At 35.0% G+C, this 143,722-nt stretch overlaps 12 protein-coding genes across 20 annotated transcripts; 5 read left to right on the top strand and 7 right to left on the bottom strand.

Moving 5' to 3' along the window:
- The first annotated feature begins 10,483 nt into the window (after window positions 1-10,483).
- On the top strand, window positions 10,484-20,248 carry LOC110701214 (glucose-6-phosphate 1-dehydrogenase 4, chloroplastic-like). Of its 4 annotated transcripts, none has more exons than XM_021878817.1 (13): window positions 10,484-11,033; window positions 11,735-11,807; window positions 12,683-12,926; window positions 13,149-13,393; window positions 13,927-14,021; window positions 16,395-16,509; window positions 16,644-16,849; window positions 16,932-17,040; window positions 17,122-17,162; window positions 17,261-17,381; window positions 17,462-17,664; window positions 18,554-18,754; window positions 19,450-20,248. In XM_021878817.1, the coding sequence occupies exons 1-13, from the start codon at window positions 10,936-10,938 to the stop codon at window positions 19,685-19,687; spliced, it is 1,989 nt and encodes a 662-aa protein (XP_021734509.1). In that variant the 5' UTR covers window positions 10,484-10,935; the 3' UTR covers window positions 19,688-20,248. The 4 variants fall into 4 exon arrangements, with proteins under 4 accessions (XP_021734509.1, XP_021734508.1, XP_021734512.1 ...); XM_021878816.1 differs by having other exon boundaries at window positions 10,488-11,033; window positions 12,683-12,929; XM_021878820.1 differs by lacking the exon at window positions 11,735-11,807 and having other exon boundaries at window positions 10,501-11,016.
- Window positions 20,249-30,631: 10,383 nt separating this feature from the next.
- Window positions 30,632-33,531, top strand: LOC110701211 (increased DNA methylation 1-like). The gene is made up of 2 exons (XM_021878814.1): window positions 30,632-30,916; window positions 31,411-33,531. Exon 2 carries the CDS (start codon window positions 31,428-31,430, stop codon window positions 33,471-33,473), a length of 2,046 nt encoding a protein of 681 aa, XP_021734506.1. The 5' UTR covers window positions 30,632-30,916; window positions 31,411-31,427; the 3' UTR covers window positions 33,474-33,531.
- Window positions 33,532-33,622: 91 nt separating this feature from the next.
- LOC110701213 (GDSL esterase/lipase At1g09390-like) lies at window positions 33,623-36,994 on the bottom strand. The gene is made up of 5 exons (XM_021878815.1): window positions 36,672-36,994; window positions 34,727-34,912; window positions 34,426-34,586; window positions 34,062-34,332; window positions 33,623-33,966 (listed from the first exon to the last, which is right to left on the bottom strand). Exons 1-5 carry the CDS (start codon window positions 36,907-36,909, stop codon window positions 33,734-33,736), a joined length of 1,089 nt encoding a protein of 362 aa, XP_021734507.1. The 5' UTR covers window positions 36,910-36,994; the 3' UTR covers window positions 33,623-33,733.
- A 2,205-nt stretch (window positions 36,995-39,199) lies between these two features.
- On the bottom strand, window positions 39,200-59,690 carry LOC110701210 (putative ion channel POLLUX-like 2). 3 transcript variants are annotated; one of them, XM_021878812.1, is made up of 24 exons: window positions 59,355-59,685; window positions 57,410-57,483; window positions 54,081-54,196; window positions 52,761-53,050; window positions 52,132-52,203; window positions 51,908-51,983; window positions 51,665-51,763; window positions 51,384-51,538; window positions 51,189-51,293; window positions 45,357-45,443; window positions 43,917-44,001; window positions 43,645-43,792; window positions 42,908-42,984; window positions 42,713-42,793; window positions 42,225-42,419; window positions 42,010-42,123; window positions 41,303-41,389; window positions 41,081-41,207; window positions 40,935-41,011; window positions 40,675-40,722; window positions 40,528-40,597; window positions 40,347-40,420; window positions 39,847-39,957; window positions 39,200-39,770 (listed from the first exon to the last, which is right to left on the bottom strand). In XM_021878812.1, the coding sequence occupies exons 1-24, from the start codon at window positions 59,492-59,494 to the stop codon at window positions 39,651-39,653; spliced, it is 2,628 nt and encodes an 875-aa protein (XP_021734504.1). In that variant the 5' UTR covers window positions 59,495-59,685; the 3' UTR covers window positions 39,200-39,650. The 3 variants fall into 3 exon arrangements, 2 of the variants coding, with proteins under 2 accessions (XP_021734504.1, XP_021734505.1); XR_002507326.1 differs by lacking the exons at window positions 39,200-39,770; window positions 39,847-39,957 and having other exon boundaries at window positions 40,398-40,420; window positions 40,935-40,950; window positions 59,355-59,690; XM_021878813.1 differs by lacking the exons at window positions 39,200-39,770; window positions 39,847-39,957; window positions 40,347-40,420; window positions 40,528-40,597 and having other exon boundaries at window positions 40,671-40,722; window positions 40,935-40,950; window positions 59,355-59,690.
- An 8,158-nt stretch (window positions 59,691-67,848) lies between these two features.
- On the top strand, window positions 67,849-73,878 carry LOC110701209 (WAT1-related protein At1g09380-like). Its single transcript, XM_021878811.1, has 7 exons — window positions 67,849-68,509; window positions 71,679-71,741; window positions 71,874-71,990; window positions 72,172-72,433; window positions 72,559-72,717; window positions 72,824-72,975; window positions 73,337-73,878. The coding sequence occupies exons 1-7, from the start codon at window positions 68,325-68,327 to the stop codon at window positions 73,548-73,550; spliced, it is 1,152 nt and encodes a 383-aa protein (XP_021734503.1). The 5' UTR covers window positions 67,849-68,324; the 3' UTR covers window positions 73,551-73,878.
- A 9,119-nt stretch (window positions 73,879-82,997) lies between these two features.
- On the top strand, window positions 82,998-86,432 carry LOC110701208 (ADP-ribosylation factor-like). 4 transcript variants are annotated; one of them, XM_021878807.1, is made up of 7 exons: window positions 82,998-83,124; window positions 83,392-83,552; window positions 84,326-84,396; window positions 85,506-85,625; window positions 85,736-85,854; window positions 85,942-86,023; window positions 86,113-86,432. In XM_021878807.1, exons 2-7 carry the CDS (start codon window positions 83,405-83,407, stop codon window positions 86,116-86,118), a joined length of 546 nt encoding a protein of 181 aa, XP_021734499.1. In that variant the 5' UTR covers window positions 82,998-83,124; window positions 83,392-83,404; the 3' UTR covers window positions 86,119-86,432. The 4 variants fall into 4 exon arrangements, with proteins under 4 accessions (XP_021734499.1, XP_021734501.1, XP_021734500.1 ...); XM_021878809.1 differs by having other exon boundaries at window positions 83,013-83,226; XM_021878808.1 differs by having other exon boundaries at window positions 83,013-83,248.
- Window positions 86,433-87,190: 758 nt separating this feature from the next.
- Window positions 87,191-91,688, bottom strand: LOC110701207 (ABC transporter I family member 20-like). Its single transcript, XM_021878806.1, has 7 exons — window positions 91,345-91,688; window positions 91,129-91,262; window positions 90,422-90,541; window positions 88,320-88,415; window positions 88,058-88,210; window positions 87,894-87,971; window positions 87,191-87,786 (listed from the first exon to the last, which is right to left on the bottom strand). Exons 1-7 carry the CDS (start codon window positions 91,505-91,507, stop codon window positions 87,547-87,549), a joined length of 984 nt encoding a protein of 327 aa, XP_021734498.1. The 5' UTR covers window positions 91,508-91,688; the 3' UTR covers window positions 87,191-87,546.
- A 4,588-nt stretch (window positions 91,689-96,276) lies between these two features.
- LOC110701206 (trafficking protein particle complex subunit 4-like) lies at window positions 96,277-100,312 on the top strand. The gene is made up of 3 exons (XM_021878805.1): window positions 96,277-96,632; window positions 96,732-96,900; window positions 99,721-100,312. Exons 1-3 carry the CDS (start codon window positions 96,573-96,575, stop codon window positions 99,915-99,917), a joined length of 426 nt encoding a protein of 141 aa, XP_021734497.1. The 5' UTR covers window positions 96,277-96,572; the 3' UTR covers window positions 99,918-100,312.
- A 687-nt stretch (window positions 100,313-100,999) lies between these two features.
- LOC110701451 lies at window positions 101,000-101,542 on the bottom strand. The gene has a single exon (XM_021879104.1). It carries the CDS (start codon window positions 101,540-101,542, stop codon window positions 101,000-101,002), a length of 543 nt encoding a protein of 180 aa, XP_021734796.1.
- A 1,280-nt stretch (window positions 101,543-102,822) lies between these two features.
- Window positions 102,823-105,112, bottom strand: LOC110701450 (LOB domain-containing protein 27-like). The gene is made up of 2 exons (XM_021879103.1): window positions 104,116-105,112; window positions 102,823-102,928 (listed from the first exon to the last, which is right to left on the bottom strand). The coding sequence occupies exons 1-2, from the start codon at window positions 104,949-104,951 to the stop codon at window positions 102,823-102,825; spliced, it is 942 nt and encodes a 313-aa protein (XP_021734795.1). The 5' UTR covers window positions 104,952-105,112.
- A 2,210-nt stretch (window positions 105,113-107,322) lies between these two features.
- LOC110701205 (galactinol synthase 2-like) lies at window positions 107,323-109,733 on the bottom strand. The gene is made up of 4 exons (XM_021878804.1): window positions 109,407-109,733; window positions 108,316-108,639; window positions 107,917-108,051; window positions 107,323-107,764 (listed from the first exon to the last, which is right to left on the bottom strand). The coding sequence occupies exons 1-4, from the start codon at window positions 109,731-109,733 to the stop codon at window positions 107,564-107,566; spliced, it is 987 nt and encodes a 328-aa protein (XP_021734496.1). The 3' UTR covers window positions 107,323-107,563.
- Window positions 109,734-128,669: 18,936 nt separating this feature from the next.
- On the bottom strand, window positions 128,670-130,899 carry LOC110701204 (galactinol synthase 2-like). The gene is made up of 4 exons (XM_021878803.1): window positions 130,448-130,899; window positions 129,996-130,319; window positions 129,428-129,562; window positions 128,670-129,276 (listed from the first exon to the last, which is right to left on the bottom strand). The coding sequence occupies exons 1-4, from the start codon at window positions 130,775-130,777 to the stop codon at window positions 129,067-129,069; spliced, it is 999 nt and encodes a 332-aa protein (XP_021734495.1). The 5' UTR covers window positions 130,778-130,899; the 3' UTR covers window positions 128,670-129,066.
- Between the last annotated feature and the right edge of the window lie 12,823 nt (window positions 130,900-143,722).

The following is a 143,722-nucleotide window of genomic DNA, read 5'->3' as shown; positions in this document are numbered from 1 at the left end:
GCCAGGCGCTAGCCACTGGTGCCTGGCGCCAGCTAGCCAGGGTTGGCGCCAACCTTGTTTCCTGAGCGTCAGACTTTGTTTTGTTAAATTATCTTTTTTGGCTGATTTTCTCTATAAATATCGTATCAAAAACTCCGTTTTCATGGACCAATTCATCATCTACATTCATCAATTCTCCTCACTCACAAGTTTTAATTAGCATTCTTTCTTTCATTCAATTCTTTCTTACTTGTTTTCATACAAAATTCCGCATTCGCAAGATATAGAAACACCTAGCCATATTCGAAGTTGCCTTCGCTCTAGACGTGAAAGGTTTAATTTCTGAGGGTTTGGTCCCAAATCTCTCTTTCAATTATTTAATTTAATTGTATGTTTATTATTTTCCTTGAAGTTACTAACGTGTGTATTTTATTATTAGAAAGAGGTACGAAGCATCAAAGTAAGTACTTTAATTGATTAATTGATATTATGATGTAGAAATCATGTTTATATTGTTATTATGATATTCCTAGTATCATGTTTAGGGAAAAGGTTATAATATCAAATATGCTTATTATGATTCCTGCGATGCTTCCTATTTTCTTCCTAATATTTATTCATGTTAGTATCATGTTAGGGTTAAAGATTTGATTTTTATTGCTTAGTGACATGCTAGGGTTTGTTATTAATCTTGTTAGTATCATGCCTAGGATCTTACTTTTATTTTGCTTTAACATGAATATTATTATAATTATGATTATTATTAATTATGATTGCTATGATTATGATATTCGTTATTGTTCATGATTATTTTAATTATAATTTGTTATAATAATTGTTCATGATTATTATTTATGATTATTATTGTTGCTTGATATTATTTATTGCTTGATCACCTTTATTGCATGTTTAAAGAGAATTTGGTACTTGTAATCGCGCTTAATAAGATAATTTATTAATAATATTGTTAGGGTTAATGTGATTATAATTCAAGTGATCGTCAATAATAGTTTGTTTGTGCATTAATATTCAACCAACATAGATTAAACAGGTTTAGGGTTAATCCTAACGATTGCATGTTAATCAAAAAGCGCACATGAATACGGGCAGAATAAAGTAGAGGTCTATTATTAGGGCAGGTTCAATCTCTTTTAGGTTGGATTTGTACCTTCATCCCCGAACCCTTATTTGGTTCTAGACCTTATGGAGTTGACGATCTTTTGGATCGTTAAGGGGTGTAACCTTCACCTCGTGAACGGTTTACAAGTTCCTTAAAAACTTGTTGGCGACTCTTTTGCTCTATATTCTTCCCTTTTGGACACCACCGTACTTTAGTGTATGATCACAGTGGGATTCAAGCTAGTGGGATTTTAAAAGCTTGAAATTATTCCCTACACATACATAAATACATCTTTTTTTTTTGTATATTTGTATATGCATATGTGTTTGTTCTTTATAGCGTTGTGCATATGACAGATTCGCAAGGTAGCCATACGTTGTCGCCCATGTCGCGATGGGTCAGGACTCTTTGTTATGAACCCATCGGGGATGTCAAGTCATGTATGCCAGTCGTTATGAACTTGACATCTTAAGACTGACCGGATAACTTGAAGACTTGAAGTCGCCCTTGTCACGATGAGTCAGGACCCTTTGTTATGAACTCATCGGAGACGTCAAGTCATGTATGCCAGTCGTTATGAACTTGACGTCTTTAAGACAGGTCTGATAACTTGAAGACTTGAGTCGCCCATGTCGCGATGGGTCAGGACTCTTTGTTATGAACCCATCGGAGATGTCAAGTCATGTATGCCAGTCGTTATGAACTTGACATCTTAAGACTGGCCTACTCAAAATTCCAATACGAGATTGATGCATACTCATTATACATGTGTTGTGTCAAACACTACACCCTTTTTTTTTGTTGCTTGCTTTGCTTTGTTGTGCACAGTTTATACTCTTGTGAGCCAGGAGTAAATTTTTTTTTTGTTTTGTTTTGCCGTACACAATTTATACTCTTGCGGGCCAGGAGTAAATTTTTTTTTTGTTTAGCCGTACACAGTTTATACTCTTGCGGGCCAGGAGTAGGGATTTTTTTTTGTTTAGCTGAACACAGTTTATACTCTTACGAGCCAGGAGTATTACAATGGTGATGATTCTTTTTTGATGTGGCAGCACTTGATAATTTTATTTCAAGCTGCCTACGTACTTGCTAAATAAACAGGTTATCTTGCAAGATCAAGCCAACGTAGTTCAAACAATGCTTTATTTTTATTTTTTTTTTATTTTTGTAAGTAGTTTATCCTCTTACTTGGGAATTTACAAGGCTTTCACTTCATGAATAGTAGCGGCTTTAAAAACTTTCCATTAATTGGACCTACGCGCAATCCCTCAGCATCAACAATTTTGTATGCTCCATTAGTGTACACTTCTCGTACCACATAAGGACCATCCAATTTTGATGTGAACTTATTTCCAGTTTTGCGCGAAGTAATGATAGGCCTTCTCACTGCCAGGACCATGTCTCCCACTTAAAAAGAACGAGGTCGAACCTTTTTGTTGAATGCACGTGTCATGCGAGCTTGATAGCATTGCAATTTCTGTTGAGCTTGTAATCTTTTCTCATCAAGTGCTTCAAGCTCAGCCAATCGAAGCTTGTCATTTTCATCACTAGTTAAATCCTCTTGAATGGCAATTCTTAGTGATGGAATTTGAACTTCTAAGGGTAGGACAGCCTCAACACCATACACCAACGAATATGGGGTAGATTGTGTTGCATTCTTATATGTCGTCCTATATGCCCAAAGTGCTTCCCCTATCTTTTCATGCCAGTCATGCTTAGACTTTACAACGACCTTGCTTAGCAGATTACAAAGTGTTTTGTTAAATGCTTTAGCTAGACCATTTGCAGGAGCATTGTACATAGATGACTTATGTTGCGTGAACTTGAACTTTTGGCAAAGGTTATCCATCAAGTTGTTGACGAATGGCTTTCCATTGTTAGTGACAATTCTTTGAGGAATTCCATACCTATAAATGATATGGGTGCGAATGAAATCGACAACATTTTCTTTTTTCACCTCACGAAGGGGAATGGCTTCAGCCCACTTAGAAAAGTAATCAGTGGCAGCCAGTATATAAGCGTGACCACCAGATGACTTTGGTGTGATCGGACCAACCACGTCAAGACCCCATCCCTCGAATGGCCATGATGTCACAGTTGGATGTAGTGGTTCCGGAGGCTGGTGAATGAAGTTTGCATGAAATTGACATGCTTCACACTTTTTAACAAACTCTATGCAATCTTGAACCATTGAGGGCCAATAATACCCCACCCTTTTGATACGATCATGAAGCTTAGGACCAGATTGATGAGCTCCACAAATCCCTGAATGAAATTCCCCTATTGTTTTGGCTGCCTCTTCATCTTCTAGACATCTCGACCATAACTTGTCAAAAGATCGTCTATAAAGAGTCCCTTAGAAGAGAATAAAACGAGAGGCTCGACGGCGGATTTCTGTTCGATGTCGTGGATCATTAGGCAGCTTTTGGTGCTCCAAATAGTCAATGATTGGTTGACGCCAGTCTTCTTTGTCAATTTGGCAGACAGTGATCATGTCAACCTCCTCGACCTCGTCATCTTCAACTTCATATTCTTCAGGTGCAACTACCCAACGATTGCAAACAGGCACAAACATGATTTCCTCTGCCCCCAGTGTCAAAGTGGCTGCGAGACCAGCAAGCGCGTCAGCCATCTTGTTGGCACTCCTTGGAACATGGCTTAGCTTGACAATGTCAAACTTGTCGAGCAATCTTGATGCATGTTTGTGATAAGGAATTAAATCCTCTTTCTTGACTTCATATTCGCCTAAAAGTTGACTTATGACGAGTTGCGAATCTCCATAAACATCAAGATCTTGAATTTCCATTTCAACCGCCATTTGAAGACCCATAATAAGAGCTTGGTACTCAGCCATGTTGTTTGAGCACAACTGAGTAAGCACAAATGAGTAAGGTAAAACATGCTTTTCTGGCGACACAAAGACTACCCCTGCTCCTGCGCCGTCTTGACGAGCAACCCCGTCAAAATACATTTCCCATGGTGGTAGTATTTCGATGTTAAACACATCTTCTCCAGGCAAATCAACGGACATCTCCCATTCAGGTGGTACTGGATGGTCGGCAAAGAAATCAGCGATGGCTTGTCCTTTGACAGACTTTTGTGGTACGAACATTATATCGTACTGTTTAATGTGTACATCCCATTTAGCTAGTCTTCCTGACAACATTGGTCTTGAGAGGATGTACTTGATTGGGTCGGCTTTTGAGACGACATGGACTGTATGAGCTTGCATGTAATGCTTCAACTTTTGGATGGAAAAAATTAACGCAAGACAAATTTTTTCAATTGGTGAATAATTCAGCTCAGCCCCCACCAACGTTCGACTCAATTAATAAAGAGCTATCTCCTTACGATCTTCAATTTCTTGAGCACACATTGCCCCCAGTGATCTTTCTTGAGTAGCTATGTAAAGGATTAGAGGTTTTCCTTTAAGTGGTGCCCCCAAAACCGGCGGGGAGGACAAATACTTCTTTATATTATTGTCGAACGCTTTTTGACACGATTCATCCCATTTAAATGGAGCATCCTTTTTCATGAGATGACTAAATGGTTGACATCTGCCTGCAAGATTGGAGATGAACCTCCGAATATATGCAAGGCGCCCTTGGAGACCGCGAAGTTCTTTGAGATTTCGTGGTACGGGAATTTCTTGAATTGCCTTAATTTTGGTTTGGTCAATTTCAATTCCCCTATGTTTTACGATGAAACCTAAAAATTTTCCTGAGGTAACACCGAACGCACATTTGAGAGGGTTCATTTTCAATTGACATTTGCGTAGTCTTTCAAAGATTTTGCGAAGGTCACCTAGGTGATCCTCCCTCTTTTTAGACTTAACCACTAAATCGTCCACGTAGCACTCCACAATTTTGTGCATCATATCTTCGAATATCTTTTGCATTGCACGCTGATACGTGGCCCCGACATTTTTTAAACCGAACGACATGACTTTGTAGCAGAATATCCCTTTTGGGGTGCGAAATGCCGTGGCTTCTTGATCTTCAGGCGCCATGTGAATTTGATTGTATCCAGTTGTGCAATCCATGAATGACAATGCTTCATGTCCAGTGGTGGCATCAATCATGATTTCCGTGACTGGAAGTGGGAAGTCATCCTTGGGACATGCTTCATTCAAATCACGGAAGTCCACACAAACTCGTAGTTGCCCATTTTTCTTCCTCACAAGGACAATGTTTGCTATCCATGTAGGGTATTTGACTTCACGAATGAACCCTGCATCGATGAGTTTGTTTACCTCAGATTCAATTTCCGGGATCAACTCTGGCCTGAATCGCCTTTGTGATTGCTTCTTTGGACTCACACCTTTTTTAATTGCTAATCGATGGACGGCGACTTTCGGGTTAAGACCTGGCATTTCTTTGTAACTCCATGCATAGACATCTTTGTACTCAGAGAGTAATTTAAAGTACTCTTGTTCTTCCGCTTGGGTAAGAAGAGCACTAATGTATATAGAGCGTGGGTCTTCAAGAGTGCAAAGGTTTAACTCATTTAACTCATCTACTGTTTCTTGCCCCCCGTCTTCAAGTGTCTTGGGAGCTTCATCAGTTTCTATTTCCTCGTCGGGATTTGACACCTCTTCAGCCGTCACATGGTTCGTGGAAACAATCTCCTTATGTTCCTCTATAGCATGGTCTGACGACTCATTTTGGTTCGTGAAAACCACGGTGCGAACTCTTGCCTTTAAGGGTTGTTTCTCAGTGATATCTATGTCTTGCTTTCTTTTCATGCGAGAGGGAACAACACTTTTCGACTCATCATTTTTCATGACATTGTCTTCCCTTTTCTTTATGCGACTAAAAGCTGACTGTATTTGTTCTTTGCTAGAGGCATTTGTCATGCCTACGCGGTTAAAGACAAATACTTTTTGTCTTAAGGGTTGCGAACTTGAAGTTTCTTTCACCCTATGGTCACATTCTCCAAGCCTATCGAACACTGAGACATGATTCCTCCTAGTAGATGGTTGAAGTCGATCAAATACAGAAGTTCTGGGTGTGGGAACATCGTTCTCACCTTCACCTTCCTTGAGTTCCTTGGCAGTAATGTACTGTGAGGAAGAAGCGTCTACTTTACGCCATACACCAATTTTGATTGGTTTGGGGCGCTGAAATCCTAGGCCTGCCTTGGATTCTTGATAACTAGAGCCATAGTCAAGCAGTTTCTTCTGAGTATCATTGAGTCCGTTAGGTTTAATTTCTATGACCTTACCCATGGGTGTTGGGTTTTCAAAGTCATATCCTTCCTTTGCCAATAGCTTGTATGCATTTTGGCCGAACTTTGCTTTGTTAAGCTCTTTTGCCTTAGATGACTCTGTTGATAACTTAGAAATTGGGCTTTGCGCGCCTTTACCCAATGGTATAGTTGTTTTACTCTTCAAGTTTTGGAGAGTAGTGTCATCAATTGGCTTTGCTACCTTAGCATCAAGGTTAACCTCCCGACACACAAAAGGTGATTCTCCCTCCTTGCGACGTGATTTTGGGATGTATCGCAAAATAGGAGTTGACAACTTTGGCTTTTCTTTTATGACGAGCTGAGAGACACTCTTTTTGTCCATTTCTACCTTTTGTTGAGACTTCTCCTCAGCAGAAGATGTCTTTTTGTCATTTGAAACCAAAGCAATGCTCTCCTTAACTTCTCTTTTTCCTGTTGAAAGGACTTGGGAAGGTAGTATCTCACTTGACGCCTCTTCTTCTTCAAAAAACTTGGCGTCAGCAAAGTAAGAATCTGCTTTGCTAAAGGGTTTGACATCCCCATTTATCTTCTTTTCGCCACCACGATAGTACTTGAGACATTGATGGAGGGTCGATGCTACCACACCATTCTCATGCAACCAAGGGCGTCATAGTAACATTTTGTATGACGTCTTTGTGTCAATCACATGAAAGAGAGTTGATGACGTTAACTCTCCCATTGTGAGTTCTAGGCGTATTATGCCTATTGCACGTTGACTGTCAAGGTTAAATCCTTGGATCACTATGCGACTGCTAGAGAGTTCATCCATCTTGATTCCTAGCTCTATCATAGTGGATTTTTGCATGATGTTGACAGCAGATCCACCATCAACTAATATGCGACTCACTTTTTGTTCACGGATGTACCCTGACACAAACAAGGGTCTATTGTGGGGTTTCAACCCCATCAACAAATCATCATCTGTGAATGCCAAGGCTGCGTTGCACGACACACATTTCGTGGCATCTTCCGCAGGTTCTCCAGCATTTTTCACCTTATCGGCATACAACTCTGGGTGTTGAAGTGCAAGAGATAACTGTTGACACATTTCTTTAGGCAAATGAAAAATTTGCCTCCATCCCATGCGTGAAGGAAGAGCATCCAAGACAGTAGATATTTTTGGATTTACTATCATCTCGGATTGTTGTACAACTGATTTTGTTGGTGTATCATCATCAACTTGTTCCTCCTCTCTTTCCACAATGGAAACCATATTCGCCGTAACCATAGTAAAGTAGTTTTCCGGGAAATATTCCTCCAAAGTTACAGGAGACAACGACTCTTGCTCGAGCAAATCAATAGGGAGGACCTTTTGCTTGCTGGCCTTTTTTGCTTTCTTTTTACCCTTCAAATGCTTGGATTTCCTCTTCTTTTGTTGCTTTCTTTTGCTATGAAAAGGTTGCGGTTTAGGATTATGCACTTGTTTCCTTGGCCTTCTCCTTGTCACCAATGTCCACCCTTCGTCATCATCTTCATCTCGGGAGTTAACATGTGTTTGGTGTTCAACCTGAGATGAGACTTCGTGTTGAACAGGTTGACTCTCAACAAGTATGATCACAGGCTCCAAACTTCCAAATTGCAAAGTTTGAGCCTGAAATGATGGTTCGGTAGCTACCGAGGCATGATTTGATGTAACTGGCTCGTCGACATCTAGATCGATTGTCCCATCCTTTGCCAATTGCATAATTTTCTCCTTAAGTGTTATACACTTTTCAATAGGATGACTGATCAACCTATGATATGGAGAATAGTTGGGATCAAATGTCTTGTTCATATGCTCAGGACGCTTTGACTCAGGAAAATCGATGATTTTATTTTCCAGTAATTTGTTTAACATGTCAGACAAGTCAGAGTCTGGGAAAGGGTACTTCTTAGCTTAAAGCTCTTTCAAAGTGGGTTTATCTTTCTTGACAAATCTCGAAGATGAACCCTTACTTTCTTCTTTCTTCTTCCCTGAAATTTTGATGGGTGCAGAAGTAGTCACAGACAATGTCTCCTTAGTTGAACTTTTGGAGGACTTGTCATTTTTATAATACTCCTTTTTTTCTTTCCTGGCTTCTGAAGCAAGCCCTTTTTTCTTCCTGTTGTAGGTGATCGAGAGTTCCATGTCATGAGCTCTCGTCGCCAACTCTTGAAAAGATCTTGGTTTGATACCCTTTAGGATGTAATGTAGTTCTCAACTCATCCTATTGATGCACATTTCTATGGCGGAAGTTTCAGTGAGTCGATCCTTACACTCCAAACTTAGAGTGCGCCAGCGGTTGATGTAATCAGTGACTGGCTCTTCATTCCACTGCGTAGTTTGAGTTAGCTCAGTCATGCTAACAACACGCTCAGTGCTGAAGAATCTCCCCAAAAACTCCATTTCCATTTGATCCCAACTGTCAATGGACTCAGCCTCTAAGTTGGTGTACCAGTCAAAAGCAGTTCCCTTAAGAGAACGAACGAATTGTTTAACAAGTAAGTCACCCTTGGTACCACCATTGCTGCACGTCTCTATGAAGTGTGCAACATGTTGCTTTGGGTTACCCTTTCCATCAAAGAGTTGAAATTTTGGAGGTTGGTATCCAAATGACATTTTCAGCTCATCTATCCTCCTAGTGTAAGGCTTCACATAACGTCGACTAATATATGAACCTCCCCCTCCAAGTTGGCTCTTGACAGCATTGACTATCATAGCTTGAACTTGTTCAGCAGTGATTAAATTTTGTGCCCCATTTGGCTTTAATTCCGTCGATTTAGTGCTACCATCTGAACTGTCATCGCTTTCAGTCTCACTCGTTTTTTTCTCAAGTTTCTTTGTCAAAGCAGCAATTTGTTCATTTTGCTGTTTAATTTGAGCATCTTTTTCCTCCCCATCTTTCTTCAGCTGTTCAAGGGTACTGCTCATTTCAGCCAGTTGTTGTTCGACCGTCTTAGTGTGCGTCACCATAACAGCAACAAAAGTAGGTTCAGGTGAACTCACACTAAACTCATTCCCATGTCCTTCATAAGAGTGATCGAAGGATGAGTTTGTATGGATGACAGGCTATAATGAACCAAACACAAGACTCTCATGTGGTTCATGAGTGGAGGACGTGAGAGACCTCACAGAAGCAGTAAGACGAGCACGACTTTTTCGTGCTTTGGTTGGGATTGACGCGGCACTCAAGCTTCTTGCGGCGGAGTCAACAACAGCTTGCTTCATTCCTCTAGTAACGATGCCCTCATCAGTTTGGCTGTTAAGCATTTCAGCCAACTCAACAGCCCTTTGTTGAGCTGTAGCAGAGATCCTTTTGACGATAGGGGTCTTTGAGGCCATTTCAATTTTTTTTGTTTTTTTTTTAACGTGCGAAAACAGATATGAGAGGCAGAGATAGTCCCACCGAGCGTGCCAAAAATTTGTTTACACAAATTTCGAGTCTAAATAAATAAAGACGGGAAATAAAGTAACAAATAAATTTTATATTAATATGTGAATTTTGGGTACAATCTCTGTATAACAGTTTATAATAAAATAAACTAAATCCTCTGATTCTGTTCCGCAGGTTGACGATGACACGTGTGTGACACCTGTAGGGTGACGTTTGATGACGTCAACTTGAGTTTGAATGCAGGGTGACGTTTGATGATGTCAACCTATATTCGAGGGTTTTGTTTGAATACATCTGAACGAGGGCTTATGAAGCTTAATCCCGTTCAAATGTGTTTAAGTGTATCTGAACAAGTCGGCACGAATTTGATGTGCTTGTTGACTCACTTCAGAGAGAATTCCTTTTGAGTTTTATGAGCTCCTGGAATAATGATTTCTAGATCCCCTTAACTGATGGAGGAATGGTGTATTTATAGGAGATGAGAACCCCTTAAGTGGACTTAGTAGGTTTGGGCGTGGCCCATTTTATGACTTAAAAGTCTTTTAACCTGGTCCATTTGGCTTATTTTATAACCCGAATTTTATTTGATTAATTCAGATTATATATTTAGGTGGGCCAAAATTAATTAAAATGGATCATTCATATGATTTTAACCCAAATTAATTTATTTAATTTAATGTATGACACTCATAAAATTTCCGTGTCTACAAGGGGTATTACTAAAAATTTATATTTGTAATAATTCATTCAAAGAAAAAAAAAAGTGAACGCAATTAATACGAGTATCAAAGAAACAAAAACTCGGCTCGATTGTGCAAGTTCAAGTGTTCAACACTTAATAAGTTATTCAAAATAAAAAATCAAGTGAATTCAATCTATACGAGTATCAAAGAAACTAAAACTCGGCTCTATTGTGCAAGTTCAAGTGTTCAACACGCAACCTTTTACCAAAAGGCCAAAACCCAAGGATACGTGTTGATATGAAGACTCATCAAAGTAGGGTATTGCGGTTTTGCCATTTTGGGTTTAATTTACATTTGTACTCCGTTAAGTGTTGTAACACTACACTATTCAAGTATTGGATTAAGCTTTCATTGTTTCATAAACTGGGCAACAAAGTTCACTGTTCGCCGGAATTTTCCCATTTCTTGATACTGAATTCGATCATCAATTCATCTGAGTTTCTAAATTTCCAAAACTTAACATGCAATAAATCTTGAAATCAGACAAACCAAGATGTCGCTTTCAACGTTTTCTTCATCAATTCACACCCAAAATTTGTCAAGACAACCTGTAATACCACGTTCAAGCTCTCTGGTTAGTCTTTTACCAAGGTTGTGATTTTATTTGATTTTTGGTTAAATTTTTGCACTTATTACTTCAAATTTTCAATTTTTTGATGTGGGGTTTTGCTGAAATCTTTTCAAGCCTTAAACTTTTTGCTAAGTGATTGTCTAACTATGTTTTACCAATGATTTAATTAGTATCATGTTCATATGTTTCATTTATTTATGTGATTATCTAATTATGTTATAACAGTTTAATTATTGTCATGTTTATATATTTGGTATTTGATTGATTTATGTTTGTGAAGTTATATTGCAATGTTCTTTAAAAAAAGTTATATTGCAATGTTGGGAAATAAGAAAGGAGCATTTTGCTAGAAAGTCTAAATCATTTGGTTAAATTTGGTTAAATTTGATTATTATTTGGATGAAAAAGGAGAATTCTAAGTCTCAAGGTGAAGTAATTTAGTGGGGATGGGGTGGGGTGGGGTGGAAAGGAGGTGGTCCAAGTAGACTAGTATATATAGTTGACAAAGTTTGTTTCTCAACTGATGTCCCATAAATTTTGACTTGTTTAGCTTCTTGTGTTTGTTCTAAAAAGATATTTTTCTTTTAACAATTATTTCTGATTTGGTTGGCCTGAATGTAAGTCTAAATATGAAATGTCTTCAACATGTGGTGGGAAGTTCTTGAACTAAGCCTATCAGTCTATCACAGTTGACGCGTTGGGGATTGCGAAATTATTGCAGGTTGGAACTTGATATAGCCGGGTGTAATACATCTTATTTGGGAACTATCTGTAGAATAAGGCAGGGTATAAAGGTATGATAACAATATTCTAGGGTATGAATCATGGATCTGGATGACTTTATTGTTGTTTATGGTCTGGTTAATGAGGATAACATTAACTCTATAATCTGAGGACCTTTAACGTTATGTTGGACTCGCCACCTTACATTTTTCAAATTGTTCCTAGTAGTGACATAAAGACGTGTCCTTAGGCTGTTAGGCATACTTATCCTGAAAAAACGAAGCAAAAGATGTGTTGTTGAGCATATACTTCCTCATTGTTTCAAACTTGTACTTTTGGTAGTGGGAGAATGCTAGGAATTAGCTTTAGAACAGTAAGATAATAAGCTAGGAAGATGTAGAAAATGGCAGACAAAGGGATAGATTGTATAATCAAACAGAGTATTCAATAATACAGGGCCTTCTTTCGAGAGGAAGGTGCTCTCCAAAACAACTTTCCTTAACAAATTTCTGCATACCTTCCCCCTCACCCCCATCTCCTATTAATACCCAAAAATTAACCAGCAAACTCTAGAAGCTGCTAGCAAAAGGAATCAAAATAACAAACTCAATAACTAACTTATTCATGAATTACTACTTTACCCTCTCCCCCAAAACTGATTTCTTAACAACTTCCCTCTCATCAATTGTTAGTATTCTTGGGCCTTCTTGCCTAAGTGAAACTGATACCAGGCTTGGGCTCATCCCTTGCAGAGAAAGTGAAATGACCAATGTTGTTCAATTGATTTTGGTGAAACTTTTGCTCATTTTTAGAGTGCAAATGTTCCTGTCTAGATGTTATATTGTTTTTTGCCCAACACAAGAGGACCATCTATATAGCAAATAGAAGGCTTAATGTACTTACATTTAATTATATATGACTATGTTCTGTTTGGTATAATTTACAGGTGACAGGAGATTACCAGGCTTCCCCAACAGCTAATCTTGTTTTATGTGGGCATGCTAGCAATTATTGTCACAAGTTCCGTGGCTTGAAACTTTGGATTCTAAAAAATCTGAACATAAAATTGTGCAACAGAAAATATGGACAAGAAATCAAACATAAAACATCAAGAGTTCTTGACCGCAATTTTTTGGCTGATTCTTCAAGGATAGTTTCTTCATACGAGAATCAGGTTCGAGATGAAACAGGTGGTAAAGACCTGCTGAGAGTCTACTATCTTGCCTAGCATATTTTATCAGCTTTCATACAACAAGTTACTAGATTAAGAGAGGAGATAAAAACAATAAAGTTCTTATGAAATTTAAGAGGTTTCAAATTAGGGCTCTCCCTTCTCTCTTGTACTTTGGGAATTGTCTCTTCATTTTATTTTGACATTTAAGGAATTGACAATTTGTAAATGTAACTTGCAGACTCACTTGGTGAAACAAGAAATGTTTCAATTCCCGAGGGAAGCTCAAATCGCAACTCGTCTCCAAAAGTGTCTTTATTATGTGGATCTTCATATGTTATGCAAACAAGTTCCGTTGGTTTCTCTCTTAAGGAGGCTGAGGCGCTGTCTCTTAGTATTGCAGTTATAGGAGCAACAGGTGACCCTTCCAGGAAGAAAATATTTCCAGCATTATTTGCTCTATATTACAGCGACTTCCTTCCTGAGGTGGGACCCCTTCTATGTTCATTTTGGCTTACTTGGTTGCTGTTATCCATATCTTTATCATATTTTATTGCTGTGTCAAATCCGTCATCAGAACCTGAAATCTATTTATGACCTTGGTAGTGATTTACCTCATTGGTTGATCATTACCCTATTGCATCAGCAAATAGAAGCTGGATATGCAGATATTAGTGGATGAGTGCTTTGTTTCTTTTGTCAAAGTAAATTTTGATCACATTTAAGACGATAGAGTGCCCAGGATTTTCAGCAAGTAGCAATTATAACAACTAATGCAACTTAGCATGAGTACGAAGTTGAGAGGTGGAACAAGGATGAAAATAGGGGAATGGGGACAAGAGGGATAATAATTTGAGAAGCTGTTCATGACTTTTTTTTTTCTTTTTTTGGTAAAAATAGAACTCACTGGTTTGGCCTCGTGTATGTATTATTTTACCATGATAGCTTTGGAACTCCTGTGTACTCTGTCTGACCAAATATGATGTTGCCATCTCAAGTTATGATTTTATTGATTGCAGAATGTTCGAATATTCGGGTATTCCAGAGAAAAACTGACAGATGAAGACCTGAGATCCATAGTAGCATCAACTTTGACATGTCGTGTTGATCATCAGTATGGCCTTTTACCTTGATTAGTTTGGCTTATGGTCTAGTAAAATGTTTGTTTCCAATTAGCAAAACATTGCTTTTGCTTTATAAAGTGCTCCATAGTAACTGAAAGATATGGATTTGCACTGGAAGAAGAGCTACTGATGCCTCCAGCATTGATGAGGGGTAAGATCCTAGGCCTGGATAGAGCAAGTGAAAGTAGTTCTCCGCTCATCCTGATGCATGAGATGTTGAGGTTTCATTGAGCCTCATAAACAATTAAACATAATTAGCTTAAGAATGGAAGTAAACAAGATGAATGTTGTAGCTAATCTTGAGTTTGATAAGGATGATCAGATATAGGTGGGCTGGAAGCATACAAGGGTTTCCATTTTTGTTCATGTGATACAGTGGTTCATTCCCAACTCATGTACTGTGAGTCTGTGACTTTATGTTACTCAGACATGGGTATGAATGTCAGGTGCAGGAACATATCATGATTGTTAAGACTTGTTGAAAGCAAATCTCAAGTTTTTTGTGAGCAGATATCTGACATACTCCTCTTTTCCTTTCCCCTATATACACAATTTCTCTTACAATTATGTGGTTCAAGATAACTGAAGTGTCGGGTAAGGATTCCATACCCTTGTTGCACTGTCGAGTGTCCGCCACAGGTACGAAGAGTTGAAGTAGCTTAGATTGACATATAATGGGGGTTGCAGTGTCAAGTGTCCGCCACAGGTACGAATAGTTGAAGTAGCTTAGATTGACATATATTTTGGGTGGGGGGGGGGTGTATCCTGTACTATTTCAAAGCAGCTTATGGTTCTAGCCAGAAATTGACCTTCTTGTCAACACAACATGATACCCACATTGGTGTGAGACTTGAGGTGCTATTGATATTGTGTAACTGTATGATTTTTTTGAACCTCAAAGCTTAGGTTGAGCATATTCAGAGATAATAAAAGACAAGGAGATAACAGGAATTTGTGGTCAAATTGTGGGGTGGGGTTCTTTAAGCCTGAGTATTTTTTAATTTTAATTTTAATTTTTTATTGACCTTTCAAGGTAGTATATATTCAGGGAATATAGCATGTTAGGGCCAGATTTTTTAAGTTTTTAACTGTATCAGTTCAGCATAAACAATATAAAAAGGAGTGTAGGCTGTGAGGGGCTTTCAGTTTCCATGTAGCCTGGCCTTGTGGAGTAGGTCAAAGGCTCTGAAATGGGCCTTCATTTAAGAGTTTGAGGTGTAACAGTTAAAATTAGTTTGACAAGGCAAGACCTAGAGAGGGTATATTCATAGTGCATCCTTCTGATCAGGTTTCACAGCAACAAGAACAAAATTGCCTAACTTCCTTGACCAAGTGGCAGAATAATGTTATTAAACAGGGTTGCTAATGTTTTTTTTTTTTTTTTTTTTTTTTTTTTTTTTTTTTTTATGAATTTAATTAAAAAATTAAGAAGAAAATTTTGTGAAACTGATGGTTGTTGTAATATGGGAGCAATGAAATCACCAATGGAGCAATACAACATATAACCCAGACCTCAGAGTGGCTGGAATTACAAGAAGAAAGAGAAAATTATCTCAAAATTTCTGAGTGGTTATTTCTCTACACTCATTTCCATCCATTCGTTGAATTTCTACCAACTTCACACCTAAGGCATTTTTTAACTGAATTGCTGACCATCAGGCTACACTCGCATTTGGGGTACATCAGCTTAATAAGAAAGGCTTATGCTAATGCAGTACAAAAAAGTTGAAGGAAACATTCTCTTACTGATATCACAAATACTATGGATGTGGCCTGATCATAAGATATTGAAACCATTAATTCTGCTGTTGTCCTTGGATGATCAAGGCAATTATCAAGGAAATAACATTCCCGAGCCTACAGAGGTGAATGAAAAATGAGAGTTATTTCACAAAGTTACTACGGCATCATTGTCTGTCTAATAGCAACTTTTCCTGGGTGTGTTGTAGACTTAGCTTATTAAGTTTTCTACTCTCTTGTGAAGCGCTCAGCTAATGAATATTTGGATACTGTGGGCTGGAAAAAGAGAAAAAAAAAAACACTGTATCTAAGTCATTATGTAATTTGCAGGACTTTTATGTCTTAGTTTGCTCGCTCAAGAACATCAGTGGTTAGCTTTTGTGAAAAAATAATTCTTCATGTTATGTCCTGTTGCTTTGAAGTCCCTTACCTTACTCTTCTTCTTTCTATTATGTTTTTACATATGTTAATATTTTATTTAGTTTGTTTGGGAGGGGAGGGTGATTTGGGGTTTGGAGCATGGTGAATTATTCCAACTGTCTTTTTCTCATATCTTTTCTGAGTGTCAATTTGTTCCATGTAGATGCATGCATCGTCATGTTCCTCATTCATTTGTTATGCAGGCAGAACTGTGGGAGCAAAATAGACTCTTTTCTTAGCAAGACATACTATATTGGCGGAGATTATGACAACCAAGAAGGAATCTTGAAGCTCAATGCAAGGATGGAGCAAGTTGAGGTAGATTTTGGTTTACACTCTTGTTTCAAAATTGTGATAAACGGATAAATATGAGATGAATGAAGTTTCTTTTACAAATATTGGTGGTCTATATGGAATTATCTGAAGTTAAAATATGCAACCTGTATTCTCAGGGAGACCATGGAGCAAATCGGATCTTTTACCTGTCAGTGCCACAAGAAGCTGTGTTAAATGTTGCATCCTGTATTGCTGATAAATCACAAACAAAAATAGGATGGAACCGTATAATAATTGAAAAGCCCTTCGGCTTAGATGCTTGGTCTTCTAATATGTTGACAAACTCTCTTCTTTTGAAATTTGAGGAGAAGCAAATATACAGGTGTTTATTAATATCCTGTATTCTTGCTGTATGTGATTGTCTTATAGTAGTTCTATATGCCTGACAAAATGAATTTTTGCAGGATGGACCATCTTCTGGGAAGAAATCTTATAGAAAACCTTACTGTTTTAAGATTCTCTAATCTAATTTTTGAGCCATTATGGAGTCGTAAATTTATACGTAATGTGCAGGTATATATCTTCCTTTCTTTACGTGGGCTTATTTCATAATATGGAAATACACAAATTGACTTCTAATGCAATTATGTGCAGATTATTCTATCCGAGGAACTGATTTTAGAGAGTCAATCAAGGCAATATAGATCCATTTTTCAAATTTTCAATTTTGAATTCATTATTTGTCTTCCCCAATAGTCCTAATCATAACTTTTGAAATTTCCTTCCTGTGCAGGTATTCTGGCGATTATGGAGTTATCCGAGAGATGGTGCATAGTCATATACTCCAAATGGTAGCACTTCTTGCCATGGAAACTCCTATAAGTCTTGATGGTGAGGATATCCGAAATGAGAAGGTGTGCTACCCTTAAAGTCTTATGTAGACCTTAGTGTCATAACAAGCAAGCATATTACTTACAGACAAGCATAATTGCAGGTCAAGGTTCTGAGGTCAATTGGTAAACTGGAACCTAAAGATGTCATCCTTGGACAATACAAGGCTATGTCCAAAGACAAAATTGATGTCTCTGTGACATCAATGACCCCATCATTCTTTGCAGCAGCTTTGTACATCAATAATGCACGATGGGATGGTGTACCATTTCTGATCAGAGCTGGGACTGGACTTGTCTCACACAGGTATGTGACTACCGAAGCATTGCTGAGAAACATTTGAGTGAATGTCTTCTAGTAATTTGCAAATGCCCCAATGAACTTATCTTTATTGCACTAAATGTTCTATGGAAAATGAATTTTGATCCCCGTCAAAAAAGAAAAAAAAAAAGAATTTTGATCAGTAAATTTCTAAAATATTTTGAATTGCTGTCCTATCCTTGACCCTCCTTTGTGATAGAACAAGGAATTTGAATGTTGTGTATAAAGAATGATGGGAAAATTATCAAAGCACTCAGAGATGGAGAATCTATCAATCTGCAGTAGATGAAGTTGTGCCTTTACTTCCAATTGTTGTTGAACTCATGCTTCTTGTTTGCTTATAGAGACAGACAAAGACAGGTCTACCACTTTGAAATTTACACAATTATTAAGAATTCTCAAGAAATCACTATTGGATGATTGTACATAAAGCTGTGCCTTCACCTGTAATTATCATATGAACGCATTTCTTGTAGCTTATGGAATATGGACAGTCAACGTTAGGCCTACTACTTTGAATGACATCCTCACAAAATTATCTTTGGGTTGATATGAACTTTTTTTTTGTTTAGGATTGATTAGTGTCACTGTGTCAAAGCCTTCCCAACTAGACCTGGGTATAGGGATTGATACTAGTAGATATATAGCATGGAATAAGGATCTTAATGCAATTTTGTTGAAATTTTGAAAAGGAAAGGAAGGTTTGATTGATCAATTTTATATGGAGAATCCGATGCATAAGCCAAGTTCAACTGTACTAGAAAAAACTAATCGCGTATGGTGATACTGTTGATGCATGGATTGTGGAACACTTGTTAGATCTCCCAAGTGGCTTGATATTTGATTTCTGACCTTAAGGAACTTGTATTTGTAGGATGGAAATACGTATACAGTTTGATCATGTTCCAGGAAACATTTACAGAGGACTTATGGGGCATAATATTGACCTTGCCACTAATGAATTGATATTGCAAGATGTTCCTGATGAAGCCATTCTGATCAGAGTCAATAACAAGGTTCCTGGCTTAAGTTTGCATCTGGATGCTTCAGAACTGAACTTGCTTTACAAAGACAAGTAAGCTTTCTTTTTTTCTTTTCTTTTCTTTTATTTTTTTTTTTTTATTTTTAACTCTCATGTTAATCTTATGCATGAACTGGATGTATGATGCTTAGTCTTGGATTCAAATTTCAATTAATCGTCTGGTTTAGTTATTGATCTAAGTCAAGCAATATCTCTTGTAACTCAGGCGGTGCACCTTGCATGTCCGGCCTAGTTGAAGATGTACTTGAAAAATAAGACCAGACTATCATATTAGTTAAAAGAGAAATCACTGGGCATAAGATTTTCACAGAGTACAAAAATATGTTAATTTATGCCCAACTTACCTTAGTTCAATATTGTATAAGTTCAGATATCATCATATCAACATAGGATAAGCTGATAAGGGGTACATCTAGGAATTGTATGATGGGAAAATGAAGGATAACAACTTTAAACACAATCTTACCAACAAACCACATGCGAATCCTTAATCGTATTGGTTAAATGTTTTTGGGAATTAAGAAAAGTGGAAATCGATAAAATTGGCAATATTATGTACTTTTATTAGGTATGGAGTATATTTACTATTTAGTACATGGGTGTAGGAAAGTGTTGATCTTCCTGTTTTTGGTTAACTAATGTGACACCCCCAGGAGAGTCCTAGCATCATGTATTTGAATTGTTTCTGCTAGAATATGCTCACTCTTTCTTGATTGCGTCATCTTTAGGTACAGTGCTGAGGTGCCTGATTCATATGAACACCTTATTCTCGATGTCATAGAAGGAGACAACCATCTATTTATGAGAAGTGATGAGCTCGCTGCTGCATGGAATATTCTTAATCCTGTCCTCCAAGAGATTGGCGAGAAAAACATAAGTCCGGAAATGTATGACATAGGGGGAAGAGGTCCAGAGGGAGCATACTATCTCTGGGCAAAACATGGAGTTCGATGGGTGGAAGACTAAGTACGCTTTCTTCTTGCTCCCTAACTGTCCTTTTTAACCAGTTCTTTCATATTATCAGCATCGAGTACATGTTTTTTAAGTCTGTGTCGCTGTTGTAGTTTTATAAAATTGTGATGACATTGTTGATGGGTTGGTAAGAATGGTAACCAGTGATAGTACTGCCTAACATAGAGCAATATCGACAACTCGTTGATACTGCATATGGTCTTTATCGATGACATTGACCCAACCCTGATGATCTAAAATTATGTAAACCATCTTTTTTCATTAGAATTTTTTCTTAATGGAAGATTAGATTAAACTGTAGTTTACTGTGTCATGATAAGGGGGCTCATTTGAGGGGGGAGATGAGGGAAATCCCTCAAATGAGTCCCATGAGGTGAGAGCGATGCCACTATGCCATCACCTCATCCTCAGAAGCTGCAATAATATGTGACGCACAATTTCTAACGTGTTAAAGAACATTCGGAGTACAAATATCTTATAGGTGAAGATATTCTTTAGAAATTCCACTCGAGAACAATAAATATTGTATTGGAAAAATCTTCCACGTTCTTTTTATGTCTATCTCACACTTTTCCGTCGCATTATATGGTTCTTGAAAGGAGCTCATTTTGCAATTTTTAGACTCATAGAATCTAATTCCAAAGTACCATTTTTAGCCTCTTCTTTTTAAATCACCGTGTCAAAATTTTTTAAATCACACTTTAATATCTTTCCAGCAATGCCTCTTCTTTTGCTTTTTTTTTTTTTTTTTTAAAAAAAAAAAAAAAAAAACATTGTTGAAAAATTCACAATACGAGTACAGTACAGTACTATTTTTTTATTGAAATGAATTAAATTGCTGACAGTTGAGGCTTCGTTTGATTAATTTTTTATATATTTTTTGAATGAAAATCCATTTAATATTATTAAATCATGAAAAACATGTGAATGCAGAAACGTGGAAAGTCAGAATAAAATTAATTTCCCATCTACTCTGACCAATATTTTTATTTATTATTTAAATTTTTTGTGGTTTGTTTAATAATTTCCCATATATACTTGTATAGTTGTATGTGAATTAAAAACATGGGTGGGTGATTCAGATTTTGATTGGGGAATCCCAAATATTGGAGTAGCTGTTTTTGAGTTGAATTTGTCCTTATCTTTATTAATTTTTTAACATGTTTTTTGTGTTAATTAATTCACAAGAATATGAGGTTTTTTTTTAATTATTTTCTTTAATTAAGGATTATATATTTGTACTAATGATTCTGATTTCTGAAGGAGCTAAGTCTTTAGTCAAAATGTGCAGAGAAGAACCCCGTATACATGGGTGTTTGGAAATGAATTAAAAATTTCAAGTTGATTTTTGTTATGAATTTAAGATTAAGCTACAAAAAATTAAAATAACAATTGGATAGACTTGTTCTAGATTAAGGTACCGGAAATTAAACTACTCACAATTTGATTAACCTAAGATTTCTGAGTATTTTTTTAATTAAATATTTTTAATACGGTGAAATTAATGCTCATAGACTTTCTCTTTCCAACGTCAAAGATTGTTTTTTTTTTAAAAAAAAATCTCGATTATGTTCCTTAATATTCCGTACTCGTATATGATTAGGAAAATATCTAGTCTTTTCAATTTTTCATACATTCTCCGTTTTTTTAGTCACGTTTGTCAATGCATAAATTCAATCATTAAGGGGGTGTTTGGTTCGCAGAGTACTATAGGTTTAAAATAATAGGGTTAAGGTGGTATCGGGTTGGAACTTGATACTTAATACCAAGTGTTTGGTTTAATTCTTAAATGAAATATCATCCCCTTAATTTCATGTATTTGAACTTAATGGAATGGAATGAGTCAAACCCACCTCCCCCCCAAGGTTTCTAAACCCCATACCTCATGGGTTTAAGGCATGGGTTTAAAATTCATATTTTTGACAACTAAACATATGGTATGGGTTTTGGTCATTCTAAACCCATATCTCATACCTATAATCCGCGAACCAAACGCCCCCTAATATCTTTAATTACCGATAAACAAAAATTATAAAAAATTGATATTTTGAAAATTATATACCGTGACGAATCTAATAAAGACCCCACATGGCTATATTTTTCATTACGTATAATTCACGAAACATGGTCAAAGAAAAGTGTATGAATAATGCTAAAATTAAAACGTGTCAACTAAAAAAACATACGTAGTAATGCTTAATTGTAGCAATATGGGTTCTTAGAGTTCTTTCATATTATACACGTTGGCATGTGTGACAATGTGTCATGTATCTTAGACTCTTAATTGTATTTTTTTTAGCTCCAATGGTTCTATGGAGTATTGAAAATTGCAAACAAGTTCCAAAATTTTAACTCGGTTTTTATTCTAAAGATAATTTTACTCTATTTCATTCCTTTGACAAATTCGTTTTACAACCTTATCTTCCTTACCTTCACTCTATTTTAATTCTATACACACTCTCTCTCTTTAATTCTATTTGGTGTTTATTATACTCCCTCTGTATTTTAATAAGGGTCTACTGAACTGAACTGATTGGAGTTAAAATGAACTGAACTTAGTTGAAATGAATATTTTATTAAGAGAGGGAAATTAAGAGCTGAACTGAATTGATTGGAGCTGAACTGAAATTAAGTAAATGTGAACAGATCCTAAGTGTTACACTTACTAAATCCAGCTGTGTTTTACTAAGGGTTACATTTTTTTTTTTGGCAAAATCTCTATATTCTCGTGGTCCTCACTTAAACTTACTACTACGGTACTTTTATTTTTTATTATATTTTTCCTCTCACATTCGTTACTTTTCAATAAACTATTAACTCCATTATCTTTCTTTTATATTTTTTTAAGACTCCAACTATCTCACTTACCTCTTATTCTATTTTAGTCAATTAAATTACCTAAAACTATGTATCAGTCAAAACACGGAGGGAGTATGATAATTAGAGCGTTGTATTGATTATGATTATGAAACACCACGAAATTAGTGATAGTAGGGTTACTTGCCAATCAATTAGTCAAAAGTAAATGTAAAAAAACTAGCCAATTTTGTAGGAGTAATACTTTTCTCCTAGGAATAATACTTTTTCTCCCTAATAAAAAAATAATACTTTTCTTCTATAAAATAATTATAGTGGGGGAGTAGTAAGTAATTAACGTAATTAAAAAAAAATTAACGTAATTAAAAGGAAAGAAGACGCCACATATTATTTGTGGCATAACATAAGGATGTCGGCAACTGGGCATCATCTACATGACATCAGATTAAATCTTCAAACAAGTGGCCAACATTACGTTATGGACCATGATGCAATCCATGATGCTTCCTCTCTCCTAACTACCATTACGTAACTTCATTGTCATCACCACCACCTCTGCGACCCCACCATCTCGATTATGTATTTATTTTGATAGATAAGGAGAAAGCGTCTTATTGAACTGACACTTTATACAGGGTTGTGACTTTTGAGATATAAATATGTATCGGAGTCCTAATTTTTACAATTAGACCAAGTATTACTTGATAGCTTTGTTATAATTTACTATTCTAGCCCGTAATTAGTGTATGATATATGATTATATGGGTATATGTTTCTTTATTATTTTGACCCTTAGAAATTTCTAGTCAAGATGGCTATATTCGTCATTCAGGCATTTACAATCAAATGTTGGCCCTACTAATATACTTTGCTTAATTTATAAAACTTAACCAGCGACCATAAAGAAGTATAGTCAATTGCTTTATTTTTGTTTAATACAGTACGCTTTTTTTTTTTTTTTTTGGTTAACTTTATTTCTTTTTAGTTGTGATAAACTAATCATTGTTTATGACGTAGTATTAAGGTTGTCTTTCTCCTTACCTCAATTAATTTATTTTATTTTTATAAAGTTTGGTTTAGTGTGATTTACTCCGTACTTGGATTTTCGCTATAAGTTCTCTGTTTCTATAAAAAGGATATAATAAAGCTACTTGTACTTAGAGCTGTCAATTCGGGTAAATGGGTCGGGTTTGAGTCGGGTTAGTGTGGGTCGGGTCATCTCGGGTTGGGTCAGTACGGGTTAATGTCGGGACCTATGTGGGTCGGGTTCGGGTTGGGTCATGCTTGCGTCGGGTCACGTCGGGTCATACATCTTATCGGGTTTGGGTCGGGTTTAGGTCGGGTCAATAAAAGGTCGGGTTACATTCGGGTCAGGTGAAAAACAGGTCGGGTTACATTCGGGTTTTTACGGGTTTAAACGAGTTAGGGTCCTGTTTGGGTTCGAGTCGGGTTCGGTTCAAGTCAATTATTTGCGGGTTATAATCAGGTCGGGTCATTATCGGATTCGGTTCAAGTCAATAATTTGCGGGTTATAATCACGTCGGGTCATTTCCTATTCGGGTCATTCTCGGGTTCGAGTCGGGTTCGGTTCAAGTCAATAATTTTTTTTTTTAAAGCTCCAAATCAAATTGCATAATTTAAAACATTTTTAAAAATATTATAATAAACAAGTGAATACTAAAATTTGAAAAAACTGATCAATAAAAGGATTATAAATAGTTATATGGAAGTTTATTTTGAAGATAAATTTAGAAAAAAAAAAAAAAACATTTGGCTGATTTAATTAGACAAAATCACTATCATCGATTCACCTCACTCACCTCATATAGCCTCAAATACGTTTAAATTCAGGTTAGTAATAGGTCGAGTTTAATTTCGGGTCGGGGCAATAACAAGTCGGGTTGAATTTGGGTCGGATCAATAACAAGTCGGGTTGATTTCGGGTCGGGTTTGTAACAGGTCGGGTTTAAATTCGAGTCGGGTTAGGAACGGGTCGGGTTGACCTCGGGTCGGGTTAGTAACAGGTCGGGTTGAATTCTGGTTTTGACGGGTTAAATCGGGTTTGGGTCATTCTCGGGTTCGAGTCGGGTTCGGTTCAGGTCAATAATTTATGGGTCACATTCGGGTCGGGTCCTCTCTAGGTCGGGTTATGGTCGGGTTCGGGTCTCAAATACTCGGGTCAACTCGGGTCTAGGGTTGGTTTCAGCTCGTGTTAGGTTGGGTTCGGGTCACCATTTTTTTCGGGTTCAGACAGGTTAGGGTTAGGGTTGGGTTAGGGTCGGTATTTCGGGTCGGGTCAGCTTTTGACAGCTCTACTTGTACTATTACAACGCAACTAATCTTTCACCCATCACTATTTAAGTTAAGTTGTAGTCATTTCTACAATTCCTGTGATAAATTTTGCATTTTACAATTTCGAAAAAAAATGAAAAGTCGTACTTCCTCCGTTCTATTAGTATTGCAATATTGGACTTTTTGCACTATTCATCACTCTTGTTTGACCATATAATATGAGTTATACGTTAAGCAAAATATAGTCAAGTGGGATCTTGTTGGATTCGTCTCATAAAATACTTTCACAATATCAACTTTTTATAATTTTTACTCTTACACAATTATATATATTTAGCATATAAAAGGTGTTTCGGGATGCGTAATTTCCTCTTTATTGCAATATTAACAGAACGGAGGAAGTAGTATTTACATAGAAGTCTAGGACCATTCAAGCTTCGTTGAATTTTTTTACATACAACTAGATGCAAGTTGCATCAAAGTTTTTTTTTTTTTTTTTTTTTGCTCATTTGATGATTAAATGAGCAATAACCATTCAATTTAAAAAAAAAAAAAACAACTTAAATGTACCGTGCACCCTGCCATCTGGGTGTATATAACAGTTGTTAACTACTGGTAACCATTTTTTTTATAAAAAATTTAATTTCAATGAAGTTTAACCTAGAAAAAGAAAGACTATATAACATTGACGGAGTCTGTGTGTCAATATGTTATAATAGTCAAACTTAATTATTAATTTCCCCTCTTTTTTATTTTATTTTTATTTTTCTCCTCTGTAAAATTAATTATTACATCTTATATAAAGTAAACATTTCTTGGCAATCTATCCAATCAATTAGCACACCTTCTTTCTCTCTACTTCTATTCCACACATACCCTTTTTTCTTCATCATGTAGTAAGCCATTGAACAACTCTGTATTCTTCTCTCCTTCATTCCACATTTCTTCCCCTAAAAAAACACCCATCTTTTCTAATGAGACAATTTATGGAAGGGGATACGAGGAAGAGGAAGATAATCAAGGAGGACGATGATGAAGACGAAGATATTAAGATAGAAAAGTTCTATGCTCTTATTAGGAGTGCTAAGGATATCCGTGATCAGCTTCTTGATCCTGATGGATCGTTTAAATCACGAGCAAAAAAGGCGGTCGCTACGGAAAAGAAGGCAGAGGGTGTAAGAATTCGTGGGAATAATAATACTGATAAGAGTTTTGCAGCAGGAACAACAGCAGCCGTCTCGGCGGCGGCTGCTGCTGCTGTTTCTAATAAATCTGATGCCCTGTACACTAACCAGCGCGCTGCTGCTGTCAGTACGACAGCAGCAGCGGCGGGTGGTGCTGCAGGTAGGAATAGCAGATCATCAGCAGAAGAAAAGAGCAAAAAAACAGCAGATCAGAGTAATAATTATAAAGGGGGTAGAATTATGTTGGATCTTAATCTTTCCCTTTAATGATGTAATATTTCTTATAGGATGTAAACATTAGATTTTTGGGTATGTATCTTTCTAATAATAGTAATTCTTTTCTTCATTTTTTAATTTCCTAAGTTAGTAAAATTAGCCCATTCCCTGTTAAATCTGGGAAATTGAGGCTATAATTTCAGATCTAATTAGAAATGTTAAATTAAAAATTGAAACTTTAATTAGCATTAAGTTCATGTTGAAACCCTGTAATTTTGGCTCTCAGAAATATCAGCAGCTCAATTTGGTTATAGCCACATGTTTGATGATTCCATTTTACATCTGGATTTTGATGGTCGATTTTTTGGAACTTGCATTTATTGTCGGTTCTGAAATTAATGTATTTTGTAATTTTGAAGAGTTTTAAAATTAGTAGAAAGAAAACAAAAAGGATAATTTGTAAGTATGATGTAAGACAGTTGTATTTAGAAAATTAGAAATTCATTGTATTTTTTTGTATGACAGAAGAAATTTGTTTAGAATTTGGTACACCCAAGTGTATACGAGAAGTTGAAGCGAGATTTAATCGATTACTCGATTAGTGATGTTTGATATGTTTTCAAGTAATGCTATCTTCTTATACGTAATAGGCAATTCCCTTAGCTAAAAAGTTGCCATTTCACTAATTAAGGTACGATTTGTTGCATATTTTGTACTCATAGTATTATCTTCCAGAAAAATTAAAAAGATATTTCTGTATGGCAGTTAAATAAAAAGTAAGTTTTCTAAAGGGAGCTCCAATTTATGTTAATGAAAGAACAATATTTTTTTTTGACAAAATGAAAGAACAATATTGTAGCTAATGTTATTTAATCATATAAGCTAATGTCCTTTTTTTTTAGTAATCAATAATTTAATGACAACTATATACTAAATGCCAACCACCTTATTTTAAACCAATGGTACAGAGATATGAATAATGAAAAGAGCAAAATCTAGATTTTTTTTGTTTGGTGAAACTAGAAATCTCGTGAATAGGCCAGTGTTTATTTTACTAGTATTTGTATAAAATTTATTTAAAAAATTTCACTTGTTAGTTACATTTGAGCCTTGGTTCAGAAAACATTGGATTTGGGCAGGAACTCGAGCACCAAATCAATTATTTGAATTTCGAGTGAAGCTTAATCGAGCCTCGAGTCGTGATTAAGCTCGCCTTTAAGCCGAGCCTACCTAGGCTTGGTTCTAACTCTTAACAACCTAATCTGCTGCCCACTTCACCATCAATACTCACTAATTACATGTATAAGATTGATTACATTTGTGCACAAGTTGATTGAAAAGTCATGCAGGCAAGTAGGATACACATGTGCATATATCACATTAGCAATCTACAAGTAGTAAATTCACTGAAAAGTCTTAGCGTACAAGCAGAAGCAACAAACAAGCACAGTCATGCACGCATCACTCGGTCGAGTCGAGTTATCGTGACACCGAGAAAATTTGTTTTGTGTGGTAGAAACTTGAAGCAGCCTAAGAAATCCTGGCTGCTTAAGTATAGAAAAACTTAACCATGAGTCCATAAACTACATATATCATTAATATTGGACTTTTAAAAACAGTAACACCCATTTGCAGCAGATATATACAGTAATATCTATTGACAGTCAATATATATTGTAATTATTGGGGTAAGAAATAATTAGGAACTTGAAAATTATGGCCTAGTATTGTGGCAACAGAAAGTGATCAGTAATTTAAATAATGTTTTCTTCTCCAATATAATGGAATTTTGGAAGTTCTATATTTTTAGTCAGCTTGAATTACTGTATAATAAAGTTAATCATGTGCAAAAAAAATAAAAAAAAATAAGTGGATGCTAAACGCCCAATAATGGACATAACACAAATACACAATCGATTGAATTTAGATCTTTAAGAGTCTAAGTTAAATGTTATCTCAGTTCCACTAAAATTGTCTCATATGAACCAATAAGCTATCACAAAAAATATCAGTTCAAATAAGGCGATTTCTGTTAGACGGAGTAAATATAACGTGGTAATATTTCCAGAAAAGTAAAGTAGAAGTAAACGGTCACGGAGAGCCATCCAAGAGCGTGTACAAAGTTTCAAGTGAAATACCCATGATAGGACATCAGAAAACACGTTTGGTTGCACTGTGTAAAATGTAAATAGAGAAAATATGTAATGGTTCAAAAGTACAATCAAAAGTCATAAAAGTAACGGACAGAAGAATTAGGACCCAACAAGCAACAAGTGGTCATAGGGATGCCAGACATGGCCGAGCCCGGTGCACTTGTGAAAAGGAGGGAATACCAACTACGTTTTAGACCATTCTCAATCTTGCTTATTTGTGTTCGACCCAAAATCTTGACCAATAATGGAATTCAGCCCTTAGCCAAACCTACTGTTAATTTTTTTTTTTAATTTTTTTTTAAAATTTTTTTTAAACAAAACCTGTTGTGTTCGGCTTAATTTCATTTCAGTTCAGTTTCTAATTTCTTTCTCTCATAAACAATTCATTTCAGCTTTATTCAGTTCGGTTCGATTAAGTTGTTTTCAATAAACCGGAACATTCCCTAAAGATAGTTGACATTTGCTGCATAGAAATGACTCGCCTTCTATCATATAACTATTTTAAAGTTCATTGATAGAAAACTTAGGGTTCGTTTGGCGTCACTGTGGTTTTCTGTTTTTTGTTTTTAAAATCATATGATATCTTTCATATAATGAATTAAAAATTAGTCAAACTTATTAAAATCATGATAATTTTGAAAAATGACAACAGAAAAGTGAAAACACCTTTTTCTTGTTTCCTGTTTTTGGTTTTTGGTTTTCGAAAAAACATAAAACTAAAAACAAAAAACGATGCCAAACACGCCCTTAGATGTTGGTGCAATTTTGAAAGCTAGGAGTACAATACTTGCTTAACGTTCCTAAACAATTGATAAAGAATTTTTATTCGGTGTGTAGGGATATTGATGTAGTTGCGATTCGATATGAGATCATAGTAACAAACTAACAATCCATCTACCCCATGGCTTAATCAAGAAGGTGGAGAAATTAGTAATGTCAGATCATGTTCTAGCTAGTGAATTGAAAGTTCAAAGGTGTGTAGTGTTTTGGTATCAAATCAATATTTGGTAGGGTTTCTCAATCTTTACATAACTTTTATTGGTTTTAGGCCAGGTTGATTCATAATGATAAAGTACGAAGTACTATTTTTTATCATATTCGTCATGTTCATGTCAACCTTTGGGTTTTGAATTGCATTATTATTACTTTACCATTCTCGGGTTTGATGCTTATGTTTTATTTATAACTTTTCATTGTGTATGTACAATGAAACCTACACTATAGCCTCATATTGTAAAGTGTTAGAGATGATAATCCGATAAACTATGTGTGGGGCGTTTGATACGAGGGATAGGGAGGATAAAAGGATGAGACAATGATGGAAGATTATTGTAGGTTGCATAAGGATAAAAATAATGTTGTCCTTTGTTTGGTACGAATTGGGAATCATATGGGAATAAGTAAGATTTTTTTTTTTTTTTTTTTTTTTTTTTTTTTTTTTTTTTTAGGGAAGCAAGAAATTTACTTAACTACCCTTGTTCATATTTCTCCTCTTTCTTCCTTTTTTCTTTATTAAAGGCAAAAATGTATTTTGCCTCATTAATTTTATTATTTCTTCCTTTTTTCTTTATTAAAGGCAAAAATGTATTTTGCCTCATTAATTTTATTCCCTGACCCTTATACCACCTCCCTATTTATTATTTTAAAAGAATAACTTGCATTTTTATCTCTATCCCCACCTCCTCAGTTATCCCCATCCCCTTAAACAAACAAAAGAACATTTAAATCCCCTTCCTCTTTCCTTCTCTTTTTATCCCTCCAAACAAATACCTTCGGAAACAAAGATTACTTCTTAAAATATCATCATCAACATCATCCAAACAAAATCAAAATCTCATCCAATTATAAACACTCCACCTATACTTCGAATAACGTCTCATACATTGCATCTATTCATATTTAATTATATATAGTATTCAAAAAATTAAAATAACATCTCATTAATTTGTTTTATACTAATAACAGCGTCTCATACATTAACACGAGTGTATTATCAAAACAAGTAGGCAGGGGCGTACAATACTTTGAAGATAGCGTGAAATTAAACAAAGATACACATAAATCGTAACAAATAGGTATGAAAGTCAAAAATATAATATCTACCTTATAGAGTTTATTCATTCAATTATCCTAGTCCATATTCTGTCCCAAAAAAAAAAAAAAAAAAAAAAAAAAAAAAAAAAAAAAAAGGTAAAATCCTAGTCCATATCAATTCAACAGCAGTGGATATTAACAAATATAAATACATCCATATCTTTTCTTTTTCGTGGGCCTTTATTAATTAATGACGTGGATATTTAATTAATTATAATTAACTGTCAACGCGTTTTTTCCAAAATAAAAATTTACCATAAACATAAATTGATCACCGACTTAAAAGAATTTTTTTAACCGACATACGCACAATTTTATTTATTCATACTGTATAATACGGATCTTTACTTTGAAGAAGAGAGAGAAAATTGAAGGGTCCACTAAAATTCAATGGAGTTTTGAATAAAGGGCATTTTTTTGTTTAAGCAAGAAAAAAACCAATTCTTTTTTATTCGTCAAAGAATAAGGTAATAGTCAATTTATTACGTACTTCAATCAATTTTACTTTTTTTTACTTTCAACTGTTCATGATTTTGTACATGTTCTTTGATTTTTTTAGCCTAAGTTTTGTTGTTATTCAACATTATTGATTGTTAAATTACTTTATTGAGGTTGAATTGTGGGGAAATTTGTTGAAATTTAACTTGTTTAGAAAGATTTGTTCTTTGGTGTCAGTTTGTCGTTTAAAGGTCTAAACTTTAGGCTTTTGTGTCAAGGTTTAATTTGTAGGGTTTTACGTTGTGGTGTCTAAATTTATACTAATATATTAAAAGACGTTCATAACAATTTCTAAGTGTCTCCTATTTCAAATTTATTATTGTAACACAAGGTTACATGTGTTGTGGCTTTGTTTAGATTGGGTCGTTATTAAATTGTTAATTTTTGTCATCATTCTGAACTTTTTTTTTAGTAGTTGTAACTTGTAAATTATGAAGTATAACTTATATTTGTATTCGAACAGGTACATTATTAGTTGATATGGGAGAAGACAGACTTTATGTACTAGCCTTACCATCTTATGAACATGTCGAAAATCGAAAATCTACTAGAAATACAGAGTTGAAGAGCAATTTAAGCGTGTCACATGAAGAAAAAGTTGCAAGAGAACCTTCAAATGATCATATTGATGATACATGTTCAGGAGTTTCAGACTTAATTGGTGTACATGATGAAATTGCATCAAATAGTATGGAAAATAATAACAGAAGTAATACTAATGATTTAAGTGGTGATAATAAAGTTAATTCTGGTGAAATAACTTCAGAAAGTTCAGCAAATTCATGCACTGAAGGTGGAGGTTGTACTTCAGAGATTACTAGAAACATTTATGAACATGCTAGCATTACAGGGGGTTTAAAGATTAGGTTTAAGATTAAGAAGAATTCGGAGGAATGTAGGAGTAATACGTCGGCCTCTGAGGCTCGAGTTTTCCTGAATGGGACTCATGATGGTATATCTTGGACTAATCTGAGCCTAGCTGATAAACATGATGTTGATGAGCTAAGGGGTATTGAACGAGGTGCATTGCCTGCAGAACGTGTAGGGAAGGGTGCGAATCAGGATACTACCTCATGCATTACAGGATCAAAGAGGAAAAGGGTGACATTGCCTATAGAACGTGTAGGGAAGAGAGCGAATCAAGATACTACCTCACGCGTTACAGGATCAAAGAGCAAAAGGGAGGGTGGTGGTGGAAAGAGGAATGACAGTTTGCATAAAGTGCTATTCATGCCATATGGACTTGCAGATGGCGCTTATTTGTCTTACCGTGTTAAAGGACTGATAATGCTTGAGGGATACAAACAGGGTAATGGTATTTTCTGCAGTCATTGCAGCAGTGTGATTAGCCCTTCTCAGTTTGAAGCTCATGCAGGGATGGCTATTCGAAAAAAGCCCTACCAACATATCTATGATGTCAATGGGATTACACTCCATGACTTGGCAGTTTCTCTAGCTGAGGGACAAGATCAAACCAATTGGAAGAACAATGATGACAGCAGACTGATACGAGCTGATAATTCTGAAGTTGATTATGTTGATCCTTTGAGTAAGCCTAAGAAGCCACCTGTCATCAAACTGCAACGGCGAACTGTTAAGAAATCTGAAATGGATTATAGCAGTAACTGTTCTCTATGCTCGAAACATGATTATAGTGTCAACACATTTGATGACAGAACTGTTATAATCTGTGACCAATGTGAAAAGGAATATCATGTTGGTTGCTTGAGAGGGAATGGGCGTTGTGATCTGAAAGAAATTCCGAAGGATAAGTGGTTCTGCTGTCATGACTGTGACAGAATTTCTGTTGCTCTGAGGGAATGTGTTGCCAGAGGCTCACAAGTGATTCCATTTTCCGAAACAAGCAAAATTAATAGGGATGTTGTGAAGAAACAATCTCATGAGGGTGCTGATACTGAAGTACGATGGCGTATAGTGGGTGGGAAATCTTGCCCTCCTGAACATCAGCCTTTGCTGTCTAAGGCAGTTTATCTAATTCGGGATTGTTTTAGTCCTATAACTACACCAAATGGACGTGATCTTATTACTTTGATGGTCCATGGCAGAAATATTTCTGGCCAGGATTTCGGAGGAATGTACTGTGTGTTTTTAACTGTTAAATCAACTGTGATTTCAGTTGGTCTTCTTAGAATACTGGGTAATGAAATAGCTGAGCTTCCGATTGTGGCAACAAGAAAGAAGTGTCAAGGAAAAGGGTACTTTCTAGCTTTATACTCGCGCATAGAGGAGTTGCTATCTTCTTTGAAGGTGAAGAAATTAGTGCTTCCAGCAGCAGATCATGCTAAACATATGTGGATAAACAGATTAGGTTTCAGTGATATGAGTGAAGAAAACTTGGCTACGTACACGAAAATGTACCAGTTGACACAATTTAATGGAACAGTTATGCTGGAGAAACAACTGGAGCAGCAGATAGATTGTTTAGAACCTTTTTCTGATGCCATGAGTCATTATAATTTTCAGCTAGAACATATACAACCATCCATGACCGACAGTTCGAAGTAGGTAGCTACTTAGTTAAATTGTTAATTTGTTCAGAGATGACTGATGTATATATATGGTTAGCACAAAAATTGTTTGTGTTTTTGGTTTGTTCTTCGCTTATTTTTTACTTTTTGAGTTCTTATTTGCTCATTCCAATTTCAAAACGAGTCTTTCATTAAGATACATTTCATATTGCTTCTTAAATCATAATATAAAGTTCAAAAATTCTTTTTTTATGAACTTACCCAGCAAAACATGTGCTAATTCCATGATAATTTTACTCATTTCTGACAAAAGAAATCAAATGGCACCTTAGGAGTTAAATACTCCATAGAAAGTAATCTTTTGGCTATGATCGCGTTAGCCGCTTCTGTATAATGTATTCCATCCCAACTTACGAACTGAGATCCATTGCTACAAGCCTGAGAACCATAATTGCCACAAGTCATCTGTATGTTATAATTATATGGAGGCCCCCCAGCTCCGCAACAAGCCATTAATGGACTCTTGAATCCTGCATAATCACACACTAATCACTTGTTAATTACAACATTAACATCAGCATCAAATCATATACCCACCACTACCCTAGCTTCTTGCATAACTTACCGTATTTCATGCCCTGGCTTATTAAGTCGTATTTGATGGAGTATATGTCAACATGGACAATCGTAGCACCTACTAACTCAGATTTCATCTGTTGGCACAAATGAAAGAGTGCTGCATTAAACAGTTTTGCAGCAGAGTTGTAACTTGAGATGCATCCGGAGGCATCAAGATCACCCGCCTTGTGTTGAACTAACCAGAGCTTTTGAGGTAAACAACCTAGCGGCCCAGTGTTCTGAATCCAAAATCTTCTTCCCCCTTGATCATACAATCCCTATACATGCATTTAAACAGCAGAGGACTAAGAAAAGAGTGAGAAAATTTAGGAAGACTAAATCATCCTAGAATTGATGTAAATGAGATTCACCTTCACAGCTTTCTTGATTTTGTCAATAACCAGAGGAATTCTTTTAACAACTTTTGCATATGTAAGATTTTTGGAAAATAAGTCAGCAAGATCATTTTGTCCAATATCTATCATGTAGAGTGCATTTCGGAATCCTTCTTCATCAACGTATCCTTTCACCCCTGTTATATGTCATTACATGAAAACGTTATGCTACTTACGCGTCATTGCTTACATAACAGAAAGTGACATTATTGTTTCATTGCATAATACGGTGTTGTCAATAGTACGCTGTATAAATTAGACAGCTGCAGTTAACTACCTGAAGCAGCAAGTTCAAGGGATCGGCTTTTGAAGTGAAGAAATTGCATAACCTGAACGTTCAAGGCAAATGGCTTAAACTCCGGGAGTGTTTTGGACCCTACCACTGCAAAATTTGCCCCATTTTGGAAACTCGACCCCATTGGATCCAGGTATGGCCTCAAAAATTTGGTATTCAAACTTTGGCCTGCATTAATCAGCATATGGTTAAGAATTAACTAACACTGATCGATACTTTTTTTAATGAGATGTATGAACCGACATACATTGCATAGCAGATCTCAGGGACAAACAATTGATTATTTCTTTGTGGCAGTAGATCCACCTTCAGCAAAAATATCAGAGTAACAACAGATTAAAAACATGGGAGGCTGCTATCATGTCTTGTCCTTAGTCATTTGCACCCAAAAATAAATTTGTCATAAACCAAAACTCCTAATTATGATATTATGGAATCTACCAAGCTATGTCCTTAATTTCAGAAATAATGAAACGAATGTGTTTAGTTACGTTCCAAGTAAAAAGTTCAAGAAACCTTATTCAAAGTTTTTTCAAAATTGGACTAATACAGGTCATTGTTTATTTGTTTCCAAGATCACAAGTCTCTAAATGCAACAATTGCTCTTATAAATGGACAAAATACAAGCTACCCTTATTTTATTTTAGTGTGACATGCACATAACGAGTTAATGACATAATATTACCTACATTATTCAGATCTTTGGTACAGAACTTTGAGGGCCAGAAAAGTAATGACTTTGGATCTACCATGTTCAAAACCACAAATAACAGGTTAAAGCACTATAACTATAACATGAGATGTCCAAGTTCAGATCTTAGGTAACGGTCGGATTTTATAAAAGACAGGACTGGGTCCAGGGACATCAATTAATGGGAAAGGGCGCAACTTCTCTCATTCAAAATTTGAGCAAACTGCATTAATGCCAAATCTACCTAGATCAAATGAATGCCAAAATTTTTACTCCTTGAATGGGCATAGGATGGAGCACTAAGACACGGAGTAGTTTGAAATCTACGCCTATACATTCGGAATCATTTATACTCTCTGTAATTTTACGGGTTACTTTTTATGCTCTAATGTCAGGGGTCAATTAGGAGTTTCTCGTTCTAAAAAACTATGAACGAGTAAACAAATATTTTCCCAGTTTTTTTTTAGTTGACACGTTTTTTTAGTCACGTTTGTCAATGCACAACTTCAATCATTCATATCTTTAATTACCAATAAGCAAAAATCGTAAAAAGTTGATATCGTGACGAATATGACTATATTTTTCATTACGTATAAAGCACAAAACACGGTCAAAGAGGATTGTGTGAATAGTGCTAATATAAAGTTAAAATGTGTCAACTAAAAAAAACGGGGGTAGAAGTATGTTATTACTAAGGCTACGGTTGTGACAATCTCGTAATTTTACTACAAGTATACATTGTTACAAATTAGGGGTAGTAAACTACGAGCCAAAGAACTAGCTTGTGAGGCAATTAAGGCGCACTTAACTAGCTAACTACGTACTTATGTACAAACGTGAAGCGATTAGTCACTAAGATGATTTAAATAATGTGACTATGTGTCAAAAAATGGTTTAATCTCATCCTTAAATATTAATTTCACTACTTTACCAATAACATAAAACATAAAGAGTACTATTATACAAGTATTATTTAGGGGGACAAAAAAATTTTGGGGTTTACGTAACCACACCGAAAAAGTTTGTTAACACTTAAAAAACGGATCATACAAAAATAAACATTAATCCGTACCAAAATTTTATTTTTTGAGGCGTACTATCAAACTTTTCAAGTTGAGGCGTACTATCAAACTTTTCAAGTTATGACAACAAAGTTTAAATGATACGGAGTACATAATTTTGAAGGTAGATTATTTAAGGACGGAAAGAGTAAATAACGGGCAAATGCCAACTTACAAAGAAAATCGAGGATGAGGCGGCCGTCGGAGAGGCGGCCAGTGGATCGACCAAAATAAGTGCGGCCATAAGGAGAACTGACCGAATAGCCGAGGCCGGCAACGAGTCCACCCGTGTCGGAGTTAGAATCCCCAAAGCTAAAGATCACCGGAGGTCTTAAACACCCACCAATTGCATTACCAAAATGACACCCCATTACTATAAATGCTACCATTAATGACAGTAAAACATACTTCATCTTTACTAAAAATAGTAAGTAACCTTTATAATTCAAAAGGTTGTTTGATTTCCTAAATTTAAAGAGGGAAAAAGTAGAAGAGATACTCTGGCTTTTATCAGGGGCGGAGCCATGTAGGAACAAGGGGGGACGGTTGTCCCCCCATTTTTCCAAAAAAAAAATTAATTTATGTTAGCTTAAATAAATGCTGTAAATAAGAATAAATACCTTACATGTATACCTTATATAACAAAGACAACATTTGGTCTGGTGGTTGATGGGCTTGAGTAAAGCTTGTATTTCTCTTTGATCCTAGGTTCGATTCTTTACCCGATCATTTTTTTTGTTTCTTTTTGCTATTTTTGGACTTTATTTTTATTTCATTTTATAGTTTAGACAAAGTGCTCCTATTTAACTTCTTTTTCTTGTTTTTGGATTTTGCCATTTTTTTTTTTACTGGTTTTTAAATTTCATTATATAGTATGTAATTTATATATACAAAGTATTATAAGTCTTCAAACCTCTAATTACTCTCATTTAACTGTTTAATCAAGTATCGCCTTGTTGATAGTGATTACTAATGTGTTATTAAACTATTTGTAATGAACACATGTCTCCGTATTTTTTTATCTCTCTAATTATGTGTGCCTAAATTCTATTTTTTTTATAGCTTGTTTGGAACTAAGTTTCCAATTTTATTTTTAGTCAAAGAAAGTTTATTTATTTATTATTATTTTTTTTTTTAAATGTAACCCAAATCCCTTTACATCTACTATCAATTTGTGTAAATGCTTATCATTTGATAAATCATATTTATCGATTATTAAGGATTACATACCTTAAAATTGGGGTTTACCAGCATAAAAAAAAAAATTTGGTTAATAAATTTCTTAATATGCAATTAATTTTTTAACAACTCCTCTTTCACCATATAAGAATAATTGTCATATCTCATAAGCGATTTCAAATATATATATTAAACAATTTATGTGATCAATTTCTTTTTTCTTATAATTATTGTCGATTATTAAACATCTAAAAATTGTCCCCCCGATTACAAATCCTGGCTCCGCCACTGGCTTTTATAGGAGTGATAAAATGATGGGGTTATAAGCTTATAGCATAGCTTGTAATGTCGTTAATGGTGATAAAATGGTAGTAATTTTATGATTGTTAGTGGGTCCTACAGAAACGTCGGCAATTTTAGGAAATTGGGAAAATCTTACTGAAACTTGGAATTGGATATTGCAGAGGAAAGAGAAGATTTAATTATGTAAATGGATAGAGAGAGAAACTAGGAAGGAAGGATGATTTACTAATGAACTGGATTACAGAGGTACCTGAATACCTGTGCTGTTGTACTATAGGACTTGTTTAACAATTTTGGCTGCTTGGACTGCTCCCATAAATAAAAATACTTCATCCGTTTTTTCAATTATTGAAGCAATTAAAATATACTTCCTCCGTTTCTTTTTAGTTGACACATTTTTTTAATCACGTTTGCTAATACACAATTTCAACCATTCATATATTTAATTACCGATAAGCAAAAATTATGAAAAGTTGATATTTTGAAAATATATATTGTATCCAATTTAAGAAGAGTCCACATGACTATATTTTTCCATTATGTAGGTCAAAGCGGAGAGTGTGAATAGTGCTAAAGTTAAGACGTGTCAATTAAAAAAAAACGGAGGTAGTATAATGTACGAGTAACACATTTCAAAGGATTAATTTAAAAGTTGTAACATGGAGTCCATGAAAATCATCTCACTTGACTATATTTTTCCTAGGTGAAAATCACAATTCTATAGAGTTTGTAACATGGAGTCGGTGAATTATTGTTGCAAATACTTAGTATTAAATTATAGAGGTAAAAAATTGGAAATTCTAACATAACAAAATTTCTCTTACCATCTTAATAATAATAATAACAATAATAATAATACTACGAGTAATAATAATAATAATAACTAGTTAACTACTCATAGTGAATTAATATAGTGTACCGACATTTCTAACAATATTATGGAATAATAACAAACTTTGTACAATACTACATTACTACGTATGAAGCAATAGTGTTTAATTTCATGTGGGCAAATTTAGGAATTAAGACCCTTTTTAGACGGAAGAAATAATAATTTTGGCTTTTTTGCTGTAATCTAAAGGTCCAGCACTCCAGTCTTAATGTTTCTTCAGGATTATCTTAAGATGTACTCTGTAATTGCCCCTTACAGATACGGGTTTAATACGTTTGTTTAGCATTAATTTTTGATACTTTGTAAATTAAATGACCTTTAATCTATGCTTAGTGCTTAATGATTTTCCTGGACTTTACTGCATTAGACATTATAAATTCAAAACTTACCTTGGATCAATTATCCACTGATTAAGTTTGGCTTTTGGCTTAAACCCGCGGACAATTATTAATACAAATTGAAAATAATGTCCATCACATAACAATGAAGGCAGCTCTTGTTTACAATATCTCTAGCCAGACTGCCAGAGTCATGTACATTCTCCAAGAGCTTGGTCTTATCATTCATCAGAACCGCGATGGCAGGATGGGAGAATTTGTCTTCAGCTTTGTAACGGGGACTTTACATAATGTACCTTACAGTAACAACTACTCCAAGAGAGTTGCACTAAAACAAGATCATGGTAATCTAGCAATTCCAAAAATTTCAGCTAGATTTGTAGCACCTGATGCCCATGAGTCATGGATGTACATCAGTAAAAAGAAATGAATGGGCCAGTGGTTAAATAATAAGGGGGGAATCCTCAACTATAGGTTGTTCTCCTTCAAACTCGGAGATTACAATCAGTGAGTCAGTCATATCGAGGTTGAGAGGTTGTGTTTTGGGGTTTGGATTTATAACCTGCAGTAAAATGATTTATGATTAAGAATTCATTTAGCCAAGATTATCTAGTACTGTAATTCAGATGTTGAAATACCGTTTTATCGTTTTTCACATAACCAATGGCCACTTCTCGCCTCAAACATGCCCTTTCAGACAGCTCATTGAAAGATGGAGTTTCTCCCTCTTTCATGTACAAGGCAATATCCTGCAAAGTTAACAAGAATGAAAGTTGGAGCCTGAGTCAGATAAATCAACTTGACTTAGGATATGGACTATTATAAAGGATACAGAGTACTAGATAACTATGGTAAGTCTAGGAGAATGAGCTAAAACAAAGACAGTGGCCATCGCAAAGTGAAGTTCTACAACGACTAGTTCTAACCAAAAATTTCAATAAGATTGTTTTCCTGAAGTTTAAATCCATTTATAACATGCATTCCTAAACATGATAGCAGCAATTAACACAAAATCCTCAAGTAACATGCATCCCTAGACTCAATGCCCGTATTAAACATAACAATACATTCGGTAAAGCAGTAATGGAGTGATTAACAGAAACATAGGAATAGCATTCTCAGGACTAGCTGCGTGTACCTTGACATATATTTCATCACCATCAGCATCCAAAATGTCTTTCCATACTCCATTGAGTTCACTATTCTCTGCAACTGAGCACAGAATAATTTCCTCTTGAATTAATATTGAAGGCTTGCAGTAAATGAATTAAACACACCAAATACAGCACAAAAGCATTTAATGAGAACAAGTAGCAAACCGTGAGCAGTAACGAGACTCATGAGTTCCTCAGCGGCAATATAAGTCAGTGATGGCTTTATTTTTGTTACCTGAAGATGCTTGAACAGATAAGTTTGTAACTACAGACTCATGTTAGATAACTACGTTCTGCTACGTGAAGACTTACTTGTTTTCCAAGTTTTGAGTCAACTATTTCAGCAACAAGATTTTGCGCCTGTAAGCATTACAGATAATTTTTCAAATATGAATATTAACTTCATTAGGCAAGCAAGTACAAGGGTGACTGCAAATTGAAGCCTTCGAAGTTGAAGGACTCGAAATCAGACCAGAGAAAGACTAGTAAGAAAGATTTTTTTTTAATGTCAAGACAACACATTATGATAAGATAAGATGAAAAGGGTCTTGAGAGAAACAAAGCTATCTCACCTTTACTCCAAGATTACTGCAAACATTTTCAGCCAAGAGAAGAGCAAATACAGAGTGCTTGTCAGCCCTGGATGGATCTGAAACAAAAACGATAAACACAAACACAAAGCAGACCTACTCAATCACTAGTGACATAAGATTCTCACCTCCGAGTATCAACTCTTTATCAGAGATTACAACAATTGAGAATGGGATCTCTTCATCTGTTTTTGTAGAAGTTTGGGTTCTTAATACTGCTTCCTTTAAGGTATCATAATCCATAGGGTTTCCAACCTGTAAAGAAAGTAGTGCAGTGCAAGTTGGTAAGAAAACAAACACAGCTAGTATTTACTGCTAATTGACTATGCGATTGAGGCTCAAAGGGTTACCATATGGGATACTTGTATGTGTTCGAGTTTCCCTAGACCAACAAGTCTGCTTTTCCTCTCTTCTAATGGTACATCAGACAATATTTCCTGAATTTGAGAAGATAAATTGAGAAAATATCAGGTACAAAGCTCGTTCTCATCATAACAAAATTCATACTTAGTTTCCACCATCAACTAAGTTCATGTTTATGGACCTGTAATCTACTATACAGCTTATATGTGAGCAGATGACAAGCAAACTCTGAGACTTTAACTAAGTAAATTTACATTTTTAAGCCACCATCACTGCTTGCATTGTTATGACTTTTTTTCTCTTTCATACGCCAACACAAACACAAAACTGGAACCACAAAACCGAGTCATTTGGTGCATCTATATAACATTAAAAAATCTGATCAAAACAGAAGTCTAAAAATCACCATTCAAAACACATGAACTCCCTCTGTCTCTAGATAATTGTCAACCTTCACATTTGTTAAAGAATGACATAAAGGGGACAAGACACAATAGTAGGGCAAAGGTGCTACAGAAAGGACAGAATTTATCTTGGAATTAAAGATATTGGTTTCCACCTATCTATCTTTGGTAAAGGAAAAGAAAATACAGCCACTTTCAGGAACATTTTTGAGTTTATTTTACCCACATTATGAGTACCATCACAGCAGAGGTATTCAATACGAATATCTGATTTGAGAATTTTAGCATACCAGTGAACTTCCAGGTCCTAGATAATTGTCATATTCTTTAATCATTTCCGCAATATTTGGGCGCCAACCTATCAACAGTATGCTTTCTTTTGGCCCTACAGTGTAGTCTGATGCCTGTACAAAGGCATTAAAACGCAGCAGTGAGTCTTCTTCTAGTTCCTTTTCCCCTTTTATAGTTATATGAAGTATATAATTATGTTTATATTACAACATACCTTAGATCGTCGTTTGAAAGGACGCTTTTGTGTATTTTCACGACGCACTTTCTCAATTGTTGACATATCTTTGACAGAGTCAACTTTAATTCCCAGGTACTCAAAGTTGTGAATCTCCTTATTCACTGCCTCTATAACACTTGAGCAGGAAATTTGCGGCTTTCTTGTCCCATAAAGAGGAGCAATGAATAAAACCTAAATCATACAAGTAGGAATGTCACAAACAATGAAAGTTGACAGCTAGAAGCAAAGTGACCATTTCCACTTAAATGATTTATGATAAAAACTGAGAACAGTGGCTCTTCCTCTATCTACAAGTGCCACAAGAAGGGTTTCATTCTCATGTGTTTATTAGTATTCTGATTTTCATTTCATAGCCATTTATGTTTGATAGCACATAGAGCACTGATAAAAGGATAACTATAGATTTCTGTTAAGTCGATATATCACGGATCTAAAAATAGCATAAAAGTCTTCAAATAACATACTTTGTCAGTTTCATTCAAGACCTCCTCATCATTTGGATGAAAGATTAGTTCCCCACTTCGGTAAAGACCACAAACAATCACCTGGAAGAGACAGTAGATAAAAAAAATTAGCCAATAATCATCAATCACAAAACCTGTAGGCCAGTAACTAGCAAATAGTCATTTAACTTAAAGTTTCATCAGACAGATGTTTACCTCTTGTAGTCCACGTCTAACTTGCCAATACTTCACTCCAGCAAGGTCTGGGAAATCACAAAGATTAAATACATTTTCTGCAATGGGAGACAAATAAAAAAAGGTTAGTAACTAAAGTGAGAAAAGACTATAAACAACTAGGTATTGATTTAATACGATCACAGTATGAGAGTGAGCTAACTAGCTCAATGGCTAAGCCATCGATGACAGTAGCATTTAGATTTGTACGATACAAGAGTAAGATCTGGTTGCAGCAACCACTCCTTGCTAGGCAAATCAAAGCAAGGAAAATGGGTAAATAGCTAGTAGTGCACAGCATTGTTGGTTAGCTACTTACAAAGTGATCAAGGAAACATCTCTATGTACATGACATGGAAAGTGTTTATAAAACTTCACCTCACTAGGTCAATACAAAGAGGGTACTAGCTAAAAAAGTCTCTTCCAATGAAAGCAAGATGCATTATAACTGTATACACACAAAATTTTAACTTAAAGCAACTAAAGCCACGCGATTTCCAATGAAGAATACACCATAATATACACTGTTAATCTGCAAGACAAGATGCATTATAACAGTATACACACAAAATTTTAACTTAAAGCAGCTAAAGCCACTCGACTTCCAATGAAGAATACACTATAATATGCACTGTTAATCTACAAGACAACATCAAGATTACCGTTAATCCACAAGACAACATCAAAAAGTGTTACAACTTAATAAACATATACAATACTTTTGTAATTCAGCAAGTGTTGATAGATCTCAAGAAGCCCTTTCTGTCGGGAGCACTGAACAAATAATTTGGAAGACACATTTTCTACTGGTGCGACTTTGAGCCCTGATATTGATTTCAGCAACTCACATGTACTGGGATTAGAAACCTGCATTAGAAAGATTGAATATGAATACAAGCTTAAGATCATGCTCTAAATTCGGACAATTCCACATAAACATACATGTAGTAATCAAAATTTAAAGACTTGGACTTAGTTTTATAAGATAGACCTCCACAATGGTAGGTACATTTGAGATTTCTGCCAGTGGTTGTAATGCCAGCACAGACAGAAATGCATCTGTATCAACTTCATACCTGGTTAATGGAGAAAACTGTCAAACACAATTTTTAATTTTAATCTTGAGAAAGTCTTAAATCATAAGCTGTGAGACTATACTGTTATTCGGAGAATCATGGTAATGAGTTATCAACAGACGTTTTGCAAAATATAAATATAAATATAACAGATAAGTTATCCAGGCCATACATTGGATCATAGGCATTAATCTCACTTTTTCATATCAAATAAATAAAAAGTAAAAACTACTTATATCAGATCACATGTAAGGTTTCACCATGCTGACACAGGAAGAAGATGAGTTCAGTAGTTGAAACTTTACAAGAAACAAAAAGCCATGTGATTATATTCGTGTAGCTTGGCCGTTAATGGAGATGATATAAATTTCCTTTTATGATCAGGTTTCCTCATCTATTTTATCTTACAGTCATTCATTCCACCTTTTTTTCTGCAATTTATGAGAAGGCGGTAGAGACTAATCCTATGAATGCCAAATTTGAGCGTAAGCTGCATACCATCATGATAGGAAATTAGGATTACTTCACTGCTAAAATAAAATTGAACCTTCTCAATAATATCCTCATGTAATAAATTTCCTTTTTGGCAAGTAATGTTATGATATCATGAGATAAAACCTTTCATTTGTTATTGGGATACTTAACCTATCTCTTTGTTAATGGTATAGGAAATATAAAGGTAGATCCCTTACTGAGATACAGAGAAATCCATGGACTTCTACTTAATTTTTCCTTTGATATCACATCTTCATCTAATCTAATCTTTAGCTTCCAACCTTCCTTTCTCTTGTTCAGTGTGATTTCTTCTTTCGGCACAATATATAACCTAACCGGAAAAACAAGGATGTCTCACCAATGATCAATCGTCCAGGAAGTTTATATTAATTGTAGAAATTTGAAATTTGAAAATGTTATCAGTGGTTAGGGCATTCACATCTCTAATGCCTTTTACTTCCATATGAGCTTAGGGAAAGAATTGAAGTATCTAAAAGACTCTTCAAGAGTTCTCCTCCCTCAGTGTTCCATGGTAGGGTGGTTTAAATGTTAAAAGTTACAACTACAAGGGAAATCAACACAAATGTAAGACAATAGGTTACCTTGCTGAAGTATATTAACACTATAGCTATTATTTTAGATGTGTCCTGCACAGAGCTTATAGCCACTTTATAAACCTCAAATGGAATTTCCGGCCACCGGTAAAGTATCGAATACTTGAAGGAACAACACAAGCACACTCGCATCACCTCAAGGACAGTTTTAGTTTCAAATTTTGCACTGTTAGCAAACTAGGAAAGTTTGCATGATGCTTGCAAGTCTTGGAAAAGTATTACATGATGAATAAAGAGATGCCTTACCTATCTCCTTTTGTAGGCAAAATAATTACAGCACGGGCCTTATTTGCTGCAGCTCTTTCAAAAGATTTCGTCAAGTTGAGGCTGCAGCTGTATCAATACAAGAGCCAAGGTAAATTCCCAAAGATATTCACCCAATTACGTATTCTTTAAACCATAGTGCAGATATTGACCAGCTATGAAAGAAATTATATTAATTAGCAGCTGAGGTGTGATTTAAGCAAAAGTATTTCTACAGCTGATAGAGAGAGCTCTTAACCTAGAAAGAAAACACAGGACAACATTCTGATCAAATGCTTGATGCTCCTTTACTTTTTTTAAGTCAATCAGTCTCATTTCCATCAATGTTCAATCAATTTTTAACTGCAAAAGGCCAGAAATATGGATATCCAACTCATAGTTGTAGCTTTGGAACAAAACTAAAAAGCATGGACACCTATTTGACCACTGAATGTAAGTCAATATCAAGACCATTACCCTTCCTTGCTTATTGGCTCTTTCCTTTTCAGAAAGACAAACTGCTTGCAGTTGAATCCTTCAAACTAGAGCTAGATATAAATGTTGTGTTCAAAACTATGCCCAGCAAGTTCAGTTTAGAACAGTCATTTTCTATGTGTCAAGGTGTTATGTTTGGCTTCAAACCATTCTTGTCAGCTTTCAAGTTAATAATTTGCGGGTTATAATCAGCTTCAAACCAATTTAAGTTCAAGTCAATAATTTGCGGGTTATAATCAGGTCGGGTCATTCTCGGGTTCAAGTCGGGTTCGGTTCAAGTCAATAATTTACGGGTTATAAACAGGTTGGGTCATTTTCAAGTCGGGTCATTCTCGGATTCAAGTCCGGTTATGTTCAAGTCAATAATTTGCAGGTTACAATCAGGTTGGGTCATTTCCAAGTGAGGTCATACTCGGGTTCAACTAAATATAAATAGATAATTATCATTTTTATCAAGCAAATTATTTCCTTTGACTATAATATATATGACTATATACTAGGGAACTATATTCTATAATTTAGGAAGATAATTATCTCTTTTGACCGTACAACAAATATATACTATATTTAACTCTTAAATTTGAGGATAATGCTCCTTTCTTTTGTTGGTCTGGACCGACTTGGTCTCCCTAGACAAAATGCTTTGATCAACAATAATAAGGTGGTCTAAATTGCATTTAAGGTGATTTGAAATCGGGTCAGGAACTATTTGGGTTGAATTTAGGTTGAGTCAATAACAAGTCGTGTTAATTTCGAGTCGGGTTAGTAACAGATCGAGTTGAATTTTTGGGTCGGGTAAGTAATAGGTCTGGTAAATTTCGGGTCGAGTCAATAACAAGTCGCGTGGAATTTGGGTAAGATCAATAACAAGTCGGGTTGATTTCGGGTCAGGTTTGTAATTGGTTAGGTTAAATTCGGATCAGGTTAGGAATGGGTCGGGCTGAATTCAGGTCAGATTAGTAACAAGTCGGGTTAAATTCGGGTTTTGACGAGTTAAAACGAGTTAGGGTCAATTTCGGTTCAAGTCGGGTTCAGTGCAAGTTAATTAAATTGGTTGTTGTAAACCGGTAAATGGGTACAAGTTGTAAACCGGTAAATTGGCCGTTTAACAGCAAATTGGATGGTTCCACACACCCAATTGGACTCCTGTAGGGTATTAAGGACCATGGTAAACATTTTGGCAATTTTTATTTTCGAGCAAAAAAAAAGTCAAAAAATTCCAAAATTGAAGGCTAATATCCACGCTTTTTGGGAAATTTTGGAGATTTCGGGGCCCGGTGTCGAAAAGGCTTGAGATTTTAGGGAATACATCTCTGGGTCATATAATGACGTTTGGAACCATATAAAATCATTATATGTTGTCATATATGTTCGTGGTAGGCTTAATTTAATGAAATCGATGCAAGTTATAAACCTGTAAGGCTGTAAATAGGCCGTTTAAAGGCAAATTGGATGGTTGCACCCACCCAATTGGACTCCCAGAATGTATTAGGGACCATGGTAAATATTTCGGCAATTTCTATAACCTGACGAAAAAAAAGTCAAAAAATTCCAAAATTGAAGGCATTATATCCACGTTTTTTGAAAAATTTTAGAGGTTTCGAGGACCAGTGTAAAAAAGTCTTGATATTTTAGGGATACATCTCAAAGTCATATAATGCCGTTTGGAACCATATATGATCATTATATGTTATCATAAATGTTCGAAATATGCTTGAGTTAATGAAATCCGTGCAAGTTGTAATCCAGTATATTGGTCGTTTAAAGGGAAATTGGATAGTTCCACAAACCCAATTGGACACCCGGAGGTTATTAGGGACCATGGTAAACATTTCGACAATTTTTATTTCTGGGCGAAAAATAGTCAAAAAATTCCAAAATTGAAGACTAATATCCACGCTTTTTGAGAAATTTTGGAGATTTTGAGCCCCGATGTCAAAAAGTCTTGAAATTTTAGGGGATACATCTCGGGGTCATATAATGCCGTTTGGAACCATATATGATCATTATTTGTTGTCATAAATGTTCGTGGTAGGCTTGAATTAATTAAATCGGTGCAAGTTGTAACTAGTAAAATGGTCGTTTAAAGGCAAATCGGGTGGTTCCACCCACTCAATGGGGCTCCTAGAAAGTATTAGGAATCATGGTAAATATTTCGGTAGTTTTTATTTCCGGGCGAAAAAAAGGCAAAAATTACAAAATTGAAGGCTAATATCCACCCTTTTTGAGAAATTTTGGAGGATTCGGGCCTCGGTGTCGAATAGTCTTTAAATTCTACGGGATACATCTCGGGGTCATATAATGCCGTTTGGAGCCATTTATGATCATTATATGTTGTCATAAAAGTTCGTGGTAGGCTTGATTTAATGAAATCGGTGCAAGTTGTAAACCGGTAAATTGGCCGTTTAAAGGCAAATTGGATAGTTCAACCGACCCAATTGGACTCCCGGAGGATATTAGGAACCATGGTAAAAATTTCGGCAATTTTTATTTTCGGGCTTAAAAAAGTCAAAAAATTTAAAAATTAAAGGCTTATATCCACTTTTTTGAGAAATTTTGGAGATTTCGGGGCACAATGTCGAAAAGTCTTGAGATTTTGGGAATACATCTTGGGGTCATATAATGACGTTTGGAACCATATATGATCATTATATGTTGTCATAAATGTTCGTGGTAGGCTTGATTTAATGAAATTGGTGCAAGTTATAAACAGGTAAATAGACCGTTTAAAGGCAAATTGGATTGTTGCACCCACCCAATTTGACTCTTGGAATGTATTAGGGACCATGGTAAACATTTCGGCAATTTCTATTTCCGGACAAAAAAAGTCAAAAAATTCCAAAATTAAAGGCTAATATCCACGTTTTTTTAGGGGATACATCTCAGGGTCATATAATGCCGTTTGGAACCATATATGATCATTATTTATTGTCATAAATGTTCGTGGTACGCTTGAATTAATGAAATCGGTGCAAGTTGTGAACCGGTAAATTGGCCGTTTAAAGGCAAATAGGATGGTTCCACCCACCCAATTGGACTCCCGGAGGGTATTAGAGACCATGGTAAACATTTCGGCAATTTTAATTTTCGGGCGAAAAAAATTCAAAAAAATCATAAATTGAAGGCTAATTATCAACGTTTTTTGAGAAATTTTAGAGGTTTCGTGGCCCGGTGTCGAAAAGCCTTTAAATTATATAGGATACATCTCGGAGTCATATACTGCCGTTTGGAACCATATATGATCATTATATGTTGTCATAAATGTTTGTGGTAGACTTGAGTTAATGAAATCGGCGCAAGTTGTAAACCGGTAAATTGGCCGTTTAAAGGCAAATTGGATGGTTTCACCCACCCAATTGGACTCCCGGAGGGTATTAGAGACCATGGTAAACATTTCAGCAATTTTTATATCCGGGCGAAAAAAAGTCAAAAAATTCCAAAATTCAAGGCTAATATCCACGCTTTTTGAGAAATTTCGAATATTTCGGGGCACGGTGTCGAAAAGCATTGAGATTTTAGGAGATACATTTCGGGGTCATATAATGTCATTTGGAACCATATATTATTATTATATGTTGTCATAAATGTTCGTGGTAGGCTTGAGTTAATGAAATCGGTGCAAGTTGTAAACCGGTAAATTGGTCGTTTAAAGGCAAATTGGATGGTTCCACCAAACCAATTGGACTCCCGCAGGATATTAGGGACCATGGTAAACATTTCGGCAATTTATATTTCCGGGTGAAAATAAGTCAAAAAATTCCAAAATTAACAAATTGGATGGTTCTCAATCCACGCTTTTTGAGAAATGTTGGAGGTTTCGGGTAGAGCTATCAATTCAAGTAAACGGGTCGGGTTTAGGTCGGTAAAAGTGGATCGGGTCAACTCGGGTCGGGTCAATTCGGATTAATTCCATAACTTATGCGGGCCGGGTTTAGGTAGGGTCGTGCTTTAGTCGGGTCACGTCCGGTCATACTTCTTATCGGGTTTGGGTCGGGTTACATTCGGGACGGGTGAACAATAGGTCGGGTTTAATTCGTGTTTTTACGGGTTAAAACGGGCTAGGGTAATTTTGGGTTCGGTTCAAGTTAATAATTTGCGGGTTATAATTAGGTCGGGTCATTCTCGGGTTTGAGTCGGCTTCGGTTCAAGTCAATAATTTGCGGGTTATAATCAGGTCGGGTCATTCTCGGGTTTGAGTCGGGTTCGGTTCAAGTCAATAATTTTCAGGTTATAATCAGGTTGGGTCATTTTCAAGTCGGATCATTCTCGGATTCAAGTCGAATTATGTTCAAGTCAATAATTTGCAAGTTACAATCAGGTCGGATCATTTCCAACTTTCCAAGTGAGGTCATATTCGGGTTCAACTAACTATAAATAGATAATTATCATTTTTATCAAGCTAATTATTTCCTTTGACTTTAATATATATGGCAATATACTAGGGAACTATAGTCTATAATTAGGAAGAATAATTATCTCCTTTGACCATACAACAAATATATAATATATTTAACTCTTAAATTTAAGGACGATGCTCCTTTCTTTTGCTGGTGTGGACCGACTTGGTCTTCCTAGACAAAATGTTTTGATCAACAATAATAAGGTGGTCTAAATTGCATTTAAGGTGATTTGAAATCGGGTCAGGAACAATTTGGGTTGAATTTAGGTCGGGTCAATAACAAGTCGTGTTGGTTTCGAGTCGAGTTAGTAACAGATCGGGTTGAATTTATCGGTCGGGTTAGTAATAGGTCTGGTAAAATTCGGGTTGGGTCAATAACAAGTCGGGTTGAATTTGGGTCAGATCAATAACAAGTCGGGTTGATTTCGGGTCGGGTTTGTAACAGGTTGGGTTAAATTCGGGTCGGGTTAGGAACGGGTCGGGTTAAATTCAGGTCAGGTTAGTAACAAGTCGGGTTGATTTCGGGTTTTGACGGGTTAAAACGGGTTTGGGTCAATTTCGGTTCAAGTCGGGTTCGGTTCAGGTCAATAATTTACGGGTTACATTTGGGTCGGGTCATCTCTAGGTCAATTCATGTTCGGGTTCAGGTCTCACATACTCGGGTCAACTCGGGTCTAGGGTTGGTTTCAGGTCAGGTTTGGGTCACCATTTTTTCGAGTTTAAATGGGTCGGTTAATAATTGAGAAGGTTGTGACAAACAGCCTGCCATATATCCACACTGTGATAAAAGGGTGTGATAGTAGGGTGCTTTTTTAAAATCTGAGGCTTTTTTGTTTCATTCTATAAAAGAGGGGAGGTAAACCTGAGGACTGAGTTTCATAAGATTAAAATAAGAGTTCACTTCTACAATACAAACTGTGGCTAGTAATTCAGAATTATACCTTTTTGTAAGAATATCAATATGGCTAAGATCTTTAGCTATATTTTCAGCAATCCTTTCCATATGCTTCCTTGGAAGATTAGAAAGAAGGAGAATTCTCTGCCTCCTGAAAATAAAATTGCAAACAAAAAGTTGCCATCTGGAAGAATTAATGTACATTGACAATTCACACAAGTAAACCAAAAAACTTCTGTACCTATCATGAGCAGTGCCTAGGCGGATGGAAAACTCATGATACTTATTTATCTGCTTAAGTATGAAGTTCAGATGACTATTCACTCCACAAATGATTATATGATCAGTCTCCAAAACTTGCATTTGTGCACCCTCCCTGATCCTTTGCATGTTATTCTGGTGACACGGGAGATGTATGATGCAATAGTGTTATTGGTCAGAAACTTAAAAATGTATTAGATTCAATAGTCAATTGCATAGAATAACATTATCACTATTAGGAATTGTGCTCCCTAAACTTACTCTGAGCTGCTCTGTCATCGTGCTCAACAAACGGGAGTAGAATAATATGCCCCAAATAGCAAGTATAAAGCCAACAACTCGTTCAAAACGTGTTCTCAACTGCAGTTTTTCATGAAAAAATTACATTAGATGCATCAATTGCAATAATTATCAAATGCTCATTGATCTAGATAAGACAAGCAGGATCACATGAATATCAGAAGAAACAGAGCCAGAAAGTTCACAAGGGCATCATTTTCACACTCTTAAATGGGTTGATGATGAACAAAGACAAGACCAGGCCTCCCAGAAGCAATCCTCCAAAGACTGTGTTTGACCCCTATATTCAAACAAGGAAAAACTCAGCTCAGTAGAACAGCAGATATGTCCTTTACTATTCAAACAGCTGACAGACAGCCAGTGTAGCACTCCTACATTCCCAACCTAATCCAAGGTATCATAAGTAAAAAAAGGATATCACAGCATACCTGAACCTAAAGAAGAGGAAACCACCAATGACAACGAACGAGAAGCACGCCACAATTAGTACCAATAAAAACCTGCATTTCGTCCACACCAGCAGTCTGAGCCATGGCAAAATATATAAAAGGATACTTACACAAAATCAACCAATATAACTAAAGAACAGAAACTGGTAAGCCATTTACTTCCTCTGTTGGGAACGAAAGAGTCATGTAAGAGTTCCAAAAGAAGATCAAGGTCGCATTAATATTATGCACATCTGTTAATGGCTTACCACTTTCAAAACATTGTTTTTATTCTCCTTGAGACACATGCCATAGAATTCCTTGAGTAGAAATCACCATGACCAGAACTAAGATCACAATTCAACCATTTTCATACAAACCTAGTTAAGACACTCGTGTACTATGCTACAAGAAGCATAAAGATCAGAACAAAACGGTTAACAAAAAATGTTAGAAGACAATGAAAACGAAAAGGAGGAAAAAAAAATAATTTACAAGCCTTTATAAATATCAATGAAAGATGATTGGTATTTTGATTCAATTCAAAGCAAGAGAGAAGCTTTTGTGAACAGAAAATAGCAGAAAAAACACATTTTAAATGATTCAATTAGTTGGCTGCTTTCACTTACGTTGCTACATTTCTTTCTACTTGCATGTTGAATAGATATATCATTCGTGCAAAGCTCCACTGGAGATCCCCAATTGAAGGTAAAGAGACATCCAAGTTGAGAGGTGTAGGCTTGTTTTGTGAACTAGACAGGGAAGCAAACAGTAGATTTGTAGACCCAAAAGCTTGCATTGAAAAGCCATGCAAGCACTTGAGCGATTTCAGCAACATGCTGGCCAAATTCAAATGACTCCATCTAAGGAAGACAAAGGATGATATTGATAAGGAGTGAATAATCATAGCCAGGTGACCCTGCACATAATTAGAATAACAAACACTATCAAACTAGATAAAACAAAACCTACATATAAAGTTTTCGTAAAAAGAAGAATAATGAACTCATAAAAACATGCAGAAGAAATGCAGGGGACTAGAAGTTGCAAATGCATCTAGTTTTTTTACCTTCTTGTGAAAATCTATCAATAAATTGTTTTTTAAAAAAATCCAAGCAAGGAAAACAAACAGAACAATTCTATGACTCAAAAAGTATCTAATTTATGTTGACAATATTAACCTTTTTGAACAATGTGCTTATAATGTATCTATTCTCTTCTGGTCCAAACATATTAAGAAGATTCTTTAAGGCAACTAATATATTCGAGAGATACATCATAATATCCCCAAGTTTTTACAGCTTTCAGAGAACCCAGATGTCCAGTATAACCTTCCTCATAATCAAGTTAACTATGCTAAGTCAAAGTCGTAGATTATTATAGTCACATTATACTGCTCTTAAAAACATAATTTATCAACCAAAAAAAATGCATAATGCCAAGCAAAGCCCTGGACAACAAGTATAGAAATTAAGAACAACTAAGCCCTTAACCCAACACAAGGTGGAGCCTTGACCTCACACGACATAAAATTATATGCAATGCGATACCAGGTTCCAATTTTAAGGTGGGCCTATCCCCAGCCCCCGCTGAAGATCCTCTCCACCCCCCCCCCCCTCTCTTGGGACTGCTTCATTCATAGCCGAGAGGGCTTGCTAATAAATGTGAAACTTAAGCCAAATTAGGTCTAATCCAAGGATATTTTACCAGAATTCCTTTATTTACAAATACCCATTAGGTAAGCAGAAAGTCATTTCAATCACCAACAAAACATATCTCACTAAAAAGAAAAGGCAATAAATTACCAAATTGGGTAAAAGAAGTCAGTAAATCACACAAATTTAGACATATATTCAAATGAGCTTCTAATCTTGAAAAAAGAATAACGTTCATTCAGATGTCTGCATCTTTTGACATGAAATTCCCAGGGCAAATTCAATAATTCTTACCTTCAGACCACCTTTGAGTTCTAATCTCGAGCATATACCTTCCTCTTCGTCCATAAAATCTGAACAAGAAACTAATTCCTCGGTATCTTTTCTCGTAGCATTTGTAATCCACTTCCCTAAAAAATTGATCATAATAATATATAAGGTCTCCTTACCAAATAATAGGCAACCATGAAAGTCTGAAACTCATAATTTTAAGATAGCTAGCAGTATAAATGAAAAAAAAAAAAAAAGAAAAAAAAAATTGGTGCAAGGTGGCAGCATTCAGACATGTATCAAATATGGATCATTGATTTCTCACAGACCATATCAGCTCCCTAGTTCTGCAGGTTATCACCTAAAACTTACAATAAGTTATGTCTGCACCACATTGCTTACTTTACCAGCAGGAGCTTTGTCACTCTACACTAGCATTTCCAAAGGATCTTTTACCAAAATGGCTATTTTGACAAAAGTATTTACCAAAACGGCTAATTATAAAATTTAATTCCCAAACTAGCTAAATTTATTGATTTGAAAGGATACTATTTATTTTTTATATTCCTTTGAATCCGTTTGGTTCACTTTATGGTTTTTTTTTTTTTTTTTTTTTGGTTTTATTTAAAAAGATTTAGTTTTTTTTAAAAAAAAAAAAATTGGTTTAATTTAAATTCTAATGCCATAGTTTAAAATATCCCATTAATTTGAACAATAACAATCAACATAATATATATGCAGCAATTCTCAATTTTTAAAAAAGTTACACATAAACAACCACTCAAAAATAATGATCCAAACTTCCAATCAACAAAAGAAATAAAAAAATACAACTATTTTTTTTTTACACATAAAGATAGAAATAAATATATGTAAGTTATACACATTAAACAAAATAAATATTCAAACTAGCCGACATAAACAAAGAGTATACAATTAATTTAATAGACTTGAAAAAGATGAACAATACCCTAAAATCCCTTATCGTTGTATAAAGTTGCGGTAATCTTGATAGAACAATAAGACTTGAAATTCCAATTTTTTGTGACTGATATGATCAAGATGAAAAATTAGGGCTTTTAATTTTTTTTTTATCGAAATTAGGAATCTGTGAGTCTACGACTATTTACGTTCTTCGTAGTTTTGTATACTGCTTAAATTTTCAAACTTAAAAAAAACCTTAAAGGAAATAAAAATAATAATAAATAAAAAAAATAAAATAAAAAAATAATAAAAAAAAAAAAAGTGAACCAAACTGGTTCAAAGGAAATAAGAAATAGATAAATTCATTCCTTTCAAGTTAATAAATTAGCTAGTTTGGGAATTAAATTTTATTATTAGCCGTTTTGGTAAATACTTTTGTCAAACTAGCCGTTTTGGTAAAAGATTCATTTTCAAAACTTAAACAATAATATTGCAGAGGAAAGACAACTCAACTCTACAAAGATATCTACAAGCAGTCATTCTTTGTCTTTGTATCACAAGATCCTTAGGCAGTAAACATATATATGCTGCCACAAGAAGTCAACAACAGCAAAACTTATTACTCCCTGTACCTATTATTTTGTTCTAAGCTCCTGGACTCTTAGATTAAAATTCACATCAACTACATGTCATGATTATATATATATATATATATATATATATAAAATCATGACATGTAGTTTTCTCAAACCTTAATGTTTTTTTACTCACACGTTTTTACCTCTTCTTAAGTCTTTCATGAATTTTATTTTGGTTCTCCTTTAAAACCTTTTAATTTTCCTTGGATGCTCTTTCTTTTTCTCACCATTACTCGCCTTTTTTTTCCAACTCTTTCAACTGATTATACTGTTATATCTCTTTCTCTATATCGTATGTTCCTTGTAACAATTCATATTAGTCGACCCCAAATCATTTTGAGACTAAAACTTTGTTGTTGTTGTACAAATGTACCTTATTAGTAAAATTTATTATTAGTTGATATTGTGAAAATACATATTGAAAAATACAACCAATTCATTAAGTTTGAGTGTTTGACCACAACGTAGAATGGGATAGAACAAAAAGATAGGAGGGAGATAAAAAAATAAAAAATAAAAAATAAATAAAAAAAATAAAATAAAATAAAAAAAAAAAGAGCAAAAGTAATTAATGAATCAATCTGATTTGAGTATCTAGTGTATAAACTTATTTCTTTTTTCCTTTGTTGGTATTACTCTTGAATTCTTGATTTTGCCTAATCAAACACATTCAAAATTATTAATACTTTAAATGGAATTTGTATATAAATTAAAATAAACGTTGAAAAATTCTTGCACTTTTTGGTGTCATGTGGCAGAGGCAATCTTGAATTTGACTTATGTGGTACACAACATGATTAGCACAATCCTATTTTCCCAGTAAGGACTCTTACGGTGTGGTTGGATTGAAGGAAATGGAGGGAAAGAAAGGGAATGGAAATGGAGGGATGAGGTATCTTTCATTTGGATAACAAATGAGGAAGGAAGGGAGGGAATTGGAGGGAAGAGAAATGGAGGGCTTAAATTGCAAGAAATTTATTCCTCCAACAAGGGAGAGATTTGAAAGGAAAAATCACCTTTCTTCCTTCCGCTCCCTTTCCCTCCCCTCCTCTTCTCCTCCTTCCCCTTCTCCTCCTTCCCCTTTATTTATCCAAACACAGTGTTAGTCTTCTACTCGTTTTTACTTCCCCAAATTATTCAAATATCCTATAATTCTACAACAGTAATTAAGAATGTAAACAAAAAATCTATTAACTATTACTAAAACAGAATATGCTAACGTCACCACTGCCACATGTCGCTCTCTGAATAAAAAATTTCCCGCCTAAATGCAATGATGATGTCATCTTTCTTTCCTTTTTTTTTTTAATTATGTAGAGTCATCCTATTTAACATTTTAGAAATTTAAATATTAGATGCTTCTACCTTACAACTAAAACCTATGGATTTATCGTAGAAAATTGAAACAATTTTAAATAGCACACTAAAAAAATGACCTCACATTGAACTATGAATTAGATGACGTCAAACAGATATTATATCATAATTTTGATGAAAATAAAAGATTTTAAATTACAAAATGTGCGTAATTCTTATTTATATTCATGTATAATAGCGATTTATTATTAAAATGTACAAATTAAAAATAGGTTTTATATAAACCATACATCACACGGGTTCTAACCTAATAAACTAATAAATAAGGCTTTACTTCCCTGACAACAAGTAAAGTTGCTAGCCATATCAATATCATGGAATGGTATGGATTATGGAATATTAAATTGGATGCTATAAATCAGATGTTATATAAAAGAAATCTAGTAATTAAATCAACTTACAATTACAACTCACCTCTTTGATTCATTTTGTTATTTGACATTAAAGATGAATCTTCCAACCAAATATCCGGAATACAAAGTGTACACCTGCAGAGTATCATTAAATTTAGTTTTTGATACCACAACCTCGGGCAAGAATTCAAGGACATAAGAGACAGGGTAGAGCAAATTTTAAAGTACCAACTTGAACTTCCTGTATGAGGTTCTTGATATTTTTCATATCCACAAAGTTTTTTTTTTGCCTGTTTAGCCTTTTATAAAAGACAGCGGGAGCAATACTACAGGTATCATCTAAACCCAAATGCACTCAAACAGATATGAGAGTTAAATTCTTTTGTCATTGCAACTGTGCTATACTAATATTTACTCCAGCATGCAAGATCAATATCATAATTACAGGATACACTACTTAAATGCCTCAATAATATTACATCCAAAAGTTAATAAAAAGAAAAACGATGAACGTGAAATCATAATGCTTTTGGAAGAGAGTATAAACATGACCTTTTTTAGTAAAGGTACTTGCTTAAAGGATTCCCTCTTCTGTCATAGAGGGGTGTTGCTATAATGCTATCAACACCAAGAAGACAACCACATTCACCAATTCTTGTTCCAGGATTATACTACCTTTGTTTCTGAATGGTCTTTACATTTTCTGTTTTGGTCTCTTTCTAAAAGTTTTTTAACATATTTACTTTATTCTTTTTTTGGCAATCCCCTTATATTACCTTACCCTAAAATATTTACACATTTCCACTCACTCTCTCTTACTTTATCCTCTTTTTTCTTACACTCGCCCACTTTTTACACTCTCTACTCAAACCACCTTTTTTAACACTCGCCTAGTTTCTTAATATTTGTCAAAGGAATCAAACAACAGAGTGCCTCCCTCCCCTTTTCATCAGTTTCACATTCATCAAAACTTCAAGGCAAGGTTTTTGCAACTTTATAATCACATTTTTTTTGTAGTAGAAGAGATGAAGTAGATGAGCTTGGTCCTTTGGCAATGTCAAAGGTACGTGAAATCCTTCTGCTTCTTAAATTTAGAACATGAATTTAATCATTAAGGAAATAAATAGATAGATAGTAACTATTCACTCATTACTCATTCATTCCGCTGGAACATTGCAGTTTCAAATTTTCAATCGCCTCCCTTAAGAGACATGCTTTCAAGCCCTTCGTAAAATCGATCTCCCTATCGCTGAATGTGTGATTGGCACGCGTATACATTTCATCATTCTTTCTGCTCACATATATAAATGAAGAATTCCAAGTCCTTTTAAGTTCCAAAACCTTTCCTCCTTTTCTAATCACAGACTACTTTACTTAATTCCTACTAACTAGCTCTTCTTGATTATTCTATAATTTCAACTATCGTAATTTTCTCACTCTAAACTACATATCCAATCCATAATAAGCTTTCTCATATTCAATTAAAGAAAATAATAATAAATCCAGTCACCGTGAATTAGCCTTCAATAATCAAAACTCAATAGCAAAACTCTACAACCACAACTACAAAAAGACTAAAGAAGCTTCATCAAGACCAACATTACTTCAAATCTACAATCTCAAAGCACAAAAACAATCCAAAATTCAAATACTCCAAAATGTTCCAATAAAACTACAATCTCAAACTACATTAACACTCTAAACATCAAAGACTCCAAAAAAATTCCAACAAAAGTACAATCTCAATAAATAATCCAAAACCAAATTTCCCAATAAAAATACAATCTCAAAGCATATATAACAATCCAAAAACCATATACTCCAAAATCTTCCAATAAAAATAATCTCAAATCACATAAATAATCCAAAAAAACATATACTCCAAAACATTTCCAATAAAACAGCAATCTCAAACCGCATTAATCAAAATGTACACACTTCAAATTCACAAAACAATACAAAACACAACAAATTCAACATTAATAACTAAAGAAAAAGAGATTAACCTAAAAGAGGCGCGCGACATTCGCCGGCGAAACGCACCGGAGCTCCACCGAGAATTAACGGTAATCCGAGGAGAAGAAAACCGATTCTTCGCCGGAAAAATAGCCGGAACCGGAAGAAACGACGTCGTAAGATGCCTCATTGTTGAAATCACTAAGAAAATGGAGTAGGAAGAGATAAGGTGAAGTATAGAAAATTCAACCAAGGCAATTAAACTGTGTCAATGTTTGATATTTTTAGGAAAAGTGACAAAGAAATATTTGGAGTTTGATCACAAAAAAAGGGCTAATATGTTGAGATTCCATTCATGTCAACGTCTTTTATAAAAAAGAAGAGAAGAAGATCATACATAAGATACATTAAATAAAGTTGTACAAGTCCAAAAAATAAGTACTAGAAGTCAGGAAAATTTTAATATTGGTGTGGTCCATGAAATATTTTTTTTTTTTTTTGTAAGTGTGTGCAATTATAGTGCAAAGTTTGTACGACTAGCCTAGTTGAGTTGTTTTTGGTTATGGTCTCGTGGGCATGGAGGCCATGGACCCATGTGTTTGTGGTACAAGAGTTGGGGAGTAGGACCGTAATCGCGAAAGGCATATGCGTTTAACATATGTTACATGAATATGTGATGTGTCAAGGATGTAGCGCTGTTTCTATTTTTGGAAGTTTTGCTCTATTTGTTACCAAGTGTGTTATAGTAGGGGTGTTAAAAATTTGAGTTAAATATTGGAAATCAAAAGAAACTAATTTAGTCCGGTGTGAAAATCTTTAAAAATCGATCTTGAATAAGATTGGTGTCTAATGTTAAAAACCTTTTGCATAAAATATATCTTACCAGGTAATAATTTCTCTCGTTTATTCAACATATTTTAATTTTATTCTTTGTAGTCATTATATTTTTTGTATAAGCTTGTCAATATAATTTGTGATTTTATAAAGCTTGAGCGAGCACACAGTGTGAGTTTAATCAAAACTTAGTCAATTTGTAATTTTGTTAGCATTTTGTCTACAATCAGTTGGAATGGGAGTTTATATGTTGTTGCAAGCCAAAGCTCAATCGATACACTTAGCGATGAATCTCAATAAACCTTATAAACAATGAAATATGATCAAAGACTCCATATGTGTGGCGTGCGTCGATGATGTCAATCTAACAACAAGCTTACCATACCCAAAAGTTGTTTATGGTATTATAGATAAATAATTTTTTCTTTATATACAATGGTTGTGTCTTTACACAACATAAATGATGATTTATCTCATAATTTTACGGCAATTATGGATTTGATGTGGAATTTAGTATGTGTAACTTGATTGCATACATTTACTTTGGTTTGAAAATTAAGCACTTAATAAATTTACACAGCAACATGATTGCATAGTATATGTGCATATACATATGTGGATTTCTAAAACAAACAGACCTATCAATGAACAAATCTATTGATTAAGGTTCAAAACAATATGGGGTATATCTAAGCGATGATTTACTCGAGCCTTGGTTTGCCCCATGCTCACTAGTCACTATGTGCTATTTCAGTTGATAATAGGTAATATATATGAATATGTGAGTTAGTTTTATAACTTTATGAAAGTCGCCCACTTATGGAGTTATGATTAGCGATTCTCCGAGGGGGGTCAATTCCTTAAACTAATTATTTTATCAATTTAATTTATAAAGCTTATTAGCTTAATTTACTTATTTACATCATTATGCAATTTTTTATGCATCATACGTTCATATATACTTTGTACTTGTTCATACAATTGATATGGAGTTTGATGCATCATACCATTCATACATTCACACTAGTGCACGGTGCACTATGAATTAAAGCCGCACACACTTCCTTCCTCACTATATGCAACTATACAAGCATAGTTTAGTTTGTGATTGAGAATGTTGGCCTGGTAAGAGTAAAAGTACAATAGTGTATCAGTGTATGTATGAGTAAAGCAATTGTTTATCATAATAAATATACAAGTTAAAATTTTGTAAGGCAAGTTAAGAACGAAATTATAGGTAATAATTAATCTTTGAGGAGTACGTAAAAGGAACAATTTATATTAATTTAGTTTAAGGTAAGGAGAATGTTCTACTAGATGAGTGATTGGAATATATAATTCTTTTAAAGACGGGGGAGAATGGGGAGGGAATCTACACTCCAAAGTGTTTTTAGTGGAGTTTGATCCTAAATGACAAACCTTACGACTAGGCAAGCTTTGTTTGGTGGACGGAACAATCTAACACTCAATAAAATCTAAAGGAAAAATCTATTCATGTTAAAGATATTTTTCAAATTTAAGTAAGAAATAATGCTCCATACATATTTTCATTCATTAAGATATTCAAATTTACGGAGCATTATGCAATGCAACCCCACAAATGCAGCAATTCCAAAATTGTGGTAATGCAATATACTCCGTATAGTGAACCTTGTCTTTGGCTAAGAGCGGGTTAGTGCTGCAACAGTACCATCAATCCACCAAAGCAATATGAATGAAGATAACAATAGTGGAAATGTGACTTGGAAAAGTCTTAACAATCTCACCACCTACTAGGGCTACTACTATAATTATTGTTCTTTTAAGTTTGAACACAAATATTAAGTGTTGGCATATTTATTAAAGTAATTTAGGCTCTTCTAGATTATATGCAACTTTGATTGCTAGAAAAAAAAAAAAAAAAAAAAAATCGTATAATTAGTAGAGAGACGTACATCACATGATGACATGAAAGATATGATGAGCAACACGATATAAATAATCTTATAAAAAGTGGGTTGAAACTTAAAACTCACAAAATCACAAATAGTTAATCTTGAATTTAATTAATGAGTTAGCTAGGTAAGTGAATTTTAGATTATTAGTAATTGTATTTCTTTTTTCATGAAAATCAAAGAAATAATTGGAAAGTATTACTATTTACTACTCATAAAAATGAAAAGTTGCATGTACAAAGGACTATATGGAGATTTATTATTATGATTGAGATTAGTTTTTACTTGTTAATACTCATGTAATTGCATTAGGTTTAACACTTTGTGCAATTTACCCAATGTTTAATGAACTAAAGTTACATGAAGTATATATTAATTAGGTTCTCTAACTTAAAACTAATATTTCTTACATTGCAATTGATTTTTTTTACCAACTAATTTATCACTAATTAAGATAGATTTTACTGATCCGTAAACATAATTTGTTATGTGAATTTCTATGTACTCCGTACTACTTATAAAAATGTAAAAGTTATTTTTAGTGAAAACCAATAGAATGTTGCACATATAAACTTTTTTTTTCCCACATATAATCAAATAAGTAATAATTTGATATATATATATATATATATATATATATATATATATATATATATATATATATATATAATACATCTTTGTGTATAAATATACGGTATATTTGTGTGTATTTTTTATATACTACGTAATGGAAAGTGCCTTAAACCGTTGTTCTTATTTCGATAGGGATAATTGGGATGGTGATATCCATCCAGCAAATTACAACGTGGAAAAACATAAAAAAAAAAAAAAAAAAAAAAAAAAAAAAAAAAAACCAACACGTAAAACCTCACCTTGCGAGGGTGTAGCATGTAACGTGTTTTACAAAGCCATTGAATAATAAATTAATAATAATAATAATTGATATTAATTACTAAATATTGCAACATAAGGAAAAACGTATAACTTGTGGATTAATTAATTCGTTAATTAGAATAGAAATGATGTAGATGATCTAGAACAACTATCCACAGCTAAGCCTAGATTTGATCAACATAACCTGTCAACATTACATTACTGTTGCAGCGTGTGGAAGACAGAATTAAGCTGTTGTTACTAGGTTTTTGCTTTCTTGATTGGTGAGCACAAAACCTTAATCTAAGCTATCAGCTAGTCACCTTATTTTTAATTCTTATTTGTGCTTATGTATGCCGTATTGCTTGTATGCCGTATTGCTTTTAAGCGTTATACTTAGGGTCTGTTCTGATTTACTGAACTGAACTAACTTAACTGAGCTAAATTAAATTGTACAAAATTGAAATTAAGCTCAAGAGAACAGGCTCGTCTTAGCCATTTGTGTACTTTGTAGTCTGTAAAGTAAATTAATTTTATTTTGACAAAACCATCTTATATTTATCCATGGATCGGAATATGTATGTTCTTTTCGTTGAGTTTTCAAAATTCTCAACATACAATTTTACACAACACATAGATTTTTAAGGACTCACATAATTATCTACCCTCAACTCACCTTGATTATTTGCTAGAATATAATTAAATTACTAAATACATCATTCATATTTGTAAAACTTGTATAGTTGTATAACAGTATGATGGTAAACATTCTTTACGAGTTAAATTTCTACTGAGTATAATACGTGTAGGTCCTCTAGGATATATAAAAAATTAACCATTGCATAAATGAAGGGATATTTTCAAAACTTCCACGATTAACTGAAAATTATACTACGTATATGAAGAGGTTTTGATTAGTTATCTCTAATTTAAAACAGAACGAAGCCAAGTGGTATATGCGTGTAGCCTTCCTTTTGAATAACAAATTATGGCAAAAATTTGGACCATTTAGGAGTAAACCTTCAACCAGAGTCACTAGGGACCAAAAACTGGCAAATTAATGCAAGATACATACATCATACAAAAGCCAAAACAATGTTGTAGTTCCAAAAGGAAAAAAACAGAAAAAGGGAAAAAGCTCAAAATTATGCCTAGTTTTCAACAATAACTCCAATTAGGCTCAATCGAGATAAAGACAGCCACATTGTTATGCAAAAAGGGCTAACGAGGATGGGTACGGTTACAAATAATTTCAATTTTTAGTTGTGCAGTTGTACCTTATTGAGGATATATTTTGTGGGATATATTTTGTGGAATATTTGGTATTATCTTTCATATTGTTTCCTAATTTCTAGTAACCTAATTAAGGTATCTCTAGGAATTAGCATTGTATATATATGTTTTGCTCCAATTAATGAAAGGTTAAGCCGTAAGTTTATACAATTCTACATGGTATCAGAGCCTTGATTTTTTTTCTCTCTGTAAAGGGCTATCCTTTTGGGAAGAAAGGGTGGCGTTTGTATGACCTTGACTCCAAAGTTTTTTTTGTGTCTCGGGATGTTAAATTTTTTGAGGATGTGTTTCCGTTTGCTACTCCGGACAGTGTTAACATTGAGCCTAATGACTTTGATTCTCATTATGCTATTCACGATGATTTTGTTGAGTTTGAGGAGTGTGATGGCAGTGTGGAACGTGATATGCCCAATGGTGTCCTTGAGGGCAGATATTTGGGTGACCATGACCCTGCGAGTGCAGCTACGGCAGACCACCAAGGTCTTGCTTCAGCTCACCCGCAGGAGGAGGCTGTGGGCGCGGGTTCTTCAGCACAGCAGTCCTTAAGCCATGATGAAAATGGCAGTACAGGGGCAGCAGATCAGCAGCCCTTGGGGCGAGGTTTTCGGGACAAAATTCCCTCGGTTCGTCTTCGTGATTTTGTGACTCACTCAGTTTTTGCTAAAAATCCGTCTCCCTCCATTCCGTCTTCCAATACTCCTTCAGGTACTCCTTATCCTTTAGCACATTATATAAATTGTGACAAGTTTTCTGTGAATTATTGTAAGTTTATGGCAGCTATTGTTGGTGGTCATGATCCGAAATCTTTTAGAGAGGCCATGAAACATGAAGGTTGGAGACAATCTATGCAGGAAGAAATTAGAGCCTTGGAAGATAACGGCACTTGGACCTTAGAGCACCTTCCTCCTGGCAAACGTGCTCTAGGGAGTCAATGGGTGTATAAGACAAAGTATTTCTCTACTGGTGATATTGAACGACTTAAATCTCGTTTGGTCGTTTTTGGTAATCATCAGCAGGAAGGCATAGATTATGGTGAAACGTTTGCTCCAGTTGCAAAGATGACCACGGTTCGGGCTTTTCTTGCAATTGCAGCATCAAAGAACTGGGAACTCCATCAAATGGATGTGCATAATGCTTTCTTGCACGGTGATCTTGCTGAGGAGGTATACATGAAATTACCTCCCGGGTTTGAAGGTGCAGATCCTTCATTAGTGTGTCGCTTGAGGAAGTCCTTGTATGGGTTGAAACAAGCACCGAGGTGTTGGTTTGCAAAGCTAACAACGGCTTTGAAAGGGTACGGCTTCATTCAATCTTACTCTGATTATTCTCTTTTTACATATACTAAAGGCACAGTTCAGATTAATGTCTTAGTATATGTTGATGATCTTATTATTTCTGGTAATCATTCCGCTGCACTTGTTGGTTTCAAGGCGTATCTCAGTGATTGTTTCAAAATGAAGGATCTAGGTCCTTTGAAATATTTTTTGGGGATAGAAGTTGCTCGTAGTGCTTCAGGTTTATTTTTATGTCAACGAAAATATACGTTGGATATTATTTCTGAGGCAGGTTTATTAGGGGCAAAGCCGAGTGGTTTTCCCATGGAGCAAAACCACAAGCTCGGTCGTGCCACAGGTGAGCTTCTTGCGGATCCGGAAATGTATCGTAGGCTTGTTGGTCGTTTGATTTACCTTGGGGTAACTAGACCAGATTTAGCATACTCCGTTCATATCTTGTCTCAGTTTATGCAAGCGCCACGCATTGAGCATTGGGAAGCAGCTCTTCGTGTTGTTCGCTATTTGAAGGGTACCCCGGGTCAGGGTATCTTGTTGAGTGCTACTAGTGATCTCACCTTGGAAGGTTGGTGTGATTCGGATTGGGCGGCTTGTCCCCTAACTCGTCGTTCTGTCACAGGTTGGTTGGTGTTTTTGGGGCATTCGCCTATCTCTTGGAAGACTAAGAAGCAACCAACTGTGGCGACATCTTCTTCAGATGCCGAATATAGGGCAATGTCTGCAGCCACTTGTGAGCTCAAGTGGCTTAAGGGTTTGTTGTTGAATTTGGGTGTGCAACACCCTCAGGCGATCAAGTTATTTTGTGACAGTCAATCTGCTTTGCACATCGCAAAGAATCCGGTCTTTCATGAGAGGACCAAACATATTGAAGTGGATTGTCACTTTGTTCGAGATGCGATTGTTGAAGGCTTGATTTCTCCATCTTATGTTCCTACAACTTCTCAATTGGCCGACATTTTCACGAAGGCTCTTGGGAAGTCACAGTTTCACCATCTTTTGTCCAAGTTGGGCACTCATGACCCTAGTGCTCCAACTTGAGGGGGGGTATTGAGGATATATTTTGTGGGATATATTTTGTGGAATATTTGGTATTATCTTTCATATTGTTTCCTAATTTCTAGTAACCTAATTAAGGTATCTCTAGGAATTAGCATTGTATATATATGTTTTGCTCCAATTAATGAAAGGTTAAGCCGTAAGTTTATACAATTCTACATACCTAGAGAACACGAGTAGACTTCATGCGTATGAAATTAATCAAGTTGAACGAATATATATCGTGAGTTCGTGACACTAGCTTAGGGCTTGGGAATGAGCTTGATTTGAGATAGGCAATATAAGCCGAAAATAAGAGCTGTACATTGTGGAGTAATAATGATTGTGAATTTGTGATTAATTATACCGAATAAACTATATTTACTTTTTTTTTTTTTTTGACAAATGCAAAGGAACAACATGAAATGCATTAATTTACTACTCTTCCTGTTTTATAGTCTTCTCTAATTAGAATTTTATGAGATAAAAATTGGTCAAAATAGAAAGATAAAACAACATGAAATAGAGGGAGTAGCAAGGAATAAATTTGGCATTTCACGAAAAAGTATGTGAGATTGTCACCCAAAACTAGCTCATCAAATTGGTTCAAGAAGTATAAAAGCCACAACAGTACGATCCACTATTCAACTCGATTGACAAGATAAATACACATCCATGCATTTTTGAAAATAACTGATAATTATATATAGTGTAGCAAAGTATATATTGTAAACTTTGTAATATTTCTTCTGTCTCTTACTAGTAAAGTCGTTTGATTTATATCTAGCTATCTAACCGTCTAACCCCATATTCCAATGTGTTGGTGTAAAAAAAAGTAAATTATATTGTTAAAAATATATATTTAATTTAAAGGGGTCTACAATGTTGTTATTTATAGAAAATACCATAAAAATTAACAAGCAAGCTAAAGCCTCATTCTCTCCACTTTACATTTGCTTATTTTGACAAACTTAAATTAGTATTTATAAATACATTTGCTAAACTTAGATTATTTTTAATGATTAAAAATTTTTTTTATTAAAAATATATTATAAATATTCTTTGAAGTTGAAGTTTTGATGTCATGTACGGATTAATAGTTAATTTATTTTACTCGACTTTAGCTTAATTTTGTCGAACTTCACTTACTTTTGCTAAAATTAATTTAGTTTTACAAAACTTAAATTATAATTTTACCAAACCGCATGTACTTTATAAACGCAGATGGTTGGTTTTATTCTGTACTGTGATGGGATATACACTACTCGACGTAGTCTAGTACGCATTAGATTTCATAGTTGATATACAACAAGAATGACAATATTACATGAATAAGGAACTAGAAAAAAGACTAAAATTCATGGTCCAAAAATTCCAAATATAGTTATGTTATACACACATTCATCCCCTCCATCATCATCATCATCATATTCATATCCCATGCAATACTCCAATGTTGTAAGAAAATCTCTCCCTCTTTTACGGTTAAGTTTTCTTCTTTTTCTTGGCTTTATGCTCTTATCATCATGTTATTAGAGTAGTTGTTACTTAAAAGCCTCAAATCATCCCTAAAACCCTCCTATATATCACACTAACACATAACAAACACTCTTCATTCATTCTTTTTTATACTACTTATAACAACACACACTTTCTTCATTCTTCTCCTTCTCAATTACCTATTTCTCTCTCTCTTCTCTCTTTCATTCTCTCCTCATTTTACATAGATTTTGAGGAGAATTTTGAAGAGAGGAAAAATATGGTGTCGTCGAGAAATGAGTTGTTACCATTTTTAGCAATGGTCATAGTTCAAATAGCGTATGCTGGGATGAACATTACCTCTAAGGTGGCTTTGGAATCCGGCATGGCACCTCTTGTTCTTGTTGTTTATCGTCAAGTTTTTGCCACCCTTGCTATCGCTCCTTTTGCTTATTTCCTTGAAAGGTATAATTTTTTATGTCTTTTTTTAAATTATTGTTTATGATACGAGGTATTGATTTTCAAAAAATGCACCGGGAAAATACTAGAGAATGAACCTACTTACAATAAGAATATTAATTTATATCTTTGAAATTTGCCTCTAGCTAGTTCCATCAAAATTAAGAGAACAAGAAATTCTAACAAAACACTTGGTTTGAACTTAACTTTTCAATAAGAATACTCACCACGCAACAAAACCTAATAACTTCCCAACACACAAAACATGTAAACTAAAACAAACCAAGTTCCGAAGAAATGAACACCAAATGCACAATATATAACACTATTTTGAATAAATTACAAGTAATTATTCAAAGCAACTTTTCAAGTTTCATTTTTTTTTTTTAAAAAATCAAGCTAAGGCAATGTACCATAACTATATGTGTACAAACATATACTTCATTATAGATTGAATAGTTATTAAGAATTCATAATTTTTGCTAAAACTTCATGCATGATATGTGTTTTAACGTTGTCATGCTATTGATATTTTGAGCTTATTATACAAATACAACTATGCATTATTATATTCTTGATTATAACCTTGCATGCTAAGAAAAATTATTTCTCTACCCAAAAAAAAAAAAAAAAAAAAAAACCTTTGCTACTAGTATCGATCTAATCTTCTTCTAATTGAACTAAACTAACAACATAATTTAAGAAAATGGCAAATGCATTGGTTTACTTTACTATAAAAAATCGCAGCGAATTAAATAACGATGTTATAGTTGTTAATTGCATGCATTCAAAGCAACCTAGTTGATCAATCATATCCTATCAATCTCGAGCTGCCACATACTTAATTTGTTCCTTTACTTTGATCCAATGATGTTTAATATAAATAAATAACTTTTAAAATAATTTTCTCATTTTAAAGTTGTTTCATATCAACCAATTACCATCGTTAAGGTACGTATATGTGCATATGTCATATGAACATTCCTTAGCTATCACATTAAAAACATCCTAATAAAGTGATACACGCGATAAACATCGTACAGCCTGTAAGCACGGGTTTAAAATGTCCTCACATTTATATGCAATATTGCAATCATATAACTTAATAAAACTCCTAATAAAGTGATACACGCGATACATCAAGGTTCTTGTACCTTTGTTTCTATTAAATTAAACTAGTTTACCGTTAATTACAATTTATAACTGAGTCATTTTTGTATCTATAATTCACGAGAGTTTTCTAAAGTATCTTGATCTATATCTGGTGATAGATCGAGTAATAATAGTATCATTTTGAAGAAACTCGCCATATATAATTAATTAAAAGCATTAATGGTGTGTTAGTTTAGTTATTACTTTGATTTAATATAAAAGTACGATAAAGTGCTTAAATTGCGAAGCTTTCATACAACACATTATATGGCCAAAACTAATTAGTGAATACCAGCTATCCTATTTGATACCATACATGCCCTAAAAGCACCTGCAACAATGAGGATTTGTATCCTTTTAGCTCACTTTTTTGTTGGCTAAAAGGATCCTCATTGATGTGAAAGAGGGGGAAAGGATCCTCTTGATAAGAGGAAAAGGTGGTTTCCTCTTAATGGAAAGGATTCTTTTCCTTGGCTCTTGTGCCAAAAGCTTTATTATTTTTAGTTTTTGTTTTTTTTTTTAAACTATTATATTAATAAATAATTATATAAATAAGAGATAGAATATATAGTGGGGGTATATGTAAATAGGAGATTGAAAATGAGAAAGGATCCTTATTGATGTTGAAAATATTAGAGAAGGAGAATGAGAAAAAGGATGGAGATAGTGAGAAGTGATGTGGAAGAAAGAGAATATGATGTGTCGATTGGAGAAAAAAAGAAATAAAATGGGAAAGGATATATTTATCCTCACCATTGTTGATGCTCTTAGTTTCTAGACTTTGAAGACATACTATTAGAGATATGAGATATCGGAAAAGAATAGATATGCAACAGACACAATAACATACAAAGAATTGAAAATGGTTGTCCAGCTAATGATTAATTAAACAGGCAATTCAAGTAATAGTAATTGTTGAAGCAACTTGAAGCTAGCTAGACATGCTAACCTTGAAGCAAAGGGTAGTCCAAAACACAATTAGTAACTCAAAAGTAATGCCAACAATATAGAAAAACTAAAAGCAATAATAATCTACACATATATAAATAGTAAGATTATATAAATGAGAACAGCTGTATTATTACTGTATAAAACTGGTGATCAGGTTTCCAATAAATAAACCCAACTATTTGGTAAGGTGTTAATTGGGTTAATGCATGTAAATAAAACAAAAACATGCACCAATTAGCTTGGTTTTGCTTTGAATGAATGAACGTTTATGTATTGCTTTTCTATTTTGCATGCATGAGTCTTATTTTCGTTCCTTCCCCACGTTATTTTACACTTTCCTAAGTTATAACAAACTTACAATATAATAGTCCAATTCGTTATTACGTGGCTTTGAATGAATGAATGTTTACTTTAATTTCTTGTTTTCTTTCTCCGTTTTCATAGTACGGTTGTACTATAGTGGTACTATAAGGTACACTATTAGCTAGCTTGTTATTACTTCAATACTACGTAATTGTTTAATGTTTTAATTTTAATTTTAATTTTTAGATTTTTTACTTAAAAATATACGTAGTATATACTTGTGAAAATGCATGTATTTATACACATAGAACGATGTATAAAGTACTTGACTACGCAACTTATGAATAGTAATAAAATTTTATTTTTTTCGTTTTTGTTACACTATAGGCTTGTTGCATAAGAATTGAATAAACCATACTTATTCATAAATCATAATTCAACTTTGAAAAGTATAATAAGTATAATAAATTAGAAAACCATTGAGATAACTAATTAAAAACCCCTCAAATATAAAATTTTCTACTTTAAATGTGGAATAACATCAATGTATGTAAGTATATGTATGTTGTATAAACAAAAATGGTATAAAAGTATTTCATTCTCTTAATTAGCAGCTTTAGCTCTGTTTGAACTAATAATTGTTACACCTTAAACAGTAATATCTAATTTATATTTAGACTATTAACTAGCTATTCATTTTAACTTTATTTGTTTCTTACAATTATATATGTTACTAATCAATGTAGAAATTTTTTCTCTTTTTGTGTAGAGAAAAAAGGCCCAAGATCACCAAGAAAATTCTCTTTCAAATATTCCTATGTTCCCTTTTTGGGTAAGTAGTATGACTATATATGGTGTATGGATGATTATTCTATTAATAGAATAATTATTCAATCATCATCATCAAGAAAATAAGAAAGATATATGTTTAATGGCCTAATTAATTTGATTTTGTAAAATACAGGGCAACCTTAAACCAGATATTTTATTTCGTGGGATTGAAAGCAACCACTGCTACAATTGCTTGTGCATTGAATAACATGCTCCCAGCAATGACCTTCCTCCTTGCCATTCCTTTAGGGTATGCCATTTTTCTCGACTAGTCTCATACGTCGTTGTTACACCTATTTTAAACTATCATTATATCTCGAATGACTTCAGATCTAAAATTGAGATTGATAACAAGACAATTATTTAAAGACAAAAGAAATATTTTATTATATCCAATTTTTGTCCTAACATGACGTGTTGGTTAATAATAGGTTAGAAACAGTTGGAATCAAGACGATGGGAGGACAAGCCAAAATAATAGGCACAATAGTGTGCATTGGTGGAGCTATGCTACTTTCATTTTACCATGGTCATCTCATCGACATACACCAACCCGATTTTCACTGGCATTTTGCTGGTAATGGTTCTGCGAACACAAACACAAATGGTTCAAGTAGTCACCTAAGCGCGTTGCTAGGACCAATTCTTCTCCTTGCAAGCAACCTTGCTATGGCTATTTGGTTCGTCATCCAAGTAAGTCCGTACAATCTTTACACATCATGTTACTTACTCTCCTTAACACATTATGAGTTCTTTATACACATATATTTTCCGATATCTCTAACAGTTTTTAATGAAAAGTTGTACAATTTTTGTAGGCCAAAATGAGTGAGGATTTTTCGGCTCCTTACACAAGCTCGGCCTTAATGGGTTTCATGGGTAGTATCCAATGTATCATAATAGCGGCTTGCACGAACCATCAACTTTCGGATTGGTCCTTAAGCTCTCCTATTAGATTGGTTGCTGGTCTTTACGCGGTAAGAATATATTTTTCACCCAATACTCAGATAATAATTCAATATTCCGTATTATTTTAAAATAATTCGAATTATTAATGGTCAATGTTATGCATTGATTTTATAGGGTGTTGTTGGCTCTGGAGTTGCGGTTTGCCTAATGGCATGGACGATTCAAGTAAAAGGCCCTTTGTATGTTTCAGTGTTCAGCCCCTTGTTGTTGGTGATTGTGGCTTTGCTTAGTTGGGCCTTGCGCATGGAGAAACTCTATATTGGAACGTAAGTACCAAACTACATAATATAGGCATATATTATACTAGTATTTAGATGGGCTTTCAAACAATGATTTTGTTAGACTAAGGGGTTGTTCTCATAGGCTGAACTCAGCTAAACTGAACTGAATTGAGCTGAGCTGAGCTGAACTGAACTGAAATAAATATTTTATAAGAGAATGAAATTAAGAGCTGAACTGAACTGAAAATAAACGTATGAGAACAGACCCTAAGAGAGTCTTTTTGTCCCGAAATAAAACTGTTGTGAGACCGGCTTACTTGAGACTTGTTACCGTGTTTAGGATCGGATGTGCATTATAACATGATGGTCGTGTTAACAATTTTTCGTGGTGTGGTCTGATTAACAGGGCTATAGGATCGGTGTTGATAGTATTGGGCTTATACGCAGTCTTATGGGGAAAGAACAAGGAAATTCTCAATGTTAGTAACGAAACGGACATTGCTAGTATCATATATGAAGACGACAAAGATGATCAAGCAGAGAAGGAAGATGTGGAGAAGCAACAACAATTGGTGATCATAAAGGCCAAATTTGGTGATCATTTGGAGTTGATAATATGATGAAGAGTTGTTATCGATGATTGTCAATGAATGTATGATGTTATGTTACATGCAAGCTAGTTTTCTTGCTCAAAAAGGGTCTTGAAGGGAATGTCAAATTTCAGGTCTCCATCTCAATTAAAAAAAAAAAGAGAGAAAAAAAAAAAAAAAATGTCCCTTCAAATTTTCGTAAATTTAAAATTGTCAAATTAGCTATATCTTCCTATATCTAGGTTGTGGTTGCCTTGTTCTTCCAATGGAATTATATGTGGAATAGGTCATTGCTTGGGCTGAAAGAAACTTTTCAATTATGATATATGGAGTATATTGCTCAATTTTGATATTGAAACACAAGTTTTCAAATTTTCCTAAATGAATGGCCCAAATTTCTTAAAATATTATCCACGTTTTTTTTTTCTTTCTTCTTAAAGCTACACATGAACGTATTTCAACTAATATAAACAAATTAAAGTACTTCGTTGTTAACTAGAAGATTGCTTTCATTAGAAACAAACACTTAAAAACTATTCTTGAGCATCCAAAGTTAATTTATGAAACATTGTGATCATCATCAATTGGCACTTGTTTTAAAAACAAAATATTTCTATATACGATAAATTATTCCTGTGAGGCTCACAAATGAATGGTTCAATTGTTATTTAATTAGATAATTACTCTATTTATTCTATCAACACTTATATGAGTCAAAATGGTGACACAAACACATTATCATCGTGATTAGTTCGAATCGAGTTATGGAACCTTATTAATTTTAATAAGCCTTTAAAATAGAATAAGAAACCAACACAAAAAACTTTCCACTCTAATATTAGTAAAGTTGAGGTAATGTGAGGAAGCAGAATGACAGAATCAGCATGTATGGCCCATAATTCATTAGCCCAACCCCATAATACGCTACTATTAGCGTACAATCTACGGCCTAAAAGCATAAACAAAAACCTATCACGTGACGTTTTCAAAAAAAAAAAAAAAAAAAAAAAACCCATCACGTGACTGATCCATTCCAACCATGTGTAATCATTGGTGCACCGCGCCACACAGAATAAATATGTTTTTTTAAAAAGATTGTAATTTAAATTTACAAATTCTCATATACTACGTATATACAAGTATATACTACGTATTTAGTCACACAGAGTTACTTCATTAGTGTTGAAAAAAATAAAAGTTACTTATTCTATCATATAGATATTACGGAGTACTTGATTAATGAAATAGGAGTTACTCAGTTAGACGGTTAGTATATATATATATATATATATATATATATATATATATATATATATATATATGGATTTGCTAGAATGAGAAATAAGAAATGAGAAAAGAAATCTCCACCCTTAGATTTTAGTAACCACCAACGGCTCAGATTAGAACATTAAAAATTCACCCTTCTCTTTCATCCCCCTCCCACGTTTCTATTTCATATGTATGGCTGGTTTCCTTTCTTTCTCTCTCCTCTCTTTTCTCTTTCCCTTATTTCTGTTTCCTTTAAACTTATCTTTTTTTTCATTTACATTGGCTCTTAATTTATGCAAGCAACAACTCCCACCGACTGAAGACCAATTCAGGGTAAATTTGACGGGTTTTTTCCCTTTTTTCACAATTTTACTTTTAGGGGTTCCCAATTAAAGTTGTTGGGGTTTCCAATTAAACGTTTCTTATTGCTTTTGATCAATCATAATTTTAGTTTCAGGGATCTGCAATTAAATAAAGTTTTTGATTTTTATTTTACAAATTCTACAATATTTGTTAATTATGGTTTTTAAAAATTGTTCTTTTTTACCCAAAATTTGTGTTTTTTGATTCATTTGTTACGAAACCTATGATACTCTTGGAAATGGTTAGTGGCCTAGTGCCTTGATATATTGGTTGTTGTGCTTACTGATTAGTGGAATAAGAAACATATTAGCTTCTTTTTTTGAGATCTAAAATATATACTACGTAATAGGCAGAGTTACTCTTGGTTGTATCATTTTTTTTTGCATTCATAAGTTGAATTTTCGGATATTATTAGATAAAAAAAATGATTTTGTGAAACCTAATAGCTCAAAAGGTAGAGCATTGTGCATTTGCACAAGGTTGTGGGTTCGATTCCCTCATGGGTTATCAGTTAGTCGTAATTTGTTGTTTCCTGAGTTGTAGTTTTGGCATTATTGCATTAATCGTATACTGAAATCAATATAGCAATGGAGCATGTAAAAATGGAGCTGAACCAAATAGAAATGCAGATAATAATTATTCAAGATAAATATATATTTGTCATTCAATCCCAATCACAAAATCAATTATATGTCCATGTGAGACAAAAAATGGAATAACTCTGCAAACATTCAATAGCCAAATTAAACCCAACACCGTCTGAAGTGCCTATATATTGTTAATAAGGAATAACTAACCAAAGAAGAGAATCAATCCTCTTTGATAGGGCAATTGCGACTATCATGTTGTGCATATTTTCCACATGATTTACAGAGTCTCTGTCGCTTTTGCTTATCTTCAATAGCCTTCTCTTTCCCACTTGGAATTCTCTTGCCACTTCCTTTAGTTATTGAATGCTTTGGTGGATGAATATCAATTTTCACTGGAATGGTAGACTCCACATATGCTTCCAAATCATTTGTCTTGTTATCTACACAAACATTGGTACTCTCGAGCAAAGATTTTTTTAAATCTATGATCCCATTCCTTAAAACACGAATTTTATTAATATCATAACCGTCCAATTCTGCACAACCATGAAAATCTTTCCATAACTCAGATATTTCTATATTAGCAAGTTGAATTTGAGAACAACCTTCATCTACAATAGTATCCATATCAAATATAAGTGAGCAAGTTGCACTTTTAGTCCATCTGTGAACAATATAATATGATGGTATTGCATCAATTCCCCTGCCCTTGAAAACACAAAGAATATGACGACATGGAATGCCATCTTGTTCAAATAACTTACATGAGCAATGAGCCACATTGTCCAAAGTATTATAAGATACAATTCTTTGCTTTGGTTTCCAAGGATTATTGTCATGAACTTCAAATATTATACTTCCATTTTCCTCTTTGGTCTCCTTAACTCCACAATACATACAAGAACACCAAAATTCCTTTTGAAAGACATAAAAATTTACATGAGTATAAATATCTCTTGCATGCTTTTCTATACTATGATTTGTCTTCAATATAGGAAGTGAATGTGATGTGTCATGATCAGATTTTTTTTGGTTATGCCTCTGCCTGTCGATAATACTTTCATATCGAACCCAAAATTCAACCAAATTGAGCCACTTATCTGTAAGACTACCAAATACCGAATTTTCACTTTCAGAAATAGAAGTTGTTCTAAATAAACCAGCCAAGAACAAGTCTTTGAAGTATGCAGGTATCCATGAGTGTCGTATCTCGTACATAGAAGAGAACCACTCGTTTTTTGTGAGCTCAAACTCATTAACAACTTGTGTCCAACTATGCTCAAATTCCTCTGGAGTCTCTGATTGCCACACACATGATTTAAATTTATCTTGAAAATCCTCGTTACTATTAAGACTTCCACCTACCTTCTCATAAACTTTTTTTAAAATATGCCACATGCAAAATCGATGAGAAGAGGTATCAAATATATTTTTTATTGCAGCTTTCATTGCTGGATCTTGATCGGTGGTTATGCATCTAGGTTTATGACCACCCATTGCTTCTAAGAACTTCTCAAACAACCAAGTAAAGGATTCAGTTTTCTCATCACACAAAAATGCAGCACCAAATGTAATGCATTGTCGATGATGATTTCTTCCGGTAAATGGAGCAAATATCATTGAGTATTTATTTGTTCCATATGTCGTATCAAAAGAGACAATATCACCAAAAGTGGCATAATTTTTTCTCCTAATGCCATCAGCCCAGAAAAAAATACTTTAACCGATGTTCATCATCTACCTTATATGCAAAATAATAAGAAGGATCAAGTTCTTTTTTTATTTCAAAATTCTCTTTAAACATCTGTGCATCATAATCACTGATCATAATTTTAAGTCATGTTTGATAATTTTGAAGGTCTTTTTGCGTACATCCAACTTTATCATATCCTCCAACTTGATGTTTAATCAACTGATATGCTTTGGTAGGTCCTATATTGGCTCGACTACATGTGAATAAAACAGCCTTATGCATAGAATTAACCTTTCTTGCCGATCTCAAAAGGTGTCTCTTTGTAGGAGTTGCAAGTGCATGGGTATGGTGCTCAACAAACTCCTTAATCTCATATTTACCCTCTTCCGTTCACTTGATTTTGATTTTGGCACCACACCCTTCTCTTGTTTCTTTCAACCTTTTAGATCTACCCCCATTCATAGATTGATTTGTAGGTTGATTATAACCTTCTTTAGAACACAAAAAAATATTTCCATATAACAAAACCAGTCTTCTTATCTTTCACCTCCGTCGAAGACCTAACGCTAAAACCAATATTATGTGCATACCGTTTGTAAAATTCTGCTCCTTCATCTAAGTTATTAAATATCATTCCTAGTGATGGCCTGACATTATCCATTGCCTTGATTGCCTTCATAAGGGGTAACAATAAACATGTATCGAATAAGTAAAAGATATTATAATTGATGATGTAATTAAAAAATACATTAATGGTGTGCTACTGTTAGATAATACAGAGTATGAAATTTTAAGCATTTTTTATTAATGAAATGAAAATTGAATGTATGTACCTATTCCATATAAACACACAAAGACAATAATCAATCAAAGAAAACCCCAAAATCATGTACTATCTAGTTAACCACTTGATTTGATATTAATAAAAAAAAAATGCAAACAAACGAACAAGAATTATTCAAGCCAACAATTATCAAGTCTAGGTATTATTAAAAAAATAAAAAAAACAAATACCAGTCCATACCTCAATTGTAATTGAAATTGTTGGTCAAAGCAGCAAGATAATACTATTGTAAAGGAGCAACTTGTCCAAAGTATTATAAGATACAATTCTTTGCTTTGGTTTCCAAGGATTACTGTCATGAACTTCAAATATTATACTTCCATTTTCCTCTTTGGTCTCCTTAACTCCACAATACATACAAGAACACCAAAATTCCTTTTGAAAGACATAAAAATTTACATGAGTATAAATATCTCTTGCATGCTTTTCTATACTATGATTTGTCTTCAATATAGGAAGTGAATGTGATGTGTCATGATCAGATTTTTTTTGGTTATGCCTCTGCCTGTCGATAATACTTTCATATCGAACCCAAAATTCAACCAAATTGAGCCACTTATCTGTAAGACTACCAAATACCGAATTTTCACTTTCAGAAATAGAAGTTGTTCTAAATAAACCAGCCAAGAACAAGTCTTTGAAGTATGCAGGTATCCATGAGTGTCGTATCTCGTACATAGAAGAGAACCACTCGTTTTTTGTGAGCTCAAACTCATTAACAACTTGTGTCCAACTATGCTCAAATTCCTCTGGAGTCTCTGATTGCCACACACATGATTTAAATTTATCTTGAAAATCCTCGTTACTATTAAGACTTCCACCTACCTTCTCATAAACTTTTTTTAAAATATGCCACATGCAAAATCGATGAGAAGAGGTATCAAATATATTTTTTATTGCAGCTTTCATTGCTGGATCTTGATCGGTGGTTATGCATCTAGGTTTATGACCACCCATTGCTTCTAAGAACTTCTCAAACAACCAAGTAAAGGATTCAGTTTTCTCATCACACAAAAATGCAGCACCAAATGTAATGCATTGTCGATGATGATTTCTTCCGGTAAATGGAGCAAATATCATTGAGTATTTATTTGTTCCATATGTCGTATCAAAAGAGACAATATCACCGAAAGTGGCATAATTTTTTCTCCTAATGCCATCAGCCCAGAAAAAAATACTTTAACCGATGTTCATCATCTACCTTATATGCAAAATAATAAGAAGGATCAAGTTCTTTTTTTATTTCAAAATTCTCTTTAAACATCTGTGCATCATAATCACTGATCATAATTTTAAGTCATGTTTGATAATTTTGAAGGTCTTTTTGCGTACATCCAACTTTATCATATCCTCCAACTTGATGTTTAATCAACTGATATGCTTTGGTAGGTCCTATATTGGCTCGACTACATGTGAATAAAACAGCCTTATGCATAGAATTAACCTTTCTTGCCGATCTCAAAAGGTGTCTCTTTGTAGGAGTTGCAAGTGCATGGGTATGGTGCTCAACAAACTCCTTAATCTCATATTTACCCTCTTCCGTTCGCTTGATTTTGATTTTGGCACCACACCCTTCTCTTGTTTCTTTCAACCTTTTAGATCTACCCCCATTCATAGATTGATTTGTAGGTTGATTATAACCTTCTTTAGAACACAAAAAAATATTTCCATATAACAAAACCAGTCTTCTTATCTTTCACCTCCGTCGAAGACCTAACGCTAAAACCAATATTATGTGCATACCGTTTGTAAAATTCTGCTCCTTCATCTAAGTTATTAAATATCATTCCTAGTGATGGCCTGACATTATCCATTGCCTTGATTGCCTTCATAAGGGGTAACAATAAACATGTATCGAATAAGTAAAAGATATTATAATTGATGATGTAATTAAAAAATACATTAATGGTGTGCTATTGTTAGATACTACAGAGTATGAAATTTTAAGCATTTTTTATTAATGAAATGAAAATTGAATGTATGTACCTATTCCATATAAACACACAAAGACAATAATCAATCAAAGAAAACCCCAAAATCATGTACTATCTAGTTAACCACTTGATTTGATATTAATAAAAAAAAAATGCAAACAAACGAACAAGAATTATTCAAGCCAACAATTATCAAGTCTAGGTATTATTAAAAAAATAAAAAAAACAAATACCAGTCCATACCTCAATTGTAATTGAAATTGTTGGTCAAAGCAGCAAGATAATACTATTGTAAAGGAGCAACTTGTCCAAAGTATTATAAGATACAATTCTTTGCTTTGGTTTCCAAGGATTACTGTCATGAACTTCAAATATTATACTTCCATTTTCCTCTTTGGTCTCCTTAACTCCACAATACATACAAGAACACCAAAATTCCTTTTGAAAGACATAAAAATTTACATGAGTATAAATATCTCTTGCATGCTTTTCTATACTATGATTTGTCTTCAATATAGGAAGTGAATGTGATGTGTCATGATCAGATTTTTTTTGGTTATGCCTCTGCCTGTCGATAATACTTTCATATCGAACCCAAAATTCAACCAAATTGAGCCACTTATCTGTAAGACTACCAAATACCGAATTTTCACTTTCAGAAATAGAAGTTGTTCTAAATAAACCAGCCAAGAACAAGTCTTTGAAGTATGCAGGTATCCATGAGTGTCGTATCTCGTACATAGAAGAGAACCACTCGTTTTTTGTGAGCTCAAACTCATTAACAACTTGTGTCCAACTATGCTCAAATTCCTCTGGAGTCTCTGATTGCCACACACATGATTTAAATTTATCTTGAAAATCCTCGTTACTATTAAGACTTCCACCTACCTTCTCATAAACTTTTTTTAAAATATGCCACATGCAAAATCGATGAGAAGAGGTATCAAATATATTTTTTATTGCAGCTTTCATTGCTGGATCTTGATCGGTGGTTATGCATCTAGGTTTATGACCACCCATTGCTTCTAAGAACTTCTCAAACAACCAAGTAAAGGATTCAGTTTTCTCATCACACAAAAATGCAGCACCAAATGTAATGCATTGTCGATGATGATTTCTTCCGGTAAATGGAGCAAATATCATTGAGTATTTATTTGTTCCATATGTCGTATCAAAAGAGACAATATCACCGAAAGTGGCATAATTTTTTCTCCTAATGCCATCAGCCCAGAAAAAAATACTTTAACCGATGTTCATCATCTACCTTATATGCAAAATAATAAGAAGGATCAAGTTCTTTTTTTATTTCAAAATTCTCTTTAAACATCTGTGCATCATAATCACTGATCATAATTTTAAGTCATGTTTGATAATTTTGAAGGTCTTTTTGCGTACATCCAACTTTATCATATCCTCCAACTTGATGTTTAATCAACTGATATGCTTTGGTAGGTCCTATATTGGCTCGACTACATGTGAATAAAACAGCCTTATGCATAGAATTAACCTTTCTTGCCGATCTCAAAAGGTGTCTCTTTGTAGGAGTTGCAAGTGCATGGGTATGGTGCTCAACAAACTCCTTAATCTCATATTTACCCTCTTCCGTTCGCTTGATTTTGATTTTGGCACCACACCCTTCTCTTGTTTCTTTCAACCTTTTAGATCTACCCCCATTCATAGATTGATTTGTAGGTTGATTATAACCTTCTTTAGAACACAAAAAAATATTTCCATATAACAAAACCAGTCTTCTTATCTTTCACCTCCGTCGAAGACCTAACGCTAAAACCAATATTATGTGCATACCGTTTGTAAAATTCTGCTCCTTCATCTAAGTTATTAAATATCATTCCTAGTGATGGCCTGACATTATCCATTGCCTTGATTGCCTTCATAAGGGGTAACAATAAACATGTATCGAATAAGTAAAAGATATTATAATTGATGATGTAATTAAAAAATACATTAATGGTGTGCTATTGTTAGATACTACAGAGTATGAAATTTTAAGCATTTTTTATTAATGAAATGAAAATTGAATGTATGTACCTATTCCATATAAACACACAAAGACAATAATCAATCAAAGAAAACCCCAAAATCATGTACTATCTAGTTAACCACTTGATTTGATATTAATAAAAAAAAATGCAAACAAACGAACAAGAATTATTCAAGCCAACAATTATCAAGTCTAGGTATTATTAAAAAAATAAAAAAAACAAATACCAGTCCATACCTCAATTGTAATTGAAATTGTTGGTCAAAGCAGCAAGATAATACTATTGTAAAGGAGCAATTTTTGTCGTTTTTGCCGATCACATAATTTTTTGGTCAATTGATCAATTAAAGGAGAATGAAGAGCTTATTGAAAAAAAAGGAACTGAAATAGAAACGTGGGAGGGGGATGAAAGAGAAGGGTGAATTTTTAATGTTCTAATCTGAGCCGTTGGTGGTTACTAAAATCTAAGGGTGGAGATTTCTTTTCTCATTTCTTATTTCTCATTCTAGCAAATCCCTATATATATATATTTTTCCGGATGTTTAGAGAGATCAAGTGAAATACGAAGGAGAGTTCTAACCACTTGAGTTATCCCTTACACTAAAATTTTATTTTATTATCTTACAAATAATTATATGATGTGATTAGCCACACAAAATACATTGAACATTGACACATTTTGCAAATAAAAAACCGAGAAATAATCTAACGGCAAATTCTTACACCGTTATAACGTCTGTCTTTGGGCCCACAGCCCATGCAAGGCCCATCTATAAATACCCAAACACTGATCCAGAAATAATTGACGGACCGTTGATTAATAAAAAAAACTTGATAAACGGGCAGCTTATTCTAGATCTGCCCGCCGTCCCTTGTTGAAGCCCTAGCTCAATTTTCTCTCTCTACTTTGTAAGTTCTTTCTCTCTCTACAATTCTTCTCTTTCTCTCTCCTCAATTTCTTCCCTCATTTCTATAATCATTATCAGATCCAACGGTAAAAGTTTAAATCCGGTAATTTACCGATTTGAATTAGGTTAGCAAAAATCGATCGATCGAATTAGGTTTTCTGATTCGAATTGCTGAGATTTGTGTTCTAATGTTAATTAATTTCGAAATTCAATTTCATTTACATGTTATTATTGATTCTTGTGATTGTTTTTGTGGATTGTGATGTAGATTTGAAGGAAAAATGGGGCTTTCATTCACGAAGCTGTTCAGTAGGTTATTTGCGAAGAAAGAGATGAGAATATTGATGGTGGGTCTCGATGCGGCTGGTAAGACTACCATTTTGTATAAGCTCAAGCTCGGTGAGATTGTTACCACCATTCCTACCATTGGTAAGAGTTTCAAGAATATTCTAATATTCTTCAATTTATTTATTTATTTATTTTTTTTTTTATTTTTTTTTTTGTATTTGTTTATGTTATGTTAAGTATTTTGTTGATATTTATGTACTTCAATGATAATGAATAGATATTATGGTGGATCATTTGGTTGGGATTGAAGGTTATGTACTTCTGTTTGATTTTATGTTTGTTTGATCCAAAATAATTGTCATTTAAGTCATTGTCACAGTAATTGTCGATGGGTTATTGGTTTTGCATGTAATTATTGGTGGTTTTTGCAATATATCTGATGTATGATTAAGTGGCAATTACTGTTGCATTAATTTACTGATTTGTATTTGTAAAAATTGTTCCGGGATCTGAGGGAGTGTTCTCGTTATGTTTGAAGACCCATTTGTATTAGTTTCTGGAATTAATTGATTAAATATCTCGTTGTGAGGATTTTGAATATCGGGTCATGGGTGTTAAATAGAGAATCTTGATGACAGAGTGAATGAAGTTACCTTGATACTTCATAGATTATTGGTGGAATTCTTGTCATTGATTGAGTTTTGTCTGGTTGGTTAGCCATATGGTGTCGCTATGTGATTTAAAAAAAAAAAAAAAAAAATTCCCCTGTTAATGCTTTTGAAAGGATCATTCTAAGTTATTGTTTTTCTATTTCCTACCACTTGTGTACTATCTACTATGTTACGTTGCAGTCAATTTCTGCATTAAACAAGAAGCCAAGGATTAACAAGTGTGTTCTTTTGCTTTTTGAATAGGATTCAATGTTGAGACAGTGGAATACAAAAACATTAGCTTTACAGTGTGGGATGTTGGAGGTCAGGACAAGGTATTGCAATCATCCATCTTTTTATTTGTTTCTTGTTAGATATGCATGCCTTTTAGTTTGAAGCATACTCTAACACTTCAGTGCTTATTGATGTTCTTTTGCTGATTTTTTTATTTTCTTCATTGCCACTCAACAAAATCATTAGCTATACTGATTATGAGGGAAGAATATCCATGTTGTAGTTTATATCATTACTCAGTCCTTGTTTAAAAGGAGTAATTAAAGATTACATATTATGGTTGCTGATCTGACCACTTGAGTTCCATGAAGGTGTAATCATAATTGATTTGCATGCTTATTGACTGTGTTGTGCTGATTGCTTGCTCTCCTTCAGCACCTAACATTAATCATAAGCAACATCAATTGATGCCGCCTCGTCTCTCAGTTTTTCCTTATTGCTGTAAGGGAAGGCTATCCATGCTGTGGCTGACACCATTCACAAATCCCTGTAAAACCCCATCCACCTTTTTATATTGTAGAATACTGGGTGTGCTTTTCGAAGAATGTGTTTGCTCATTTGATGGTTTTGTTCTGTTATCTGTACATTACATAATAATTGAGCTATTTATGGTTTCACTTACATGTTTTGAATTTTCTTCTGGCTAAACAATGGAAAGATGCCATGAAGGCCTCTATTATCTGTTGTATTTTCTTTATAATTATTGTAATGCAATGCTTATTTATGGTCCAGTGCTGATTTTATGTCCTTGAATTGGCACTCTACGTCTTCATAAGCAAGATAAAAGTGGGTTGCACTTACATGTTTTTAGTTTTCTTTCTGATTATAGTGGAAGGATGCCATGAAGGCCCCAATAATCTGTTGTATTTTCTTTAATATTATTGCAATGCAAGAATGCTTATTTATGGTCCAGTGCTGATTGTATGTCCTTGAATTGGCACTCTACGTCTTCATAAGCTAGATAAATATGGGCTTCGTTTTGAGTTCCCTTGCTTTTGCCTATGTAAATGTGGAACTCATGATACTGCTCACATTACTCAAATTTTTAACATGTTTATACTTTAAGTTGACTTCATTGTGTTCCTTATTTCAAGTAGTTGGTCAACTGGGTCAAATTGTTGTTTGATTTTCAATTCTTTCTTTGATCCAGATTCGACCTTTATGGAGACATTACTTTCAAAACACCCAAGGACTCATCTTTGTGGTGGATAGTAATGATCGTGATCGTGTGGTTGAGGCAAGGGATGAGCTGCATAGAATGTTGAATGAGGTGAGCAATGATAGTGGGATTTGAGATGGAGCATTTTTTTATTTATTTTTTGGTTATTTTTAATAAAAGATGTATTTTTCATTGATGTTATCATTCTTGTTCCTGTGCAGGATGAGTTGAGGGATGCTGTCCTGTTGGTCTTTGCCAACAAGCAAGATCTTCCAAATGCAATGACTGCTGCAGAAATTACTGATAAGCTTGGTCTTCATTCCCTTCGTCAGCGTCACTGGTTAGTGTAATCTTATTGTTTTGTTGTACAATAACATACTTGTGATTAAACGTGAATAGTTTCTAAATTCTGAATTTGTCTGTACAGGTATATCCAGAGCACATGCGCCACTTCTGGTGAAGGTCTTTACGAGGGATTGGACTGGCTGTCCAACAACATTGCCAGCAAGGTGATTTTTTTATATATCAAGAGATACCTTCTTCAAATACTATCGTTGCATTTATCTTAACTGAATTTTTCTTATTGTTCTTGTCACAGGCCTAGATGAAGGATCCGCCTGGCTGAGCTTAGGATATATGGTGGATTTTGAAGCACCCTGTTTATGTGGGAGATAATATCGAGCTTTTGGCCTTTGTTTTTTGTTTGCTATGTTAAAAAAGATCACAAGAGTGGTTGTGTTAATGTGATTATGCTTATGAAGGTTTTGTTATGATCATAGAAATTGCTATATGATATCAATACTTTTGTAGATTCAGAATAACTAAAATGTATCTCAGGAAAGAGTTTGTTTCATGTTGATATATACTGTGACCGCGATATTCTTTGGAACAATCAATCCCAGTTCCATCTTCCAATTGTGCTTATGTAGGGACTCGATGTTTAGTCAGTTAGATCTATCTTCCAATTGTGCTTATCAAGGGACTTGTGCCTCATCTGAATGATTCTTTAGTATTTCACCTTATTAACTAGTATATCAACCTGTAATCTGTTGGCTTTTTTTCGTTGAAGGTGTTTAATTGTTGTTCTGCGAGTTCAAAGTTTGTTGAAAGAGTAATCTCATTCTAACCAAAGAAAGGTAACTGTAACTTTCAACCTACCAGACAATTTATAATTCCCAAAGATCTGTAGTGGAGGCAAATTTCATACACTAGTCATGAAGTAATAATGGCCTTGTGAGTTTTGGCAATGAAATGCAACAATTTGATCATTATTTATTAATTAAAATTGCCTTTTAATTCGTAGCAATGGAAGATCCTAAGGTTGTAAGAAATTGCCTTGATTTCTTACTCAATTATTAACAACAGGTTACTAAACTCGATTAGGATTTGATTTTTCGCCTGAATTTGTTGTACTAGTATACTACTCCGTAATATAGTAGTATAGAACTTAAGTGAAAATATTGTAGTACTGTTATTCAAAAAATAAAAAAGGAAAATATTCTAGTAATGTAATTGAGAATCTTCTCTTTGATGTAATATATGCTCTACCTTTATGCGTGATATAAACTTGTTTATAATTTAGAGATAAATTTTGTTTTCCCTTTGAGTAGAAATCATCCCAAGGAAAGAGAAGTACTCGAAACAAATTTTAAAATCCAAGAAATTAATAGAGGCCATAAAAAAATTAAAAATTATAGACAATAGTCCACTATTCCACTATAGTAGCTTGGCTATGGTTTGGAAAGTGTCAAAGTGCTTACATTCTCAATTTCTCATACAAACTGCAAAGAGGAAGTAAAATGGACTCTTTCATTAGAACGCTTTCCTATACAAAAATAAATTTTGACCCGAAACTGTGCAAGTTTACGCGTACAAGTTGGTACAACAGTAATAGTATAAAAACTCCTGAATGCTAAACGTATTCAGTCCAAAACTCAAATGCTAGCTATAGCCTGTAAATTGTTTGATGAAGTAATAGTAGTATAACTTTAAACCTGATAAGTTTAATAACTTAAAGTTATGGATGTAAAAACTATTGTCTTAGTACTCTGTTTGAGCTGAAGGTGAAGTTGTCTTCGCCAGCAAGGGTGGAATGCAGCCTTCCTGCAGCCCATCCATTGTTTGTTACACGAGCAGCAGCATGAGCAGGATCACCAACGACACAAGTGCCTTCAATACGCTTCTCAAATTCTGGGAGGCCATTTGCTTTTCTTTCTTTCCTCCTTTTTCTCTCCTCATCTCGTTCTTTCCTCAGCCAACTCTCCACTGTCCTCTGCAAGTAGACCAGAATAAGGAGTGTCACTTCATACAGCTTACAAGGAGCCTAGTATTATACTTAAACTTAAGGCGGAGGGGGTGGGGGGCTGTTGGAGGACTTACCATTAATGACAAATTTGACATCTCCTTAACTTTTTCCATGGGCAATGATAATTGTAACTTTCCGCGAGCCACATACACCTGCAGAGAATACATTTAGTCAGATTATAGAAATCAATTAAAACATAGATTAATCACAAAATATATCAGAGATAAACTTAACCCACAATATGTGTTGGCCAGTTCTCGAGCCCATCAAATATATGTGTCGCATAGATGACTATAGCACCTCTCTCTTCACATTCCTTGATGAGAAACTTAAGAAGGTCAGCTCTTCCCAGCACATCAAGGTCAACTGTGATCTCATCAAGAAGAAGAACCTGGATAAACAGGACAAGGTTTAGCTCAACAAAGCATATCATCCAGGTACTACCGTACTGCCCTTGGAAAAAATATGAACTCAAGCAACTGCAAGCCTGCGACATATACCTTAAATGGCTTGAGAAGACCCATACAGATTTGAACTCGTCTTCTCTGACCATCAGATACTTTGTGCATCCTCCAAGACAGATCAATGTCCAGCACCTAATGACAAAAAAACAGTCTAACATGTCACAGCCATTCCATTTATTATGTTTTTAGTTTCTTTTTTAAAAAGGCAAAGGGAACAGATCAAACGGACATTATTAAAATACTGGAATACTGAACCAAGCAGGCGTGGCATATAATTATCATCTCTTCTAGCATAGTAAATTGAAGTGAAGGGAAGCAGTAAACTAGGATAAAGACGGATCCAACCCAAAAACATTTTTTCTGGCCAACTGATCATACATCTTATTCTAAATGCTTGATCTAAAATTTCTTAATTGACTGGTTTGTAGACAATGAGAAGCTTCAATTTAAATTTAGAGTTGGACACCCATAGAGAATATCCATCTAGATCAAGAGGCTAAGTCACCAATAGTTTTAGAAAAAATATGAGAGGATGCTGGACAAATTTTCGCTTCGGTCACACTTCTCTTTATTCATTTCTATTGTCTACTCAGTAATCCACCAAAGAATTGGTGACTATGTCCTTTGGTCACCTATATGCTTGCTCTAAGAGAGGAAGTATTGGTCACTCGCAGACAGACCTTTTCTAAAAGACCCACCCTCAGGTCAGTTTAATTCTTTTCACCAAATTCCAATTCTGATGCAGGCTTCTTGTTTTATCCTCTTTGAACATCACATCTCATTCTCACCCTAAGAATAAATTAAGTTTACAATACTTGTGATACGTAAAATCTATAGATCTACACTGAAAGAATAGATTATTAACAACTGAACAGGAGGCGATCTGGTAAAGTGCAACCGATACCAGGTAAATGGTTCTGAAAAAAGCAGACATTTGGCATTGGAGGCATGCTGGCATTTACAAGAATTATGTGGACAATGCTTCATTTGATATGCACTAGACGATGAAACTGAAAAGGATGATCTTATGCTTGACCCGGCAAAATTAGTTTGGCTTTTGAGCAGATTAAGAGAAAGGAGAAGAAGATGGAATAACTCCTCTGTCAAACCCAAAAGAGAATCGAAAATCTCTGGGGAGAGAAGTTATATGGTTACTAGACCCCAGATCTGAAGTTCTGAACATTGGAAGATTTCTTCTTCCCTAATCATATCACTGGAAATGTACTATTCACTATTTAATATTACAATGAAGAAAATCACCCTGAATTTGGAAGTCACACAGTAATAAAATCAAGAGCATCAAAAGCACACTACAAGAAGAATTCACAAGTTCATACAACAAGCATTTGTTAACAGTCTCTTAAATTTGCAGAGCAACAAGAAGAATTTTACATGACAAGGGCGAGAAAAAAGAAGATCAAAGGGCTACGGACTATCATCAACTGCTGGAGAAAGCTATTTTTATAGATGCATAGATAAAGTAAGTTCCTCAAGAGTTGATTCATCCTCTCATCATTGGATCCCAAGAAAAGGAATGAGAAGTACTGCAGAATGATAATGAGGTTGCTAGATGTGGAGGGCAACAACTGCCAACATGCTTGTTGCATAGATCTATATCTAGCTCATTGTTTCAATAATGTATTGCAATGTTTTATAATGACAGTAGCCAAAAAGAGAGTTTTCAATCATCTGTGCGAGTTGCAAGGTTGGTAATGATCTGTTGCTCTGGTTCTAGTATAAGGAGATGCGGTGCAATTAACGACCAGGGGAATCATGACCTTCAAACTAAACAGTTTAAGATGTAAAGTTCTTCATCCAGCTAAGATCGTATTTTTTATGACCTCCCTTTTTATGGAGATTTTATATGTTCTCATTGATGATTTTCTGCAAGACATTGAAGATTCCAATACTAATACTGCACTAATATGTGTTACCTCAACACTATTCCCATTCTTGTAAAAAAAAAAACACTATTCCCATTGGTATTAACTAAAAAACATGCAGCATTGCAAACATATCAAACATAATACTACCTCCGTTACATATTATTTGCGACGATTTGACATAAAGTAGAGAGGAAAAATGTCTAATCGTTGCAAATAATATGTAACGGAGGTAGTATATTTTTCTCAACATACCTTTATTAGTTCAGCCCTTCTTGCAGGATCTACACCCCCAACTCCAAATATCATTTTCTCAGCAGAAACATCTATCTGTATAGAAACCTCAAATCCAGCAAAAGCAACATCTCGCTTCCACTGCACAGACAATAATAACCCCATAAGTTAACAGCATATAGCTATTTCAAGACTTTCAAGTATGTCTAAATGCATTCAAAAGGGGTATAGGCATCTAAGTTGCCATCATGACTGATAACTGAAGTAAAACTAGCGTGGTCGGTGGTCTACCATACAATTTAGCTATAAAACATAAAGGTAGCTACATATCCAATGCCCAAAGACAACGTATATCAAACAATAAAATTGATCCAATCATGCCACAATCTATCAATAAACGAAATACTTGAAAATCCTAATGTTGTTGGAATTATGATGTAAGAGTAATGCATATCTATATTAGTCCACACAAAATCAAATTTCAATCTTTTTTTTAAACAATATTCACAGTATATTCCAGTAGATAGAACTATATGATCACAACTCATAAATCACAACAATCATGAACAAACTGCATATAAGACAGATAATGCTTTGATTTCGAATTCGACATCGATAAACCAACACACAGAATCAAATAACAAATAAAGCAAACATCCAGGAACCAACCCACAAACCAATTACCCAGGAAATTGAATAAAAATAGGGAGTGAAATCAAAAGACAAACCTCTCCACCAAGATAACACATATCACCAGAAGAAGTCAAATTAGTATCATGAAAAGCAGATCGCCCAAGAACCCTAACCATATGAGGCTCAACCATAAGCTTCCCTCCTAATATCTTCAGAATTGTCGTCTTCCCTATTGCAAAAAACACAAAATTCAAAAACCCCACAAAAAAAATGAAGGGAAAATCAATGGAGGAGAGAGAAAGAGATGAAACCTGCGCCATTAGCACCGACGAGAAGACAACGATCACCGGGAAAAAGGGATAAAGAGAAATCCTGGATTAAAGGGGTGGACCCGGGAGGAGGGTGACCGTCGATTCCAGGGTAGGTGAATTCTAAGCCGTTGATTTCAACCATTGGAGATTGTGGGTCTGCCATTGTTGTCGGAAAACGGTGGAAATGAGTGTTGAAGAAGAGAGGAGAGGGAAGGTAGTTGGGTGGGTCGACGAGTAAAGTATAATGTGAGCGCCAAAATATAAAGGCAATGAAAAAGGGTGAAATGGAGAATGAATTGTTCAAGTTCAAGGCGTGGCTTTGTTAAGGCCCCTCAATCGAAATTTGAGGAGAGAGACTATTGTTAATTTGTTATTGTGTTAGGTTTGGACATAGAATTAGAGATTGTTTATGTAATTATTGTTTTGGTCGAACATATGTATTATGAGCAGTTGAGCACCCTATTAACCTTTCGATAAATATATGAGATACACATACTGGTTATTGGTATTGTAAGTTTGTACTTAATTTATAGGAGGTGATTGTCTTTTGATATGTTGGAACGACTGAACGAGAGTTTGAGCATTGGGGATTCGCATTTGAAAATACAAAAAAAATATGTCAATATCTTTTTATTTGGATAATACGGGGTAGATGAGAACGTGTAAGGAATAATATACACTTAGTGGTTACTAACATTACTTATGGAGCTTGGAATGTTAAAAAATAATAGGAACATGTTGGGTTTTTAGGGAAATTCATTTATACCAGATTTTGGGTAATTATATACTCTTAGACTCTAGTGTGGCTATCTATCCCTACACCACCCCCCCCCCACCCCCACCCCCACCCCTAAACAATGCATAAACAAACCCAACAATCCCATTTTCTGTAATTGTGTAGTAACTGAATAGTAACCACACTTTTTACCCACCTATAAATAATAAAAAAAATTAAAAAAAATAAAATTCAAATCAGCATTTCATTTCATTTCATTTCATTTCATTTTCTCTCTCCTTACCCATTTTCTCTCTATATACCCATTTTCTCTCACTAAACCCATTGATCTACTTTTTCAAACCCAAAATTTCTACGAATTTGAGACAAATTATCAATAAAAATTGTTCAATCACTGCAAAATTCAACAAAACAAGATTGAAATTCGAAGAATAAGTGGTTTTGTTCATATTTGGTTCAAAAAAGAGTATGAAACCTAGGTTATTTTTGTTGTGATTGTATTTCAAAACAATTATTGAAACATCAACTGTGGAAAATGCATCATGTAAGTATTTACTATAGTTTTAGTAACTTTTGTTCAAAAACTAGTAAATCAAATCATTACATTATTATTATTTTTTTTTTTGTACAATGAAGAAAACAGTTCCAGAGAAGGAAAACAAAGATTCTGAAAAAATGTAAGTATCAATAAAATTAATTCGTAGTGAAATTTTTCTTTTGATGAATGTTCATTTCCATTTTGATAAATGCTCATTTATACATTAGTATACTATCATTCACATGTTTTTTTTTAATTTTTTTTCCGAAAAAACTCTCATTTATTTAATACAAATGTTCATTCAATTCATATGTATTTAATAATTTATAGTCATTCGTGTAATAATGTTCAATTTTTCATAGTTTGAAGTGGAGAGTTATTTTGATGAATGTTCGTTTTTATTTTGGTAAATGTTCAATCACATAATAATACATGGTCATTCACAATTTCACATATTAATATACGATTATTAGAATATCAAAGGTGTTTGATGAATGTTCATTTTTATTGCAGTACGAAGGAAATAGTTTTAGAGAAGAACATAAAAAATCTGGAGAAAAGTAAGCATTAATTAAACTAGTTCATAGTGGGTTTTTTTATTTAATAAATGTTAGTTCTTTTCCATTTTGATAGATGTTCATTTGTATATTAGTATGCAATCATTCACATATTAATAGATGATTAATACAAATGTGTGTGTGTGTGTATATATATATATATATATATATATATATATATATATAACTACATAGTCATTGTATTAATGTTAATTCTTTTTCATAGTTTGGAGTGGAAAATTATTCTGATGAATGTTCATTTGTATTTCATGTTCATTGATTGATATCTTTCATAGGAATTTTTAAACTAATGCATGTTGATTTATATATTAATAGATGGTCATTTTAATATTCAATTATCTAATTATTTTCATTTATGTATTAAGAGTTGTTCATTTCCATATTAATGGATGATCATATCTATACTATTATATGTTCATTTATTTATTAATATATGTTCATTTCCATATATATCGATCATTTCAATTGTTCTACTATTCATATTCATATTCATATGAAAATTGGTTCATTTCAACACGTATTCTTGCTCAAATCTAACTAAAAATTCATTTGTTTTTATCTATTAGTTAAACAAAGAATCATAGATATAGTGAGTTACTTACACCATATAATAGCAAGGAGAAAAAAGAAGACGACAAAAATAAGGAAATTAATCAAGAAGACATGGATTTGCGCAACATGAACCAATAACACGAGCTTGTATTTTTCAATTTTGGATCGAGAATTCAATATGTATAATAACATGTGTGGAATTGTGTTGTATATTTTAATATCCAATATTTTAATTTTTGGTGATATAAATTTCTATTTGATTTGAATAAGAAGGAAATAAACTTTTTTTTTCCTAAAGTATTATTACAAATCACATCCTTCAAAAGCAAACATTTAAAAGGAAATAAACTTTTTTTCCCAAAGTATATATAATGTTCATATTTTTTGACGACTTATATAATGTTCATATTAGGAAAACAATATGTTCATAAACAAAAAACAAAATATTCATAACAACTTGAATTTGTGGTAGAGCATTTACAATTGTCGACTTTGAACCATTATTCACTAACTATATATATTAGAATATTTGACACTATCAATAGAAAATTGTACAAAAGCTAAACATTCAGTTCTTGTATCAAGTCTCTCATAGGACATAATATTTCTACACTTATTATCTTTCTAACAATCCTCATTTGAACAAATATATATTTTCATAGAAAATGAGTCATCCCTTTGCCTCTTACTACTCCCAACTCTGATTCCAAAACCTTTCAATTCATAAAAGCATACTCATTATACATTTCATATGCATCATCTTCAGAAGGAAATTGTTTTCCCCAAAAATCAAACTGACTTGCTTCTTCAAAAATAACAGCATTCTCTTTTTCCCACTGCAATAATTAAACATGTAACAAATGAAACATACAACAGCAATAATGGTTAGCCACAATAATGCATTTGATCAATTACAGTTAAATTACCATATGTAAAAATATATATATGATCATCTATAGTTACATAATTGAACATTATTTATGAAACTACAAAACATTGATAATCATTAAAAGTCACATGTACAACTTATAATCCCATAAAAACAAATATATATATATAAATGAACATTTATAATTGCATAATTGAACATTATTACAAATACACAAAATAACAAATTTTAAAATATGTTCACTAGTTAAAATATATATGAGCGTCTTTAAAAGAATAAAATCATTGAAATTCACGTGTACAACATTTATATTCAAATACAACTACAATAAACCTATATTTTACTGCAGAAAACATACATTAAACATAAATGAACATTGGATGATGGAAATGTTCACTTTCGTGTTTATGAAACAATTACATGTAATAGTATAGCTGTATGGAAATGCATTATTATTGTAATTAAATTGAATTTATTTTATATTGGAAATTATTTTTGACAACTCTTTATTTATATAAATACAATTCTAAGACGTATGTATTTGCATACATCTTACTATAAAACTTACACATAGCTCTTGAAGTGAACATTTAATGATACAAAAATGAACATATATTGAAACATGAATAAACAAAAATGTACATTGGATGATGCAACACTTCTAATAATAAAAATGATTTGAACACAACAATCCATATAAATAAATTTGCTCTCATTTTTATTGATAAAAAAATTCTTAAAATGCAATTCATAAAATATATTAATTTGAACAAAAACTCCTTATTGTAAAAATGAACATCTAATGATTTATAAATGAACATTTACCAATACAGAAATGAACATATTATAAAAAGTTTACAGAAAATTCATAAATGAAAAAGGGCGGGGACGGGGCACGCGCGGAGGGGGGTGCAGACAGTGTTCCCTACCGTAGAGTGTAGGTAAAAATTTGTAGATTTTAGGAGTGACGCAAATAACAAAAAAGAAGTTTATCAGAAGAGTCATTTGCGTCGCGCCTAGGAGTGACGCAAATGGCTTTTAAATCATTTGCGTCGCGAGCAGTTGCGTCGCTCATAGAAGCGACGCAAATACACTATAAATGAGCGACGCAAATGAGCCTTTTTCTACTAGTGGGGCCTTGCGTGCCGCATATCAAATTAGGGAAGTTCTTCAAGACTTGTCGGCTTGCAGAATTAGCAAGGTTCCCCGCTCGTGGATATCTCAGGCTCATTGGCTGGCAGTTCGGGCTCGTCATCGCCAGTTTCTTTCTTGGTCCTTTTAGGGTGTTTGTGTTTGTTAGTTTCTAGTTCACTTTGTAAAAAAAAAAAAAAAACATTACTCCTTTCCTGGTGCTCATTAGTGGCAATGTTTACATAATTACATGGAAACAAAGACATTCTTACTCGTACCTATTTTTTTCACTCTTATCATCTCATTTCTACACACTTTAACAAACATGAGATTATGTTATAATTGTGATAAAATTCTTATTTTACCTTTAATTCCCACATACCAAACACGTCAATAAGAAATTGAATTCAACAGCAAAAGTCTAAATTTTTATCCTCATACCACAATTTCCACTACATATTAGAGATAAATAATTAAAGAAATTTATTGATGACACGCAGTAACTAAAATTATGTATTGACAATCGTAATGAATTATGGAGTATGAGATCAAAATGAAACGGGAAAAGTATCATCACTCCTTAACAACTCACGGTGCTGGTATGAGATCAAAGTTGTAAGTTCTTATTCTAACTGCAACTTTTAAAGCTTGACCTCCACATTAATTTCTTTGTAATTTCATCATTTCGCTCCTTATTTCAAACGTCTCCAATTCTCAACTAAACCCCAGAAAAATTAGGGTTGAATTGAGGTCTCGGCAATTAGGATTATTGTCTGAATTTTCCGGATCAATTGGAATCCAAAAATGGCGGCCATTTATAGCCTATACATAATCAACAAATCTGGAGGTCTCATTTACTACAAGGTATTCCTAATTTCCATCTATCTTTGTAATTATACACATTAATAATTTTGTTCTTGAAAAAAAATGAAGCTTTATTGAATATTCTGTTGTGGAATTTAGGATTATGGATCAGCTGGTAGAATGGACACGAATGATACATTGAGATTAGCGAGTTTATGGCATTCAATGCACGCTATTTCTCAGCAATTATCGCCTGTTTCGGGTTGTTTTGGGGTTGAACTTCTCGAAGCTGATACCTTTGATCTTCATTGCTTCCAATCTCTCACTGGTAGAATCTTTACTCCGGTTATTTTTGTATGGAATATTCAATTTCATGTTTTGATGGAAATTGGTTTTGTCAATTGTGTTGATCTTTTGTTTTAAGGGGTTTGTGAGTACAATTTGGAGATGTGAATATGGAGTGAGTGTGATTGTGGCTCGTTATTGACAGTATTGGTTATGAAAGACAATAAAAAAAGGACTAGAATTTATTGCCAATTCGATCTTTTCGTAGAGCGGGATGGAATTAGTTTTAGATTTTGTTGTGAAAATCTTGCAATGCACTTGATTTAGATTTGTATTGGAAAACCTATCATTTGGCTTGCTATAAGATTGAACGTGAAAGTATTCGTTTGTGATTCATTAGGGGTGGAGTACAAAGCTTTTGTTTGTTTGATACGTTTATCTCTGTGGCTTAGATGTTAGGGAAGTTAAGAGGAGCATTGATTTTTCTTTTAATTGCAGATGGGTAGTTTCTGTTATCTCTGGGGTTTTGTGATCTATAGCAATGAGTGGCATCATCCAGGAAAATGAATAGGGCATAATGATTTAGGGGTGTTTAGGTGGAGGGGGAGAGTGTTGAGGTAGACATTATCAAATTGAACCTGGATGTTTTTGCCTAAGATCATCATGAGACCTATTAAGTACAATGATAAAGATCATCAGATTAACCTTGAAACTTATGGCACCACTGTTTTTGTATTATCTCTGATTAACTAGCATTAGGGTTTTAATCACAAGAGATCTAATGTTAGAGGTTGTTAGATAGGGCTTATGCTTTTTCCTGCACTCGTCATTACCAGGAATTTAGATTGGATGAAGCTATTCTTGAAAGCATGGAACGTACCCTAGCTAATAATAGAGTGGTTTTACTGTCAATTATGGTTCTAGACTCCTGTAATTACTAAGAGTATCAACTAGTCAAGCAGGATTTTGCTCATGTGTTTAGCAGGAAACTGGGATTTGGAAACTACTGTGGTGTTTAGTTTTTCTGAAGCTCGGAGAAGTGCAGAGTCATGATAGGGGCATTGAAGCTTGTAGTGGTAGTTATTACGTAGGAAAGTTTGCAACTTTGATTTGCTTTCAGAGAATCATTTAAAAATATGTATCGAATTTCTTCATGCATTTGAGTATATGATTTCAGCATTGCTGTTTTTGGGATAGCTGCCTTTTTCTATATACACTCTACTTAATTGCCAATTTGGTGAGTGGGGTTGGGGTGGTAAGGGTGAACTGGCTAGGTCTGTGAGGGTGTGGTTGAGAGCATTGGTAGGTACTGTTTAAAGCAATGGAAATGTAATCTACGATCGATTGCTGATAATTCCAAAAATGGCTGGCATTAAGTATTAATTACCATCCTGTATCTTAGTGTCGCATGTGCCTTATATAAACATGTTTCTTGGAGTGATCCAAGAATCTACTGAACATCCTTGTTGATGATATCCAAACATGGCCTTTTGAATTTATTACCATTGACGAGGGCATGATTTATTACCTTTGACGTCCAAAATGTATTGTTTTTATGTTTCTTGTGGGAACAAATTTCTTTGTTTTATGTGAACCCAGAACACAACATATACTAGTATATACTACTTTCGATCTCACCAATATTCACTCTTATCATTTTTAACGTACTAAAACGTAACTATGTTCACATAGTGAGAGGGTAAGTGTGTGCTTCGTAGTGTGAATGTGTGATTCATAGCATGAAACATACGATGCATCAAGAATTGCATAGTAGGAACATGTGATGCTCATGTAGATTGGTTGGTAGATGTTTAGTCTCTGTTATCTATGGGTTTTTGTAACCTATAGGAATGAGCGGCATCGTTTGTGAATTTGAAAAGGGCATAATGATTTAGGGGTGTTTGGGGGAGAGAGGGGAGGGGGGGAGAGAGACAGTGTGTTGAACGAGACATTGACCATATTGAACCTGGATGTGTTTGCCTAAAATCACCATGAGGCCAACTAAGTACAATGATAAAGATTATTAAATTTACCTTAATCTTATGGCACCACAGTTTTTGTATTATCTCTGATTAACCTAACACCAGGGGTCTAATCTCAAAAGATTTAATAGGTTGCTAGATAGGGCTTATACTTTTTCCTGCACTCGCCATTTCCAGGACTTCAGATTGGATGGAGTTGTTCTTGAAAGCATGGAATGATGGAAACTTGTAGTTATTGAGAGTAGCAACTACTTAAGCAGGATTTCACTCGTGTGTTTAGGTGGGAATTTGGATTTAGCAACTATTATAGTGTTTAGTTTCTGGAACTTGGAGAAGTGTGCAGGTTCATGATAGATTGATAGGGTGCCCTTATAGCTTTAGTTATTCCGTGGTAAAGTTTGCAATGTTGCATGGCTTTCAGAAAAACATTTGAAAATTTATCAGTATTTTTTTCAAGCTATTCAGCCGATTTCAGGATAGCTGCCAGCCTTCTATATACACTCTACTTAATTGCCAATTTAGCGAGTGGGGTTGGGGTGGTAATGGTGGACAAATTAGGTCCGTGGTTGGGGGCATCGGTAGGTACTGTTTGAAGCAACGGAACTGTAATCCACGATTGATTTCTGATATTTGACATATTTCCAAAAATTGCAGGCATTAATGTTAACTAATGTCCTGTTTCCGAGTGTCATATATGCCTTATATAAACATGTTGCTTGGCGTAATCTAAGAGTTAATTGAAGATCTTTGTCGATGACGTCTAATCTTGTCCTCGTAAATTTGTTAACTTTCAGTTGAAAAGGGAATGATCTATTACCATTAAAGAGGGCATGACAATAATTATTTACGTCCAAATTCTGTTGTTTTGATGTTTCTTGCAGGAACAAAGTTCTTTGTGGTATGTGAACCTGGAACACAACATATGGAGCTTCTCTTGAAGTACGTTTATGAGCTATACACAGATTATGTGCTAAAGAATCCTTTTTATGAAATGGAGATGCCTATACGCTGTGAGCTCTTTGACATCAACCTTACTCAAGCTGTGCAGAAGGATCGTGTTGCTTTGCTAGGCCGATGATTGATCTTAATCACTCAAGACAAAACTACCAGTTTTGTAAATTTGCTCCTATTCAACTTTTCTCTCATTACGTTTCATGATATTACAGTCTGCTGCGCGTTTTTAGTTTGTCTTGCTGATGAGTAGTTGTAAGAGGATGCCCTCTTTCTGGAATCAGGCTGTCTGGTATGTTAACTGCAGATACATGGGGGTATCAGAGTATAATGAATTTGTCTTTGCAGTAATTGGGTATATTGGAACTTTGGAAGGATTGTGTTATCATTCTAAATGACCTCTACAAACGATTTGTATCTCGGTTAGTATAAGGGCTTTTTATTTTATTTACTACGGAGTAGTATTTATTTATTTTTGGCCATCATAAAACGTTATTATAAAATTAAGACAAGCGAAACTTATACACTAACCATCCTACAATTTATTTCTTCAATGCAACATCGTCAAATATGTCCTACAGTCTACCTATCATTTAATGTTTATAAATTGCATGTAATTGATCCAATAATAGAGGACTTTAAGAATAATTTCTCCAACTTATTGCATTAACAATAATTATGACCTTAATCATAGAAGTTAACTAGTAATTGCAAAGTGTAATGTGCATTTGTTTTTAACTCCTCCTTTGTACTTCACTACTTGTCTACTTCATATTAATTCCTCTATTTTATTAAGTTTTATCATTATTATTTTTATGTTTTTTTTGAAAACATTATTATTTTTATGTTTGTTAATGCACAACTTTACCATTAACATTTTTAATAAAATCTTAAAAAGTTGATATTTGAGAAACATATTGAGACCAAATCAATACCATTTTACGTGATTATATTTGTATTTATATATTAATTAAAAGAAAAATGTTTAAATCAAAACTTAAAAATGAGGTTTGTGAATAATGCAAAAAATCAAAACGCACGATCATAAAAAGAAAAGAGAAATACACTTATAAATTTTCTTGATGATGCTACTAAATAATTGAAACACGATACTTAAAAGAAGAGCACCACATGACAGATAAACTAAATTGAAAACGACTTTTATTCTTCACGATAGATTTTCCGGCCTAAACTTTGTTTGAGAGACAATCATGTAACAATATAAGTAGCAGTTATGACAGCCATAGTAATTAAAATCCTCATCTCCCTATTCCTCTCATTAAGAATTTCAAGAGCATGGGTAGGAACTGTAAAAATGGTAACACACTTAGCCTGAGTCCTAGGCGTATCCCATTCATAAGCAATCATCTGTTCATAATTACCTTGATTAAAATCCTCAAAAGCAAGATCAAAACTTTGCTTAAGAGTCAAGTATGCATCCTCACACACCTTATAGTAGTCTAGCTCTTTATCCTTTGCCCCTGGGATTTGAGCCCTTATGTATTCCAATGTGTTCGAGGCGTTCCTTTGTGCCTCCATGATTGTGATCTTCGTCAACCCCACGTAGTCCATGTCCGGTTTTGGGACATCGGCATGGAAGACCTTGTTACAAAACCCATAGTCTTCATTAGACCTACAAATGGAGTCAATTTTGTTTTGGGTTTCAGGGCTAACTGGAGAATTCACAATGGAGTTAAATAGTATTAGTAATGTAGTTGCAAAGGGAGCTAAAAGACTGAAAACTTTCAACATTTTTGAGTTTGATTGGTGTTTTATATGCTTTGGTGAGCTTATTGTTTGAAAGTATACAAAGGCGCTAAAGGGAAGATGCTGCGCTTTATTGAAATGAGAACGGAGGGAGTACTAGTTATATAATAGAGGGGTTGTTGAGTGTGAGAATATAAAGATACCAAGTATTTGCCATTTAAGGTAACCTAAGATTTTACCCTTTGAATGTTTATGATCAAATATTTACAATAAGGTATGTTTTTTGTGACAATAATGTTGAGATGACCAGGTGCAATTTACATGATTTAATGACGATGAATGCAAATTGCAAAATATATTTCAAAATCTGGTAATTTCTTCTCAAAAATCATTAATCTCTTACTAAATTTGGTAGAGAAACGAAGATTAATTATTGTTATCTTAAAGATACCAGGCTGGCTTAAAATTATCTAGCTAGTTCATATTTTATTTAATTAGGTTTTGTATTTATTTTTTAAAATCAAATTGGATTATATTTGTTGTCAAAGTATCAAAAAATGATAGCCATTAGTACGTACATGATTTAGGGGGATCATACTAGCTAGCACCGTTTCATTTGAGATCCTTATATATCAAAAACAATTTACCTATCTTGATTGATCTCCAATATCATTTTATACATTACATGTATGGTCCAATCAATTAATGTTTAAAGAGCCACAAGGGCAGGGTGAGAATCGATCCCAAGATCTCTTGGAATTGGGAGGGAACTTAACCACTAGAGCTATCCCTCACTCCCAATCGATCAATGTGATTCGTACTAGTATATTATTTCCCCACTAATTTGATACATTTACACCTATTATATGATCCATTAAGATAGTCATAAACTCTTAATGATATGCAATTATTTAAAATTTAATTTTTTTTTTCAAAAGAGAATACAATAATTAATCTATCCATTTGGATTTAGATTGAATTAAAGATTGTAATAAAAGAAAATAATAGAATTAAACTTTCCATAATTTAGGTTACCATCGAGTAACATTTCATCACTTGATAATAAAGATTTGCACCTAATAATTTATTTAATTATAAGGGGTATAAAAATACGAATTGTATCCGGAAAACATATAAAGAATGTATAAATTTAATTAAAAAAAATCCTAAACCAAAATTAGAAGGAAAAATAAAGGATAGCCAAATCAAAATTTCTTCTTTCTATTAAATAAAAAATAAAATTAAAAAAGTTTAGTAAAGTGTAATAAAAATTCCAGTGTAACATAAAAAAAAAACTCTATTAGCTAATCCTGTACTGTTATCCATCAATTAACGCTGGTAAGACTGAAGCATGCAGCAGCAGTTTTAAGTTCATGATTTTGAGAAAATGTTTCCATTGATTGTATGCTGTCCTTCATTGTTGACTCAGCACTGCACAACATAAACATTTGATAATTATCGATAAACTATTTTATTTTATTTATTTATTTGAATTCTATTAAAAAAAATATATATATCAAATGCTAATGGTAAGAGCATTACATAGGCATGAAATAAGTACCATTGGTTGTAAGTTTGTAGCATTCCGTACAAGATCCAACCAACCATAAAATAGATAATTATCAATTTTTCAAAATTGCAAAAAACATAATCTCTTGGGAAAAAAATAAAAAAAACACTTACAACTTGCTATAAATAGATCAGATAATTATCATAATTGTGAAAAGTATAATTTTAGAAAAATATATGCTTCTAGTATTTTCTCTTCATCGTAATTAAAAATACAATATTCATTAAAAAAAATTAGGAAAAAAATAAGATTAATTTAGTATACTTCAAAATCATTAATTTCGAATAAATATTCATTTAATTTTCAATGAGTAAAAATAATACTCCTTTTGTTTTAGAAGTGACACGCTATCTTTTGCACAAGGTTTTAAGAGAATTATAAAATAATGTCAAGTGTAGTGGTCTTTACTTATTTTTGCGGACTTTACATATATTTATGTTGAACTTATATTACGTACATAGTATTTGAAATGAAAACTATTGTTAGTTTGTTAGTAATATGTCTTCCTAATAGCAATCAGAGGAGAAACCCATGAACATATTAAAAAAGCTTCCCATTTCATAATAAAAATGAACTCAAAAAGAATTTAATACATTAATATACTTTGGGATGGTAAAATACATAAATACTTCGTAATATACTATGAGAATTTATACAAAATGAGGGAAATTAAAAAAGAAAAAAAAAAAAAGAACTTTCTTGATTGTTATACTTGTACAGGAAGAACAAAGTACTTACCTTATCATAATACTTGCAATCAAGTTCTTTGAGACCCACTTTATTAACATAGAGATTAGAGAGGTTTAATGGTTAAATTAATTATACGAGTAATTACTTTACATATTAGAAACCTTCTCATGTTGGGTGTCAAATTAAATAGCTCAATTGCAAGTATTATAAAGCGAAGAAAATATTTATATGTGATTTAATAAGGTTAAAAGAACGTAATCTTAAATTCAAAAAACAATATAATAACCATAGAAAATTGTAATTTATTGAAATGAGTTGGACAAAATACGCACAATACATATATACAAAAGACGAATACCTTGATTCACAAACACCCTTGGACTCGATGTATGATTGTTGATCATCAGCAATTGTATCGAAAGGCAAATCATCATAATGATTATGAGATATCTCATCAAGTTCTTGTTGTAGAGGAATTCCTTGTGAAATCATAAATTGTTTCATTTCATTATTACTAAAACTATTAACACAATAGTTATTATTGGCACCATATTGTTGTTGTTGTTGTTGCAATAACAACGAAGGCTTCACGTCTTCATTTGGTTCAGCAAACGCAACATCCTTGTCACCTACAAGAAATTTGTTCGGGGCTAAGTACATATCAACGCTAGACTGATGATGCGGGTTATAACTAGTATTTGGGGCCGAGTCTAGTTGAAGTTGTGAAGGTTGGATAGAGGATGGGTGGGTAGGATCAACCGTTACAAGGCCATGGCCTAGACTATGTTCTTTATTTTTTAATATAGCTAGCCACGATTGAACGTAATAAAGCTCCTCTTGAAGTCGACTCAATCGATCATTAAGTTGCCACATAGCAAAAGAACAACCATAAACAGGATGCCTTTGACGCATTTCACACTCATATATAATAGATTTCATAGCCTCGTCTTTTAGGTCTTTGGTATCTAGTTTTTTAAGTATTTTGGTGATGTTACACACTCCGTACAATCGATGGGCACATTGGAACATCTTAGGGTTATCGGCGGGGAAATAAGGGGCTAATAGACAATCGGGGGCACATTTTCGACGTTGGAACCTGCAAGCTGCACAAGCTTGGCTTGTACCTCCCTTTATTGTCATCAAGAGACCAACAATCACCAAATATAGTAGATGCTTAATTTGGAAAGGAGGCATAGATTAAAAATTGATAGTGTTACGTTGGAATTATCAAAATTTTTAAAAGAGAATAATGACATTGGTTAATAGAGGTTAGTTAATATATATATATGTGGAGAAACAATCAAGATAAATTTTATTTTATTTTTTTGAAATTGAGGAATTATCAAGATGATAATGATAATAACAAAAAAATTAAAAAAATTAAAAATTAAAAAAAAATTGAATAAAAAAAAAAAGAGTCTATTTATATTTTTTTTTTTTTTTTAAAAATACCTAGTAAAAATTCAAATAATTAAAACCTCAAATCCTAGTCTTAAGGAGTACGTGCATAAAATCCTCAACGTTGGATATTTTGCATAATATACTGACGTCTAACAAACAATTTGGGTTAAATTAATAATGTCACATAGTCAGAAATTGTGTGGTTGTTCTATACGAATATTCTTCTTAATTCTTAAATAAAATCTTGAAACAAGCTTAAGGTAAGAAATACTCTAGAAACATCCTTAAACAAATAAACCAAATTTATAGGAGGAAACTCATACAAAGTAACCACGTCTTAATGTTTCTGTTACTATAAAATTTTCTGTTACTATAAATTTATAGAATAGTTCATAATCTTTAATTTAGACATTATTGTGCACAGTTTATATAATATTATATACTTTTACAATACAATTGTTACAACATATTACAATACAATTATATTCAACGCATTTTGCTTGCAATATAATGTCAATATTGGTGGATATATTAGATTAAAACAACGCGAAAGAAGAGACGAAACATCTTAATGTACATAGATATTATTGAACCATCAAACGCCTAATAGAGTGAGTCCACAACTTAGAAATTCTAGGAATGGATAAGTCCTGAGCTTGAATGGATAAGTCCTGAGCTTTTAAAACTCTTGATTTTAAGAGTGAATGAATCTCCAACTCTAATTTATGGATTAAGTCCACAACACACGATATCGTGTGAGCCCTGCCAAATAGCTTTAGAGAAACCGAAATTGAAAGTGAATCAATACTAGTGTGTGGTGCAATGACGGTTCCAGGAATTGCTGGTTATGAGTTTGGATAATGCTCGTTAGCAAGTGGTGTGTCATATAAATAATGATATGGATTAATGAGAATTAGGGCAGATTTAATCCCGTAATCTAAACTTTACAATAACACTTTAAATTATGTTCCACTTACAACGTAACATGAGAATTATACTGTGCTTTCTTCATAATTCATATGTGTATTGCTTTCTACAATTTATGATCAAGGATTTTCTGTTATTTTTACTTGATTTTGATCACTTCATGATGAAGTTGGAATTAATGGAGGATAAGCAAGTACGAATTTTAATACGAATAAACTGATTTGTAAGCGATAAATCTGTAAAAATTTCATAATCTACCAGAAAAGAGTTAAACTCTCAAAACTGTTATCATTATAAACACGTTTTTTAAAAAAAAAAGAAAGAGAAACACAGTCTTCTAATGATGAGTAAAACATTTAATTGTCTAAACAAAACCCTAATACAAAAATTAGGCAAAAATAAAATCCGAAATATATTAAAACGTTGTTATCGGATTGTCTATGTTATTGTGGACCCGAAGTTTATACACACGCAACTTTTATTATTTTAAACATAGTGACCCTTAGTTTTTACATATTAACCTTTATTAAATCTAGTATAACATTTAATATTATTGTGAACTTAAAATACAACATTATGACCCTAAATTTAACATAGTGACATTTATTATTCAAATTAACCAGTATATAAAATATTACATTAAAAAATTAACCTCTTATAGCCTATATATTACCAAAATGACTTTTAATTTATTTCAACGTAGAGACCTTTTTCTATTATAATGACCCTTTTTTTTTAACTAATAAAATAACTATAATTTCCCTAATTTTAGTGGTATACGATAAATTAGTGTGAACCAGGTTCATTTAAGAATTTGTACACAAGCTAATCTGCCTAAGTCACTTCGATTCATTGTCAAGATTTATACTTTATTGTATAATTTTTCTTTTTTATTTAATATATATTTCCTTTACAAAATAAATAAAACTTAATAATTTAATATACATATAAAGTAACTTCAAAAAAAAAAAAAAGGTAGCTCGATCAATTAAATAAGTACATACTATATTTAGTCTCGACCACTTTTATATTCATTTTCTTCTACTGTATATAAACTGATCAATCTCAATTTAAAATTTAACAAGTTTCATTGTATTGTATACTTAAATAACTTGAAAAAATAAATGTTAATTATAAGCACCAATTGAAAATAAAATTGTATGAAGTATTTCTTTTTCTAAGATTATGGATTGCTCACTGAAAATCATAAGAAAAAGCCAGACAAACAATACCTTGGTCTATAAGCATAATTACTCCATTAATTCATTATCATTATTGAACAAGGCATAAATAAAATTCTATGCCTGTCCAAATTTTGTAGTAATACACACTCAATCTATATTAATCAGGTCTATCCGGTATAATATTTCAGATAAGACCACTTGATTGTACAAGAAAAAACTTTAAAGCATAATTCCAATACAAATTATATGATACATTAGTTTCATATTAGTACATAAATGGAGTGATTAATCCCTTTAAGCTGCCGATGGTGCCAACATATAATAAGCATTACTAAACTCAGATAATGCTGCCTTCAACAATTGAAGCCTTGCTTCCTCTGGCTTGTAATCAAGTGATTCATCATCGTAAATCTCCCACCACTTGCTCACGAGCATCTTAATGTCTTCTCTATCCATGTTCTCTTCCTCTCCGGTATACCTCCAAGGTTTTGATCCCTAAAATTGAGGTATTCTAGTGAGACGATTGAAGGATACATAATAATAAATGTGTTTGAACTAAATAGTCACGTTATTAGTTAATGTAACAATATTAAACGTGAAAAGTAATTCCGAATAAAGTAAACAAAAAAAAAATGTTATATACTTACTGCAGCACAATAGTGAACCACTTTCGCTTCCTTAAGTTCAATGTTTTCAGGATGACGCCATAACATGGCTAAAACAAGGTTGTAAATTGGTGGGATGGGCTGATAGACATCCTTGAAGTACATGTTCAAAAAGTCCTGCATGTGCATCACAATTCACATATCAACTAAAGTTTTGGTTAATTAAATAATAAAAAAATGTAATATTGTAAAAATAATAGAACGAATTCATTATTTTTTTTTTTTTTTTTTTTTTGAGGGAATACAAATTCATTATATAAGTTTACCTACATACTATTATTAAAGATTTTACCAATTAATCTAGCTAAAAACCGCTACATGTGAAACATATAAGTTCGATACGAATAGTTTTAAGAATACTAGTATACTTGTAAAATTTACCTGTTCAGCAAAGGGAGTGGGCTCGGTGACCTTGAGTTTGTCGAGGAGATCATGGTAAATGGACATTTTGGGCTCAAAAACAAACATGCCAGCATTGAAGTAAAGAGCGGGCTTTGGGCCCAACTTGTCTTCGGCCCATTGGACCTTATTTGGGCATTGTTGGCAATACCCAATCTTATATTGAGGAGTGTGGCTCCAAGTCTTCTCACAAAAGCAGTCCATCACAGCGTAAAAATTGCCATCGGGTAAGTCAAAGAGATGGTCAATGTTATCAAAAACTTGGATATCACCATCCAAGTAGATCATCTTGCTAAACTCCACAAACTGTCATTTTTAAAAGAAAAATTTAAATTAAAATCATATCATGTCTTTTGTTCATTAGAATAATTATTTTTTTTTTTGTAAAAAGATGACAAAAACATCGAAATTAAAATATTCTTAAAATTTACCATTTAAAGTCAAAAGAATTTTACTCTGTATGCTTTTTTTAAAAGGAAAATAATAGGATATAGGATCGTATACTTTTTTGTCCGTAATAAGCTTATGAATATATACCTTTTTATATATCACGTTGAAATGACTTCTTTTTTTGTTACTCTTTCATAGATCTAGGAGTCACAACTCAATTTACCAATATGTTCTTTAATATAAATCAAAAAATATAGTTATTAATTTAGAATAAATGATACGAAGTATATAGATTTCAATAGGAAAAATTCCTGATGAGGAATTTATTTAAATTGACCCTAATAATCGTAAAAGTTGTATATATATATATATATATATATATATATATATATATATATATATATATATATATATATATATTTTGTTCAAGGGCATTTTTTTTTAATCATCAACTTTCTTTTAAGCTTAACTTAATAATACCAAGATTACCAATTACTCACGTTGGATACAAAGTAGTACTTTTATAATCATATATGCATGCAACATGCTTGAGTGCTTGACCTAAAGAGACATGTACGTACGTATGGAAAAAATAATATTAAGCAATAAGGGCAATTGTGGAAAAAAAGTAGTAATTTAAATAAAAATTAAAAAAAATAGCCAATTAAATTAACATAATTTACCTCCCAAATTCTGAGCTTGGAGTAGTTGATGACATAGTAAGCCATAGCAAACTGAGTCTGATTTTCAGGAGGATAAACCGGCTCAATTTCACGAACTATGCAACCTTGAGACACTAATATGTTACGGTGTTCCTCCGGAACGTCGGGCAAGACCGCCACCACCAAGGGGCAACGACTCTTGGCTTTCCTTAAGCCCTTAGCAAGCCCTACAACTCCCTTGACATAGTCACCGTTACCGGCTAAAAATGTCACAAAAGCTCTCATTTGGGTGTTATCTTCAGTGTTCATCATCATCATGGTTTCGAGGTTCATGATTTTGGAACCCATTTAATTTGAAGAATTTAAGAATGATTTGTGTTTTAAATATGTGTTTAATTTGTTTGTGTTGTTGTTTGGAAAGATATGTGTTTTTAAAGTATTGTGTAATGTTTTTGCATGGTTTAGAATTGAATAGAGGATTTGTTATATAGAAATTTGAAGGGGTGGAAATGTAAGTTCACCTTACATTAACTTTCCACGTGTCCTTATCTATTTTTACGTGTATTTATTTTGTTTAGATTCACACTCAAATAGTCAAACACACAGATTCAATTACACTGAAATATTTTACTTATCCCTCTACGCGAATTGACTATAAAAATTATGTTTATTGTTGAAGGTATCCACTATCTTATATCGTTATCTATAATTATGATCAATTTAATTTAAATTTATCATATTATTCATGCACGTAAGGTAAGTAACATGTTTTTATTAAGAAAAATCAAATCAATTAAATTCTACTTTTCTCTTTACGTAATTAAAAAAAAAAAATTATTACGTTACGCTATCTCAATACATATAATTATAATTAATTAAACTCCACATCTTATTACACACTTAGTAACATGCTTTTTTTTAAAAAAAAAAGGATTCAAACTCATTACACTACAATTACTTATACCTACGACCCTACCCTTTATGTCAATTGGCTATATATATAAAATAAAAAAATTATGTTGTTTGAAAAAACAACTACAAGTATATGTTATGTCATTATCTATAATTATGATCAATTAAAATTTGTCATAATGTCATGTTAATCACATACGTACATAACCACATAACATGTATAGGTTAAATTTTATAATGTATGTTAATGATGATCAAGTAAAATTCACATGTGATACAATTCTGTTTCTGGATATGTTACAGTAATAAACGGTGTAACATAAAAGTATTCACGTATGTATGTAACCCTTGTGGTCTTAGATGATTGTTGAGGTACTTTTATGGTCTTAAAATTGCACCATAGTCCAAACATACACACTAGAGTTTGATGATGATGCACTCCAATACTCCATACTCTTAAAACTTTCTAACAACGACTCTAACCCAAATCTCTACTGATCTTAGGAGAAATACGAAGGTTAAGAATGACGTGAAACTTTAAGTTGAATTAGTTGTAGAATTGAACCATCAATTATTATTATCAATCCAACAATTGTGATCGGGCAAATACAAGTTTATCTGCCAGAATCTGATGACATTTTTGTAAATATATTGAAAAGGCGTGGTCATTTATTCAGTATTTTTTATGAGCTGTCCAATTACTGTTTGCAACTTGCTTTTACTGTTTGTTGAAAAACTACCCATATACCCCTCAACTAGTACATAAAAAGACACATATACCCTTCCACTAATATTTGAAAAGAAGATTATATCCCCAGATAAACAAATTTATCTGGGGAATTAACTGGTACAGCTCATTTTGATCCAATGCAATTCTTATTAAAATAAAGTTGTGGGAGGGACAAAAGTTTTGATAATTAAATATGAAGCGTGCGCGGGTTAGGGATAGAAGAGCAATCACGCAATCAAAGATTTGAGACTTTAAGGGTAATAAATGAAATTTGATTGAACCTAAAGAGTAATAGTTGCATTTTAAAAACCAATTATCATAACTAGTGAGTTAGGTATTTGGTGCAAAATCACAATATATTTTTAAGGAAAATGATATACACAACACTTAGGGCTGCACGTAGAATCATGGGCGTAGAATAGGGAGTGCAAAGTGCTCCCTAGCCGAGCCCCGATTATTAGAGGGACTAGTTTTTGATTTTTTTATTTTTCAATTCTTGATTAATTTATAACACTTTCATATTCTTCTATCAATTCAAATTAGTATTTTACAATTACATCAATTCCATTCCATGAAATTATAATGTATATTTCTACATTCCAGAATTATCAACATAAAAAAGTTAATTTCAGCGAAATTAAAAATAAACGATTCGTATTCCGTAACAACGACAAAGCATTTAAGCAATTAATTTTAATTTTTCATAATTATTCTTATCAAGCTGCTAAATACCTTCCCAATATATAAGGGTTATCTAATTGTGTATGGCGTAAAAAATAGGTTAAAAATTAAAATTTTGTATGTTTTTAAATTATTAAGGGCCCATTTTTTCATTTTAGAATAGGGCCCCCAAAATCATTGCAACGGCCCTACGTAGAATGAAGTTAAAACTTGAAAAATATGTATAAAATGTAACATTATTCATTATACCTTATACACATGATTTTGCCATACAATTCTAAATAAAATGCTCATTTATAGTCCTAACAGTTACACATATATATATATATATATATATTATTAATTGTATGTTGATTTGGCTCGAATTTATAATAAACAAATTTGAAATTTCATATGTACCATATCTTTTTAATCTAATTAATTAAGATTACTTTTCAAAGTGCCTTACTACTATTAGTCAAAAGAATCTATTTTTATTCGTCTAAGATACTTTAATCCCTCACTTTACCATTAATTATCTTTAATTGCATCTTTATCAATAATATTGTGCCAAATGACATAGTTAAGTGGAACACATACTACCACGGTAACCACCTCCCACTCTCCTACTAACAACTAACAAAACGAAGTTTCCTTAAACGATGTCGTTTTGCATTCTTTTTCCAAACCAACTTCCTTAGAAATTCTGATCTTATACTAAACATTTGTTTCCTCTGATTTAGGAAATATCTTTATCAGCCGACCACGGTTTCTTCGATTGACGGTCCAAATTTCTTGATTCATGCAATTTAATCAATTTAAACTAGTCAATTTTTATTTAGACACCTAAATTCCAACCCACACTAGTTGTTTCCTCATTCCATGTAGAAGATTACTATATAGATAACGTTCATTGTTAGTTATGGCAGTTGATAAAATGGTTCACATGTATGGGCCCGTCATCGAATGGGCCTACACGAAGCAGCTACCTTCGTGTCCAACTCCAAGCCCATTTTCTCACCACGTTACCTGATCTTAGGAAGGTAACTTTCAGTTTTAATTAGTTATGTTAGTTGGCCCTAATTTGGGATAATGACTAAGACTCCATTTAGGTGTGAATATTTTTTGGATAACCTTATTGATCAACCGACCTTGTTATATAAGACAAAGAGTTTGTCATATTTAATTAATTAATGTTTAGAATGGAGTAGGTATTTTGTTATTTTCAAACACAAAAGTAAATTATGGAACAAGCAAAGGGTCATTTAATTTAATTATTTGTATTATTTTATGACAATAAGTTAAAGATCTTAACAAATACCGGTCAAATTAGGTATTAATTAAATAAAGTACAATAAAAAATTACTCCTTTAATTTCTTTTGTTAATCTTATTTATAATATTTAAAAAATTAATAAAAAAATAATGTTATATGTAACCATTAAAATTATAAATAAGTTCTTGATTTGGTGTTAATTTAAAATGTATGACAAAATTATGAATAAATCCGTGTAATTAATTTTATTTTCATTGTTTTATCCATTTTTAACTCTTTATATGTAGAGTGTTAAAGACTATATTTATAATTTTTCAAATTTATCAAAAATTAATAGCGTGTAAGTTTAAAATATTGAACGGTTGAACCTTTATGATCTGATCTAATAAAATGTATTTTGAAAATACATTGATGTTCAAATCAAATATACAAGCATTGAAAACTAGAAAAACTACAAACATGACAAACAAAACGAAGCTGATAAAACATTAAAATAGCAACAGAAGAATGAAAAGTCATCAAAATCTTAAAACTTTAATTTACTAATTACGGAAAAAAAAATAGTAAATAAAAATGATAAAAAGTTAACTAGGACAATTTTAAAAGTGCTTAAACTGTTCGACCGACGCGTAGACCAACTTTGTTTAGAGTTAGTTACAAATTGATCAATTAGAATGATACTTTTATGAATCAGGTATTTTAAAGACCATTGTTATTGATTCACTTTGTATGAGCAAATCTAATCATGGATTTTTTTAATCCAAAAAACATTTGCATGCAATTGGCATCATACTACTCCATAATAAAGAACTTATTATTAAAACTTTTTTAGTAAGGACGTTGGAGATAATATTGAGTTTTACTAATGGGATGATGTATGAATATTTTTGAATATTAGATTTGATACCGCGTAATTATTATTTTTTTTTTTTTGTCATTTAAGTGATTTAACAATGTACTCTGTAGTAAATAAATAAACATTGTACGCAGAGCCCAGCTTGTGAACACGCTACATAGTTGCCTTGTGAATACTATAGTGTTAAACAGTGGATCTTAAAACTTGAATCTGAATCACTAGCCATGCTAGATAATTGATGTCCCAAAACCATTACCGTACCCCTTAGAAGAGTGACAAGATTATAAGGACCCGTAAAGATAAGAGGTGGTTGAAATTTAGAAATTGAAAGCCCAATATAGATCATATAGACAAGCTAAAGCTTCGGAATCACTTCATTCAAATTAGCTGATCATAAAAAAACATTCCAATTTTTAGCTTTGAAGATTGGTCAATAAGCTAAAATAGGCCAAGTCAAATCAGCTAATTTTGTCTTAATAAACTCACCATCAATCACCCTTTATGTGTATTATTGTACCCTTTCTTTTGAATAAGTTATATTCATATTTTGATGTAGATTATTTTAATTTGATTTCTTCTAGATGTTCTAGTTAAAATTTTCCATTTCCCCTTGGATGATTTAGTTAGCTAGGGATTCATAGGTGTTTGGAAATGTCATCTTTCATCTTCACAATCGCGGGGTCCTTGGGGTTTAAAATATGCATGTTTAATTAGCTTCATCGTCAAAAATTCAAAATTCATGTAGTCTTGTCTAGCGTGGTTGTCTGTCTAGCTGTCTCTCGTCAAGGGTTAAAGTAGACCATAAATTGTCTTTAATGGATCATGATAGTTGATGTATGGCAACAAGATTTTAGCTAAGGAATATATGTGCTATCACACATGGCTTAATTAGATTTGTACGTGCCCTGGCCTTGACCTTACATGCCTCAATTTATTTATTTATTTTGAAATTTATATCCATTTTGTATTTTGTTGATATATTAGTTATTTAAAAATTCTTTCAATTCAACATAATTATGTATTATACATTCATACAAATTTTACTACTTACTGCTTATAAAAATCAAAGTTATAAAAGTGAAGATGAAGTTAGGCCTTGTTTAGTTCACCTTATTTTTACTTATTTCAGAAAAAATAAGTTCAGATCAGAAAAAATAAGTTCAGATTAGATCAGATCAGGAAAAATAAGTTCAGATCAGGTCAGATCAGAAAAAATAAGTTCAGATCAGATCATATCAGAAAAAATAAGTTCAGATCAGATCAGATCAGAAAAAATAAGTTCAAATCAGATCAGATAATTCAAATTAAATACAAAATTATTATTATTATTATTATTATTATTATTATTATTATTATTATTATTATTATTATTATTATTACATATTATTATTATTATTATTATTATTATTACATATTATTATTATTATTATTATTACTATTATTATTATTATTATTATTACTATTATTATTATTATTACATATTATTATTATTATTATTATTATTATTATTATTATTATTATTATTATTGTTCAAACAATAAACGATAATAATTAAATTTTCATTATAAGCTCCAAATCATAAACGTTTACAAATATAATTTCCATCATAAGAAGTTCCAAATTTCCTTCGCTATATTAAGTTGTACTTCGTTCATTAGGCCTTACGATTCTCGTTAAACAAATCATAATCTTCTCTTGGTTCGATTTCTATACCACTATCAATGGGTATATCCAGGCCAACTCATGTAATCGAATAAAATTGTGAAGTGTGAATGCAGCAACCATAATCACCAATTGATGTTTAGTGTCCATATTTGGCATCATTGTGAGTATTTTCCATTAAGATTTGAATTGTCCAAAACATCTTAAATCATTCCAATGATTTGTTACTAGTTTGATATTGAATTGCTTTCCACATTTTACGATCAAAGTACTCACTTTTCTATCCCAATTAAGCTTTAAATATCCAAATTCTTTCATCTCCAAGCATATGTCCAACAATATCTCCGTACATTCTTCAGACCATGCTACCTGCTTCGGGGTTTTCTGATGTCCTGCGGGAGAGTTACAATTCCGAGACTGGAACCGGACGCCTGTACCTGCAAAACAAACGGATGCTCCGGATGATTGGAGATCCGCCTCCGACGGTCAAGTTAGTACTTGATTAAGGAGTAATTAATGCGGAAATTAAAGTGATTGGGTCTCTCTAGGTGAGAGTGTTTAATGTGTGTAATCTGCGTTTTTTGCACGTTCCCCCCCTTAATGAGGATTAAGGGAGGTATTTATAACCTCGGGAAACGTGTCAATCTAGGTTTAGGTTAACCTTGGGCTGATTGGGCTTCCCTCGGAAGTTGGGCCTAGGTGACCGGTTATCCCAGGTGTCATGGGAAGGACACGTGTCGTGTTGTAATTGGTCCATGGTGGACGGATCATTGCTTGACACGTGGCAGGCTCCTATTGGCCCATGTGACGGACACATGGCGGAACCTGATTGGTCCACTTGTCAGATGGTGATTGGTGGGGAAAAATCCCCTAATCATTTGCCCCTCACAGGTGGCACGTGACTGGTCACGTGTTACCTGTGACAGGTATCGCCCTGTAACAGGCGTCGGCCTGCTACAGGTGTCACTCGGCGAGAGGCCGAGAGATTCTCCCGCCAAAATTTTGAATTCTGGAAGTGACCCTTCGCCTTCTCACTTCGCCTATATAAAGGAGTGTTGACTTCGGTCATTTTCACACTTGAAAACTTTGTGAGAGAACATTCGGACCCCTGAACTTGCTCTGACATTTTGGACCCTTTCTTCCTACCGCCTGCTCTGACAAGCCAACTGCAAAGGATTTTCAGAACTTCATCAATCGTCACTCGTTCAGGTAACCGTCGGTTCTCTTACTCTTAATTTTCTCTTTACTTTATTCTTTTTTGAAATGACGCCACGGAAGCACACGACACGACCTAGGTTAGTGATCAGCCGGTCACCGGGGACGGCTGAATCTAGGACTAGGAGTGCCGCCTGCCCTTTTCTGGACCCATCTTTGCCCTTTATACAAAGTCCGACTGTATCTGTGTCTATGCAGAGCATGATGGCCAGAACAAAAAAGACTGCCAGGATCTCAAACTCAGACGGCTCCTCCCACAGGGTGCCGATTAGTGAAACATCTGACCAGGCGCCAAATGTGGAAGTGAAACAAAGCGGCTTGAAAGCCGGCAGTTCTGAGGGAGGAGTCAAAGTGACCCCTTCCCATTTTACAGTTGACAATTCTACATTCTCTCCTGCTCCTTTTAAAGGAGAGGAGGCGGGCCCCTCCGGGAGAGGGGAGGAGTCGTCCTCTTCGGACTCGTCAGAGGACGATTCCGAGTCTAGCTCTTCTGGCCATGCTTCTCTGGACACAGAAGAGAAAAACAGTCGCCTGCAAGAGGCGAGGCTTTCTCACGCAGTTGAGAAGGGGGACGATTGGGCGGAGCCATCCGCCTCTCACCGAGAGCAAAATACCCCCTACTACTGCACGGTACCTCGGGGCCGGATCACATCCATGCAAGAGAAAGTGGAGAGCTTTATCGCAAACCACACAATGGGACCCGGCTTTTTAGTGTTTGTGCCGGATCCAGAAGACACAGTCGTCTGGCCGGCTGGTACCAGTTATGATAGCGCCTGCTTTGGCTGCTACGAGGCGGCCATCAAGGCTGGGCTGCGCTTCCCACTACATCCGGCTGTTCAGCGGATCTTGGATGGGTATGAGTTGGGGTTATGGCAGTTAGCCCCGAACTCCTGGGTCAACGTACTCGGCTATGTGGCCGGGTGCGAACTGCACGGGGTGGAGTCGAGCTTCGAGGCTTTCGCCCACATGAACTACCTCAGCCGGACCCCTAAGGCAGGCGGTACCGGCTGGTAACAATTGACGAGCCACAGGGGCTACCTCATGACGAGAGGTAAAGCAAACAAATGGAAGGACTGGCGGAGCACCTTCCTCGTCATTGAGAGTTCAGACACAGAGCTGAACAAGCGCTTCAACAGGTGGAACAGGAATCCGCCCCTTCTTGCAGGCGGCCGCAGCATGCCGCCTGTTCCCCCCAAGGCTAAGAAAGAGATCCTAGATAAAGGACTCTTCAAAGTAGAGTCGAAGGTGAACTCTACTTCAGGGGTACGAGAGCAAGTACCCCTGCACTGCGTCCCGAGCTTCAAATGGCTCTACGACGAGTACTTTTTGGCCGCCTGTGGCCTCAGCAGTCGGTGCTCAAGAGGTAGCCGGCCTGTCGAATACTCTGCTTTTCCGTGCATTTCTTGTTATGACTTTTATTTAACTTTGCTATTTGTTTTTGCAGCGGCCGCCATGAGCAAAATTACCGCCTCCAAGACTGCGGCGGCCATGTTGCGGGCCTCCATCATGCAACAGTATTCAACCGACTCCCCCAACAAGGGGGCACCCTTGGTGGGCTTTGAACCTTTCACCCTCTTTTTGGAGTTGTGTTTATGCATATACTGACTCTTTTCTTATTTTTTAGACGGGCGCTCCAAGAGCTTCTTCTTCCCAACAGCCGGACCCCAAGGCCCGGAGGACGACTGTTGCGAGCTCTCCTGGTTCTGCCAGGAAACATGCGGCGGCTGAGAAACAGCCGGCCACTTCTTCTAAAACTCCAGCTGGGCCACCTAGAAGTATGAAATTGTCCTTGTAAATTTTAGACTTGCTCCCTTCTTTACTAGGTCTAATCCGTTTGTTTATGCTTGATGCAGCCGGCCCTCAGGAGCCTGACTTGGTCGAGGTGGCCAAGTCTATGATCAAGGCCGTTCCTCCAGCTGAAAGGGAGGCGGTCAGGGGTTTCGGCACCCTTGACCTAGACGGGATTGCAGGGGTCCTTGCTGAGGTATATTTAGCATATTTTTGAGTATTTGAATTCCAGGACGCCTGTTTTCTTTTTGTTTGGAAACTGACGCCTGTTCCCCTTTGTACTTAGGCCCTGCTCCGAGTGAACGGCCTTCGCAAGCCGCTTGACCGGAAGAACAAAGAGGTAAAGGCTGCAAAAGCTATGGCCGCCTCTGACTGTGATAAGGCAATGTTTCAAATTGCCCAAAATGAAGTTCTGACCATTGATATTCTTTATTATCAGGCGCAGGCTACCGCCGCTATCCGGGCTCAGTTAGAGGCGGCCCAGAAGAGGAATAGCGAGCTGGAGGCGACCATCAACAACCTCAAGGCCGAGCTGAGACCTCTTCGCCAAAAGATGTCCTCATACGAAACCTTGGAGAAATCCTTGGCGAGCGTAAAGGTACGCCTGGTGACCCAGGAGAAGAGTCTTACTCAGGAGCTCTCGGAAAAGGCCGAGCAAGAAAAGAAAGAGCTGGTCCGGGAGATGATGGAAGACTCTGCTCAAATCCAGCGCATGACTTGGGGCCGCCTCTTCCCCAATGCCGACTTTGCCTCATGGGAAAAAACGTACCGCCAGTGTTCTGATAGATATAATCAGGGAATCCTGGCGGCTGCTGAGGAAGAGGCGTTGGCGGCTGCTGAGGGAGAGGCGTTGGAGGAGGAGGAGCAGCCGGTAGTGGCGCTTGTGCCGCTTGGGGTAATGCATCAAAGAAGGATGCAGCTGAAGCCGAGTCCAGCAAGAAGAGTGCTGACCAGGCGGCAGCTGCTAATATTAAAGATCTGCCCCCTTCTTAAGCTTTATGTCTTCTTTCCACGGCCTGCGTGCCGTTTGTTTGTATTTACCCGGCCAGGGGCCGGGGCTCTGAATATTTTGCCGGTCTTTAATGACCGGCTTCTTTTTAATGAATTTTTTTGTTTTGCTTCAAATTTGTTTAAGTATTGAATATTCTGATATCCAATTGTACACTATACCGACTGTTTTACATGGCCGATAGTTGCAGACAGGTACGGATAGTTAGTCACGCCGCCTATGCCCCTGGACGACTTGTTGTCTGTTTCCAGGCTAGACGATCAGTCGGCCATTTATCCAAACGGTATTCGAACCATTTTAAAGACTGGATCCCCTTTAGGCAGGCGGTCCTGTCATTTGTAAAATTAACCAAGTAGGAAAGTGGTTTCCTACTTGTCATGTTTTTAGGCTAGAGACTTTAGGCCGTCTAGGCCGACTGTTCCCCGTTATATTTAATCTAGTGTGAACAGGTGCTGTATGAACACCTTTTTAGTTTCATACTAAAATTTAAGGAGTAACCAAGTAAACATGATTGTTACCTAGTCGCCAAGTAACTGAGTAGTAGAGGTATCAAGCGGTGGGTACCGGTTGTTCCCCTTTATTCGCCAATGTTTGTTGGCTTTTAACTCATAGGTTGTTAACCTAGCAGGAGTAGTGGTTGAGAGCCCTTGTTTGCTAAAAACAGGCGGACGACTCATACCTTTTAGGCTCCATACTAAGTTTGAGAGAGTGACTATGAGTTAACTTTGGAGTTACTCAGTCGCCGTCACTCCTGCTTGAGTAGTAAAGGTACCAGGCGGCGGAGGCCGGCTGAACCTTTTGATTCGCCAATGTTTGTTGGCTATTAACTCAAGAGGTACCCCCTACATTTATCCCAAGTAATACAGGCGGTCATCTGACTCAGATGTCAACTTCTACCACTGGTTTGGTAAGTGATAGAGTTATCCTTGTCTCAAAAACGGCTACGTGGTTGCCCTTGGGGACAGTCGTATAGATGCCGTGTAATTAGTTTATAGAGCAATGTTCCACCCAAAAGGGAGCTTCTCTCTGCGACGAATTTCATGCGGAGGGATGCCGCCGGACGCCTGCTATGATGTTGGGACAGGTCGTATTAGTTTTGAAGATTGGATCAGTTGGCTTGGCGCCTGGTCTGATCATTCGGCCTGTGGCCTTGGTTAGTTCTTGGTGAACGTAGGTGCTAAGTAAAAGGAGGCTGTGTGTTTGGAACCAGTCGGCCCTCTTCTATGGAGAGTAGCCGACTATATGTCCAGACGGCATGCCCCTATGGTGATAGAGTAAAATATTCAATGGAGAGTAGCCGACTGTAAAGGTACAGGCGGCATGCCCCTCTGAAGATAGAGTAAAATACTCAATGGAGAGTAGCCGACTGTAAAGGTACAGACGGCATGCCCCTCTGAAGATAGAGTAAAATACTCAATGGAGAGTAGCCGACTGTAAATGTATAGGCGGCCTGCCCCTCTTAAGTAAAGAATAAAAACTATGGAGAGTAGCCGACTGTTTGTTAGTAGGCGTGCCCCTCTTAGTACAAAATTGAATAGTAAGTATGCAAACTTTTATTAAGTAGCCCTTGACTATTTACATCATTCAAAAGAAATATTTCTTAAGATTATCTACATTCCAAGTTCGAGGCAACGGTTGTCCGTCTGGTGTTCCCAGACGGTAGGTACCGTCCCTGACCTCTTCACAGATTCGGTAGGGTCCTTCCCAGTTGGGAGTTAGTTTGCCAGACTCATTAGCCCTACCAACTGCTTCCATTTTTCTAAGTACAAAGTCCCCCACTTTGAGTGGACGCCTGTGTACTTTTTTGTTGTATGATCTAGTCATTCTCAGGCGGTAAATTTCATGGCGCAAGACAGCATTGCCCCTCCTTTCAGGAAGTGAGTCTAATGCCAGGCGCATGGCTTCCCAGTTTGCCTCTTCGTCATATAGCATTACTCGAAGAGTCGGCTCGTAGTGTTCTATTGGAAGAACAGCTTCCGCACCATAAGTTAGGAGGAATGGAGTTTCTCCAGTTGCCCCTTTTTCAGTCGTCCTAATGGCCCAGAGAACATGTGGTAATTTATCCGCCCATAGGCCGCCTGCTCGTTCAATCTTTTTCTTGAGACCGTCTGAGATGATTTTATTAAAGGCTTCTACCCGGCCGTTTGCTTGTGGACGGCCGACAGATGCAAAGTAGTGTGCAATTCCTTGGTCACCCAACCAGCTTTTGAGAACAGACGTCTCAAATTGGGGACCATTATCAAAAACCATAGACATGGGAACCCCGAACCGAGTGATGACATTTTTCCAAATAAATGAAATTACATCCTTCGTCTTGATTCCCTTTACAGCCTCCGCCTCTACCCATTTAGTGAAGTAGTCGACGGCAACAAGTATGTACCTCCTTCCGCCTGTAGCAGGCGTATATGGACCCAGAATATCCATGCCCCACTTAGCAAACGGTAGTGGGCTATGAATGGTAGTGAGGTCAGTAGCCGGACGGTGAATTAGTTTGCCAAACCTTTGGCACTTGTCACATTTTTTCACCATCACCATCGCATCTGCTTCTAAAGTAGGCCAAAAGTAGCCCTGCCGCCTTGCCCATTGAGCAAGCGTCCTACCGCCTATATGGGAAGCACAGTAACCAGAGTGAAGATCGTCCAGTATCTCTCGCCCCTTTTCTGGAGTAACACACTTTAAGAAGGGTTGAAGGTACCCCCTTTTGTGAAGTTCTCCCTTTATTATTTCAAAACTGGCTGCTCGTTTTTTCAGTGCTGCCGCCTGTTGATGATCATTCGGCAGGGTACCGTCTGTCAGATATGCCCTGATTGGATCCATCCAGGTTGAGCTTCTGTCTAAGATTCCAATAGGTTCTTCCTCAATGCTTCTCCTCTCCATTACTTCCCAAAAAACAGTTCGAGGAGTATCACAGGAGGCGGATGATGCTAATTTTGAAAGTGCATCCGCCTAGTTGTTTTCTGATCTCGGCACTTGGGTCAGATGGAAATCCGCAAGGGAGCCGACTGCTTGTCGGACCGCCTGTAAATACTTGATCATGGCCGGATGGGTTGCTTCGTATTCGCCATTGTACTGACTCACTATCAATTGTGAATCGGAACAGGCGTCTATTTTTCTTGCCCCTGCCTCCTTGCACATGCGGATTCCGGCTAGTAAAGCTTCATATTCTGCCTCATTGTTTGAGGCCTGAAAACTGAAGCGTAGAGCATAGTCGTACCTGTCGCCCTCTGGCGACTGACATATGACGCCTGCTCCACAACCATTTGAAGTAGAGCTTCCATCCACATATACCTTCCAGACTTGTTCTGGAACTTGAGAGTCAGGAGGACGAGTCATCTCAACAATAAAGTCAGCAAAGGCTTGCCCCTTCACTGCTTTTCTAGGCTCGAAAGTAACTTCGAGGCTCTGTATTTCTATGGCCCATTTGATCATTCGGCCTGACGACTCCATGATGGTCAGTGGCCGCTTGATAGGTTGGTCTATATACACGACGACTGCATGTGCCAAAAAGTAGGGCTTCAATTTTTTAACAGCCATGAAGAGTGCAAGACCAAATTTCTCCACTAAGGGATACCTCAACTCGGCATTTTTCAGTACATGACTGACAAAGTAGACCAGGAGCTGACAGCCGTCTCTTTCAGCAAGGAGAACGGCGCTTAACACATGATCAGAGACGGCCAGGTACATGTAGAGTACTTCTTTGGGCAAAGGGCTGACCAGCCTCGGCAAGGAATGCAAGTGAACTTTCAATTTTTGGAAGGCCGCCTCAGCATCCGGCCCCCATTCAAACCTTGCCTTTTTCTTAATTGCCTGGAAAAAGTATAGGCATTTGTCGCCTGATCGGCTTAGAAATCTTCCCAAGGCCGCCAGACAACCTGTTAACTTCTGAACCTCTCAGATGGTACGAGGCGACTGCATGTCAATGACCGCCTGCACCTTCTCAGGGTTCGCCTCTATTCCTCTCTGATTGATAAGAAATCCGAGAAATTTCCCAGACTCAACTCCAAAGACACATTTCTTGGGATTGAGCATGACATGGTGCCGCCTGAGTGTGGCGAAAGTTTCTCGGAAGTCCGACAGATGATCTTTCTGAAGTTTAGACTTGACAATCATATCATCAATATATGCCTCGACATTTCTCCCAATTTGATCAAAGAACACAGTGTTTATCATTCGCTGGAAAGTGGCCGGGGCATTCTTAAGACCAAACGGCATGACCGTGTAACAGTATAACCCCTGATCAGTGACGAAGGCCGTCTTCTCCTGATCTTTCTTCCATAAAGGAATTTGATGGAAACCAGAGTAGGCGTCCATAAAGCTCATCAAAGCATGGCCGGCTATTGAGTCGACCAGGTTATCAATTTTAGGCAGAGGGTAACTGTCTTTGGGGCACGCCTTGTTTAAGTCTGTGTAGTCTACACACATTCGCCAGGTGCCATTCGGCTTTTTAACAAGCACCACATTTGCAACCCAGTCTGGGAAGTAACATTGCCGAATGAACCCTGCGTCAAGTAATTTTTTAACTTCGGCGGCTGCCGCCTGACTTCTTTCTTCGCCATGGTTCCGCTTCTTCTGTCGTACCGACTTCTTTTTCGGATCCACGGCCAGTTTATGTACCGCCAGATCAGGACTAATGCCTGGCATTTCATGAACTTCGAATGCAAAGATGTCCTTGTATTCTTTCAATAGTTTGTAAAAGCCGTCACCCAGGACTCTCAGAGCAGTCGTCCCAACTTTGACTGTTCGGTCAGGACGCGAGTCGTCTAAGATCAGGTTCGTATGCTCACCAGCCGGCTGAGGGCGGAATTCATCCGACCGCTCCTCTGCCAATGATTGCTATTTTCTGTCTTTTCTTGCGGCCCCCGTCTGGGCTGCCTTTCTCTTCTTGCCGCCTGCTTCTTGAACAGGCGCACTCTCCTTGACATTGTCAAGGTCTGTTTTTCCACCACTTGACCTAGTGGCCATAACAGTGGGCTTGACATCCGAGAGATAGCACTCTCGGGCCATCTTATGATCTCCCCTTAGGGACCCGACTGTTCCATTATCCCTCTTAAACTTGAGCAACATAAGAGATGGGATTATAACAGCCTTGGAATTATTCAGGGTTGGTCGTCCCAGAATCATGTTGTAGGCCGAGAGTTCTTCTACTACCAGGAACCGGACTACCATGTGTCGTCCTTCCCCTTTTTCGCCCAGGCGGATGGGTAAATCCACTCGTCCCACTGGGTGGACGACTCCTCCTCCAAACCCTACTAAAGGGTGGGATGCCGGATGTATGCAATCAGTATGATATTTTAGTTTCGACAGACATTTGCTACTGATGAGATCTGAGGAGCTTCCGGTATCTATGAGGATTCGGCCAACTCTCTGGTTGGCCACTTTACATTCAATAACGATAGGGTCGTCATGCGGCCCTCTTACCCCTCCTAGATCTTATTCAGTGATGACAATCTCAGGAAATGAATATTTGGAGGGTCGTTCTTGGTGAACGGAATTTACATCTAACCGTCTGATATTGTCTTTGTTGCCCCTAATAGTGGGGCCGCCTCCTGAGAAGCCGCCTGCAATGGTGTAGACGACTGCATCATCTATATCGGAGCTGTCGGCCTATTGATTCTTTTTGGTCGACTGCTTTTTTGAGGAAGTGTTCCCCGTAGATTTCTTGACATAAGTGTCAAGATCACTTTGCTCAGCCAGGCGGTCCAGATACCGCATGAGACTGATGCAGTCATTGGTGTGATGACCAACATCTTCATGATAATCACAGAATTTTTCTTGGTTCCGATTGTTTGCAGAACCCTTCATGGGGACCGGCTTCTCAATTGAGATCCGTCCCTTGATTTCCTTTAGGATAAATTGGCTATCCTTGTTGAACGCATACTTTGGGGAGTATGGTTTGAATTATTTTTTCTTTTTCTGGGCCGGCTGTTTAGAGGAATCAGCCGCCCAGACCTCTTTTCTCTTCTCGTCTTTGTTTGACGACTGTTTCTGTCGTCCTTCTATTTTGTCAGACCTTTTCCCGTCTGACTGTTTTACCGTACTACAAAGATCAGTCGCCTGTATATAGGCTTCCGCTTCAATCAAGGCCTCTTGAAGAGTCGCCACCCTCTTTCGGACCAAATCAAATTTGAAGGTCGACCCGTCTTTGAGACCTCTGAAGAAGTCAGTATAGGCTACTTCATCCGGTAACCCTTGAATCTGTATTCTCATCAGGTTAAACCGCCTGATGTAAGAACGAAGCCCCTCCTTCTCGCCCTGCTGAATTGTTCCTAAATCAAGGGTCGTCTTCTTCGTAGGGATGTTCATGGCGAAGTTGGAGGTGAATAAGTAAGCAAGCGTCTTGAAGTTATTTACACAACCAGTCGGCAGGTTGCCGAACCATTGTTGTGAAATTCCTTTGAGAGTCGCTGGGAAACACTTGCACCAAGTGGGATCATCCAACCCTTGAAGGTACATCAGGTTGGTGAATGCCATCAGATGGTCTTCTGGGTTAGTAGTGCCGTCATAGGCGCCTACTAATACATTTTTCACTTTGGCCGGCTGAGCGGCTTCAGTAATTTCCTTGGAGAAGGCCGACGGCTGTTCACCAAGTCTAAGCAAACGTAGCTGCCAGTCCATAGGTTGGACATTTTTTGCTGCATGTCCACCAAACGGAGGTGGCTGTAAAAAATACTGTTGTTGCGGTACAAACGGTAAGTTTGGTACCGCCTGGTCGCTATGAAAGCCGGACTGACGGGAGGTGCCGCCTGACTGACCCTCATGATACGACTGAGTATGCCTCATCGAGGTATTTCGCAGACTGTCTTGGAAGTTTGAAGTAGAGGCCGACTCTAACAATCGGTCACTCTTCTTCTGCTCTAGCAGTAGCCGAGCGTCTGTGTATGTTTTCCTCGACCCGTCCGCCTGAATATGACGAACATGTATCCTATTTCCTGGAGTAGGAAAACGGTATTTTGTGAAATCAAGGGCAGGTGGCTCCCACTTCCTAGATTTAGGATGAGGGGTCGCCTCTCGCCCTTGAACTGGTTTCCTCTTTAGTGAAGTGGAGGGTTTCTTAGCCGACTGCTCCTTGTCCAGAGCAGGCGGCTTCTTGTTGATCAACTCTTGAATTTCTCCCTTGAAGTCCCTCATGAAGGTCATGAGTTCGTTCCTTGTGATGGGAGCAGACCCATCAGTCGGCTGCTGCCGAACAGGCGGTGCGCCTGCTGGCTCGCTTCCTGTTTGAAGATGTTCCCGTTCCCTCCTTTCGGTATGACGGGTACGTCGGGCCCTTAGGGTCCCGTCTGAAGCTGTGTGAGCTTCAACTTCAAATTCATTCTCAGTATCGTGGTCCGACTGAACTAGAGGGTCGTCCAGGGGACGTCTCTCTTCAGGAGCCGGTACAAACGTGGATGCCATCTCAGAAGTACTCTCCCCACAGACGGCGCCAAATGTTTCGGGGTTTTCTGATGTCCTGCGGGAGAGTTACAATTCCGAGACTGGAACCGGACGCCTGTACCTGCAAAACTAACGGATGCTCCGGATGATTGGAGATCCGCCTCCGACGGTCAAGTTAGTACTTGATTAAGGAGTAATTAATGCGGAATTAAAGTGATTGGGTCTCTCTAGGTGAGAGTGTTTAATGTGTGTAATCTGCGTTTTTTGCACGTTCCCCCCCTTAATGAGGATTAAGGGAGGTATTTATAACCTCGGGAAACGTGTCAATCTAGGTTTAGGTTAACCTTGGGCTGATTGGGCTTCCCTCGGAAGTTGGGCCTAGGTGACCGGTTATCCCAGGTGTCATGGGAAGGACACGTGTCGTGTCGTAATTGGTCCATGGTGGACGGATCATTGCTTGACACGTGGCAGGCTCCTATTGGCCCATGTGACGGACACATGGCGGAACCTGATTGGTCCACTTGTCAGATGGTGATTGGTGGGGAAAAATCCCCTAATCACTACCCAACCGGCCATTACACTATGATAAAGAGCACTTTCATGCATAAATTATAGACATTAATGTTGAATTGGCACCAGGATTATAACAAAAAGGATTCTTTTGAAATAAATGAATTGAAGATAAAATATTAATTGTGCCTTACATTTTCATCGATATTACTTGCATTAGGTCAAATGTAAAATTCATGAAATCAAATAAATGTATATTTTCCTACATTATCAAAAAAAACAATGGGCAAATGATAAAATTAATGACATAGAGTGTTGAAGTATTTACCTATGATGGAGATAAAAGACAAACAACCTATTGAACAAATGAATAAAAAAATATTCTAGGAGATTGATTTAGAGTGTGAAAATTATGACACTAAGATGTTGTTTTATATAGAAAATAGAAGTGTTACCCATAGTTGTTCCGAATATTAAAATATGAAATGATAATTTTCAATTTAATTTAGTCAACCATTTTACATTACCAAAAAATTTGTAAAATTCCCTATAAAGCTATGACAAATTTAATCAGCAATTTAGGTTTTTTAGGATCCCATTTTAATACTTTCTTATAAACAAATTCATTTATGATGTTGGATATTGTAAATAATAAAATTATCATATATTACAAGTATATTACCTTATACTATCTGATAATATTAATACTTTTAGGTTTCTTTTAAAATATTTGTAAGGGATCTAAAATATTTTCTAATAATAATAATAATAATTTTCCTAACAATAATAATAATAATAATAATAATAATAATCTTAATAATAATAATAATAATAATAAAACATTAATATGTTTTAAAAAAAACATTAATATTGATTAAAATAAAAGTAGAATATTGAAATAATTAAAATAAGTTCAGATCAGAAAAAATAAGTTCAGATCAGATCAGAAAAGATAAGTTCAGATCAGATCAGAAAAAATAAGTTCAGTTCAGATCAGATCAGAAAAAATAAGTTCAGATCAAATCAGATCAGAAAATATAAGTTCAGATAAGATAAGATAAGACCATATCAGATCAGCTAAAATCAGGTGAACTAAAACAGGGCCTTAGATCCTAACCTTTTTTCCCTAGCTTCAATATGTATAATACGTTGAATTGTTCAAGATTCACTTTGAAAAAATTATATAAATCATGAAAATTATGTTGATCCTATTAGCTCTACAATAATTACAAAAATATATATATTTTTTTTAAAAAGCTTACAAGATTGAAATAAAAAAAAATTCCATGCAAGTAAAAAAACTTCAAAACTTCAATTTTTTTTTTCTTTTGAATATATAGATACTATGTACAACACCAAAGCTTATAAATAAAAGAAATATATACTACCTCCGTTACAGGTTATGTGCAACGACTTGACATAAAGCAGAGAGGTAAAATGTCTAATCGTTACGCATAACCTGTAACAGAGGTAGTATAAACCTTTACAAAATTACAATAGTCTTAGCTAAAGTCTATACATATCCCTCCCTAACTTCCAGATTCAAGGGAGGATTTTTTTTTCTTAACAAACATATATAATCATCAATAACAGATAGACAAACCAAATTCTCACGTACATATTCTTCTATTTCCGAAAAGGAAAAAAAAAAAATTGTGCTCACTATATATGCACTAGATCATCATGAACACTAAGCAGCAGACGGGGCGGTAACATAATGAAGAACACCAGCCTCCATGAGTGCCACCCTGAAAGGTTGCAATGTCTTCCGAGCCTCAACTTCCGATTTGTAATCAAGCGATTCATCATTGTATATGTCAAACCACATTTTCTCCAGCATTTTTATGTCTTCTCTATCCATGTTCTCTTCTTTGCCTGTATACCTCCAAGGTTTCGAACCCTGTTTGTCAAAAGTTAAGGGTGATTAATAACATAATAAAATAAATTAAAATGGGTCGGGTTTTAGGTGGGTAAACGGATTCAATCTCTCGAACAATACCCACCATGTTAAAAAAAAAACTAATTAAGGGTAAGATAGGAATTTCACTTACATTTGCACAATAGTGAACGACTTTGACTTCTTCTAAGTTGATGTTCTCTGGATGGCGCCATAACATGGCCAACACTAGGTTGTAAATTGGTGGGATGGGCCTGTATATGTCCTTGAAGTACATGTTCAAGAAATCCTACACATGTAATTTCCATAATAAGTTAATATTAATCAATAGTTATTATAAATGAAATTAACAATATAATAAGTTAATATTTAATCAACAGTTATTATAAATGAGATTAACAAATAAATCATGTTCAACATTTGAATCCTACCAATAAATCCGAAACTTGATTAAGAACATGTTCTCTTTAACTTTAACATATTTGAAAGTATTTCGACTTTCTTTATTCTAAACTTATAAGTGTTAAATTAACTTTTTTTAAATTAACGTCTTATTAGTTATTATAACATATATTGTCTGAAATAAATATATAACTCGATCTAAAGTAATAAAGATGACCGAAATCCACAACCCAATTAGTTACCCAATTCAATTCACACTTCATTCAATTCAACCCGATCATTTAATAAGGGTGTATGAACGCACAAAATTAAAAAATTACCTGTTCAGCAAAAGGAGTAGGAGGGGTGATTTGGAGAGTCTTGAGAAGATCATGATAAGTAGAGATACTAGGCTCATACACAAACATGCCAGCGTTGAAGTAAAGAGCAGGCTTTGGGCCTAACTCTTCTTCGGGCCAACGGACTTTATTTGGGCTTTGTTGACAGTACCCAATCTTGTATTGTGGAGTATGACTCCATGTTTTCTCACAAAAACAGTCCATTACAGCATAGAAATAGCCGTTAGGAAGATCGAACAAATGGTCTATATTATCGTACACTTGTATATCTCCATCTAAATAAATCATCTTTGTGTACTCCACAAACTGAAAACACATAAACAATAAAAATTCCATCAGATCAATTGTAGACACCCTAACAATTAATTTTACCAAACATCTATTTGACGTACTAAAATCTAGAAACGAAGATTGTATATTTATATTATTATTACCTCCCAAATGCGAAGCTTGGAGTAATTGATGACATAATAAGCCATAGCAAATTGGGTCTGATTTTCGGGCGGGTAAACGGGTTCAATCTCTCGAACAATACACCCTTGAGAGACCAACATTTTACGGTGCTCCTCCGGCACGTCGGGTAACACCGCTACCATCAAAGGGTAAGCTGATCGAGCCTTTCTTAGGCCCTTAGCTAGCCCAATAACTCCCTTGACGTAATCTCCGTTACCGGCCAAGAAAGTCACATAGGCCCGGCTCATGTGCTTCCCTAGTGGTGCCATAGTTGGCTCTGTGATCGCGGTTTCGAGGTTTGGTGGTGCCATTTTTTGTTTAATAGGGAGAATAGGTTGAAAAAATGTGCAAGTTTTTTGTGATTTTTGAGTGAAATATGCTTAGTTTGGTAAATACAAGAGAGCTTAAGTTGAAGTACTTGAGATGAGGTTGAGGGAAATGGGTTAAGGGGGTATATATAGAGTTAAGGGTCTCTTAATGATGCATGAAATTTAATTAAGATAAAGTAAACCGTCATTTTATAATATTTTAATATTATTATTAACCGTCATTTTAGGATTATTATATTGTTTTGTAATTTCTTAGAGTCATCTAGTGATACTTGACTTTTCATGAAGCTAAGGTTTTGTTTGTTTTTTTGGTAAAATGGATAGGCGTTTTACTAGCTTTTACTTATTTACTTAATTAAATAAAGTTATCCAAATTTGTGAAATTTATAAAAATGTTCTTGTCATATCCATTTTCAACTTGATCAACCGATTTTGATAAGGTTAAGTCATTAATTAGGGTATTATATTTCATAAATATCATTTGTTTTATATATATATATAGTGTTAAATTCAAATTGAAATAAAAAATTATATTATTAATTAGGGTTTGTTCTCTTACGTTGAAATTCAGTTCAGTTCAACTCAGCTCACCTTAGTTCAGTTCAGCTCAATTCAGTTCAGTTCAGTTTAGCTCCTAATTTCCTTCTCTTATAAAATATTCAGTTCAGTTCAGCTGAGTTCAATCAATGAGAACAGACCCTTAGTTTTACTTTTGCACACTGTATGATTGTATTAAACAAGTATTTTTGTGTGGAAGATGAGTATTACTCATTCGTACTAGTTAAGCTAGCAAGCTAGGCCAACCTTTATTTAAATGTAATGAAATCTACACTGTTAAAATGTACGGCGGCGTATATTTATTTCGAACTTATTTCTACCAAGATAATGAAGATCATCATAAATTTTATATATGTCCGTTTGTATATGTATGTGGTATGAAGTACCCACCGTATTCTTAATATTAGTGTATATCCAATATATACGTAGTTTATATAATTTTCGTTCTTTCATATAGAATTATGAACGATAAAAACTTGAAAATTAAACCAAAATAATTACGTATATAAAAGTGCTTAAATATAATCCCAAGAAAGGAGTCATAATTAAGTAAAAGTTAAGTTAATATTCTCCAAATAATCCAAATGTAATACTAGAACATTCTAGCTTAAAATCATATATTACCAAAAATGTCGGGAAAGGATGGAACATCCTACGTAATGGAGCAACTGTAGTCATTTCGTCTATTAGTTAAAACTTAGAATTTTGTAGCATATAATTCAATTAAGTAAAAGCTAATTGGTTGGTAAAAGGAAGAAGCTAGAATCTAAAAATTGTATGGTTATCTTACTTTGATTAGCTGGCGCTTGATTATCATGCATGCTATCCTCTTAGAAAGAAGAAAAAAGCTTGGATCTTTACAAAGTATATCCACCAAACGTACATTCTGGGGATCTAACGATGCATCGCGAAATCTAGCTAGCTGCGCATGCAAGCCATCCACGGGTCGCCATCTCTAGCCATACACCCATATGTATCAAGTCCTTCGGAAATAAGAAGAAGAATGACTAACATATAAAATTAAATTTGCAGATAAAATCTTTTGTACTTGTATAGTTGTATGTTATAAGATATCTTCGTATAAGATAACATTAAGTCTTGAGTACTTAGGTTGTGACTAATTGTTTCACATTGATTGAATGAAGAGGAGGATGTTTAATACGTAGTATAACGTATAAGATTCAATTATTATACTTGTAACCAGTTGGTTATTGATTTTAATTAAGAAGGAATATTGATAGGTTTAATTTCCTTCTATGATATAATATATGGCGTATATGATATGGCTATGTGTCTATGTGAGGGGCAGATTGACAGATCTTAACTGAATTAATTGGAGGGGTTGGAATTTAAATCTATAAATTCTCACTCAAAACTAATTATTACGCCGTGATAGGTTTTAATAACTAGTTAGTCAAAATATTTAAAGGGGCCGGCCAATCCTGATTGGCCCCTGTGGTAGGTCCTCATGTGTAGAGGTAGACCCATTGAAAATTTATCATATATTCAATTAATTCAACTTAAAATTTATACATTAACTATATTTTGGATGACTACTTGTAGATAATCCTCCGTAATGCTGTATTGCTGTAGAGACTCTTAATTACATGTACAAGTGTCTTTTAAAACTCTTAATTACTAAATGAAATGTGTATGAAATTATGCATGGCTCTGATCCATATTAACTATGTAATTAATGCTCATAATTTCCAAAGACACAATCATAAAGCAAAGCCACAAATCGTGCTATGTTTGACGCATAATTTGTTTGTTTACACCATTGTATGTTTACATGCATGATCATGTAATAAGATGTTGAAAAAACGTGCAAGTTAAGTATGAATATAGAAATTATGATCATGGATAAGGTGTTTTGGAAATTTATGCACAATGCACGACATTTGCACAAACTTGTAATTGCAAGTAATATGAGACGGTGATAGTGCTAATTTTTTAGCCCAAACTTTGTTCTTTTTGTATCTCTTAACTAATTTAACATATTTTTAGTCCCATCTAGACCATATTGCTGATATATATAATGCACTTATAAGTATATAATCACCTACTAGCCAAATACCTTATTAAGCCTTGTTAAGAAATTCGATGTTACAATATCGTATAAGCAAATAAATCACACACAAACTTTTATTAATCAATCTTGCTTAAGCAATTTTGATAGAACTAATAAGGTGAATCCTGACTACTACAAGCACATAGATAGATTATAGGGATCTCTAATCTCTTTACATCGCCAACTTCCCTCCATGTTCCATCTTAAGTACAAGCAAAGCAAATTAAGCTGTAACTAAGATTGGAGTCTTGGAGGACAACCATACATATGCCCTAAATTGTAGTCCTTTCATTATATTTGCCTCAATAAGTATATTTAATTACTTATTTAATAATACTTGTATTTTGTTTGATCGAGTTAAAAGAAATTGATATAAAATTATTAAAAGTAAAATGTCCTTACTAACTTTATCCTTCAAATTTTAATTCTAATCCACGCCCCTTATACCAAACTTGCCTACTAGCATTTGAGGAATAAGGGGACTATAAGACTGTGATTTTCTTATGTAAATTTTACAAACATTAGCCAAAGTGAATCAAATGAGTACGTAGTGCAATTGATACTTAAAAAAAAATAGAGAAAGTAACTTACAAAAAAGTGCGGCTAAACTTAAAAAATTGTAAATTTACACGTTCTCACCTTTTTTTTAATACATCACTTTGATTTTATTATCATTTATTCAATTGCATCACTTTCTTTTATTTTATCTATATACAAACTTTAATTAAGTATTACTCGTATTATTAATAATACATAAATGTGATTTTTATTATTTAAAATATTACACAACATTGAACGGGATACAAACAGACTAAATAGTAATACTAAAACAAATAAAATTAACCGCCGCTTCCCCCGCAATTTGATGATCACGAAGAACACGTTGACGATCCGTTTTATGAACACAAAAATACTGAAATTTCAAGCCTAGTTGTTGAATCTTACGAATGAGCCAAAGGTAAGCCATAACACCTCGTCCATCCCCCCGCAGAAGAGTAACCAGATTAACGGAATCAGTAAAGACCGTGACAGAATGCAGCTTTTGATCGAAAGCCCATTGAAGCCCGTACAAGCAAGCCAAAGCCTCTACATGTAAAGGAGAAGAAGCAACCCCGAAGTTACTTCCTCCAATAATGCGGTCATCCAACGGGTCATCATTATCCAAACACCAACCCATCCCAGCATGTTGAGAGTCTTGGAACCAAGCTCCATCGATTTGAAGATAAACAAAGGAAGTCCCGACAGTAGTGCGATGATAACTTGTTATTTGGCATGATTTTAGGGTACTTTTGAACCTTGTTTTCGTTATTAATCGACATCAAAGTTCATGATTTATCGTATTTTTTATGCATCTTTTGTACTATCCATGCTTCACGGGTTTGCTAGTGTTTTGGTGCATATTTAGGTATAAATATGGCACTTTGAAGCTTTTGGACAAAGAAGAAAAGAAGTTTGAGACAAGAAGAGGAAATAAGGGAGCTATGGAAGAATGAAAGAAGCAAGAAAAAGTGTCCAAGAGTGAAATAAAAGCATTTGGAAGGGTTTTGGAAGGATTTTTTCCTAGGAAACTTCAAATGACCATAACTTTTTTTCTACTCAAGTTTTTGAAGTGATTCAAATTGGAGATTAAAGTTCATCTCAAGAGCTTTCCAACGACTACTTACATGCCTTATTCCAATGAGTAATAAAGAAGTTATGACCTTCCGAAACGAAACTATTTCGCCAGAAAGCCGATTCTTGGTTTCTCCGTCCTTTTACTTGGGGGTTATATAATATCCCTTTAGCTTCATTTGTAGGGGGGATATTCTTAGTTTATTTTTAGCTTAGGTTAGGGTTTTTAGAGAGAGAAACTCTCATTTTCTAGAGAGAGAAAGTGAGAAAATCTTGTTGAAAGCTTGGAATATGAAGAATTGAAGGAAGGAGACTTGAAGATTTGGATACTCCTTGCAATATCAATGAGAATTTCTTACTCTCTCTCCTATTTTGTTATTCTATTTACTTATTTTTGTATCTTTTCATCCTTAATTACTTGTTTATGTTAGATTAGTGTTTGTTTCATGTTCTTAGTTGTTAATTCCTTTAGTTTTGCAATTTATTATGATTTGTGAGTAGTTCTTTTACTTGGGATTGTTGAAATCATTGATGAATTCACAAATACTTGTTTGTATGTGTTGATTTAGCTAATGTGGGATGTTAATTAGTTGAGCTTAAGTGGTTTCATTGTTAGTTCTTGTAAGTGGCCATTGCTAGAACTATTTATCTAAGCTTTCTCAACGAAGGATCGAGAGATGAACTTGAGTTAGCTCCCTTATGCTTGATTGACCCGAAATGCCATGAGAATAGGAATTTCCGATCAAGGGAATGTTTATGTCATCGTGATTATGCTTTAACACTTGTTTTATGCTTTGTAACCACGAGAGTAGGTTGTATTCATGATTCAAGTAATCCCTCTAGCTTGAGAGAGTAGTTGGGTGCCTTAGATGACTTCCCCTAATTTTATCCCCAAATTGCTATGTCTTGTATGTTAAATTGTAGTTTGTGAACGACTTAATTGGTGGATACCTTCCCGAGATCCTCTTTATTATTGTTTGTAGTTTTTCTTCATAACTCATAACCCAAAATTTGATAGGCCGTCGTCGAGCCTACCAAGGATAATAATTCCTATCTTGGTCTCACTAACAATAGTAAGGGTAAGAAAGGGTCGAACCCAAGAGAGGCGTTGAATCAACCACCGAGTACTACCGTTTAAATAAGCTAAACGAATTCTAAATTGGGTTGGTTTTTAGTAACTTCTTCTAACACAATTCAACTAAGCTAAGAGGAGGTTAACAATATTAAGAGGAATCTAGGGCTTGGGTTATACCACTCAACTTCATCACAAATCACAATTAGCATGCAACAATCAAGGTAAATTAATGGGGTAAATTAGGGGAAGTCATCTAAAGCACCCAACTACTCTCTCAAGCTAGAGGGATTACTTGAATCATGAATACGACCTACTCTCGTGGTTACATAGCATAAAACAAGTGTTAAAGCATAATCACGATGACATAAACATTCCCTTGACCGGTAATCCCTATTCTCATGGCATTTCGGGTCAATCAAGCATAAGGGAGCTAACTCAAGTTCATCTCTCGATCCTTCGTTGAGAAAGCTTGGATAAATAGTTCTAGCAATGGCCATATACAAGAACTAAGCAATTAAACCACTTAAGCTCAACTAATTAACATCCCACAACAACCAAATTAGCACATGCAACAAGTAATTAGTGACTACATTGAGGGTTTTGCCCAAACCCTAGAATTTAGACTACTCACAATCCATGGGGGTTAAAGCAATTAAAGATTTCAAGCAATTCATGAACAAATTCAAACTAAGGATTAAGCTAATTAACAATCCAAAACATGCAAGAACTAGCAAATAATTAACAACAAAGTAAAGAGAAGTAGAAAAGATGAGTAAGAAATGGTTACTATGAAGCTTCAAGGTGAGCAACAATGGTGGATTTTGTCTTCTACAATGATTGAATTTGAATAATTCCAAGCTAATAATTGAGAACTAACTAATGATTTGAGAATTTAATGTTCTAAGACTACAAACTAAGAGAAAAGCTCTGAAAACTGCCTCCCCCCGTACAAATGAGCTCTAAAGGGGTATTTATATGACCCCCAAATAAAAAGGACGGAGAAAACAAGGAAGGAGTTCGACTGCAGGTCTGCACGGACGTGCCAGATTTGGCACGGACGTGCAAGGCTAAGCACGGCCGTGCCAAGTTTGGCACGGACGTGCAGAGGGGGCAGAATTGAGGCAGAACGTACTGCTAAGAATCGAGCAGTTCCGCACGGACGTGCAGATATTGGCACGGACGTGCAGCTACATCTGCACGGACGTGCTTAATTTGGCACGTCCATGCAGGCCTTGGCAGAATGTTCTGAGTTTCTGGAGCACTTCTGCACGGACGTGCAAAGTCTGGCACGGTCGTGCACCCTCTTCTGCACGGACGTGCCAGATTAAGCACGGCCGTGCAGGCCTTGGCAGCTTGCTGAAGCTTTCTGGAACCTCCTGCACGGACGTGCAAGGTCTGGCACAGCCGTGCAGGGTCTTCTAAACCCCTTTTTTCATCTTTTCTTCTATAATGCTCCTTTCCTTGGCTTCTTTCATCCATCTTCTTGCTTCTAACCTCGGCTTTGTATCCATGGGCTCCATTTGGTCGTTCTTTTGAACCTAGAATCTCAACAAAAACACCAACAACCCGTGAAGCATAGGATACACAAAAATTGCATAATAATAGAGTAAAAATGAACCAAAACGCAATTTATATCAAGTAAACTAGGTTCAAAACACCCTAAAATCGTATCAAATAGCAAGTTATCAAATCCCCCCAAGCTAAGCTTTTGCTCGTCCTCGAGCAAAACAAAAATGTCAAACCAAAGGAGGAAAACAAATTGCTAATCATCAATCCAAGGAGAGGCAACAAGGGGGAAGCATACATAAACAAATCCGCATGGTGACAACCATCATCACTTTTAGCACAAGTGAGAAGCAATTTAAACCTCTAAGTCGCCTTAGAGGACGAGTTTTTATCTCGTGAGGGTTTCCAATGAGTTTGCCCCACAACTCACGCAGTCCACAGCACATCGCCAAAAATCGCACAAGTTCAATTTTTCGCCCAAGTCAACTCATCGGGATATGAGACACAAGCAAGACAAGTGAACGACTTTCAAGAATTACCGATCATACAAATGTACACATGAGTTGGGGGTAGAGAGGAAAACTAAAGAAGGTTGCACTAGGATACTTCCTTTGGCCTTTTACTAGTTCATTAGAGCACACCTAGATATTCCAAAGTTGTAATGAGCCCTCTTTCGGTTATAAAATCTCAAAATGCTAGTCCACCTCCCAAAATGCACACCCAAGGCCCCTTAATTACACTCTAACTCGGGAATTTCACAAGAAACAATAAGCAACAAATTCGACAATGTGTGGGAGGCATCCACAAGTTGACCTCTAAAGAAAAGAAAATCAAAATTTTGAGAATTTTTGGGGGAGTTTTTTTGTTCTCCCTTCTTTTCTATTTATTTTTTTTTATTTTTTTTTTCTCATTTTTTTTTACATTATTGCCCTCGCCTCTTTTAACTGTGAGCGGCTCTTTCTTTATTCGAAACGTGTGGCTTATTATGCCACTTATTACACATAATACAAGTATAACCAATTCCCTAATAGAGTTTCATTTCGGGGAGGAAGTGAGGCACATTAAGGGCACAAGGGACCGCAATTTGACTCAAACATATCCTACTTTGAGCAAATTTAACAATATCCTATGCTAGATGTGCAATTGAGCATTCATCGACTTTCATTTCATATACACTAATGCAACCAGGATTAAAAGACCTCTAAATGACCCCAACTCTTGCATGCACCCTTCTAAAAGAACTTTTACTCATCACTCAAGAGTCAAGCAAGCAAAACATATTAGCGTCGTCATTTGAGTTTCATTGGGCAATCTTTTCATTTTTCAATATTTTTTCGTTTTTCGATTTTTTTTTTTTTTTTTTTTTTTTTGAGTAAGAAATGAAAAATTACAGCATTGGGCTAGCTAAACTAAGCATAAAAAAATAATAATAAAAAAAAAACTATACAACTAAATGAAAAGATAAGAGAGGTATTCACAAGATAAGAAATTTGGATTTAGGGTATTGGATTTCAAAGGGAGCAAATTTGGATTTAAAGGATTTGGATGTTAGGGAAGAAGAGAATGGGAAAAACCAACATGCAAACTCAATCATGGAAACACGAAAACACAACACGAACCAATGACACATGAGAGAACACTCCCCCCCAAGCTATCATAAACATTGTCCCCAATGTTAAAGCAATGCAAGCACAAAGAGAAGGGGAGGAAGAAACTAACTCATTGGTTCGGGCCCCCTTGGGAGCTTGAGCCCCCTGGGTAGAAATGCCGGTACATAGTGCGGAAATCGCCCAACTCCGATCTGAGACCTTCGAAACTTGTTCTCATGTTGTCAAAAGAAGTCCTCATATCTTCGTTTGATCTCCTTAAGGTCTCGAATTCGGTGGTCATGCGGGCAAAATTCGCATTCATGTTGGCTACCTGCTGCTCAAAAGAGATGTATGGGTTATTTTCACCCACACCTTGATCTTGGTAACCCTCTTGGTCCCCTTGTTGGAACTCGTGTTGTTGATGAAATTGCTGTTGCTGAAATTGTTGATGATGTTGGTGTTGTTGAAATTGTTGATGATGTTGCTGCTGTTGTTGTTGTTGTTGATGGAATTGTTCCTCACCGCCTTGGGGTTGGTCATCTTCTCCACCCGGAATCCACTCAAAATCCGGTTCAAAGACCCAATTCTCGGGGTTGTAAATAACCGTGGCTTCCGGATTTGGCAAAGTTGCATAGGGGCGCCTACTTACCATCCACGTGTAGGTCCTACCCTCTTCATCTTCCTCCAACCAATGCATAGCCTTGAGGGAGCGGATGTCAAGTGTCGTTGGCCCGGGAATGATTTCCAAATCTGCAAAATTAAGATCGAGAAAAGCAGCAATAATAGTGATCATCCCCCCAATTGTTATCACTCCACTCCCCGAGGATACATCATCTAGGTGGTCTACAAGCCAAGCCCCTAAGTTCAACCTCTCGTCACCCTCACTCAAGTGCCAAAGAAAAAGCAACTCACGGTTAGAAACTACACCCAAACTATCTCCCCTAGCAAAAATAGTATTAGCTATTAGGCGCTGGGATAGTCTAAAGGCGGGGTGTACTATGGCCGTGGCCTTGTCGGTCCTAGGATCTCTAGTAAATAGGCCGGTGATTTTTCTCCAAAAAGATCCCGAGTTATGCTTTCGGGAAGGCTTATCCTTAGGTCCGAATTTGCCATCCGTTGGCCACCCAAATGCTTGGTTCACTTGTTCTATGGTCATCTTGTGATGGGTGTTCATCAATTGAAAGGTCAGGTAACGGGGGTTGTTGCGGTTATCTCGGTGGACATATAGTGAGGAGAGGAATTCTAAGGTAAGCCGTTTATAGGTGTTAGCATGCATTTCTAACCAATTTGGGACACCGGTTTGAAAAAAAAGTTGCCTCACATCATTCTCTACGCCTAAGGCTTCGGCTACCTCATGGTTGTAAAATTTCGTTGGCCGAATTCTTCTCCTACTAATTCTTAGGTAGTTGTCCATGAAATCCGAATTATTAAAGACAATACCTAGGGTGTCCACTTGTGGTGGTTCGACGGTTAATGGTGGTGGAGGGTTTCTAAGCCTAGCGGATGAGGTGTTTCTTGGTTGGTTTCTTCTTGACATGATCAAAAAAAAGTTTTAGAACACTTCAAGCAAGCACAACACCTAATGAACAAGTATTTGAACACACAAGGCTCTAAGTCTTCCACCTAACCAACACACAACAAGAACAAGCCCGAAAATTGAAATTTACCAACAATGATCTTATCAATTCAAACAATCAAACATCAAAATTGTCAATGTGCACAATTTACCAACAAAAAATCAACAATCCAACACCAAAAGCATCCATACTCACACAAACCTATCACCAACCAAAATTTCAATGCTCTCAATTCACGCAAATTTTTTTTTTTATACTACTAAACTATCAACAATCACAATTACTTAACAAAATGTCAACAATTTCAACTATTACTACTCATAAAATCGACCAACAAGCATTTAAACTACAAAGGAAGAACTTGAGATTAGAAAGATTATACCAAGAATATCGTGGGTGTAGAACCCGCAAATGAACCTTTCTAGTACTCCTTGTTGTTTATTGATGGTCCTTGTTCACCCAATTTGCTTAAAGAATCAAAATTCAAGAAACCCCCAAATCAATTTTGAAAGTTAGGGTTTGAGAAAATTTTGGTACTTTGGGGTTTTGATGGTGAAAAGGGGTAGTAATTTGTGAAGAAGGTTGAAAGAGGAGTGAAAATTGTAGATTAGAGTTGGGATTTAAGTGAAAAATGGAGTTTGAAGAGTGAGAAATAGGAAGTATGGAGTTTGAAGGAATAGTATGAAGTATGGAGTATGGAGGATGAAGGAGAATTTGAGTATGAAAGAGGAGTGAGAATTGTGAGTATGGGGGGGGGGTCTTTGCTATTATAATTTTTTTTATTTTATTGTTATTTTTTTTTTTTTTTTAGTAAGAAACCGTCATATTGCTGTGCAGGCTGAATCTGCACGGACGTGCAGATTTTGGCACGGACGTGCAGATTCCTGGCAGAATGGCAATCTGTTCTGTCTTCGAGCGCACGGACGTGCAGTAGTTGGCACGGACGTGCGAACCTTCAGATTTCACTAGTCAGGTTCTGCCTTCGTCTGCACGGACGTGCGATGTTCTGCACGTCCGTGCAGACCTGATGGTGCACGATTTCTTCTTCTTTCCCCTTTTTTTTTTATTTATAGAAACCTACAAAAAATATATATATATATAAGTAAAAGAAAAAAAAGGGATAAAAATAATAATAAAACAAATGAAATAATAATAATTGAGGGGGAGTGAGGAATTCGGGTTGCCTCCCGGTAGCGCTTCTTTAACGTCACTAGCTTGACGACATTGCGGGATCAAATGTTAGTGAGGAATATCGAACTCATCAAGGTGAACAACTTTTGCCTCTTCATTCAAAAAAACATCAAAGTACGCTTTTAGCCTTTGGCCATTTACTTTGAACGGTTCACCATTCTCTTTGGCAATTTCGATTGCACCATATGGGAACACCTTCTTGACGGTAAAAGGTCCACTCCATCTTGATTTTAGCTTACCCGGAAACAACTTCAACCGGGAATTGAATAGTAGGACCTTGTCACCTTCCTTGAACTCTCTTTTGTTGATATGCTTGTCATGCCAAGCCTTGGTCTTTTCCTTGTAGATCCGTGCATTCTCATATGCATCCAATCTTAGCTCTTCCAAGGCATGGAGGTCAAGTAACCTCTTTTCACCGGCACTTTGAAGGTCAAAGTTCAACATTTTAATAGCCCAATGAGCACGATGCTCAAGTTCTACCGGTAAATGGCATGATTTCCCATATACTAGCTTATAAGGGGTGGTGCCAATGGGAGTCTTAAATGCGGTGCGGTAGGCCCATAGAGCATCATCTAGCTTCGTAGACCAATCCTTTCTAGACCTATCCACCGTCTTCTCTAAGATAACCTTTATCTCCCGGTTTGAAATTTCGGCTTGACCACTTGTTTGAGGGTGGTAAGCCAATGACACCTTGTGCCTCACACCGTACTTCTGAAGAAGAGCTTGGAAGGACCGCTTTGCAAAATGCGAACCTCCATCACTAATGACGGCACGTGGCACCCCAAACCTCGGAAAAATGACCTTCTTGAAGAGTTTGACCACCACCTTAGCATCATTAGTAGGAGATGCAACCGCTTCTACCCACTTTGACACGTAATCGACGGCCACAAGAATGAATTTATTCCCAAAAGAGGTTGGGAAAGGCCCCATAAAATCTATGCCCCATACATCAAAAATCTCCAACTCAAGAATGTTGTTCAATGGCATTTCACTTCTTCTTGAAATATTGCCGGTTCTTTGACACCGGTCACAAGCTTTCACTACACCCCACACATCTTTGAACATGGAAGGCCAATAGAAACCACATTGTAAGATCTTTGCCAAAGTTTTGTTAGCACTCATATGTCCTCCACAAGGTGATGAGTGACACATTGTGATAACACTTTCAATTTCATCATCCGGGACACACCTTCTAAAAAGGCCATCAACACCTTGTTTAAAGAGCAAGGGGTCGTCCCAAAAGTATTGGCGAATATCATGAAGAAACTTCCTTTTTTGTTGATAGGTGAGGTCAGGAGGAAGAATAGAGCAAGACAAGTAGTTTGCAATGTCCGCAAACCATGGTGCCGGTACTTGAAGGATAGCAAATAGTCGATCATCCGGAAATGAATCATCAATTGGCAAGTTATCAAGATCACCTACAAAGATAGGCAACCGTGAAAGATGATCGGCCACAACATTTTCGGCACCCTTCTTGTCTCTAATCTCAATATCATAATCTTGCAAGAGCAAGACCCACCGTATCAATCTTGGCTTAGGTTCCTTCTTAGACAAGAGGTACTTCAAGGCCGCATGGTCGGTGAAAACTATGACCTTAGAGCCCAACAAGTAGGACCTAAACTTCTCAATTGCATGAACAATGGCTAGAAACTCCTTTTCCGTGGTTGTGTAATTCCTTTGTGCCTCATCCAATGTTTTTCTAGTATAATAGATAGCATGGAGCTTCTTGTCCTTCCTTTGTCCAAGAAC

Source organism: Chenopodium quinoa, unplaced genomic scaffold, assembly GCF_001683475.1.
Source record: "Chenopodium quinoa cultivar QQ74 unplaced genomic scaffold, ASM168347v1, whole genome shotgun sequence".
Classification (NCBI taxonomy): domain Eukaryota; kingdom Viridiplantae; phylum Streptophyta; class Magnoliopsida; order Caryophyllales; family Amaranthaceae; genus Chenopodium; species Chenopodium quinoa.
This window is presented reverse-complemented; position numbering and strand designations above follow the sequence as displayed.

Excerpts from the sequence above, each read along its gene's own strand:
- LOC110701206 (XM_021878805.1), top strand. The coding sequence starts at position 96,573 with ATGGCGGCCATTTATAGCCTATACATAATCAACAAATCTGGAGGTCTC. Across the intron at positions 96,633-96,731 it reads GAGGTCTCATTTACTACAAG|GATTATGGATCAGCTGGTAG; the intron begins GTATTCCTAATT and ends TGTGGAATTTAG. Across the intron at positions 96,901-99,720 it reads TTGCTTCCAATCTCTCACTG|GAACAAAGTTCTTTGTGGTA; the intron begins GTAGAATCTTTA and ends TGTTTCTTGCAG.
- LOC110701213 (XM_021878815.1), bottom strand. The coding sequence starts at position 36,909 with ATGAAGTATGTTTTACTGTCATTAATGGTAGCATTTATAGTAATGGGG. Across the intron at positions 34,913-36,671 it reads CCTCATCCTCGATTTTCTTT|GCCAAAGTTTGAATACCAAA; the intron begins GTAAGTTGGCAT and ends TGATTAATGCAG. Across the intron at positions 34,587-34,726 it reads CCTTGAACTTGCTGCTTCAG|GGGTGAAAGGATACGTTGAT; the intron begins GTAGTTAACTGC and ends GACATATAACAG.
- LOC110701205 (XM_021878804.1), bottom strand. The coding sequence starts at position 109,733 with ATGGGTTCCAAAATCATGAACCTCGAAACCATGATGATGATGAACACT. Across the intron at positions 108,052-108,315 it reads CCACTCCCTTTGCTGAACAG|GACTTTTTGAACATGTACTT; the intron begins GTAAATTTTACA and ends ATGCACATGCAG. Across the intron at positions 107,765-107,916 it reads TGGTTCACTATTGTGCTGCA|GGATCAAAACCTTGGAGGTA; the intron begins GTAAGTATATAA and ends CCTCAATTTTAG.
- LOC110701210 (XM_021878812.1), bottom strand. The coding sequence starts at position 59,494 with ATGAGGCATCTTACGACGTCGTTTCTTCCGGTTCCGGCTATTTTTCCG. Across the intron at positions 42,124-42,224 it reads CTTTCAAACGACGATCTAAG|GCATCAGACTACACTGTAGG; the intron begins GTATGTTGTAAT and ends GCCTTTGTACAG. Across the intron at positions 40,723-40,934 it reads GCAGTAATCTTGGAGTAAAG|GCGCAAAATCTTGTTGCTGA; the intron begins GTGAGATAGCTT and ends TAATGCTTACAG.
- LOC110701211 (XM_021878814.1), top strand. The coding sequence starts at position 31,428 with ATGGGAGAAGACAGACTTTATGTACTAGCCTTACCATCTTATGAACAT.
- LOC110701208 (XM_021878807.1), top strand. The coding sequence starts at position 83,405 with ATGGGGCTTTCATTCACGAAGCTGTTCAGTAGGTTATTTGCGAAGAAA. Across the intron at positions 84,397-85,505 it reads ATGTTGGAGGTCAGGACAAG|ATTCGACCTTTATGGAGACA; the intron begins GTATTGCAATCA and ends TCTTTGATCCAG. Across the intron at positions 85,626-85,735 it reads TGCATAGAATGTTGAATGAG|GATGAGTTGAGGGATGCTGT; the intron begins GTGAGCAATGAT and ends GTTCCTGTGCAG.
- LOC110701209 (XM_021878811.1), top strand. The coding sequence starts at position 68,325 with ATGGTGTCGTCGAGAAATGAGTTGTTACCATTTTTAGCAATGGTCATA. Across the intron at positions 72,434-72,558 it reads CTATTTGGTTCGTCATCCAA|GCCAAAATGAGTGAGGATTT; the intron begins GTAAGTCCGTAC and ends CAATTTTTGTAG. Across the intron at positions 72,976-73,336 it reads GAGAAACTCTATATTGGAAC|GGCTATAGGATCGGTGTTGA; the intron begins GTAAGTACCAAA and ends TCTGATTAACAG.
- LOC110701207 (XM_021878806.1), bottom strand. The coding sequence starts at position 91,507 with ATGGCAGACCCACAATCTCCAATGGTTGAAATCAACGGCTTAGAATTC. Across the intron at positions 90,542-91,128 it reads TGTGTTATCTTGGTGGAGAG|TGGAAGCGAGATGTTGCTTT; the intron begins GTTTGTCTTTTG and ends TTGTCTGTGCAG. Across the intron at positions 88,416-90,421 it reads GAAGGGCTGAACTAATAAAG|GTGCTGGACATTGATCTGTC; the intron begins GTATGTTGAGAA and ends TTTTGTCATTAG.
- LOC110701451 (XM_021879104.1), bottom strand. The coding sequence starts at position 101,542 with ATGTTGAAAGTTTTCAGTCTTTTAGCTCCCTTTGCAACTACATTACTA.
- LOC110701214 (XM_021878816.1), top strand. The coding sequence starts at position 10,936 with ATGTCGCTTTCAACGTTTTCTTCATCAATTCACACCCAAAATTTGTCA. Across the intron at positions 13,394-13,926 it reads ACAGCGACTTCCTTCCTGAG|AATGTTCGAATATTCGGGTA; the intron begins GTGGGACCCCTT and ends TATTGATTGCAG. Across the intron at positions 14,022-16,394 it reads ACATGTCGTGTTGATCATCA|GCAGAACTGTGGGAGCAAAA; the intron begins GTATGGCCTTTT and ends TTTGTTATGCAG.
- LOC110701204 (XM_021878803.1), bottom strand. The coding sequence starts at position 130,777 with ATGGCACCACCAAACCTCGAAACCGCGATCACAGAGCCAACTATGGCA. Across the intron at positions 129,563-129,995 it reads CTACTCCTTTTGCTGAACAG|GATTTCTTGAACATGTACTT; the intron begins GTAATTTTTTAA and ends TTACATGTGTAG. Across the intron at positions 129,277-129,427 it reads TCGTTCACTATTGTGCAAAT|GGTTCGAAACCTTGGAGGTA; the intron begins GTAAGTGAAATT and ends TTTGACAAACAG.
- LOC110701450 (XM_021879103.1), bottom strand. The coding sequence starts at position 104,951 with ATGCCTCCTTTCCAAATTAAGCATCTACTATATTTGGTGATTGTTGGT. Across the intron at positions 102,929-104,115 it reads AAGGGTGTTTGTGAATCAAG|TGCTGAGTCAACAATGAAGG; the intron begins GTATTCGTCTTT and ends TATGTTGTGCAG.